The sequence below is a fragment of the Ursus americanus genome, chromosome 8 (genome assembly GCF_024610735.1).
Source record: "Ursus americanus isolate L20-20 chromosome 8, mUrsAme1.1.p, whole genome shotgun sequence".
NCBI classification, from domain to species: Eukaryota; Metazoa; Chordata; class Mammalia; order Carnivora; family Ursidae; genus Ursus; species Ursus americanus.
In genome coordinates, this window is record NC_142134.1 from 44,200,375 (window position 1) to 44,344,553 (window position 144,179).

The 144,179-nt window shown below is 42.7% G+C and overlaps 3 protein-coding genes across 4 annotated transcripts; 2 read left to right on the forward strand and 1 right to left on the reverse strand.

Annotated features, from left to right (window-relative positions):
- Positions 1-9,102: 9,102 nt before the first annotated feature.
- On the reverse strand, positions 9,103-68,901 carry SPATA18 (spermatogenesis associated 18). The gene is made up of 20 exons (XM_087864139.1): positions 68,649-68,901; positions 68,118-68,258; positions 67,845-67,926; positions 64,827-65,155; positions 61,720-64,001; positions 61,448-61,515; positions 59,136-59,356; positions 58,428-58,589; positions 43,427-43,532; positions 43,196-43,311; positions 32,329-32,441; positions 27,456-27,551; positions 24,474-24,725; positions 22,639-22,945; positions 20,894-21,052; positions 19,886-20,061; positions 16,161-16,284; positions 14,271-14,354; positions 11,684-11,732; positions 9,103-11,378 (listed from the first exon to the last, which is right to left on the reverse strand). Exons 8-20 carry the CDS (start codon positions 58,512-58,514, stop codon positions 11,371-11,373), a joined length of 1,677 nt encoding a protein of 558 aa, XP_087720265.1. The 5' UTR covers positions 58,515-58,589; positions 59,136-59,356; positions 61,448-61,515; positions 61,720-64,001; positions 64,827-65,155; positions 67,845-67,926; positions 68,118-68,258; positions 68,649-68,901; the 3' UTR covers positions 9,103-11,370.
- Positions 68,873-84,435, forward strand: SGCB (sarcoglycan beta). Its single transcript, XM_045815899.2, has 6 exons — positions 68,873-69,021; positions 74,226-74,435; positions 78,621-78,806; positions 79,452-79,643; positions 79,959-80,090; positions 83,184-84,435. Exons 1-6 carry the CDS (start codon positions 68,986-68,988, stop codon positions 83,385-83,387), a joined length of 960 nt encoding a protein of 319 aa, XP_045671855.1. The 5' UTR covers positions 68,873-68,985; the 3' UTR covers positions 83,388-84,435.
- A 148-nt stretch (positions 84,436-84,583) lies between these two features.
- On the forward strand, positions 84,584-112,125 carry LRRC66 (leucine rich repeat containing 66). 2 transcript variants are annotated; one of them, XM_045815894.2, is made up of 6 exons: positions 84,584-86,927; positions 88,428-88,482; positions 89,064-89,406; positions 100,706-100,875; positions 105,910-106,099; positions 107,900-112,125. In XM_045815894.2, exons 2-6 carry the CDS (start codon positions 88,450-88,452, stop codon positions 110,170-110,172), a joined length of 3,009 nt encoding a protein of 1,002 aa, XP_045671850.2. In that variant the 5' UTR covers positions 84,584-86,927; positions 88,428-88,449; the 3' UTR covers positions 110,173-112,125. The 2 variants fall into 2 exon arrangements, with proteins under 2 accessions (XP_045671850.2, XP_045671849.2); XM_045815893.2 differs by having other exon boundaries at positions 88,906-89,406; positions 107,900-112,124.
- Positions 112,126-144,179: the final 32,054 nt, after the last annotated feature.

Genomic DNA, 144,179 nt, shown 5'->3' on the forward strand with positions numbered 1-144,179 from the left:
CGGCTCAGGGCGTGATCCTGGAGTCCTGGGATCGAGCCCCACATCGGGCTCCTCTGCTGGGAGCCTGCTTCTTCCTCTCCCACTCCCCCTGCTTGTGTTCCATCTCTCGCTGGCTGTCTCTCTCTCTGTCAAATAAATAAATTTTAAAAATCTTTAAAAAAATATTTAGAAATAAACAACCTCACTTAAATGTACTTACTGCTCTTGGGAAAGGAGGGCTCCAACAGAGGAGGCTTACCGGGACCTTGAGATTAGCTCCAAGCAGAAGGTCTTTTCGAAGTTTCTTCATAAAATCCTCACTGTTTTTCAAAGCAGACAGCACTTGAGTGCTGGTGTACGTGCGCCGTCCTGCAATTGTTAGAACATTAACTCCTAAGGCAACTCAACTTGCCAGTGTAGAAAGTCTGAAGCCAAACAAGGCGCATAGTTCAGAAAGCTCCATCCAAGAAGGCACAACGGAATCACATCCAGTAATTCACAAACCCCCATTATCTTAGCCTTCCCCAAGGAGGTATCTGTCTTCCTGACGCAAGATGTGTTCTTTCAGTGTGAGCGCGAGAGATTCTGTTTCCTGAAATAAAACAGTTGCTTTGTTGAATCTCTTTAAATTATTATTCACTGCACACTTGACTAGAAATGCCTTTTAGGTCCACAAGCATGATTGGCATATATCAGACTGGCAATTCCATCCCTCAGTCCATACTGATCTGAAACACTTCTAGGAGTAAAAAGGAAGTATATTGATTAGGTCCATGTAACACAGTTCATGTGAATAGAAACTGAAATTGGGCAAGTCCTCATTCTTTCTTTTTTTTTTAAGATTTTATTTATTTATTTGACACAGAGAGAGAAAGCACACAAGCAGGGGGAGATGCAGAGAGAGAAGCAGAGGGTGAGGGAGAAGCAGGGTCCCCACTCAGGGAGCCCTACACAGGGCTCGATCCCAGGACCCAGAGATCATGACCTGAGCCGAAGGCAGATGCTTAACCAACTGAGCCACCCAGGCGCCCCCTCATTATTTCTTAGATTCCACAATTTTCAGTTTTGTGGCTTACAGAGAAAAGTTGCTGATGAATATAATTTCATCTGATACAAGACACTTCCTACCTTGGCTTTGGTTTTGTTTCCAATCTAAAAGTATTGATCACAATGAGATTCTCTCCTCAAAGCCCAGCGCTACTAGCCATACCGAGCTTGTTCGCAGAGAACTCACAGCATGCATTCAGAACCCAGGAGACTGTACTGTCTGTATCATCCTGTCTTTACTTAAAATGCTGACACTTTGTTCATCATAGATTTTTTCATTAACTTTGATTTTTTTTCTCTAGCTTACTTTATTATAAGAATACAGTATGGAATACGTATAAAAATATGTGTTAATTGACTGTTTATATTATCATTATGGCTCCCAGTTGACAGTAGGTTCTTAGTAGTTCAGTTTTGGGGGAGTCAAAATTATACATAGATTTTCAACTGTGTGGAAGGTTGGCACCCCTAACCCCCCACATTGGTAAAGGGTCAACTGTATTTATTTATTTATTTATTTATTTATTTATTTATTTATTTTTCTTATAATAATATTTTTTTATTATATTATGTTAGTCACCATACAGTACATCCCTGGTTTCTGATGTAAAGTTCGATGATTCATTAGTTGCGTATAACACCCAGTGCACCATGCAATACGTGCCCTCCTTACTACCCATCACCGGTCTATCCCATTCCCCCACCCCCCTCCCCTCTGAAGCCCTCAGTTTGTTTCTCAGAGTTGGAGACTAGTATTTTAACTTAAACTTAGGTACGTGGCCATTGGCAGAAGGGATATTTAACTAATCAATTCACTGACTGTAAGGATATCAATTTAAAAGATCGACATTCTTTGAAAAATTATCTTGTTAAAAAATAAAATAGAAAAAAAAATAATAATCAAAGCAGGCTTAGAGAAGCCAAAAAGGCGATCTTCGTGTTTGACAGGAAACATCTCGCTTCTGAGAGGTGATTTTAAAGGAAAGAAAATAATTAATGTTATAAATTTTTCTTCCTGTCGTGTAAAATTGTGGCTTTTTCAAACACTCTCACAATATTATTCCAGTGAGTCCCTGCAATTTCCAAAGGGTGTTTCTTAGCAGTGTTATTCATCTTCCAGGTGAAAGCTAAAATAGTTATTTGGAATAACCCTAAGGATTTCTGAAACTGATCCATGGGAAATGCTAATGATTTGAAAAATCTTGGACATCTTAGAAGATCATTAAAGAAAACATCAAGTTCTCCTCTTCCATGTTTAAGAACAAAGAGCTTTGTTTAAAACATTTATTAACAGGGGCGCCTGGGTGGCATAGTCGTTAAGCATCTACCTTCGGCTTAGGGCATGATCCCAGCGTTCTGGGATCGAGCCCCACATCAGGCTCCTCTCCTGGGAGCCTGCTTCTTCCTCTCCCACTCCCCCTTTTGTGTTCCCTCTCTCGCTGGCTGTCTCTCTCTGTCAAATAAATAAATAAAATCTTTAAAAAAAAACATTTATTAACAAACTGAATTATGTCTCAATAAGAACTCTAAGTTGACAAGATGATAGTGTTAGGTTGCATAAGAGGATTTAAAAAAAAAATTTTACACAGAATTTTACACAAAGATTTTGTTCTCTCAGAGAAATTGCTTCCAGAGCCTTGGGTATTAAATGCCATCCCCTTTATTAGGTATAATTATATAGTTATTTAACACTCACGTTTTCTATCATACTCTTTGTGTTTTATGCCTGACCGTTCTCTGTTGATTTAAGTTATTCTCCAAATTTATGGAGAGCAGTAAAACCAGTAATTAAGTTACAGATTTTATCAAAGGAATTGCGATTTCTTTCCCAGTTTGTCTTACTACTACTGGCATCCTCTCACTTCTTAAGCAACATTGCCATCTCGTGGCTAAATCCATAACATTTCCCAAGAAAAAACACCAACCCTACATGAACTAAATAAAGTGACCCAGAAAGCACCAAAGATTAGAATTAATTTCTGCCCCTAGAATTTCCTCCAATTGTGGATCAACTTGGTTAGGAAGGGAGAAATCATCTCAAGAAATTTTACAACTTTAGTTTCCAATAATCAATGTTGTTTTGTCTTACATTACCACCTCTGGCTATTCAATGAAGAAAAGCTAAATTCAGGCAAGGAAAACATTTAGAAAAAAATCTATTGTTTCCATCAAAGCATCTCTATTAGAACTATTAGCCCAAGCCCTTCAAATCCTGGCACATTCAAATTGGGGTTAGATTTGGCCCATCTAAATCAGTATTTCTTTTCTGGAGCTAGTTTAGAACCTGCCTTTCAACTTAGACACTGCCTTGATGAGAGATTCCATCAGGCTCTGAAAAGGAAAGAAGGAAAAGTGCTTCAGTTTTCATTGATGGAAGTTGAAACAGGTTCACTTCCAATCTTCTCTTTGGGTCATTTGGGACTTTGCCAAGTAAACAGAAAAAGCCAAATTTCTCTCCTCTATTCAATGTTTGGGAAAATCCCAGTGGAGGTGAGCCATCTGTGAGGTCTGATATTTGGATGTCAGTTGCGCTCTGTTTTAGATTTTTCTCTAGAGACTCGTATGAATAATCATAAAGATGTTCCTAAGTCTGAATCATCCAGGTGACTAGCTCCATTTGGCAGACAACCATGACTAGGCAAACTATGGCCAATGGGGACTCATTATTCTAACTATGACTCTCTCAGTTACACACAGTGAACATAGGTGTACACGGTTGAAGGGGATAACTTAGGAGTTTAGTAAGAAATACATATTCTGACAACTCAACAAGGAAGGTGCGCAAACATGAAACACAAAAGAGGACAATTGTAACCTGTAGGGAAGAAAAATAAAACTGCTATTCTTTCTCATCCTTTTCTTTTATTGAAAATCTAACTGTACAGCTCACAAATGGCCATATTTTTATGTGTGTGCAGAAAAAGAATATGTTAAATTTCCATAATTTCCTTATTACTAGAGTGTAGCAGATCATTCAAAATTCTCAGAGGCTTTTAAATTAGTACATCATTTTCAATTTAGAAAACGAAGGACAACATAATATATGCAATAAATCATTTCTGCAATATTTCACTTGTGGATCATTAGAACCAAATACAGACCAGTGTTTTTCAAACTTGTCTGCTGATATTAAAAATACAGATTCCCCTGGAGATTCTGATTCAGACACTTGGAGCGGAGCTCAAGAATCTGTCTCTGATAAACATGCCAAGTGATTTTCATCATCAAACAAATTTGGGACATACTAGGCAACATTTTTATTGAAGTGACTTAAGACATAAATATGACCACAGCTCTGAGTTGTTGAAAGTTTAAGTATAATTTAAAGAATTGATTGTCATTTTTAATAACCCAAATATTCAAAGTTTTAGAAAATAATTATTGGAAATTTTAATAGAATTAATGCATTATGTGAATCAGGATATGTGCACCTTTATATGGAATGCCATTCAGTGTTTTAATTTTGAATAATATCCACTGTCTCGTTCATTGATTCATAATGACATTAAAGTTTGGGTGCCTGTTTTTGAGAAGTGCACGTGAATACACATTAGGGATATTAACTAGGAAACTGAAACCCTGATAGAGAGAGAAAGTAGAAGGGAATGAGAGAGAAAGTAGAAACAAAGCAGCAAAGGTGTGACATAGCCAGAGATTTAAGGAAAAACATGAATGCTAGAAAAACCGCCCTGATAGATATGGGGTTCGAGGGATTTCTATTCCGTGATACAATTGATAGAAGTGTGAAGAAAATAAGACAAAAGGAGAAGATAAGAAGAAGTATAAAGAGTAAAGATAGGAGCCCCTGGGTGGCTCGGTCAGTTAAGCATCTGACTCTTAATTTCAGCTCAGGTCATGATCTCAGGGTTGTGAGATTGAGCCCTGAGTCAGGCTCCGTGATGGGTGTGGAGCCTGGTTGAAATTCTCTCTCTCTCTCTCTCCCTCTGCCCCTCCCCACCCCACTTGTGCTTTCTCTCTATTGCTCTCAAAAAAAGAGAGAGAGAGATAAATTAGAGATTTTCATTTTAGGCTTCTTATTTAGAAACTTATTTATTGGGGAAAAGTCTTAACAGGTGATAAAATCAAGATTCTTCCTTCACATGTAAAAGTTGAGAAAGCCTAACTCCCAGTGGTCAGCATCATCTGTAATTCTAAAACACAATAAATAGGTCCTAAGGAGGCATTTCCTGAAATTGGTCTTCTGGGACAATACCTTTACAGGAGTGCCATGAAACAAGGGTTCCATGGTGAAATAAATTCGCAGAGTGCTCCGTATGTCACTCTCCCTGAAGTTTCCCATGAACAGCAGATGATGAAGGGTTCTTCGGGGTCCGGCAGAAAAGATGAGTTCAACTCATCTTTCAACTCCTTTTTCCAAATGAATAGAGCCACACGATACTTTTTTTTCACCCCACGTCTTATCAACATCCTACAGACTCAGTGAAAAGATGGCGGGCTCACCATGAGAAAACGTGGGTTTGAACTTTTGCTCCAACATTTACTAACTTCGTGACTTGCGATTAGGTTACTTAGTAATGACCTAGAGCCTTCGCTTCTCCTTCTCTAAAATAGGTTTACTAACACGGAGTGCTTGGCACAATGTCTGGCATATAGGAAATGTCAGATTAAATACTTGTTACTAGTATTCCACGGAGGATTCTCTGGGAAATGTTAGGTCTTCTTAGGTTTTCTGTTGAATTATCAATATAAAGTATAAATACTGAATTACACTATCACTCTTAAAACATCCAGGAGAAATTTATTTTTCTAATCAAAGAAAATCCAAAAGTTTTTCTTTTATTTTTCCACCCTACCCACCCCCTTCCTTTTTATCTCCAGCTAGGCAATTTCAGCTCAAACTAAGAAAGGTCACAGGTCAGTGACAGCACACCAAGGCCAGTGATTCGTAGCAACAGCCTAGAGTACGCGTGCAAACGGGTCTTGCATCAAGGTAACCACTGTCTTAATCTGCTCAGGATGCTATAAGAAAAATACCATAGCGTGGGTACTTTAGACAACAAACATTTATTTCTTGCAGTTCTGGAGGCTGGGAAGTCCAAGATTAAGGTGCCAGCAGATTTGGTGCCTGGTGAGGACCCACTTCGTCCTTCATGGACAGCCATCTTCTTGCTGACATGGCGGGAGGGATGAGGGAGCTCTCCGGGATCTCTTTTATAAGGGCACCAGTCCTACTCATGAGGGCTCCACCCAAATGACCTAATCAGCTCCCAAAGGCCCCACCTCCAAATACCACCATTTTGGGGATTAGGATTCAACATATATGAATGGGGGGGGGTGGCTGGGGAGGGACACAAATGCCCAGGCTGTAGCAACCATTGCTGAGATGAAGTTGCCTTTCGGAAAGAGAGAACTCTGGCTGGCCAGTAAGACTGCTCACACCAGACACAGCAGAAGAGGTGAAAGCTGGTTTTCATGACTTGGTCTACCCCATTCAAAGGGATATATTTACATATATATTTACATAACCCTCTAAAAGTAGTCGCCTACTCAGGGCCCTCATGGTCCCTCTGTCTCTTGTCTCACCCTCTATCACTATCACTTTCAGGAAAAAATCCGAAACCTCATTCCTACTCTGGGGTTACTGCTCCAAGTTATTTGCATTTGCATTCTAACATCCTCAGAGTCTTCAGTCAGGGTAAAGCTCTAAAACGGAAATGTCAAGAATCTGCCAATAAAGTTCAAGTGAGCAGGGAGGACTTCCTGTCAGGCTTCCTAAAATTGCTTCTGTGGAAAGTAGCTTCTTCAACCTTGACAAGGTGTCTTCCCTGGTTCTGATTCGTGCCTCCCTTCTAAGGGCGAGTACAAAGTCGTTTATGCCGTCCGTGCCACTTCCCAGCATGTTATTTTAAGCTGCACGTGTATCTCCTCAGATCCTTCTCACCATATGTTACATTAAGCTGGGAAACCTCGCTCAAGAAGTTATTACTGGGTGCTAAGTCTAGGCTTCTAGATGACAGTGCCATGGAAGACTGATTCACCCCACTATCAACATAATGGACTTAAGATGATCTCCCAAACAACAGGTCATCACCAGTCACTGCACCATCTTTCAGAGAGATCCCAGACCCATCCCATAGGTACGCACTGCCAAGGACTACTGAGCACGTTCTCTTCACGACTGAAAGTCTTGGTCACCATGTATCCCCAGGGCCTAACACAGTGCCTGGCGTACCATTTTACAAGCATCAGCAAGTGCTCCTTAAGTGAAGGAATGACGAAGGAACAGCTAGCATTTCCGTTCTTGCTTCAACTTGTGACTCGGCCAGCTGAGCCAATCTTAAAACTCTCTTACTCTGAAGACATGGCTCTGAAACTTGTTCCCTGGTCTAAGGTGATAGAACTAAGTAGAAGAGAAATGTAATGCCCCACCCCAGCGTCCCAAGAATGGCTATCAACCACTAAAAGTTCTGATTCATCAAATGGTACTCCAGAGCTTCTGACCACTGTCCGATTACGAAAGACCTTTTCTAAAATGTATTTCGCATCTCATTTCAATACATTATTTTGGTTGTATCACTAAAATCCTGGCTTAAACTCTATTGAAATAAAGCTATAACACACCCATTTGTCATATTCTTTTGCTGCTCATCCAACAGAAAATAAAGTTAGCTGCCAATTTTGATATACTAATTGCCAGTGATCCTATGGAAAGTATAATATTCATGCTGGCACCCAGTGGGCAATTTTTTTAAGCATAAAATTGTCCCACTACATTTCATTTTAAAATAAGAAAATTAGTTCCTGCCTTACTTTCAAGGCCCCTGTTCACTCGCTGTGTTAAGGCCAACACACTTCACTGCTTTGGTATTTAAATGGCATACACCGAATGTCACTTACCCATATGGCTCCTGGGCTCACATTTCAATGACCTAATGCAGTTTGTAACACTAGTTTCTTAAAAGCTCCATAACAACTTTGCCCTTAATTATAGGTGTGATATTATCCCAAGTCATTCTGCTAAGAAATCTCTCACTCAACCCAAACTTTATAGAACACTGTTGGCAGCAAGCCACCTCATGAAGGATGTGGGGTGCCTAGAAATGAATCAGAAGGCTCTGCAAATCGCCCTGGAGCTTAGGAACACAGCAGGTAGAGCCCACAGCTGTGGTAATGGGACGCGTTAGAACCGATCTTAGGAGTTCCTCCTCCCCACACTCATGTTATTATTAATGATCCTGGGATCATAGGTTTAGTAGATATTTTTAAAAGATTGAGTAATTCACCTGTGAACGACAACTGAGTCACACTGAGTTACACTCTCTTGCGCAGTTCACCACTTTTCTTCTATTGCCCTGCACCCCTTTCTTCTATATGGGTATTTGCCCTCCCGATTAATGTATTTAAATTCTGCAATTGATACGCTCTACTGATCCCATTTTCTTTTCTGTCTTCCATCATTATCTGCTCCCTATGACAAGAAAATCATCAAAGAATGCAACTGGATGTGACATTAAGCTCCCCGAGGGCCAGAACGCTGTCCACCACTCTATCCCTAGGAGTAGGTACTGAATTTAGCACACATTCATGAGTGTATGAATGAATGAACCAGTAAACAAAAATACTGATGCTATAGGCCATGACAGGGGAAAAAAAAAAAAAGACAAGATAGAATGTGATTCTGAAAGAAAAGGCCTCAGAAGAAGATTGCATGGTGTATTGGAGGAATACCTTCCTTACCTATAAGTTGAAGACACGCCTGAATTCACTGTAGGAGCAACTGAAATAAGATAAGTGCAAGCTCCATAAAAATGCTAAATCACTATTCAGAGACAGTCTCTTGACTATGATGACAATGGATGGTGAAAAAAATTAACTAAAGCTGGCAGTTAAGCTACATTATAAAATTGCAGCAATCACAAGGTCAACCCCAGAGCAGGGAAGCAGTCCAGATTTCCTGCATGAATTGGTGGCCCTGGTTCAGACCTGACAGAATGGAGATGGGCAAAGGCTATTGCTGAACTTGGGGATCTGGAAAGAGAGCATCTCATTGCAAAGAACCTGCAGATACAGAAGCACTCTTTTTCTTGATTTTATTATTAGATGTTAAGCCAATAATACAGAAATTGACATTTACCAGTTTACAAAGTAAGAGCTTTGCATATTTCAAAGTTACTAAGGTTAAGGTGCATGCCCAGATGAGACGAGTATAAGTCAGCCTCCTTTGATTTTGTGGATCCTTTCCAAAAATTATTTTAGACTCTTCACCATTATTCCCCGTGTGGTTACAGTTCAAATCAGAGACTTGAGAAATGACAAGTGGCCAGACAGGGTACAGAGCAAATAAACTGAGCTATATGTGAACATTTTCCAAATCAGGGCATGTGTTCCCCCATTCAACTCCTAAAAATGAATTCTCATTGCTTCGTGAGATTTTAGAAAAGGTTTTTTAATATGTGACACACAGTAAAAGCTGCATGGTTTCAATGTACACCAACTTTTCCAGAGATGCACTTACTATGTAAATCAAGGCATGACTAAGATTTTGTTCAAAACTTTATCAGGAGTTGTCCACCATTTCAGAATATCATATCCAACGCTGTTGTGGTATCGCCAATACAATGCACATTGATCTGCTCATGACTACATACAGGTGTAAGCCTCTGATGACTTAATCTTATCTTCTAGGATGGCAATACCCAAGCTTTCTTACTGAAATACGTGTTATTAAAAACTACTTTTCCTTTTTTCTGCTTCGTAATAAAGTTAGGATACTATACTCACTGTTTAAAAGTATATATGCATTTGGATCATATGAACACTGAATTTTACTTCAGAATAACCAGAATATTTGTCATAAAGAGGCACTGAACCTGGGAGCGTTGAGAGAAAGACTGATCTCATCCAACCTACGCACTCTAGAATAAAACTGAGACTCAGAGAGGTGGAGTACCTTGCTCAAGGCCACAAAGCAAACTGATGGCCAAGTCAGAACCGGAACTACCTGAACACCAAGCCCTCCTTCCAGCAGGCCGCCTTGCCTCAATGCGATGACTGCCTAAAAATACACAGAGGGGGAAAATGAACCTCACGCTTCAGAATGAAGTTGGTAACCATTAGACCCAAGGGACAGGGATGGAGGGGGTCTCTCCTCATCTCTAGCTACCAGCACAAGGGACAAGATGCTTTAGAGAAGTTTTTGCTTTGGGTTTTGGTTTTTGTTTTTGTTTTCACCTAAAAAGCCTTAGGTGCTAGTTCGGGCACTGAGTTTATGCAGACTGAGCTGTGGCCAATTCAGAGTTTCTCTCCAAAATGCACACAGAGAAAGCAGTCATTTGTGAGGCTTGTGTTTAAGACCACATTAAAGTGGGGCGGGGAGGCAGGGAGCAGACAAAACATTACTTATCTTGGGAAAGCTGCGTTCCATTATTACATTGAACTTGAACTTTCTCAACAGTCCTTCACGGTAAAGAAATCAAGGTATATTCGCTTAATTTAAAATCAGTACGTGGTACCCCTCGTTTTAAGCCCCAAGGTTAGGTATTTTTAGTCAGATGCAGTTCTTAGGAGGTCTGAACTTGTGAACAACTAGATGAAATCAATAAAGCGCACGTCCAGGTCGCTTCTGTATGTAACACGCACATTGAAGCCGTATGAAACATTCCCAAGAGGTAAACAAAAGGGAATTAATTTCTCTCAAAGCTGGCTTCTAGCCAAATCACTTCTCCGCATTCATGGAGCAAGAACATTCTCTCAGGTAAGTAGCTTTGGCACTGGTACCCAACTAAACCAAACAGGGCATTCCCAAAGCAGGAAAAGAGAAGCAAGCCAGGGAACTCCATTCTCTCTGAGATCAATGCCATCGACACACAGCCTGAATCACTGCTACTAGGACAAGTTCCCCAGCCTGGGGTTAGGGCTGTCTTCAAACAAAAGAAAATTAAAACACTCAATATCGTTCTCAAGCTTTAAGCTAATACCAGCAATTATAATATTTCTGATCAATCTGTAAACTAAACTGACTCTGTCTTTTGAACTCCGCATGGTAAAGATCTTCCACTTTCGTTTCTAGAGTTGCCATGAAAGAGCCTAGTATTTGAGGATGAAAACCCTGAGGGACTTTGCTTCAAATGAATATGATCCTAAACACCTATGTAATCGTTTTTATCAAAGTAATGGAATTTGTGTCTAGAAGACAAAATAAAATGCAATATATCTGAAGTTACAAACACGCCAAGCCAAGACATTTAACTCTCCGTGTGGAGGGATACACAGAATTGCGTTTTCACATTATCTTAAGTGAGTGCTGAGGCAGGCACGGGAGACAGGCACGGGGGAAGTCGGCTGGCGCAGACGTGCTGTAGCGGAGGGCCATGTCTGCCGGCTTTAAAACCCTAGGGAGGAAAACAAACAGTCCGTGATTATGGTCACTTCCTTAGACTTTTTTTTGGAAGAAACTAAATGAAACTGGGGTGGTCGGTCTGGGTTTACATCGATAAAACCTCTCAATCAGAGGCTCCTCCCGTGTCACCCATGGCACCTGCTTGGGCACCATCCATGGGAGGGCCCAGAAACGAAGGTGTGAGGTGCAGGTCAGAGATGTTCCCGGGGAGGCGAAACATGCGTTTTGTTGCACGGGGCTGAGTGCTAAAAAGAGCAAAAAACAGAAGACTTGTTCTGTTTGAACCATCCCACTTACTTGGTGGCAATCCACATCTTATTGGAGAAGGGCTCCGGCTTCGAGATATCTGGAAAATATAAAAGAGTCACGTGAATGAGACAGTAGATGGAGCTCAAAGAATGAATCCCTTTGACGTTTTATTCCTAAAACCAGCTGAATAGTTGTTCTGAGGCACTTTAGAACTATGATGTCCCTGAGGCTGAGATTCCTCTCATACGTCCTGAAATAAATGGGCACTCAATTTGGTTTAAATCGTGTCATTCATTAAAATCTAGGCTCATTAGCCTAAGTTTGTCTGTTTGCTTGTTTGTTTGTTTGTTTGTTTGTTTGTTTGTTTTAATAGTTGCTGAAGACTTTGAGACTGGATGCTCAGTGGCCATACTGAATTCAATGCTTTCCAGAAAATAATTATTCATAGTAGTACAATTAACCAATTAGAGCTGAAATGATCAAATACTCGCTACCAGATTTTTATATCAATCATGTCATGTGTCCAAAACCCTGTCCTATGAAGGAGGGTCCCTGGGGAGCCAGAAAAGAATCATTTTCCAAATCTCACCTTTGCTTTCGCTAAGCAAATACTAACCTTATTTAAAAATCTCACCTAATGCTTTTACTGCCTATACTTACAAATCTGTTGTGGTTCAGAAATAACTGACTACAAGCAACATTCTTGCTCTGAGCTTTCCAAAACTTTAGATAAATACACACTAACAAAGAAGAAAGCTGTTCTGGATGCCTCAAGACCTCAAATAAGCCAAAAACCAGACTAACTAAAAATATTTGTATTTTATTTTGAAGGTTGTACCCAATCATTGTAAGGAAAGGATGGTGGAAAGGGACAGAAAGTGGGCAGTGGTTTCACTGTTAATAATATATTTTAGGGGCGCCTGGCTGGCTCGGTCAGTAGAGCATTGGACCCTTGATCTCAGGTTCATGAGTTCAAGCTCCACATTGGGTATGGAGCCTACTTAAAAAAAAAAAAAAAAGAATATATTTTATTCTCATCTAAAGTTTAAATTATTTGGCTCTTCCTTGGGCACAAAGCAGGAAAGAGAAACAAGGGGTGTGAAACACACATACGGGCTTTATCAGAGGGACATTGCCCACCAATAAGCCTTCCAGTGGGAGTCCAGAGGAAAAATCTGCCATAATTATGAGCACTGTAGGTGTCTAATACTGCTCTTTGATAAGCCATGTCCTCTTAGAATAAGGAGATTGTGATTCTCCCAGGATTAAATTCTCAAGATTTCTTTTTTATTTTTCAGTCCACTAAATGCACTATCGTTTTGCTTTTACCCACTGTAAATACTTATTCATGGATACGGACAAGTAAGTTATATTAAAAATCTCCAAGAGCAAAAGATCTGTGTTAGACACATGCCTTTTCCATTCACAGACTATTTCCTTTTTCTGAATATTCCTCCTTAATTTCCCAGCTCATTGAAATTCCATCCATTCTAAAAAACCGGATTGAGTACCAACTCGCCCATGAGCCCCTTCCTCACTACCAAGTCCAGAAAGAGTCCCTACCTCGTCTCACGGCTCTAGTCCTTCATGCCTCTGTATGGACGGTGGGATATACCACACTCAGTTACTTTGTTTAAATCACATTCTTCTTCCTGTACTGAAACCCATTCAGGGAAGAGACCATGGTTTTGTCATGTTTGTATCCCCCCTGCAAATCTAGCATCCATCAGAAAAGGAAGGAACATTCGGTAAAGAGCATGCTGAAGTAATAGATGCTCCCTGAACTCAGAAAAGGAGACCTTTATAACAGAAGGTGGGGGACGGTTGTTTTTGGTTTTGGTTTTATAGCGGGAGTTGTAGAAGTTTATAGCTAGAGTTGCATTACTAGAGATAATTTCAGAGAAGTGGAGCCCTGCCAGCTGTGGTTCTCCTCCACCTTTCCCTAAACAAGATTGAACAAATATTTAAAGAATTTTTATTTGAAGGAACAGCAAATCGTTACCCTATCCGGTGTCTAGACGTCTTGGTCCAGTCCTGTATTCCAAAGGCATTGACTAAATATTATTTGTTGAATGGATCAACATTGGTGAATCATAATAATGTTTTTGGTTTTCAAAAATGTTTTTGCTGTAATTTTTTTTTTGACAGAGGTATTAGTAATCGTCCCAAGAACTGATACACAAGGAGACCAATGTGTTTCTTCCTACTTTGAAGTGTGGAGGAAAATTAATACCCACAATGCCCTTTACACAGTATTGAAATCCAGACCATTTGAGCAATTTCTCCAAACTCATGCGGTAAGTTGAAGAGGAACCAAGGACCTGTGTTTAGGTCACTCCCATCCTCTGTTCAGAAGACTATATCTATTGCCCCTTTTCATTCCAAAACAAAAATAAAGCTACAAAATATGTAAAGTCTATTATTCTTTGAAGTAATTAAGAAAAACACAACCTCTACTTCCTTCTTTCTAGAATGATAAATTCCTTAGCCCAAGGGAGCATAAAAATCAGTTTGGGGTTATTGCAACAGGTTCTCTTTCTACCTATAGACTTATAGTCACCTCTTACATAGGTGATTATTGGAGATAAGAGTGTCGACCATAAGATAGTTCGTGTAAAAATTTTTAGATATATACCGTGCTTAAACCAATACGGCTACGGGGGTAGATGGGACTTAAACTCCTGCTTCGACATCGACTTACAGATCGCACTGAATTCCACTAAAAAAAAGAGAGAGAAATAGTAGTTTGTGAAAGCTCACATGGCTTAAAACAATACGCATATCCCACAGAACGAGAGGTTTTGCTCATATGATTACACTTGCCCACTACCGGGCATCAATCAGCATGAGACACACTCCTCACATCTTATCTCTGCCCAATATTTGACAATAACTTTAGGGTATTTCTCAGATAAAATCCCATTACAGTGAACTTTGGAATATTCAAGTCCTGGTGTTTGGTGCTTATTTTGATGAGTAAATTGTTAGAAATTACATTCAAGCTGGCCAATGTCAGAGAATGTAAGCCTCTGTGGGCAGGAATTTGTCTCTTTTGTTCATTGCTGAATCCCCAGCACCTAAACACAGTGCTCAGGTCATAAATAACTATTGAATTAAATAAATATTGTTGCATGAGATGAATTAATGAATGAGGGAGGGAGGGAGGGAGGGAATCACCATTGCTGCCCATCTACTAACTAAATTAATGAATAAGAAAACGATATGGACTATAATGAGATTTTACTAGCAAAATCCTTCCTACAAATTTCCCTTCATTCAATTTTTTCCTTTATCCCAAGTACTTCCTTCTAGGATTTTCACATTTTGTTTTAGGAATTTAAGCTGGGGTAAATGTTGGTGAGATGTTTGAGGAGAGGAAGAAGAAAGTTAAAATGCCTACTTGATGTAGAACATACAAATCGTGGCTATTTCCTCTCCCTCCCTTCCAAACTGCACTACAGAGAGTCTACAATTAGAATTTCTTAACAGAAAGTGATAGTTGCAGGAGCAAGAAGCGTGTTTTATGAGCTCATTCATCACAGACCATGTGTGGCTATCAGATCAACCCAACCCAATTTCTGTAGATTCAACTTTCATAGCACAAAATATTTTATTGAGATACTATTCACTATAGTGGAATGTTTAAGCTGCAAAAACTCTTTAAGTTCTTTTAAAATACTCTACTCCTGTTCTCCCTTATATTGTGCAAACTGCCACTGAAGCACTTCCCTAGTCTCTCGTTCAAACAGAACACGAGCTGAGTCCACCCAAATGGTGGCTTTGCACTGGACTGAAGAGCTTCCCTTTAGAATTCACTTAATTCTTTCTAGGACGGGCAGGATAAAAACTCCATCGTGTCAACTATACAGAATATCCAAGCCCCCGTGGCCACCCAACTCCCACCACAACACACTTTAACACACTTCCGTGCCGATGACTCCATTTTAAATGCTGCCCAATTATTTACCATGTTCAAAACATTTTACAACCAATGCATATAGGAAGCAACCCTCCAAAACTGATGGGCTACTCTCTCCCCACCTCCTCTGCCTTCTTTTTTTCATCCCACCCCCTCCCTATACATCATACCAAGGAGAGAAAAACAGAGCACCTTCATCGTTTCCCAACATGGATAATTGTCAGTAAAAATTTGGCCAACTGTTTCCTGAAAGTTAACTGAACACTTCCCAATGCTTAGAATTATAGAGGGTCCCCGATAAGATGAGCTCAAAGGCTTTGCCCTTATAATAGCATATTTCTGAGATGGAGGAAGCAAATATGACTAATTCCATCTTATAAATAAAGCAACAGACAAAGAAGTTACTGCCAGGAAATTATGAGGAATCATGGAAGAATCAAAGAAAAGAATCTCTTCTTTCCCAGCCAGTCTGTTTCTTCTCCTTGGTATGAAACCTTATCAAGCAACTCTTTAGACTTCCTCTATAGAATCTCTGGGTTTATAAATGTTCTCGAACTTGTGAATCAAACACTTGGGATGAATTGTCACTATGCAAGGCCACCGTACAAAAGCCCCTCTCTTGGTGACAGCTTCTCCCTTCATAATGACACAGTCATTCTCCATGAGAGCAGGCCACACGTGATAGAGGACCAAGGGAGCAGTGAAATCAGAGTCATAGCTGCGACGGTACCTATTTTAAACACACAAAAGAACAAAAAAGAGAAGTTAAGCAATGAGGTAGTGTAACTGGAGGACATCAGTGTAAATTTTCATTTTTTATTATGCTCAGTCTAGATGAATATGGATCCTGATTCTCTCACTAAAGAGATGGTTGTGGGTTCTTAGAATAAGAACCAGTGATAACAAGGACCCAACATGGACTCACATAGAATAAGTGACTAAATAAGTGACTAATAAGAACTAAACTCGTCCCTTCCCTTCTCAGAATTACAGGCTACAGTTCAGAGAAACACTAGAGACGGAGACCATCTGAAATCCTGTAGGCATCCTGAAAGATTTCTCATGCTATCTTTGTGGGAAAAATAAGAGAAATATAGGTGGACGATTGACTTAAGTGGATTAGAAATTGGTTCAATGATCATACCCAAAGTAAAATAATTAATGAGCCAATAAGACCTTGAATTTGGCTCCCTCTCAATCCTTTGATAAGTAACATGTTCATCAATGGCCGGCATGAACTATAGATAAATCACTCAAACTCTAGGGATGGGTAGGAAAAGAGGAACAAATGACAGTATCAGAAAATAGCTCAACAGACAGGAACAATAAGACAACTCTAATAAGACACAACGTACTAATCAGACATATGTACTGTGGGTACATATGAGGTTCCACAATTGAGTCCAAAAAGGATATAATTGCACAGATAAAGGTGACAAAAGGCTGAATCGTACTGTATAAGTAAGAATAACAGGTTTCAGTTTAAGTCAAAATGATCAACAACAGTATTATACTACTGGAAAAAAAAAACAGAAAACATAACACTAGTACAAATTAGCTGGATTAATAGAGAGTAAGAATGTAAAGGGTATTAGTTCCTCTAAGCTGCTCCGTTCAAAGCAGGGGACTACATTCAGTGTGGACACTGAAAAAGGAATGCTCAGAAGAGCATGGAGCACAGGCTAGTTAAACTGATCTATGAGGAAGTCTCAAATCCCCTTTATATGGAAAAAACCAAAGCCATGAGGCCAGAAGTAGGAAGATTTGAGTAATTGCTTCAAATATGTGAAAGGCTACCAGGTGGTTTTTTGTTTTGTTTTGTTTTGTTTTATTTTGTTTTGTTTTGTTTTTTTAAGGATTAAACTTGTTCTGTGAAGTCCTCAAAGTAGAACCAAATAGTCATTCTTAGGAACCCTAGTTTCAGCTCTACAGCCTTCCAGAGGTGCAGGCTACAGCATGTCCCAAGAGGCAGCACCTTCTATCTGATTAAAGGCATGGAAGCAGGAGGTCCCCAGAGGTCTGTGAAACATGCAGATTCCATAAACTAAAGTGGGTGAACATTTCTGAGTGGTTCTATGCATTCTCCCAAGGAGAAAGGGATAAAGGGAGTAGATGAAGAGAATATGTTCTGTGAGGAAATCAAAAGGCTTGATTGCAGTGTAATGTTCTAATAGCAGCTCTTCCATAAGTGGACACATGTTAGGAGAGATGATCTGAAAGAAACTAGAAACAGGGCAATGGCAGGAAAATATGGCAAGCTAGAAGGCAATTGGAAACACCATCATTGTGATTTGGATAAGCAAAAGAAAGGTATGTAGTCTCTATCATCAATAGCTTATAGGGATATTGGGCCACCATCACCCATAACTCTACAAACCGAACAAAGACCAAGAGCTAGCATTTCCTGAGTGCTCACTACATGCCAAGCAGTGTCCTTACAAAAAAAAAAAAAAAAGATTGTATTTATTTATTTGAGAGACCATACACAAAGATAAACTCCAAATGGATGAAAGACCTCGATGTGAGACAGGAATCCATCAAAATCCTAGAGGAGAGCATAGGCAGCAACCTCTACGACATCGGCCACAGCAACCTTTTTCATGACACATCTCCAAAGGCAAGAGAAACAAAAGATAAAATGAACTTGTGGGACTTCATCAAGATAAAAAGTTTCTGCACAGCCAAGGAAACAGTCAAAAAAACTAAGAGGCAGCCCAAGGAATGGGAGAAGATATTTGCAAATGATAGTACAGATAAAAGACTGGTATCCAAGATCTACAAAGAACGTCTCAAACTCAATATGCGAGAAACAAATAAACAAATCATAAAATGGGCAGAAGATATGAATAGACACTTTCCAATGAAGACATACAAATGGCTAACAGACACATGAAAAAATGTTCAAAATCATTAGCCATCAGGGAAATTCAAATCAAAACCACACAGAGATACCACCTTATGCCAGTTAGAATGGCAAAAATTGACAAGGCAAGAAACAACAATTGCTGGAAAGGATGTGGAGAAAGGGGATCCCTCCTACATTGTTGGTGGGAATGCAAGTTGGTACAGCCACTGTGGAAAACAGTGTGGAGGTCCCTTAAAAAGTTAAAAAGTTAAAAGTTAAAAAGTTAAAAATTGAGCTACCCTATGACCCAGCCATTGCACTACTGGGTATTTACCCCAAAGATACAGACGTAGTGAAGAGAAGGGCCATACGCACCCCAATGTTCATAGCAGCATTGTCCACAATAGCTAAATCGTGGAAGGAGCCAAGATGCCCTTCAACAGATGACTGGATTATTTGAGAAAGAAAGAAAAAGGAGGAGTAGAGAGAGAGGGAGAAGCAGATTCCCCGATGAGCAGGGAGCCTGAAGTGGGGCCCGATCCCAGGACCCTAAGATCTGGACCTGAGCCAAAGGCAGCCGCTTAACCAACTGAGCCACCCAGGCGCCCCCATGTCAAGCAATATCCTGACTAGTTTATCTAAATGAATTCAACTAACCTTCTCCAGCCCGAAGGAAGGAGGTATTATCATTTCCCCCATCTGACAGGGAACTAAGGAACAGAAAAATTAAGTAGCATGCCCCAGATTATAGAGCTAATGGGTGGTACAGCTGGGATTTGAACCGGAGCAGCTTGATGCCACAGGGTCAAGCCTCAGAGTGTTCTTAACCGCTAGCTTGGCCTCCTCCCAATAATCTCCAGTAAAATGTTTTAAATTAATTTAATTTCTTCTTATTTATGTAAGAAACACTTACTCTGTAAAGGTTGATAGAAATCTAATGGTCCTAGAGCACCTCAAATGCTAGTGTGCACAAGGGACAGCTAGGTGTTTGTTAAATGGCAGATTCTTGAGCCCCACTCCAAACCTGCATAAAATACATGCGGTGTGATCCAGGAACCTGCCTTTTTAACAAGACTTGAGCGATTCTGACACAAGCGATATATCTCTATGCCAGACTTTGAGAAACCTGGCCTAAACACTGCAGTAGAAACCAGTAAAAAGTAATATACATTTGGATGTGTGTAACGCCTTTTGTAGTGTTCCAGACAGGTTCCAGGTACTCATTAGTTCTCCCCAAGACCATTATAGTCAATGGAAATGATAACATCACCTCTGAATCACATTTGACTGAGAAAGAAAATGACCCCAGGAGAGGGGTCTGCCCTGTGGCACAGAGAAGTATATGGCAGGGCCTGGAAGTCAGGTCGCGTCTGCCGATTTCCCCACCCAGAGTTCTTTTCCCTAAACTGTTTCCAGGAAATAGAGAAGAGGTTATTTATTATTTAAAAAAAAAAAATCCCTTAGCTTCTGCTCTTATGTCTCTTACTTGCAATCATTAAAAATTTCTCCATCTGCCCCAAATGCAATATCTAGGGGTGGGTCTAAAGCCTGCATGGCAAAGGCAATGCAACATATCTCCTGGATGAATTCACTGAGGAGGCAAAAGTCAACTTCAGGAGGAAATGAAATCTTGGGATTGACGTTCATGGCTCGGATCACATCCTGAAAAACAAAAAGATGGCATCACCTTGTTACCAATCTGGGACGAGAAGCTCTGACATCCATCAGGGCTGGGGGGAGGGGCACAGGGAAAGAGCACATGGGTAAAGATATTGTAAACTAGGAAAGCTGAACATGGGCTGGAGGAGAAAGACTCACTAATGGGGAAAGAGGAAAGATGATGCAGAGGACAAATGGCATACGAGAGGCCAAGTCTCCCCCCCAAAACTAAAGCCAACCCCTTTAGTGGCTTTTATTTATTATTTCCTCAATTTCCTATTCTGGGCAAGTATAGGAAGTGCCAACTTGTTCACAGTCTAGAATAACAGCAATTATAACAGCTTGCCCTTATTGCATGTTTGCTACGTGCCAAGTCTTGTGCGAAGCAAATTACTTGGTTGTTTTTCACTTAATCTTCTCAAGAACTCTATGGGGTCATGGCCATTGTTGCTCCCATTTAAAGGCTGGCAAACTAAAGCACAAACCGGTGAAGGAAATGTGCAAGGTCAGACAGCTGGTAAGTGGCACAGCCAGGATGCAAATCTACACCTACCTTCCCCAAAGCCATTGCTCTTAAGCACTACGGTATTCTATCTCCAGTCGTAAGAGCCCATCGAAAGACTAGAACTATAAAGGTCACACTACTTTTTCCCCATAAAATGTCTAAGAAACAGCCAATAATGACTGGTTCTACACAGTCAATTGGATGCTGCTCATTTCTGCTATCCCATTACATAAAAGCACTCCTGAGCACTGGGTGCATTTCTGAGTTATTAGAATTCCATGTAAAGAGCAGGAGCAAAACACCAGTCCCACTAGGAGACTCAGCACTTACATGAACACTGCTTTGGGAATCATATAGATCGAGATGACAAATGATATAATCCGAGACGGCATCCTCAAAGTTACTCGACCCTGCGAGAGATGGTGTCAACGATTTCCTCACACGGATTTTGAAATGTCTGAATGCCATCTTAGCTACGTGGAATGCCTCCTGCATGTAAAAATGCAGCAAATTTATTAGGCAGAAGAAGGGGAGTAAGGAAATCCAAAGCAAGGAATGAAGAAAGAATACCCACCAAAAATTCAACATTGTATGGGTCTTCTGATCACTAAACACAGTTGGTCAAAACTAATTTTAATCTGGGAGAAAATACATACCTCAATTTTGAAAAGTACATAAATACATCTACGACTATGCACATTCACTAATTTCAAGACAATCGATCATTGTTCTGGTAATCCTGAGTGCAGGAGGCAGCACAGTGCAGAGGTTCAAGGAAACAGATCATCTGTCGTTACATGAACACTAAGTGCTGGTTAGGGGCACCTGGGTGACTCAATTGGTTAAGCGCCAGACTCTTGATTTCAGCTCAGATCACGATCTCAGGGTCATCAGATCAAGCCCTGTGTAGGGATCTGTGCTTAGCAGAGTCTGCTTCCCTCCCTGTGCTCTTTCTCTCTTGGATAAATAAATAAATCTTTTTTTAAAAAGTGCTGGTTGATGCTATGATCCCACCACAATGTCATATTACTGGTCCAGAAATGCAATTATCTGTGTCTATGTTATACAAAGACACATATCAAGTATCTGGCATGTTTCCTGGCATATATGAATTCAACAAATATTTATTAAGTGCCTGTTATGTAGCAAGCACCGAAGAAATTCAGTTATGCATGAAAGGCATGGGCGTTAAGCTTACAGAACCTTAACCAACTTCTTAATGAAATGAACCACGGTTGGCAAACTTCTTTCTGTAAAGAGCAGGAGAGCAAATGTTTGAGGCTTCCCTAAAATAGATATAGTCTCTTATCACATTTTTTTTTTCGACAGTCGTTTAAAAATGTAAAACCATTCTTATATTTTTAGCTCTCAGGTGCTATTTTCCTTAGAAATAACAGGCCAAGACAAGATCTGGCCCACAGGTCATAGTTTGCTGACTCCTGAAATAAACTAACAAGACAGGATAATGTTCAGTAGACTGATAATTCTGCTCTCATACCAGTGTTTCGTTTTGTTTTTAAATATGAACCGTTCGCGTTTCTCGTAACGGACCCTTAGTATCTCAGTATGGTACCCACTGATACCTCTGCTCTGAGAGGTAAGGGTTATATACGGGCACTTTTAATCTGCCATCCTCAAGTAGCTCATGTGCTAGAAGTTTGTGTAACTACTCTTAGATAAATAAACAGAAGAGTTAACACAAGACCGCCTTCTGATTTTTTTTTGAGGAGGAAAGGAAATCAGTTGAAGATGCCATGCAAATCAACATAGTCTACATTCATTTGAGATCATCCTCTATTTATGGAAACTTCTTCAACAAATACCTGATCAATATAAATATTGATATATATGAATAGTTCTTGTGCGGAAAAATTAGCCACCCCAAATATTTGTAATGGAAGGGAGCGAGGGAGGGAGGGAGGAAACAAGCAAGCAGGTGGAAATCCCACCCTCCCTCTGCGACCTCAGGACCAAGCAGTCCTTCTAGGCTGCACCGTTCGGTTTCCCCAACTGCTGCGTCCCCGCGCGCGCACGCGCACGGGCCTCCACGGCGCAGGCACGTGGCTGTCACCTACCACGGTGGCGATGTAGATGATCCGCTGCACGGTCTCGGCTTTGTCGATGCAGCGCCGCAGCAGGCACTGCGCATCCAGGCGGGCCTGGGAATAGGCGTCGCTGAACCGGGACAGGAGGGCCGCCTTGCGCGCCACGTTGGACATTTTGGCGCGATTCGGGGACGGGCTCCTGATCTTTACGACTGCGGTGGAGGGGCTGGTGGACCGGCTGCGGCTGCGGCTGTGGCTGCGGCTGCGGCTGTGGCTGTGGCTGTGGCTGTGGCTGCGGCTGCGAGGGCCAGGGCTGGGAGTCCGGCTCCTGGCGGACCTGTTGGTAAGCAAGAACCAGCCGGAGAAGCACGCCGATTGACTTCTCCCTCATCCCTGGCCACACGAACTGCAAGGGATACCCAGGAGCCGTGCGCCCCGCTGCACGCAGGGAAGGCAGCTGTCCCCGCCACCCCTCTGCCAGGCATCAAATACGCGGTCAGACACTATGTCTGCACGGGGAATTTGCTCCTCATGTTATCCTTTAAGCAGCCCTCTGAGCTCAACATCGATTGTTGGCCATTTTATGGCCAAGGAACTAGAGGCTCAGAAAAGTAAAGTAACGCTGCTAGCAAGAGCCAGAGTTAAAGAGATCAGCTTCTCAGTATTTCTTACCCCAGCCTTGGGGTACTAACATATCACAGAGGCTTTATGGTATAAAACGGGATGAACACTCAACCGTGAGAAAGAAGATCTGCGTTCTCATTCTGTAGCGGTGGGACCGTTCGCACTCATGTCTCCTCTCCAGAGCCTGAGTTCTTACTACAACACGTTCGCCCTATTTCTGGGAGGGAGTGCGGGCTGAAAGATCCAGTGGGCTAATACATGTGCAAGTACTTGGTGAATTGTAAAGCACGGTATCAATGAACGGTATTGCTATCAAGTACAAAGTGAATTACCAAAGAAATGGGCCCCCAAGGAGGGAAGTGTAGAAGAAACTAAATGGTCATACAAAGCCTGTTCTGAAGGCAGAGCAGAGCGAAAGCCCTCAACAGTAGTGCGAGAAATACTGCAACCATGGCCAATTTTGAGCTACGGATGTGACATCACACTAACTTGCAGTGAGGCAGAAATGCAGAGAATCCATTTTTGGGAGCCAGTACAAGCTGGTACCAGCACAACATGGCAGAGTGACTCCCCAAAACGAAAGGCTTAAAGTGGCATTTAGGGGAATGGGGACCAGGTGTGGGAGTGGCTTTGATAGCTTAGATCGGGGCATGCTGTGGGCGGAGGGAGGTGGTGGGTGTTAAAATGAACAAGGAAAACGCTCCAAGAGAAATATCCTGCTCTGTCCTCACGTAACTCCGAATGACCTTTCGTAACATTCTGTCCATCAGTAGAAAGGGCTGTCACAAGAATACTCACCTACACACTCCATCAAACAAAATGAGATATAGAAACTAAAATGATAGGTGGTCATCCCAGAGAGGGAACTCCCAGGCCTCAGAGAACAGGACCCTCCTATTATGGAACATTCTTCCAGCATGGGTACCATGCATGCATGACAGGCCCACCCATAGCTGCTTTCAAGCCAAAGAACTATCCTCTCCTCTCACATATCTCTCAGATTCATTCCTTGGGCTTCCATGTCAGCTCCAAATGAATTAGTGCCCAAGCACTGACAATCCAGGAGGTATTTTCTCTCTCTGGAAGGGTGCAGTTAGAGAAAACAATCCCTCTACAATTCAAAGTTTCCCATATTGTGGGGGTTTGGGTGCAAGATGTCATTTCATTTTTTTTTTCCAAGCCACGCCTTTCCCACTACCAAAAGGAACGTAAATGAAAAGATCTGTGAGAATTTGTCAGACCTTCCTTGAAGCACAGATTTCTCAGCAGACAAGACAGCGATCTCGTCCTTCAGCGTTCGGAGCTGTTTCTCATAATCAGAAATCACTTCGGTCCGCTGCTCTACGCCCTGCTTGTCAATGCCCCGCTGGTCCAACCTCCTCTGCTCAGAGGTCCTCGGCTCTGAGCCTCTAGGCTCCGCACCCCGATGCTCCAAGCTTCTGTGTTCTAAGTTTCGGTGGCGGGAGTCCTCCTGGACTTGAAGAGATTTGAGCCTGAACAGGAAACAAAAATTAAGGAGGAAAGAAGAGAGAAGGAGGGAAGGATGGAGGAAAGGTAATGCAACCATTGCCATACCTAACACTAGAGGCTACTCTACTTAGCGATGCCATTACTGCGTTGGACAGCTCTGATGGAAATGCACAAGGAACAAACACAAATCGGAAAAGAGCAGAATCGCCAGGGTCAGAGGGCCACCACACATCTGCAGCTTGCATGGAAAAAGGCTCCTGAGAAAGGAATATGGATGCAGATCCTTCAGCAAAAGCAGAGTGGGCCTGTGGTCATCCTGTTCTCTGTTGGGCTGATCTGAACTGCACAGAACCCTGGAAGCATTGGACCTCCAAAACCTAGGTCCAGAAGCTGGCCAAAGATATAATCTCGTACCTTCATTAGCTCTATGATTCTCTGAATAGATGGAATGGGAATGGGGGGGGGATGACAATAGAAATGAAATAAGATGACAATACTAGGTGAAAGGGTGAATTTATAAAAATAATGTATTCCAGAGACAAAACTTCGAAAATAAACTTGGCACCCTTATAAAGATACAAAGAGGCATGGCTACCTAAAACAGGAGCAAAGCCACGCAAAGAGAATGTGCTGGGATGAAAAGGACAATGATACAAGATGAAAAGGTCAGGGCTAAGATTAAGAAGGATACAGAGAAGCTAAAAATGCAATAGCAGAATTAAAAGCTGCACTGGAACGGTAAAGAACAGAGTCGCTGCTATGGGAAATCACTGAATTATAGGGTCAAAGAGTCTGAGAAGGTCCCTCAAGTAGGAAATAAGAGATGAAAATGATGGTGAGAGGGGCGCCTGGGCGGCACAGCGGTTAAGCGTCTGCCTTCGGCTCAGGGCGTGATCCCGGCGTTATGGGATCGAGCCCCACATCAGGCTCCTCCGCTATGAGCCTGCTTCTTCCTCTCCCACTCCCCCTGCTTGTGTTCCCTCTCTCGCTGGCTGTGTCTCTCTCTGTCAAATAAATAAATAAAATCTTTAAAAAAAAAAAAAGAAAGAAAGAAAATGATGGTGAGAGCTCTTCCCCTAAGCAGCCTGAGGTGACCTCTGAAAATGGCCCGCTATTCGCTGGACCCAGAAAACCCTACAAAATCATGCAAATCAAGAGGTTCAAATCTTCGTGTTCACTTTAAGAACACACGTGAAACTGCCCAGGCCATCAAGGGTATGCATAACCGAAAAGCCACCAAGTAGCTGAAAGACGTCACTTTGCAGAAGCAGCGTGCGCCATTCCGTCGCTACACCAGTGGAGGTGGCAGGTGTGCCCGGGCCAAATAGTGGGGCTGGACACAGGGTCGGTGGCCCAGGAAGAGTGCTGAATTTTTACTATACATGCTTAAAAATGCAGAGAGTAATGCTGAACTTAAGGGTTTTGATGTCGATTCTCTGGTCATTGAGCACATCCAGGTGGACAAGCCCCAAAGATGCGGTGAGGGATTTACAAGGCTCATGTTGGATTAACCCCTCATGAGCTCTCCCTGCCATGTCGAGCTGCTCCTTACTGAAAACGAGCTGATTGTTCCTAAACCAGAACAGGAGCTTGCACAGAAGGAAAAGATATCCCAGAAGAAACTGAAAAAACAAAAACTTATGGCCCAGGAGCAAATTCTGCATAGAATAAATGGAAATAAAAATAAAAAGAGAGAGAGAGAAAAAGAAAATTATGGTGAGAGGGGAGATAGAAGTGGACAATTTCTATATTTCACTAATATGTGAAAATTATGGTGAGAGGGGAGATAGAAGTGGAAAATTTCTATATTTCACTAATATGTGAAATTTTACAACAACAACAACAAATGAATCCACAACCAAAAAGCAGAAACAGACGCATAAACACAGAGTACAAACTGGTGGTTGTCAGAAGGGAGAATGTGGGGGGATGAGCAAAGGGGGTGAAGGGGAGTGGGAGGTATAGGCTTCCACATATGGAATAAGTAAATCACAGGAATAAAAGGCCCAGCATAGGGAATACAGTCACTGATATCATAACAGCGTTGTAGGGTAACGGATGGTAGTCACACTTGTGAACATAGCATAAGGTACAGAGTTGTCGAATCACTACGCTGTACATCTGAAAGTAATAGAACACTGTGTGTCAGCTATACTTTGATTTAAAAAATTCAAGGAAGTTATAACCTTAAAGTATGTGCTTCTAGAAATTTATATTTAGAGGATAATCTGAAATGTAAACTAATATTCACGGCAATAACTATCACAATGTTATTTCCAATGTTTAAGGTCAGTATCAAAGTAAATACTCAATATTAGGGAAATATCTAAATAATGGAACATGATGCATCTATTTAAAACTAAGTTTTTCAGTATTTTTTCTTAGTAATAGAGAAAAACAATGTTAAGTGACAAGATGGGGTCCAAAATTGTAGTAATGCTTATGCTGATTTTGCAGTGATAACTCTATTTTTTAATGTATCAATTGGAAGAAATAGCAAAATGGTAACAATAACTGGCTCTGAAATTTTGAGAGGATCTTTGGGTTCCTCTCATACTCCAGCATATGGGAAATTTTCTATAGTAGCTAGCTAGCATTTTTGTAGTAAGAAAAATTATATAAAACATTAATTAAAATATTGCTGCCTTTCCTCTCTGTGAACAGCTTCCTTCATTTTATAACGGAGCACCAAAAGGCTAGATCCAAAGATCAATCAGCAGGCTGCAATAATCCTGTCATTTTTTTTTTCTTACTGCTTTTTGAGCTGATTTATTTCCTCCTCTGCAGCCAAAAGGGATATGGCCGATCTATTCTTGGTTTCTTCAAGAGTCTTTTCAGTTTCAGCCAGACTGTAAGAGAAATCAGTAACTAAAGACAGATATTCCAAAATTGGCAGGCTTTCCAAATCTAGGCATAGGTTCTCCCAGGAACTTTTGGCATGTGATATAAGTTCGACATAAACAAGATCAAATGATGAGACATCTGCATCCAATCGGAGGCCATTGTAAATATCATGGCGCGCTTGTATGCAAAAACATGCTAGCGTTCTTTCTCAATGTCAAATGCAAAGACATTACAGAGTGGCTACCACTAAAGGGCTATGTAATAATTATTAGAATGAAAAGGGCAAAGAAACTTGTTCACTTCCTCCTTCTCACCCTCCTAATTCATCTGCTCTAATCACACCAAATCTTCAGGCTGCCTCTCCCTATAAAATCTCCATGTTCTGCAATATCTTAATACCATTTTCTGCAGTATCCTCGTTACTTTGCACCGTAGAGTTGCATTTGACCTAATTCTCCCAGTCTTCCTAAATATAAAGAAAAACTTATTTGCCCGGCTACGAAGAAAGTCTTCCACAATCACACTTGACTACCAAATATTTCATGCCTCTGACTTCCGCCACTTACTCAGCATGATTTTCCTGAGTTTTCAACACAGCTAGGTCACTGTGAGTTTCAAGGACTCGCTTCATTGTAGGCAAATCCTAACAAATCATATTATTTCTTTAGGTCTATCTAAAATTTAAAAAGAAATGGGAGTGTATGGGTGACATTGGATGGAGACCAGTGGTTCTCAATAAAGTTGTGCTAGTCCAGTGAGAGATCATAGGCCGGCAAAGGTTTCTTGACTTCTTGGACCCTACTTCCCTGTACTCTTTAGGCTCTTTCATCTGAGGCTGAGAGAGTGCAGTTGCTATCTAAACTCACACCTGTCTTCTCCCTTCCTTTTAGATGGAAGAATGGAAGGTCAAACACTGGGGTCCTCACCTAGACAGTGAAGCAGACAGAGAAATAATGGGCTAGGAGGATTCTCACCAAGTCCCCACAGATCCCAGCCAATCAGGCAATACATGAGGTGATTTGATTACCCAATGTTCCTTCCTGTCTCCTCCTTCTCCTCCTCCCCTAACAAGTGCCCATGCAACCTGTGAGCGCTTGTGCAAATGTCACCTCTGACTCTCTCAAGCAAAGTGTGCTCCCCTTCTCCAGAGCACCTCCACCACTTGGTTCACACTAACAGTCTCATTACAAATACACTGTGAGCTACTTAAGGGCAAGAATTATTTTCTTATTTTTCTTTTTATCCCCAGCACCTAAAATAGTGCCTGTAACACAGTAGAGATTTTTTTAGCTGGAAAATGAATGAACACAATGTCTAAAGTCTTTTTAAAAATGCCGAAGTAGCAATAACTTCATAATAGGGCTACTGGCGATTAAGAGGAATTGCCATTATTTAATTCAAAGGTGACTATGTTACCAGTTTTTTAAAGTATACATGGAGGAAAAAAATGAACATTTTTGGCAAGAGAAAATTATAGAAAATTGAAAGAAGCAAATAGACCAAGAAAGGAAGGAGAGTATGAACAGGAATAAAGTAGTAATTTTTTTCTCTTAAGACACGGCACATATGGGTGAACACATGTACATACAACCAAACATACATGCTAATTTGGCACCCTTGAATGATATACAGAAAGAAGGAAGGGAGGTACGTTCATGTGCCAAGTATTATTTTAAGCAAGTTAATGTATTTTATTTATTTTTTTAAGGGATTTATTCATTCATTGAGGATATACCATGTGGCAGGCATAATGTTGGGTACTGGGGAAACAACAGTGTCAGAATAGCAGATACGAGACAGTAACCCTTTAGGGCTTCCAGTCTAGCGGATCAGAAACATGCGAACCAATATTTTAAAGTTCCAAATCGTGGTAAGTGCTATTCTCAGATCACCATGAAGGAGAATTACAGAGGGAGAGAAGGAAAGCTTTTTGATATACATGGTCACAGAAAGACGCTGAGAAAGTCGCATTTCAGCTGAGACTTGAAAGATAATAAAGCACCAGCCATGCAAAGAACCAGAGAGAGACCGCCGTGTTTCTGAAAGAGCACAGGCAAAGGCTTCAAGGTGAGGAAGGGGACCGCAGACTGGGTGAGGAGAGCCTGGCATGAGATGAGGGTGGAGAGAGAGGTAGGGCCAGATCACACAGGGCTAGGAGAGTCCTGAAAAGGAGTTTAGAATTTTTTTCTAAGTGTAAAAGGAGGCTACTAACAGCTTTTAAGCTGGGGTCTGAGTTTATAAATTTCTGTGTGTAAAATGGATTATAGTAGAGCAAGAATGAAAGCAGGGTAGCCAGTTGGAAGGCAACTGGTTGAGGCAACAGGTATCAGAGCCTTGAACTAGGGCAATGGTGTAGTATAGAAAGAAAGGGACAAGGATAGGAGATGTTTAGGAGGTAGATTCAACTGGACTTGCCAACGTATTGGAGATAGGAAATGAAGACACGTGAGATTCACAACCAGAGCCCAAGTATAAAATCTAGACATCTTCCTTTTCGAGGATTCATCAAACTTGGGCAGAGCTGTCCCCATTCAGCACTGTATTAGAATTTGCCCCTTTGGAACTGAGTCAAAACCAAGGTTAGACATGGGGAATCTCTTTGGTGGGCCACTCATTCCACAGCAGGTAGCACCCTGATTCTAAAGGCAGGTAGAGTAAGAGGGCAAGGAAAGACTTAGCTACCATAGCATGTGGGGGACAGACAGCGTCCTCTGTGATGCCTAAAAGAATAAGAACCACAGGTGGGTTAAAACCCAAACAAAACTAGGAAATCCAAGGTAAAGGAGCAAATACCTTCCTCTGTGCAACTTTCAAATGAGAGGTACCTGGTTTGGTGAGGGGGAGGGGATGTATATAAATAGTATATACACAAATGATAAAGCAAATAGGGTGAAAGGTACATGACAGTGTATATGGGTGTTCTTAGTACTATTCTTACAGACTTTCTGCATTGGAAATTATTTTTTACAAGAGGCATGCAGTCATAGTTCCTTGACCCCTGATGCTCCTGATGGGTATTTACAGAGCCATAATGATAAGAGAGGGAGGTAGGAAGGAATTCCTGGCTCTTCTTGGTGCTGATAGAAGTCAAGAATCAGCAAAGTCTAGTGGCAAAGCCTACGTCACAGCTAGTGGCAAATAGAAGGGCCTGGCCAGCAGCAGTCGCCAGCAAATTCTCCAGAAGATTTAACCAGACAAGCCACAAATCAGCACCCCTTGGCACAAGACTCTACTGCCCAGCTGGAAACGAAGCAGCAAGAACCCATCGAGCAGTACAAGAGCAAAGTCCCTCCTCTCCAGCCTGAGTCGTCCTTCATGAGCATGCAAGCATCCCTCTACTTCTAGATGCCAGTCGAAGGAAGGAGGAGGGCTGAGGAGACTCCTGTGGGGGCGGGGGGGAGCCCCTAACAGAAGTTTGAACTTGGAATTAACTGAATATTTTCAGGAAAAGGGCTATAGTAAACCAGAAAAGAAGTGCTTAAGTTTAATTATCCTCACCTCACTCCAAATCAGCTGATATTAGGTGAAATAAGTTGTAGAAATTCAGAGGAATTGTGCTTTTTTTGTATATTACATTTGTAAATGTTGACTGTAGCAGCCATAAAACTGCTCATTGACAATGATTCCAATTGGAAAATGAATGCACGGTGTGGAGGTAACTGTGTGTGTGTGTGTGTGTGTGTGTGTGTGTACGCAAGCGTGCATGCAAGCACACACAAAGAAAAATGCCTGGAGCAAAATAAACCGAAATGTTCACAGGGATGAAATAACAGGTGATTTTCACCTTTACACTTGTATTTGTTGTATGCATTTTGAATTAGCAATAATCATGCCTCAGCTAAACCTCCTTGGCTGTGATACGGTCACTTTTGTGAGTTTGTATGTTGTATGCATCTTGAGAAGGAAATTTTTATTACTTTTATAATCAGGCAAAAGGAAATCAGTAGAGATGCGTTCCTTAAAAGGAAGTCTCATCAGAGGACAAGGCAGCGTGCCACACCTTACTCCATCACAAGCCCTAACTAAAGGGTTCCTTGCTGCCTCATACGTGTCAGCAGTGGAGCAAGGCTCCGACCGAGAAACACCTGATTGATGGGTTTTGGCTAGGTGGGCTGAATGCAGTTTCACGCTCATCTGTCTGTCTTCCTCAAGTGCAAATCTCGCGATTTTCTTTGCCATGATTCCTTGAGCTTGACTACCCTGACTTTGCCTCTGATCGCTGTTGCTGCCTGGCATTGCTTAACTTCTTTAAAATACTTTTTATATATATGAATTATTCCAAAATCTTGAAATGCTCATTCTTTAAAGAGTCCGACTATTCAGCCAGGTGTCTGTTCCCCCAAATGAGCACATCTGACAGACAGATGCAGCCTCTTCATCGTACTCTTGCTCTCTCTCCTTAATTTTACTCTGTCTGACCTTCTTTAACTCTTACCCTTTCGCATCTTATTTTTCTTTCAAAAGATAGATTATCATGCAACAATCTTTCCCTGTTTATACATATAGGCTGATAACAAGCCTCTAGAGAAGGAGCTCCAGGGAAGGAGCCAAGGGGACCAGGGTCTTAGGTAGCCTATTATAATATAGAAATCTTATCCTCAGATTCAAAGACACTGGCTCCTTACTCTCTGTCTGTCTCTCTCTCTCTCTCTCTCTCACACACACACACACAGAGTTATTTGCAGATGTCTACATTTTACATGAGCCATTATTCTCCTTTCAAACTTAAAAATTAAGAACAAACAATTCTTTTTGGAAAAAGATAACTTGCATTCCTCTTACTCGTCTTGAACCTGGTTGAGTTGATTACGAGTCGAAGTCAACTCAGAGTCTAATTGTTGCTTGTCCCGATCCCGAGCACCAGCCTCTTTATGTCTCTCCTTATCAAATGTGTCCTGGAATGATACACAAATCAAACACAGTCTTGGATACATGAAACAGCAGGATGGGTTGCAACACATTATGCCGAGCAAAAGAAATCAGACACAAAAGGACACAAATGCATAGTTCAATGTATATGCAGTTCTAGTGCAAGCAAAATTAACCTAGAATGAGAAAAATCAGAAGAGTGGTTGCCTGGTGGGAGGGTGGGGTAGGTGACTGGGAAATGGCACAAAGAAATGATCTGGAGAGAAGGATTTTTTTTTTAACTTAATAGGGTGTGAGTTACATGGATATATGCATTTATCGACCTATGGGTTTCACTGCGGATAAATTATACCTCAATTTTTTTATTATACATCAATTTTTTTAAAAGCCATTGAAATATCATCTTTATATATCTTTATACTCAGAAGAATACCCACAGGGTAAAAATCTAAGCTACATGTGAAAAATCAACTGATGTCTATGGAGTACTCACTCTATGTTAGTTGTTTCTGCAAGTATATCACATTTAATTCTCAAAATGACCCTCGCAGGTCAGCAAAAGCATCGTCTCCATTCAGCAAGTGAGACACGGAAGGTTAGACGACCTACCCAGGACCATCAAAGAGCGACCAGAATGCTGCCCAGTGACCTCCAAGCAGGAACCCTTCCAACCCTGTGCTCCTAAGGCTGCTAAGAAAAGACTGCTCTATGTGCTTTAACTTTAGAATTTATGGAAATCCGTATAAATGTTTAAAATCAAGGCTTACGTTTAATGATGTTAATGCCTTAAGCAAGGTGTATGTTCTCTTTCTAGTCTGGGCTTCAACTGTCTAAAACCTGACACTAACCCCAGAAATCACCCCATTGCAACAGCCAATGACGATACTCTTTTTTTTTTTTTTTCTGGAGAGAGATGCACTTTATTTGCAAAGAAAAACCATGATTTTTCTTCCTTTTTTTTTCTTTCTTTTTCCTCAAAATACATATCATTAAGTCATTCGTTTTGGCCTCTACAGCTCATCATACTGTTAATTTTTTTTTCAAATTTTATCTTAATGACAATGTAAGATGTTTTTCAATTTATGCAATCATACCTACAAAAGCCTTGGATTTATTTTTGAGATATATTTGTCTCATATAGAAATCCTGGCCATTTAAGGGGCGCCTGGGTGGCACAGCGGTTAAGCGTCTGCCTTCGGCTCAGGGCGTGATCCCGGCGTTCTGGGATCGAGCCCCACATCAGGCTCCTCTGCTATGAGCCTGCTTCTTCCTCTCCCACTCCCCCTGCTTGTGTTCCCTCTCTCGCTGGCTGTCTCTATCTCTGTCAAATAAATAAATAAAATCTTTTAAAAAAAAGAAATCCTGGCCATTTTTAAAAATATATTATTGTTGCTTATGGAGTTTCTTAATAGAAATTTCAGTTTCTAAAATAACTGTGAAATTAATGTCACTTGATCATAGATAACAAAATAGTTTCTGCAGATTCTGCTGGGAGTAAAGTCACTATGTTTGCCTCAAAATAATTTATTTATTTTTTTTGTTTTGTTTTCTTGATGTCATCATAATGTTTCTCATGAAGTGCCATGTGAATAAAGGAAACTTAAAAAATGTTAAAGAGGCACCTGTATCTGGACTGAAATCTCAGTTATTGAAACACAATTAATTCCTGGATCCATCATATTTAGGGGGCAGATTTCAGCATGTTGACTTTGGTTTTTCAGTTGGCATTTTATAACCAACAATTGTTTTTAAAAGAGGTAAAAAAAAATCCACAGTCCATAAGGCCAGGCTGTATTTACTCACAAATGATTTATATTCACTATGGGAAACATGCTACAGTTTTGTTACAGTTTTGAGATGCCCACACATCCGTAGATAATAAATCAATATGGCTACTGTTAGAAAGAGAAGAAAACCCCATGTCTTTATCTTTCCAGAAATGTTCCAGAAATTCCTGTGGAAGGCATTTCTAATGCATAGAGTCGCTTCATAAATGTCAGTCTACAAACCCAAAAACGCTCATTTGATTCTTAGGAAAATTGAGAGTAAAAAATTATGTTTATGTTAAATCTGATTTTTTATAAATTCAGATAGCTAACATAACTCTCATGAGAACACACACACATACCTTAAAATAATGTATAATGAAGTTTGAATTGTTCTAGTAGTAAAGTAGTTTATAAAGACATCAATGAACTGTATAAAAATAAGTAATGCATTTTGCGGTATCACCAAAAATAGATTGCTGTTTAAAAAATTCCTGTTCTTTCTTTTTTTTTCCCAACCTTTTCTTCTCTTCTCTCTTCCTTTCTCTCAAATCCATGGAATACATACAAAAATATTTACTAAAGAGACTCAGATACAAAACAGGAAGTAAGCAGATAAGAATAAGTACAGTAAGGGGCGCCTGGGTGGCACAGCCATTAAGTGTCTGCCTTCGGCTCAGGGCTTGATCCCAGCGTTATGGGATTGAGCCCCACATCAGGCTCCTCTGCTATGAGCCTGCTTCTTCCTCTCCCACTCCCCCTGCTTGTGTTCCCTCTCTCACTGGCTGTCTCTCTCTCTGTCAAATAAATAAATAAAATCTTAAAAAAAAATAAGTACAGTAAAAATAAAACATGTAAGCAAATTTTGAAAAGTGTACCAATAGGCAGTGTGCTAAAGGTATCATCACAAAACACATGTTGACTGATACACACAGGAGAAGGGTCAGTGACATGACAATTCTAAACTTTGTGTAACTGATGTGCCTAAGATAAGACAATTCTAGAAGATTAAGATTAGATTTGGACTCTTAAACCTCATATTATAGGAGCGCCTGGGTGGCTCAGTCAGTTAAGTGCCCAACTCTTTATTTAAGCTCAGGTCATGATCTCAAGACCCTGAGCTCCTCGTCAGGCTCCAAGCTCACCATGGAGTCTGCTTGTCCCTCTCCCTCTGCTCCACCTTTCTCCCCTCAAATTAATTAATTAATTAGTTAGTTAGTTAATTGATTCAATCTTAAAAAAAACAGGGGGCAACATTTTTAAAAAATTAAGAAAACCTCATATTACAATCTCAGATTTAATACCTGGTGACAGTGTGAACTTGGAAAAGTTACTTCTCCTTGGATCTCCAAAGAATAACTAAGATTGACCCAAATTTTCAGGCATACCTTGTTCAACTACATCTGCAATAGTTTGGTTGTAGAGTGTTTATTTATCTGATGCATTAAAATATTTCGTATTAGCTTGAAGTGTTAATTATATGTGAAAATGCATACACATGAAATACGGCTTCCAAATTATTTAGTTCCAATACAACGAATAGAGATTATAAAATCAATTCTTAAAAATAAAAGCATTTTGCAGTTAATGGGTCCCAAACAAAATCAAAGTACTTCTCTAACTTATACATGTATTTGATATATGACACTAACTATATCTTAAAATACTGCTCTATTGAGATTGAACCCAGTGAATCCCAATATTCTGCGCCATAAGAAACTTTAAAATCCATTTCTGTCACTACATTCTGCTTGTGGGTATGCCATTAAAATAATAATATGTTTACTCAAATTCTTCTGATACTCTTGTCAATATGATATTCTAGTAATCCTTGATTCTCTGCTTTTGCCTGCAGAATAAGAAAGTGGTTATGAATGAAGGTATGTTTTATTCCAAATCATGTCTCATTAGAGCTTTTACTTACTTCGCTATAGGAAACGGGGGTCATGACAGAGAAAAAGTATGAGCTGTAGCTACTGCATCCAAACTGCTTTCCAACCAGGCATTTCTATGAACTGAAAATTAGACCTGGTTGTGTTTATGTCTTGCTATTTCACTTTGATAGAGGCTAGCGACACAAAAATATAGATTGTAAATTCTTAACAAAACATGATCAATCTGGAAGACTAACTCTAACCCTAAGATCAGTTCCCAGCACTCGTGGTCAAAAATATAAAGTACCAAACACCCAAGGGAACAGTATTACAAACACTCAGCTCAGTAGGAAGGAAGGCTGATTGTAGCTACACATATCATTAACTGGTTACTAGGAGGTAGGAATTTTGTGCATATATTCTAATACAATCTACATATCAACCTACAAACTAAATAATTCAGTGTCATTTTATAGATGAGAAAATTGCCTAACTAGATATATAACTTGACCAAGGTCATAATTTCTAAGAGATTCAGGATTCAAGCCTAGATTTCTCTGATTTCAGACTCTACACTATTTCCACTTGACCGTATTACAAACCCATTGTGAGATGCTATAATTCTAACAATGTTATCACATAGAATCAAGGATATGGCATCCTTGCACACTGGAATTCTCTTTTTTTCTTTTTAAGCAATTAAGCTCTACTAGATCATGAACAAAAACCTAAATTTGCTTCTCAGTTAATTAGCTCGCTAATAAAACAAATTTAAATTTTGTATCCCTCCATCAGAAAAATATATTGATTTCAAAATTATATATAAATAATAGCTGCTTAGTCATTTTTTTTAAGATTTTTTAAATTTATTTATTCGACAGAGATAGAGACAGCCAGTGAGAGAGGGAACACAAGCAGGGGGAGTGGGAGAGGAAGAAGCAGGCTCATAGCGGAGGAGCCTGATGTGGGGCTGGATCCCAGAACGCCGGGATCACGCCCTGAGCCGAAGGCAGACGCTTAACCGCTGTGCCACCCAGGCGCCCCTGCTTAGTCATTTTTTAACAATTTAATACTTTTCTTAAACTTTAAATATAACCTCTTAATTCTACTATTTCTAAATTGGCCATATTCTTTCACCAAGAACATTAAAGCAAATTTCTAATTATACCTCCAATGACTAAAACATGTGGAAAGCCCTTTTTACTTTCCCTGCTGTATTCCCAGGAAGGCAAGTGATCAATTGTTAATATAACTTTGTGGTTTTTTTAATGTTTTTTTATTATATTATGTTAGTCACCATACAGTACATCCCTGGTTTCTGATGTAAAGTTCGATGATTCATTACTTGCGTATAACACCAAGTGCACCATGCAATACATGCCCTCCTTACTACCCATCACCAGCCTATCCCATTCCCCCACCCCCTCCCCTCTGAAGCCCTCAGTTTGTTTCTCAGAGTCCATAGTCTCTCATGCTTCATTCCCCTTTCTGATTACCCCCCCTTTCTTTATCCCTTTCTTCCCCTACCGATCTTCCTAGATCTTATGTTCCATAGATGAGAGAAATCATACAATAATTGTCTTTCTCTGCTTGACTTATTTCACTTAGCATTATCTCCTCCAGTGCCGTCCATGTTGTAGCAAATGTTGAGAACTCGTTCTTTCTGATAGCTGAGTAATATTCCATTGTATATATGGACCACAACTTCTTAATCCAGTCATCTGTTGAAGGGCATCTCGGCTCCTTCCACGATTTAGCTATTGTGGACATTGCTGCTATGAACATTGGGGTGCATATGGCCCTTCTCTTCACTACGTCTGTATCTTTGGGGTAAATACCCAGTAGTGCAATGGCTGGATCATAGGGTAGCTCAATTTTTAACTTTTTAAGGGACCTCCACACTGTTTTCCAGAGTGGCTGTACCAACTTGCATTCCCACCAACAATGTAGGAGGGATCCCCTTTCTCCACATCCTCTCCAACAATTGTTGTTTCTTGCCTTGTCAATTTTTGCCATTCTAACTGGCGTAAGGTGGTATCTTAGTGTGGTTTTGATTTGAATTTCCCTGATGGCTAATGATTTTGAACATTTTTTCATGTGTCTGTTAGCCATTTGTATGTCATCATTGGAAAAGTGTCTGTTCATATCTTCTGCCCATTTTATGATTTGTTTGTTTCTCGCGTATTGAGTTTGAGAAGTTCTTTGTAGATCTTGGATACCAGTCTTTTATCTGTAGTGTCATTTGCAAATATATTCTCCCATTCCTTGGGCTGCCTCTTAGTTTTTTTGACTGTTTCCTTGGCTGTGCAGAAGCTTTTTATCTTGATGAAGTCCCACAAGTTCATTTTATCTTTTGTTTCTCTTGCCTTTGGAGATGTGTCATGAAAAAGGTTGCTTTGGCCGATGTCCTAGAGGTTGCTGCCTATGTTCTCCTCTAGGATTTTGATGGATTCCTGTCTCACATCGAGGTCTTTCATCCATTTGGAGTTTATCTTTGTGTATGGTGTGAGAAAGTGGTCAAGTTTCATTCTTTTGCATGTAGCTGTCCAATTTTCCCAGCACCATTTATTGAAGAGACTGTCTTTTTTCCACCGGATGTTTTTTCCTGCTTTATCAAAGATTAGTTGCCCAAAGAGCCGAGGGTCCATTTCTGGGTTCTCTATTCTGTTCCATTGGTCTATGTGTCTGTTTTTGTGCCAATACCATGCTGTCTTTGTGATCACAGCTTTGTAGTACAGCTCAAAATCTGGCATTGTGATGCCCCCAGCTTTGTTTTTCCTTTTCAACAGTTTCTTGGCTATTCGGGGCCTTTTCTGGCTCCATACAAATTTAAGGACTATTTGTTCCAGTTCTTTGAAAAATGTCATCAGTATTTTGATTGGGATATCATTGAAAGTGTAGATTGCTCTGGGTAGCATGGACATTTTAACTATGTTCATTCTTCCGATCCATGAGCATGGAATATTTTTCCATCTTTTTGTGTCTTCCTCAATGTCTTTCAAGAGTGATTTATAGTTTCTAGAATATAGGTCCTTTACGTCTCTGGTTAAGTTAATTCCAAGGTAACGTATGGTTTTTGGTGCTATTGTAAATGGGATGGATTTGCTAATTTCTCTTTCTTCAGTCTCATTATTCATGTATAGAAATGCAACTGATTTCTGAGCATTGATTTTTTATCCCGCCACATTACTGAATTGCTCTATAACTTCTAATAGTTTGGGAGTGCATTCTTTTGGGTTTTCCATATAGAGTATCATGTCATCTGCGAAGAGAGACATTTTGACTTCTTCTTTGTCGATTTGGATACCTTTTATCCCTTTTTGTTGTCTGATTGCTGTTGCAAGGACTTCTAGTATTATGTTGAATAATAGTGGCGAGAGTGGGCATCCTTGTCATGTTCCTGATCTGAAGGGAAAGGCTTTCAGCTTTTCCCCATTGAGAATGATATTTGCTGTAGGCTTTTCAAAGATAGTTTTTATGAGATTGAGGAATGTACCCACTATCCCTACACTCTGAAGGGTTTTAATCAGGAAAGGATGCTGTATTTTGTCAATGCTTTTTTGCATCTATTGAGAGAGTCATATGATTTTTGAATTCTTCCTTCTGGATAAAATCTAAGACACTGATAGATTTGCAAATGTTGAACCACCCTTGCATCCCAGGGATGAATCCCACTTGGTCATGATGTATAATCCTTGTAATGTACTGTTGGATTCTATTAGCCAGGATCTTGTTGAGGATTTTGGCGTCCATATTCATTAGGGAAATTGGTCTGTAATTCTCCTTTTTGATGGGGTCTTTGCCTGGTTTGGGGATCAAGGTAATATTGGCCTCATAGAACGAGTTTGGTAGCTTTCCTTTTGTTTCTATTTTTTGAAATAGCTTTAGAAGAAGAGGTATTATTTCTTCTTTGAAGGTTTGGTAGAATTCCCCAGGAAAACCGTCCGGGCCTGGAGTTTTGTTTTTTGGAAGGTTGTTTATCACTGACTCAATCTCTTCATAATTAATTGGCCTGTTTAAAAAATCAATTTCTTCCTGTTTCAGTCTTGGTAGTTTATAGGTTTCCAGGAAGGCCTCCATCTCTTCCAGATTGCTTAATTTATTGGCATAAAGCTGTTGATAAAAGTTTCTAATAATCCTTCCAATTTCATTGGTGTTGGTTGTGACCTCTCCTTTTTCATTCATAATTTTATTAATTTAGGTCGTTTCTTTATTCTTTTGGATAAGTCTTGCCAATGGTCTAGCCAATTTTATTAATTCTCTCAAAGAACCAGCTTCTAGTTCTGTTGATCTGCTCTACTGGACTCCTGATTTCTAATTCATTGATTTCTGCTCTCATCTTCGTCAACTGCTTCCTCGTGCATGGATTAGGCCTGTCCCTCTGTTGCTGTTCCAGCTTCTTGAGGTGAGGATATAAAAACTGCATTTTAGATTTTTCTATTCTTTTGAGTGAGGCTTGGATGGCTATGTATTTCCCCCTTAGGACTGCCTTTGCAGTATCCCACAGGTTTTGGACCATGGTGTTTTCATTCTCGTTGTTCTCCATAAATTGTTTAAATTGATTTTTGATTTCCTGGTTTATCAAGTCATTCCTGAGCAGGCTGGTTCTTAGTCTCCAAGTGTTTGAGTTTCTTCCAAATTTTTCCTTGTGGTTGAGTTCCAATTTCAAAGTGTTGTGGTCTGAGAATATGCAGGGAATAATTTCAGTCTTTTGGTATCGGTTGAGACCTGTTTTGTGTCTCAGAACATGGTCTATTCTTGAGAATGTCCCATGGGCATTAGAATAGAATAAGTATTCTTTGGTTCTGGGGTGTAGTGTTCTATATATATATCGATGAGGTCCAACTCATCGAGTATGGCATTCAAAGCCTTTGTTTCTTTGTCGATTTTTTGCATGGGTGTTTTGTCTATTTCTGATAGTGGAGTGTTGAGGTCCCCTACTATTAACGTATTTTTATCTATATGTCTCTTTATTCTGGTTAAGAGTTGGCTTGTGTATCTTGCTGCTCCCCTGTTGGGGACATATATATTTATAATTGTCATATCCACTTGTTGGATACATCCTTTAAGAATAATATAGTGCCCTTCTGTGTCTCTAACTATAGTCTTTAGTTTAAAATCCAATCTGTCTGATATGAGAATTGCTACCCTAGCTTTCTTTTGCGGTCCATTGGTGTGAAAGATGGCATTCCATCCCTTTACTTTCCGTCTGAATGTATCCATAGGTTCAAAATGAATCTCTTGTAGACAGCAAATGATTGGGTCATGTCTTTTTAACCAATCTGCAACCCTGTGGCATTTCATGGGAGCATTTAGGCCATTTACATTGAGACTGATTATTGAGAGATATGATTTTAATGATGCCATGTTGCCAGTAAAGTCTTTGTTTCTATAGATTGTGACTTTCTGTTCTGTATCACTCTTGGGGCCTTTTTACTTTTATAGAACCCCCCCTTAATATCTCCTGTAGGGCTGGTTTCATGGTTATGAAATTGGTCAATGACTGGCTATTCTGGAAGGTCTTTATTTCTCCATCAATTCTCAATGACAGCCTTGCTGGATAAAGGATCCTTGGCTGCATGTTTTTTTCTGAAAGAGCTTTAAAAATGCCTCCCCCCAACCCTTTCTCTCATTCCAGGCCTGTGTAGACAGGTCTGACGTAATTCTGATACCTTTGCCTTGGTACATGAGAAATTTCTTTGCCCTGGCCGCTTTCAATCCTTGGATCTAATATTTGCGAAATGCACTATGACGTGACGTGGCATGGGTTTGTCATGGTTGAGCTTGGGAGGCGTCCTCTCTGCCTCTTGGACACGAAAGTTTGTTTCCCTCGCTAGATTAGGGAAGTTTTCCGCTACAATTTGTTCAAATATCTCTTCTAGACCTCTGTTTTTCTCCACCCCCTCGGGGATGCCGATAATTCTGCCATTGGAACGTTTCATTGAGTCAGTAATCTCCCGTAACCTACATTCTTGAGCGTGGATTTTTTTGAGTCCAGATTCTATTTTAGCTTTGTCTTCTACTAACCCATCCTCCAATTCGCTGATACGTTCTTCTGCCTCATTCACCCTGGCCATCAGAGCCTCTAGTTTTGACTGCATTTGGCTCATAGAATTTTTAATTTCTGCCAGGTTTGCTCTCATTTCCACCCTTAGAGATTCTATATTCTCATTAACATTTTCATTAATACTTTTTTCAAGTCTATACATCATCTTGACCATTGTTACTCTGAATTCCATTTCTGATAATTTGGTTATATCCATATCCATTAGTTCTGTGGCAGAGGCCACAGACTCATTGTTTTTTCTTTGCTGGGGGGATTTCTCCTTCTCGTCATTCTGATGAGGAGAGGGTGCAGGGTTGTCCAGAGCCCAAATTATTGACCAGGACCCAGGCCGTGCACCCTTGTTCTATAGGGATCTTAGGGATGTGGGCTTCTTGATTTTTCAGCCTGCCTTCTGGGGGAGGGGCCTGCCGCGCCAATACTCAGGCAACCCTGTTTGGATAGAGTCTCCATGTCCCCTGCGAGGGGGGATGGGGATGGGCACACTGTGAGCCAGTGTTTCCAGGCTTTTGTTCTGTGGCAGCTTTCCCTGGCCGTTTGCTGTGCCTCTTCTGAGAGTCAGAGCAGCAGTGGCCGAATCTCAGCCTCTGTCTCAGAACAGAGGGATCGCGGCCCGTTCTCCACTGATGTTCTGGCCACTTTAACTCTGTTTCTGTTGGTGCTGCTCAACCCTGCAGCATCCCGGGATGTGTGCCCCACACCCGGCGTCCCAGCCCTCACTTCCAGGGCCGGCGCATCTCTGTCCTTTGTGTTTCTAACGCCGCCAGCTGCCAGCCGCAGATATAGAACATCACCAGTCCCTTCTTACAGCTGAGAAAGCAGAGGCTCTTTGATTTGTCTGAGGTCACGCTGCTGGGAAGTTGGCAAAGCTGAGAGTGGAACGCAGGTCTGCTTGAAGAGAAAGCTCAATCCATTTTGCCACATACTACTGTAGACAGAAACTCACCTTTTGGACCTGTGTCCCCATTCCCTAAGTGCTGAGTCCCTCACTAGGTAAAAGCCATCTCTTATATATGTCTGGGTTCCCAGAGCCTGATGGAGGTGCTGAAAGTCAAGGGATCCTTTAGCATCCCTACCTGTAGAGAGGGGACCTTGCTGTCAACAGGCTTTCCCATGGAAGCAGCAGTAAAGGAGGCCTCCAGCCAAGGCAGAAGGCGCGATTTGATTATTTCCACGCCATCATAATGTCCACCTAAAAGAACCCACAAATCAAGTTAGCGAGAGAAGTTCAGTGACACAGTGAGAGAGCACCAAAGACAGAAGCAAAAGAAGGGGGAGCAGGATGGGGAAACACGGGCCATTCTCACCTTCTTGGGCTGTCGTGGTGAGGATCCTAAAGAACTGTCCTTGCACTTTGGAAATTTGTTCGATGACCTCAAGGCAATGATTAAGATTTTGATCACATGTGTTTGTCTACAAAATCAAAGCAGAAAATCAGTGCAATGCCTGTCCTCTGGGACCCACTGCAGGTAGACAGGGCCTGACATGCTCCCAGGTGCAGAGACTGCCTTGTGTTCACCAAAACATCTTTCCCTTTCCTTATGGGTGCACAGCTAGACGGCTTTTCCCAGCTTCCCCAGCAGTCGGGCAGCCATGTAACTGAGTTCCAGTCAATGGGACAGGAAGTGCTATGTGCCACTTGAGTGATTCTCTTCTCTCTCTCCGTCCCCACTGGCCAGCCAGATGCAGAGGACCCAGCAGAGGACCCCAACGGCATAAAGGATGGTGGAGCTACAAGATTTGAAATTTGAAAGACTACGCATTGAACACTTGCAATGACTGTCACATCATCGAGAAAGTGTGTGTGTGTGTGTGGCCACTGAGATTTGGGGGTTATTTTAATAGCAATACCCCTAACTTGCTACTCAATAGAACTCTGCAAAAAAATCCTTTTATAAAGTGAAGAGACCTTTTGTAATATAATACAAACCACTGCTTCCTCATTTACCTGCTTTCTTGGTTCGTGTCCTCTAAGTTCATTATGCACATAAAGAACACTACTTGTTAACAATAGGAAGGTACTGGGGGGTTGAGGATCCCACGGAGAATAAGAGGAAAGACATGGCCCTGCCATATAGCACATGCAGACTGGTAGGGGAGAGTGGAGTGGAGACAGTTCCACGGGGTGGCACATGTGCGCTCAAAGTCTACTCCAGAGCCCACGGTCCTGGGAAGTCAGGGAAGGCTTCTGAGAGGAAGTGAAATCTAGGCAAGGAGAAAGCAGGCAGATTTGGGGGAATGGGCAGTCCCAGGGGTTATGAATCATCAACAGAATACGAAGAAAGCCAAGAGGTGGACCTTTAGCTATTTTTCTGCTTTTTTTTATCTCCTTGGTAAGATTTTACCATTTCCACACCAGCCAAACCGCTAATGAATTCTACCACTAAAGGAAGGAACACAACTACAAGCAACAAACAAATCATGTGGGTGTAAAAATGCACAGATCAATGTGTAGTCTCAAGCTGTGGTAAGACAGGAGCGGTGGGTGCCTCCTGGGCACCGTGAATCCCAGGCAAGAAGCAGGAGTGAGGAGGATAGAAACGAGAACAAAGAGGAAGAGTGACCTCCAGGCGAAAGGCTACAGGTCAAATGCATGGGTGTGTAGACAGGTTAGTGGTTCAGGGAGGCAGCAAGCTCCCTGTGGACAGAGGCTGGCCCGGTGGCTGTCGCACTCCCGGCCAGTGTCCTGTCGTCTCCATAGTCAAACCCAGTAAGTGCTGGACAGACGCGTGATGATGAGAAGAGCCACACACTTTCTGTTTATTGCATACCTCCGATGCGCCAGGCACTAGCAATGCTTTACATACATAAGCTCAGCGAAGCCCCACAGTGCTGCAGTGGGAGGTAGGGGCGTCATTGTTATCACCCCCATTTTCAGATGACAAAACTGAGATGCAGAGAGGTTAAATAACTTGTCCAAGCTTACCTAGCCAGCAAAACGGCAGAACTGAGATTGGAACCCATGCTCTTAAGATCGTGATTAGTGCTGGGAGCAGAGGGAAGATGGGATGATGGGACAGGAGTGAGTGGGGAGGCCTGTCTAGAAAGGCCCCCCTCCCCTGAAGGGGAGACGCTGAGCAAAGTCTGGATGGTACACTGAGACACTGAGCAAAGTACCAGAGAGAGACCATGATGCACAGTGGGAACAGCAGGGGCAAAGGAGCGAGGTTTAGTCACCTTGAGAAACAAAAGTAAGCATATGTGGCAGAAGCATAGAAGGTGAGAGAGGTTGGCAGGACAGATCCTGGAGGCCCTCGCAGGCCCTGGGAGGAGTTTGGATGGGGTGGACTCGTGGTGCCCTAGGTGGAGTTGCTGGCTTACGTCCACACCTGGTGGACGGCACCTGGTGACAAGCTCTGTTATGGCACCTACATCTGATGCAGCCATTGTTTCTGTGTCTCATCCTTCTATCCCCTTCTCCTAAAAAGACCAGGAGCTCTTTTAAAAACTTCCTTTGTTTTTCCTATGTTTGGATCTGCTGCCACTGGTATGCATAACAAATTGAAGGGCCCAAAAATATTTGAAGAATGAATGAATGACTTAACACCACAATATTGACATCATCAGAACATTCGGAACCCCCAGCTGAACAGCTGTGCCCGTCCCTCCCTTGTTGAAGCAGCGGCTCCTTGGTCTTGCTCTCACACCTGCACTTACCACAGTGAACCTGTTACTCGCAAACAGCTTTGCCCTCTGGCTAGATCATGCCATAGGCTAAGTGGACAGGGAATGGGGCCTGTGGGTCCAGCAGACCTGAGTGATTGTCTCTGCTCTGCCACTTACCACCATTCTGTGCAATCCTACATAGATTATTTAACCTTTCTGAGCCCATTTCCTCTCCAGGAAAATCGGGATCATGCCCTGCAGAGTGGTAGAAGAGAAATAAATCCAAAGAATGCATATCTAGCATCTCAGAGACAGAAGACATTCAATAATTGGTACCTATAAGGTATTATGTGTTACTGAAAGGAGCAATGGGGGGCGTGCCTGGGTGGCTCAGCCGTTAAGCGTCTGTCCTCATCTCAGGTCATGATTCCAGGGTCCTGGGACAGAGCCCTGCATCGGGCTCCCTGCTTGGCGGGGAGCCTGCTTCTCTCTCTCCCTCTGCCTGCTACTCCCCCTGCTTGTGCTCTCTCTCTCTCTCTCTGTCAAATAAATTAATTAAATATTTTTAAAAGAAGGAAGGAAGGAAAGAAGGAAGGAAGGAGAAAAAAGAAATAAACAAACAAGCAATGGGTATAGGAATAAGGCAGACCTTGGTTCAAATATGGTTTCCCATTCAGTTGCTGTATTCTCTTAGAAAAGATACTTATTTTAAATGTGAGCCTCTGTTTACTCACATTTAGGAGGTGGCTGATCTCATGAGCTAATTTAGGTGCAGAGTAGAAGAGGGACGGAATAATTGGAAGCATTATTGTAGTATTATTACCATTTGCTTCTATGGCTTGCCCAGTGCCTGGTACAAAGGAGGTGCCCAAAGGAATGTTTGTTAAGTGGGTTTGTACACACAACTTCAACAACAGAAGACGATGTACAGTATAAGACAGTTCCTGTTCCCAAGACCTGTCACAACACGCTGCAGCTTCGAACACAGAACATCACACAAGACACTCGAGTCACGATAGAGTCTTGTTCTATCAAACAGTCCCTCACAAAATAAATAGAGCAAAGATATGCCCTAATTATACTGCTTCCTAATTTCAAAGTCCATTCATTCATAAATCACTGAGTTGCTACTATTTGTAAGGCCTTGGGCTGGTAGCTCAGGAAATAAAGCTACGTTGAAAAAATTAGGGGCGCCTGGGTGGCTCAGTTGGTTAAGAAGTTGCCTTCGGCTCAGGTCATGAGCCCGGGGGGTCCTGGGATCGAGCCCTGCATCTGGCTCCCTGCTCAGTGGGGAGTCTGCTTCTCCCTCTCCCTCTGTTTTCTCTCTCTCTCTCTCTCTCAAGTAAAATAGATAAAATCTTAAAAAAAAAAAAAAAAGGAAAGAAAGAAAAAATTAAAAGTTGCCTCCTGTCAGTGAGCTCACCAGCTGGGGAAGTGGGATGGAAAACGGGAGATACACAGAAGATTAATAGTTACGTTAGAGTTTAATAATAGTTACATTAGGGTTGCTCTCGGTAGGTAGTGAGATGGGGAAGAAGCAAAGCACGGTGAGGGGTAAGAAAATAAGGTATTTCAAGAGGAGGAACAGCTGGTTCGAAGGCAAGGAGCAGCAAGGCGTACCATAGGGGCAAGTGGAATACAGGGTCCAGGGACCAAATAATGATAAACTTTATTTGCCACATGAAGGGTTCTGAGCCTCGTCCCATCATTGAAAGATTTAAGGGGGGGCAGGTAGAGGCGAGTGGTGACGTGGTCTGATTTACTTTGCGTTTTACGAAAATCACTCTGACAGAAGCCGACCACATAGGGTTCAGGCAAGAGAGTGACCCTGGTGGGAAGGGGGGTGGTTGTAACCATCTGGCTGAGAGATGCTGAGGGCTTGGGAGATGCCAAGGGTCCCCTGCAGGCCCTTCGCAGCCCTAAATCACATCTGTGTCAGCCACTGGTTCTAGCATTACCTGAGAGGATGCCAGAAGGTGTGGAAACAGAAAAGAGGTGTCAGAGGGATGGTGCTGTTTACAGACGATGCAGGGGATCTGCAGAACCTTCAGACAGAGCATTAAGAGTACCTAACAATGATCGAGCACTTACTTTGTGCCAGCCAAGCCCTGTGCCGAGAGCTTTAAATACAATTTCATTTAATCCTCAGAATCACCCCACAAACTGGATACCATCCGTCATCCCTAATTCACCAATGAGGAAAACCAAGATCTTAAGCAATTGGGAGAAAAGGTGATTGAGCCGGAAACTAAGCCTGTTCCTGCAGCCTTTGACGCGGAGCCAGGCTCTCAACCATGGCACTGTACCAAGTGCAGAAGAAGACTCTGGATCTTTGCAGAGAGCTGGGTGTTGGAAGCGTGGCTCTGGAAGCCTTCAGCAGATGGAGAGAGCAGCAGCCATATGCACAGATGAGATCCCCAGGGTGGGAGAAGGCAAAGCGCAGGGCAGAGGGCAGTTTTGCTATTTCAGAAGTGGACTGAGGAAGAAGCGCCAGTAAATGAAAACAAAACAAGGGCAGTGAGAAATAAGAGCACCACCAGAAGGAAGATAAAGAAGCAGGAAGCTAGAGAAGAAGATGGTTTAGTCTCTGCCTCACTTATGCCTTCAGGCTGTCAACAGATGTTTACGGAGGAGGCTATAGTGTGCTGTGCAAGGGCACCACGATGGGTGAGATAGCCCCTCCCTCAAGGAATTTATAGTCTAAGAGAAACATGGAAATAAACGCAAAACCAGAACTACTTGCTATAATAAAAGTAGGTCTAGATCTCACAGGTGAGGCCCAGAGAAGGAAGTGGTGAGGAGCCAAGAAGATTCAAGAAGGCCTTTACCAGAGGAGCTCTGTGGGCTCCCACTCCTATTTTCTAATTGCTCTAGTGTGGGGCCTGAGCACTGAAAAATTTTTAAAATTTTCTAAACGATTTTTATGTGCAACCAAAATTGAGAACCACAGCATTCGTGGAAAGTGAGATCAACTTAATGAGTCTCAACCAGCATCCCCCCTTAAAAAAAATTTAATGAAAGAGAAGATGGAGTGTATCACAATTACTAAAGATACAAATTATTTAAGAAACCTCTGCTTCAGTAATATGTGTGGAAGAATGCAGGTGTGCTCTGTTGTGAAGCAAAATGCATTGATTTCTGTGGTAAGTTTTTAAAGCATTATCCTAGAGAACAGTGCTTTGCCCGTGTTGAGAATCTCTGCTATGGCCATGAGAAGCCACAAAAACGATCTTGCAAAGGGCCGTGTAAATATTGGCTTAGGGATGGGCATGGACGAAGGCAGGAAAATCAATAGGAATGTGCCATGTTATAAGTGTGGAACTCAAGTAAACTTCAAACTTATCCTTCATGCAGATAGGAAAGTGAGAGGTAACGGAAAGGAGAAGAATATTCAGGAACGGAACTACCAGCATTGTTAACAAAACATGTCCTTTTATAGGCACACAGTGGCTATTATGTGCAACAGAGACGGGCTACTAGCCTCCTTTTGTAACTCTGATGGCTATAAAAGTACTGTGAGCTCGGTCCAGGGCACAGTTCCCCGGACAGCATGAAGCTCCCGTGCCTGTGACCCTTGCAGGTGTTTCTGTAACAACGTTCGCCTGGCATCTGCCCTCCCTTACCCTAGATTTTCCCACACGTGTAAGAAATGGTGGGAGCTTGAGTAAGAGCAATGGTAGCTAGAGGGGGGAAATGGGAGATATTTGACAGATATTTCAAGGTAGAACCCTGAGGGTGTAATGAACCCATTTGTGAGCCATGATGGAGAGAGGGGGGCCCAGGTTTCTGGCTTGGACCACAGCAGGGAACTGCCCAACCACTGGACACAAGTGGAGAACCAGCAAGGCTGGAGAGGGGGAAACTAGTTCTTACACGTGTGGGAAAATCTAGGGTAAGCCCACAGGGTTTGTGTTGGGCTGGAGGATGTCTGGAGCCTCCACATGTGGCAGGCTGGAAGGCAGGGAATTAGCTAGGTCAGGAGCCCTGAAGAGAGCCCAAGCTGGAGATAGATTTGGGGAGTCCCCAGCATCTGGGAAGTAGCAAAAACCAAAGAACTCGGTGCATCAATTGCTGCAGAGAAATCAAGGCGATAACAACCAGAAAAAAGAAGTAGGGCTTGGCTCTCAGGTAGCCTCTGGTGACCATGATGAGAATGGTGTGGGGATGCTTGATGTATTTCCAGATTGCACGGGGTCGAGGGAGCAAATGGGAGCAAAGAAGAAGCAAAGACAATGAAGGACAGATGACTTTCAAGAAGTTCTCTGGTGTGGGGAAGGAGAGCAACAGGATGGTGGCTTCGTTCCCATCGTTTCAAGGTCCCCACTTTGTGGCCCAAAAGAAAGCTCCTGATAATATCAAGCCTAAATATTGCCTGATTTCCCAAGTGCTTCCTAACATGCCTCCACGTGACTCATCCAGCCTGACTTCCCTCTGCTCCCCTGCAACAACTCTCTCCGCTCCAGCCACTATTCTGCCTTGCCTTTGCACACCTTACGTGTGCTTTAGAACCACCACCAATCCTTTGATGCCTTTCACACCCTTCACCTGTGAGCAGCCTTCACCTTAACATTTGTCCTTGCAACAGCCTGATTATCCAAGCCTCTACCAATGGTTCTCTCATACCTTTGATTCTATTCCTCACCTTGAATCACCTCCACAACATGAAAGAGAGAAAATCTTTCATCACTAAATCGATAAAATGTATCACTATATGTTTCATCAACTTACAAACTTCGGTTTGAAAAGCTATTTAAATCTATCAATTTCAGTACAAAATACAGTGATTTGCATTTTAAGAAACCTCAGTATCACACACACGAAATATACATCATAATATTAGATAAGAATTACTAGTACAGGGGCGCCTGGGTGGCTCAGTCAGTTAAGCGTCTGCATTCAGCTCAGGTCATGACCCTGGAGTCCTGGGATTGAGCCCTGCTTCAGGCTTCCTGCTCAGCCTGCTGCTCTTCCTGCTTGTGCACAATCTCTCTCTCTCTCTCTGTCAAATAAATAAATAAAATCTTTAAAAAAAAAAAAAAGAATTACTAGTACAAAGGATTCATCACAACATTCCTTTAAAATATGAATGCTGGGCGCCTGGGTGGCTCAGTCAGTTGGGTGTCTGCCTTTGACTCGGGTCATGATCCTGGGGTCCTGGGATCAAGTCCTGCATTCGGCTCCCTCCTCCACGGGGAGCCCGCTTTGCCCTCTCCCTTTGCCTGCCACTCCCCCTGCTTGTGCTCTCTCTCTCTCTGTCAAATAAAATCTTTAAAAAATACAAAAATAAAAAATAAAATATGAATGCTATTACAACATTAAATGATTTACCTGACTTTATTTTTTAAAAAACCTTTATTTAAGAAAAACCTCATTTTACATACCAGAATGCCATTCCAAACCTGCCAGTTGGAGAATGTAAGATGAGCAAGGAAAAGAAACGGTGAGCAGGAAGTGCGTGTAGAAACTTGTCGGAGGGGTAGCATTATGCAGCCGCTTATAGCCAGTCATGGAAATTCACACGTGGGAAACAAAAGCTCTAATTTCACCCTTCTTTTTTCCACTGCCCAGCAAATGTGTGCTAGAGGGGAGGGGCAGAGAAGGGCGGCAGGAAATGGACACTGCGAGGGAGTGGAGTTTCCGTACACCTTCCCTCCCGCCGTAGGAAATAAGAGAATGAAATTGGCAAGCAGAAGACCTACTTTCAAATCCAAGCTCTACCCTTTCTTTTTTTTTTTTTTTAACTTTTTTATTACTAAGTTCAATTAGCCAATATATAGTACATCATTAGTTTTTGATGTCGTGTGCAATGATTCATTCACTGCGTATAACACCCAGTGCTGCCCTTTCTACTGAAGTGACCTCGGGCAGGTTAGCTGCCCTGCTGACGTTTGGTTTTCTCATCTGTAAAATGTAAAGAATAAAACCTGCTCTTTCATAAGTTTTTATAGTGTTTCAAGGCAATACTGCGTGAAGAGAGCTTTGAAAGCCTTCCAGGGCTCTGTACATGCTGGTTAAAAGAGGCTACAACTAGTCCTCCAGGAAAACGGCGGTCCCATGTGTGGGCAGCCCTTCAAGTGGCTCAGTTTCCAAAATCAACCCTCTGTTCTACAGCACGGCGGACTTTACCACAACGCCGCCACCTCCACAACAATGTTTTAAACCCAAAATACTGAATTTTAGATATCAGAGAAGTAGGCTTATATATACCCCCAAAATCTTAGCAAAAGCTGCTATTTAGACCTCTCTGCTGGATTTTAGCATCTTGACCTGCAGTTAATATTTCTATCAGGTTTCTTTCACTAATTATTTTCCTTAAATATTAAACAATGATGATGTTTCCATTAACAAGTTTGTCTAAGATGAAATTAAGAAAGGAAAATTGAAAAGTTGATAGCCCCTCTTTAAAAATAGAATAATCTGCCTTAATCACGTGTTAATTTCTTTCCTAGCCATGAATTCATCATTAGTAGCTGTGGCAGAAACAGTAGCACTAATTAAATGTTCCACGTGCTTTCCATTCCTCAGGCTCCTTTACAAGTAGATTGGAGCCACATAACAATCCCAGCCTAGAGGAGATGAGTGAAAGCGATGTGTATAATTCAAGTGCTCTCTCTCTCTCTTCCCCTGTGGACCTTTGAGGTACCCTGATGAAGTGACTGCTCCACCGGGTGGGGGCCACCTAAACTTGAGCCAATGATGGAGGAGAGTTGCCATCAGACTTTGCTTGAGTGAGAAATCTCTTTCGTGTAAGTTTAGTAAGATTTGGAGTTTTATTCGTTACTGCAGCTTAGTAGTAAAGAGATAAAGGGAAGAAAAAATGTTTTCTATGAATTAACTAGACCGAACCCCCAGGAACGTGGAAGTGTACTGACCATGGGGGAGGGCAAAGGCAGCCAGACAGTCTGTTTGAAGACACCATAGCAACTACAACAACCCTTTTGTACTGAGAATCAAGGATATTTTGTCATAAAGGCAACGTCTATTTCAACACAAAGATTATCTAAAACAGAGGGACACCTCTTTGAGAGCTCCCTTTTCTGTACTGATATTGAATATGCTGTTTACACTGGCAAGGGCAGATTTCTATAACACAAGAGGAGAGTAATGCAAGAGGAAGTGTTATCTGCTCTCCCTAGCATCCCCACTTATATATCAGATAATCAAAAGTTTCCAGATTGCGATGTCCTGATATCTATTATTATACTTCAAGAAACGGAATCCTATCCTATCTTAGGGATGAGGTTATCAAGGGTATGGTAAGTTCTTATGATTTGCTCCTGTAATTACATAAAGTACATTTTAAAAAGTAATAAACCTCAGAGCATCTGACCAGAGGTAGCTCCCTAGTCCACAAGATTCTGGGTAGAAACAAAGCATCTCAGGTGGAGGAGAGTTTCAGCCCAGAGCTGATCTTCTCCAGGTACTGCTAACATTGGAAGGATGTTAATTTCTCATCTTGAAATCTCTATGGAGTAATTAGGTCATGAGACCTAATTCTCTTCTGCATAGGTGGTTATTTGACCCTTTGGCAGAGTTGACCATGAGGAGCAGACAGATGGTGCCTGATCAACTGGGGGCACTCGGGGCAGCATACTCTCACTTGAAGGACCATTCTAGAGTCTGACCTTGTTTACAGGTCTCCTCACTGCATGATGCTATTAGTTTCCCCTACCCCACCCACCCCCACCCCTGCCCCACTGCCTCCGGGGAAAACATCCAAACTCCTTAACATACCACCCAAGGCCTCTACCTTCTGGTCCCAACCCACCCCACCTCCTCAGCCTCATCTCACTTCCGCTCCTTGCCTTGAACCATTCACAGGCCCCAGAAATAGGCCAGCTTCTTCCTCCCTCCCCGCTTTTGACACATGCTGTCTCCTTTACCCTTCGTCTGCTTCTCTGCGACTGGAAGTTTGTCATTAAGATGCAGCTGGCATTTCTATTCCCAGCATCTAGCACAGACAGACACACCGTAAACTCTGAAAAAAAATCTTTTGTTGAATGAGTAAGTTAATCAATAGAGGTACGCTGCCAAAAGTGTAAATAAAGAGTGTCTAGGCCAAACCTTCACACCTAGCAGAAGCTAAATAACCAGTTATTCAGTGAATTATTAAGCTCTTAATAACTGGCTCAGGTCTTGGCTGAACAAGGAGAGATTTTCTATGGCTCTTTAGCCAACATTCTCAATAACCAGAGAGGAGGAAAAACAATTCTGAAAGTTACACCTTTGTACCAAGCTGTCCATGAACAGCCAATGGAATCCAGGTTTTAAAGATCAAGTAGGGGCGCCTGGGTGGCACAGCGGTTAAGCGTCTGCCTTCGGCTCAGGGCGTGATCCCGGCGTTATGGGATCGAGCCCCGCATCAGGCTCCTCCGCTGGGAGCCTGCTTCTTCCTCTCCCACTCCCCCTGCTTGTGTTCCCTCTCTCGCTGGCTGTCTCTATCTCTGTCAAACAAATAAAATCTTTAAAAAAATAAATAAATAAAGAACAAGTAATACAATAATTCAGTTTCTCTTTAATAACTAAAAGAAAGTGAATTGGCAATGTTTGCTGTTGTTTTTATTATGTTTCTCTAGTGGGGTTTTGAAAAATTTCCCTTCTTGGAATTGTTTTAAATAAGTAAATCGTTAAAAAACCAAGCAAGTAGTGGTTTTGCATAGGGCCCAGAAGATTGTTAGATGTTGTAAGATTAAAAACTAGCCAACAAATAAAAACCAAAGGCTTTGGGGCAGAAAATTACATTTTTAAAAAAAGTACTGTGTCTGACGACATACATAGATAGGACACAATGAAAAGTGTGGTGACGGACAGATTAAGGCAGGGGAAATGGGAATCCATACGAGGGAAATTCTATGAGAGAGAGAAGAAAAATTAACTAGGATCTAACTGTTAATCCAAATAGTGGCTAGTCTGAAGGAAAATGAAAATTTTGCATTGTGTTTTAGAACTAATCTGTTCAAGTCATTGATCTTTTTCACTGAAAATAACTGTTTCCCAAGGGGATAACTTTAATCACATTCTTAATTCTAGAGTGGTATTATGGCCTTTTATTTTGCTTGAGTTAAGTAGAACTAAATCAATGTGGTCACAGTCAGCAAAATCAACTTTCCATAGCAAACATAATTTAAAGCTTTTAATGAACAAACCTCTACAACCAACATTTTAATAAATGCAGTTTGCTACAATGACTATTCTTCATCTTAAGGTTTCAAGGAAAAAGTCCTCGAAACTAGTAAAACAAACTTGCAGTATTACAGGAAAGCTCTTAGCCATTGACCAAAATCCACACTGTAGGTGACAAGATACTGAATAAGTCTAGAGGTAACCTTAATTTTGGTAGGTGGTATATACATATTTTCTTATCCTCTCTCTTTAGCTACACACACACACACACACACACACACTATTAAAAACACTCGCATCCTCTCAATTGTGCCCCTACTTGGAAATCATGGCTTTGCTTTCAATTCGATTTTAATAAAGGCTGAATTAAAGATATTTGGGGATCATCTTTAATTCTACACTGGATATGAGGTTTTAAGAAGACAAATGAGTCCAATAACCCAGGTGTCTGGGAAAATGGTGGTGGCATACAGTCCGTCATTATTTATTGAGCAACTACTAGGAGGCAAGCATTATTCTAAGTGCTGGGAATACAGAGAGGAGCAGAAAAAGGGAGAAATCTCTGCCCTCTGGAGCTTATGTTTTAGTGGGAAGAGGGGGAGGAATTGACAATAAAATAAAAGAATAGGTAAACATTAGAAGATGTAGCTATTACAGAAGAAACGAAGCAGAGAAGGGACACGGTGAGTGCCAGGGGCAGGGGTAGGAGATGGCAATTGTAACCAGGATGGTCTCTCCTGAGAAGGTGACATTTAAGCAAAGACTTGAAGGAGGAGAGAAGTTACAGATGTTAATATCTTACTGAAATATCCACAGGCGAAAGTTTTCCAGGCAGAGAGGAACAGGGAGTGCAAAATACCCTGAAGCATGAGACGGGCTGGTTTGCTCTAGATTCTTCTGCCCAACAGAGTAGCCACTAGCTATATGTGACTAGATTTAAATTAATTAAACTTCAATGAAATTTATTTTTTTTAATTTAGATGAAATTTAAAATTCAGTTTCTCAGTTTGTACTTGCCACAATACAAGTACCAAATAGCTACCATATTGGACAGTTTCTGCATAGAACATGTCCATCATAGAAAGCTCTATTGGACAGCTTTGCTCTAGAAAGAGCAACCAGAGCAGTATGCTGGAGTAGACTGAGGAAGGGAGTAACAGACGAAGTCAGAGTTTAAACGGGCACAGTTGTGTAGGACTTTGATGGCCACTGTAGGAACTTTGGCTTTTATTCTCAGTGGGACAGAAAGTCTGCAATTTTATCAGAGAAGTAACTTGATCTGACTTGACATTTAGAAGAATCACTTTGAGATATTTTTATAATAATCTAGATGAACGATGATGGAGGGTGGACAAGGATGGTTATAGCAGAGGTGTTGACAGTGTTCTGTGTGAATTTCAAAGTAGGTGCCAACAAATTAAGCTGGTGAAAAGGTTATGAGGTGTGTCATGATGAAGACAGTGAGGTCAAGAAAGAGGCCAGTGTTCATGGCATAGGCAAAGTTAAGGTAGGTTTTAGACTGATTTGACTTCAAGATGATGATAGCACAACTGAAAATGTCTAATGGGCAGAGAAGTGAGCTCAGAAGAGAAGAGGCCCTGAATATAGATATGAGATCCATGGGCATATGTGTAAGAGAGAAGCAAGAATGGAGGCCCAAGAGAAGATTCCTAAAGTCTTGAAGAAATGCACTAGGGGGGAAGTGGGCAAGGCAAGGAGACCAATTATTAGAGCCTCAGAAGAATGGCAGTGTCAACAGTCAAATGCAACAGAAACACTAGATAGCCCAAGAAAAAGATCGCACAGGGAAATGGCCACTTTGGAAAGGCACTGATCTCCAAGAGTGCAGTGTCTATGAAGTTGGGGGGAGGAGCTTGGCATGGGGAAGAGTATCTACATGGAAATGATTTCAGTGACCATAGAGAGTGAGGTGGACCACCGTTACTGAAAAAGGAAATTGTAATCAACTTTGGTGTTTCTCAGTACTTATGAGTAGTTTCTAAAACAATCATTTAATTTGATCCAGTCAAATGCTAGTGTCATTTGCGTTAAACATTGTCTTGTGACAAACTGAATATACTTTTTGTAAAAAAAAAAAAATCATTTTTTTTAAGTAATCTCTACAGCAAATGTGGGGCTCAAACTTATAACCCTGAGATCAAAAGTCCCACGCTCTACCAACTAAGCCAGCCAGGCACCCCAAACTAAACATTCAGAGTTTATTTAGGCCAAGGGGCAATAACGAAAGAAGGGGGGGGGGGGAGGAAGGAAGAAAGGAAGGAGAAAAGGGAAAAGGAAGAAAAAATATGCTGTAAGAAGTTTTAAGAGGTAACTTTTAATTTTCCTGCAATCTTGATGGGGAAGGAATAGTCACAGTGCTCATTCTTTAAAAGTGGGCCAAGATGGTAAACACTGAACACTAGAAAGGGGGCAAGGAGCAAGCTGTAGGTGTCCTTCAGCTGCCCTCTACCACAGGAGGCCTGGTCAAAGGGTGAATGGGAAAGGCTAGAGACTCAGACAGCATCCAGTTGCATTTTTCCTGATAGGACTCCAGAAACAAGGCGATTTAAATTCAAAGAAATTTGGGATCTGAAAAAGAACATCATCTAGTTGAGTGAGTCTGTCCTATTTAACAGATGAGGTACTGAGACCCAGAGAGGTGAAATAAATTCAGCCAGTACTACCTAGAGCCAGACCCAGACAGAACTTGGTGTGGGGGAAGGGTCTCATTCCGGGTCCACAGGTGCCCAGGTCTGTCCGCCTCACTGTAGGAGTGGGACGCTCCTATTTAAGACAGAGAGATCAAACCCAGCAAATGCAACACTGAATTGTACTTAATGTGCGGGGGAGGTTAACGCGAGCTGGAGTGGGGGGTGGGGATTTATGAGACTTGAAGAGCTCTATGGGTTTGATGACAAAATATTGACTTCCTACAAATGCCTTGGTAACAGGCCTCCTGAAGTCTGCCTTGGTGTGAAATTGTGCCTTACTTGCCATGCTGACCAGCACACAAGTGAAACCCGCAACGTTGACAAGTGTCCATCTCACTGACATCTGGGTAATAACTCCGGGGAGTATTTTTATAAAAATTCATTTTGATACAAACCCTGAGTATCCTCAGAGACGTGCGGAGAGGCAGGACCAGGGGTGCAGTAAAAAACATTAAATTAAATTAAATTTTAAGAAAACAATTCGAGTTAGGGATAGGGAAGCGGAATGCTAACGGAGGGAAAGGAAGGAAAAGCAGCAGGCTGGACCCCTGGCGGACCTTTGGTCTTTCCCGTTGCTAGGGCCGCCAGCGTCCTTGGTTACCGCTCGGCAGAAGGTGCTGTGTGCGGACTCCGAGTCTGCGCTCCGCGGGCCGCGCCGCCCCAGCGCCCCGTGGCGCCGCGGGGAGAAAAGGGCACCGGCAGACCCGTGCCCTTCCTTCCTCCCCCGCGACCCGGGTCCAAGACCGGGTCCGGGTGAGGAATGGCGGTCGCCGGGGCTTTGCTAAGCGACCACCCCGAGCCAGCCCTAAGAGGGCTCTGCCAGGAACTAAAGCGAGGGCGAGCCCGGGGCTCTCCCACCCGGACTCACGTTGTACTCCCTCAGCCAGCACTCCAGCTTGTCGTGCATCGATCGTAAAGTTTCGCTCGAGACCAGTTTCCTCAGGTTTTCAGCCATCGCTCACTTTAACACTCGGCCCCACTCTGGGAGATGGAGACGTGGAGGGGACGAGGCGCTGGCCTCCGCAGGACCCTGGGGTGATGTGGCGGGAAGGGTGTTATTTTCCGGATGGACTCAGAGCGCGGCTGGTGCTTCCATCCTCCCCCTCGGGTCAGACCGGGCAGGGTTCGGGAAGCCGGGGGGGAGGTGCCCTGGGCCACAGCCGCCGCGCCTCATCCGCCGCCCCGCGCGGTCTCTCGGCTCCCCCGCGGCCGCCCCGAGCCCGGGCCATAAATACCCGGGCGATTATTAAACAAACCTTGACGTGGGCGGGCGGCTGCTAGGGACGCGCCCCGCGCGCCTTGGCAACGCCCGCCTCCGTGGCCAGCCCCAACTGCAACTCCCACCCAGCGCCCACCCCGCCGCTCTCCCCGCATCCCCCGGGGCCGCACACCCGCCCTGGCGCGCCCTGGAGCCGCTCCTGCTCCTGCTCCTGCTGCTGCTGCTGCTTCTGCTGCTGCTCCTGCTGGCCGAAGGCGAGGCCGCCCAAGGCCCCTGACCCTCGGGATGGGGCCGGGGGCTGGAGGGGTTGAGACTACAGTGGGCGGCGACTTCGTCCCTTGATGGACCGAGACTCACCCGCAGGGTGGGAAGGGGGCATCTCGAGGTCTCTTGCCCGAAGGTGGTTTCTCCGTTGACAGTTTGGTTAGGCAGTAGGTAAGCACCTGTTTGGCGTCTTCCTTTATTCTTTAACTTCTCAGACCTTCACTGCTTCATGTGTAATCCGTAGGATTTGGTGGGTGCCCAAGTCAGGAGATTTGAAGCTCCAGGACGTTCACAAACCAAAGTTAATCCTCTGGCTTAGACAAGATTTGGTATAGTTTTAGAATCACTGAGCACTCTAAAGTTTCATTTAATTCTCATTCTCTCACTGAAACTGTGAAAGTTCAGACCCCATTTGGCACTATTTCAAAAGGGTGCATTAAGCCACAGTGATAGTTTAAACTGCTTAAGAAATGAAACAATTTCAACCATCATTAAGCACTTTAGAAGCCCTTATTTTATGTGCATCAAATGATGAGCTGATTGCAAATCATTCTTATCTAGTCATTAAAACAGCAGGAGTGGGGCCCCAGCGAGCTAGCTAGCCAGTTTAATTCAGTTCCATTTCTTTAGATGCTTGAAAATATATGAACATTGCCCATGTCCAGATATGGTAATATTCAGAATTATATCACCTCTTTTTTTTTCCTTATTTCTCTTAAATACAGTGGTTTTACTGTCCTCCAATGAAAATGAAAGTCTCATTTCTGGAGCCTGGGTTGCTACTACCTTCTGTAGACTACAAAATAAGAACTCTAAAAGTTCTCATCACAAGGAAAAAAATTTGTGACTATGCATAGTGATGGACGCTAACTAGACTTACTGTGTTGGTCATTTCACAACATATGCAAATACTGAATCACTACGTTGTACACCTGAAACTACTATAATGTTATATGTCATTTAGATCTCAATAAAAACAAAAGGAACAATAAGGATGGCCATAAGGGGACATAACATGTTTTATCATAGTAGAGTACTAAAGTAAAAGAAAAACAAACAAACAAAAAAACACTAAATATTCATTAGACAGTTTCTTCCTTTAAAAAATATGTAAAGAAGGAGGAAGGGGATGGACAAAAATCCCACAGATTTCTTAATTTGGGGCCAATTATTGCACATTTCAATAGGCAGTTGGAATATTTGAGCAGTCCTATTTACTTATTCATAAAAAGCACGTTGGAATATTTGCTTATGTCTGATTAGGGATTAAATCCTCTTCCTTTCTGTGGGCTCTTTAAGTGCTACTCCTTGGTGACACTGTCCATAAACAAGGGACAATAGTTCTTACTTCACAGGATTATTATGAGACTAAAAAAATTCGTGTGAAGTGTTTAACACAGTGCTTGGCACAGTGCTTCACAAATGCATGATCATTATTACTACAGTGTAGATCACAGTGTTATATTTAATAGAGATAACTAGGTTGGAAACAATCTAAATCTCTAACAATAGGGTGATGGTTGAGCAAATCCTTCAATGAAATGTTGCACAATAGAAATCTTGTTACTGAAGAATATCTGGTATCTAGGAATTCTCACTACATAAAGTGGAAAAAAGCAAATTATATATATTATATAAACTATATTATCTAAATTATACATATTATGTTATATAATATGAACCCAAAGCATGATTATAGATTATTTTAATTTGCTCCTTTACACTTTTCTGATTTTCCAAATTTCTACCATGAACACTGATTGCTTTTATGAAAACTTAGTCAGAAGCAGAGTTACCCAAAGAATTTTACCACCTTCAGAAAAATGTTAGCCAAAATTTCAATATTAAGCTGACTCAAAACAGAATGTGCTTTGACCTAATGTCCAAATTACTAATGTAATAGTCTTATAGTCTTAGGATAGAATGGATCTTTGAAATCACTTTAGAATTTGCTACCTGATATTGTTTATCTTTACATATGCTCTAGCCCCACAGCTGGATTCGAGCCCCTTATTGCCTGCAGTCATTTCGGGTACCTCTTGGTTTCCCCAGAACTCCAGAGCATGTGCTGTGTGTAGCAGGAACTTCACGTTTATCAATAACAAAGCAGCATAGCCATCTGTGACTCAAAACGAAGGAAGTGTTCTAGGTATTTATTCATTATTTACTCCCCACTACTTCCAAAAGAGGATCTGAAATAACTTACAGTAAGAGACTTGTAGAAAATATCATTGTTAGATTAGATTAGATTTTTTAGTGGAAAAAGCAAAAATGCCCCCAATTTAAGCCTATGTACGAAGATTGAGCTTCATTTAACATTTAATCTGTACCTTGTAGAAGCCAACGCAGAAAGGAAAATGACTTTTATGATCATTATTATTATTTGAGTTTAAAAGCATACATACCACTTCTTTGAATGGAACACATTTTCCTGGTACCAATTACAAAATATGCTTATCCTTTTCCGAAGAGCCTAGAACAACACAGATGATGGTGTCTTTAATACCTCCCCCACTTTTTTTAGAAAATACAGAAACGATCTTGACATGATTGTTTCTTGTGGTCACCTTTGATCAATGCCAAGGGGGGTAACACTAGAACTCATATCAAAGAAAGGGCTAAGCAATTTCTTAGCTCTCTGGTGATGTTACCTGATACAAGCTTAGAACTTCCATACCTGTAGGAATAAGCAGACATCCTCATAAGTGCCCTTCATAATGATCCCCTCCACAGAGCTTTTGATGAGTGCTGGATGGCAATCAATTTAAGAGAGAGCTGGGGGCACCTGGGTGGTGCAGTCGTTAAGCGTCTGCCTTCGGTTCAGGGCGTGATCCCGGTGTTATGGGATCGAGCCCCACATCAGGCTCCTCTGCTGAAAGCCTGCTCCTTCCTCTCCCACTCCCTCTGCTTGTGTTCCCTCTCTCGCTGGCTGTCTCTATCTCTGTCAAATAAATAAATAAAATCTTTTAAAAAGAGAGAGAGAGAGCTGGATCCTGGATTGCAAATCATCTGTGTTGCTGATGAAAGAAGAATCCATATGCTTCATATTACAAGCATGTAGCCAACCAGGTTGAGATTCTATTTTTAAAGCTTATTTTTTATACATATGGAAGAAAACATCAGATTACTAAAGGCTCTATTTGGACAGCATTTGAATTTTGTCTCAATTTGATTATTTTAGGATATTCTCACTAGGCAATTATTTGGAAAGAAAAGATAAAATCAAATTTTTATTTCGTGGTACACTAGCAGGTATGTTGAAGAAGTGGAAAGAACAATACCCTTGGATCATGATGAACCCTCTTGCTTTATCTCACCCTCTGCCAATTAGTGGTTTCCTGTGACTTTATATAAGTCTTTAATCACCCCGAACTTCACTTTTTTCCATCTACATAATGAAAAACATAGACTAGATCAGCTCTAAGATCTCTTGCAGTTCTGACATTCTTTAATACTGGTTGTTTCGTTTGTTTCTTTTAACATACTGGGTATGGTTCAGATTGAGCAAATCTTGCCCTTTATTTCAAGTTTTGGTTCACAGTTCAGCTTAGGTCAAGTCTGGATTCTGAGAGCATTAGTCAATCACCGAAAGTTGAGCATTTTTCTTGAGTACAATTTACTCTGCCGGCTTGCTGGAATAACTAACGCACCTAACCTAGGAAATAAGCAAGGGGTTTCTCTATAGTTGCACTTTGAATAAATTTAAACCCAGTGGAAACGGACAAAATCTTCCTAACTCCCCCCAGGCTCTCAGAGCTCATCCCCGTTCTTCTTCATGCTTTCTCTCTTTCACTTTTGGACATGTTGATATTGTTGCAATTATCACACTATATTAAACTTATTTGTCTGCCTCCTGTATAAGCTTGTGAGCTTCTTGAAGAAAGGGACAGAGGTTTATTTAGCTAAGCTCAGCATAGCAACTGACTCATTCTAGGCCCTCCATAAAAGTCTGTTGAACTTGAGGCGCCTGGGTGGCTCAGCCAGTGAAGCATAAGCGCCCCAGGGTCCTGGGATCGAGCCCTGCATCGGGCTCCCTGTGCAGCAGAGAGCCTGCTTCTCCCTCTGCTGCTCCCCCTGCTTGTTCTCCCTCTCTCTCTCTAATAAATAAAATCTTGTTTAAAAAAAAAAAGCTTGCTGAGCCAAATTGTTAGTAAAAAGTGAAAGAAAGAAAAAAAGAAAGAAGGAAGGGAGGGGGGAGATGATTGGCTACTTTACATCTGATGTCATAATCCTGTTGAAGCAAAAGAAAGCAAAGTTTTACTAGCCAGTTGGTGGTTCTTATGGCATCATAATTCTACTACCCATCCAGGAGCCACCTGTTCTAGAGAAGGGTCATGTGACAAATGTCTGGATGGAATAGGAAAAGTCCTTAATTTTAGAGTCCTTAACTCTAAATGTTACCTGCATCGGTCACCTGGGGAGATTTTTAGTTGGGGGATTTTAAGACACCAACAAAAGATTCACCGAACCCAGTCAGTGTAGTGAGAGGTGTGTCTGTATGGAGTTCCACCCTGCTCTAAACACAACCACAGGCAACAGACTGCAAGGACGTACAGTGGCATCCTCATCCTCACTTTCAGTTCTTCCTCACTAAGGACAGTTGCCCACCCTTAGCCAGGGTGGCTGAAAGAATATCCTGTTCAGCTCTGGCCTGGATGCTTTTACAGGCACCCCAATCCTCTTCTGCGTGCTGTGCTCTTCTTGTCCGACAGCTATCTGGTTAGGACCTTCTTTAGGGTAGGGCCTGGTGCATCTGAAGAAAATCTTTTAACCTTTTCTCACCCACTTGCATGAAGCTTCCTTTAAATCCAGTTTTCCTTGGTGGTCTTGCTGGGGCGCTTTGTCTCCATTCCCCGGTAGCCAAACACTCATTTGTCCATGTACTTCGTGTTCTCTAGTCTGAGGGCTCCTCGCACTCATTTTAGCAGCTTCATTGGGTCCTTTTTGTTCTCTGCTACACTGCAGGAAAGGAAAAGATTTTAAAAGATTTTAAAAGAAAAAAAAAAAAAAACCCACTGCCCATTGGAGAAAGACCCAGTTGGTTGGGATCTGAGCTGAAGGCAGGTTCCCCTGCTGCACAGAAGCAGGGATGCTGTTTCCCGTGTCATGCCAATAAGCATTCCCTGCTCACAGCAACAGCTCAGAATGTTTCTGTAGAATTATTTCATGCCTCTTATTGGTTACGTTACACAAATAAAAGAAAGATTTTGATCAATCACAGTGGTATCACCTTAGCACCTAAACTATAGAGCTTTTGTAGCAAATACAGATTAGAAGGGATGGGAGCCAGTGTAGTGTGACTTTTGAGAGCCACAAGATACCCCTCCTATCGCCACCCAGGTTTTCATTATCATTGTGATGGAATATTGAGGCATCCTTGCCCTCAAGGTTTTCAGCTCCGCTAGCTAAATGCAATGGCAAATACTTGGCTCTGAAAATGGCCATCGAAGAGGTGCACTTAGGACACATTAAGGTGTTGCAAATGTACATTGGGTGTGATCTACACTGTAAGGTGTCCTTATTTAAATATCCCAGCAGAGGACCTAGGACAACGTGAGGGCAGTCCCTAAAATGAAGGATGTTGAAATAGGTTTTTTCATCACATTTGATAAACATTGACTGGATTTCTAGGTGACAGAAACATCTGCCTTAATCCTAAGGCAGGATTAGACTTGGTCTCTAGTCCCTAGCATCTCACAGCCTATTCAGAAGAGAGATACGTAACCATAGATCAATGTGACAAGTTACAATAGTAAATAAAATTCTATGGAAATACTTACTGACCCTTCCCTTACTTCCTCCTCCAGCTCCCTGAAGAAAGGATCAAAGGAAGTTGTAGAAGAGAGTGACATTTATAGCCAAATCTGGAAGGATGGAGAGGAGTTTCACCGGGAAGAGAAGAGATGATGGAACAGAATGGACAGTAGCAAAGAGGCATGAAATTGCATGGACAGGCAGGGAATGATGAACACTAGTCCAGGGTGACTTTAGGGTATTCAGGCAATCAGAGACAAGACTGTGAAGATAGTCCTGGGTTCACCTGTGATAAGTCTTGCACATCAAGCCGAAGAAGTTGATCATGATTTTGTAGGCAGTGGGGAAGCAGCAAAGACCTGTAAACAGAAAAATGATATGTTTGAGTCTCTTTTTTATATCATATTAGTGCTCCGAGAGGTGAAGTTGGAGTAGTGATGGACCCAGAAAGAGTGCTTACGGGACACAGATTGGAGAGTTAATGAGGTTCTTCTCTGGAGTAATGCATGGTGACCATTAGCGTGGACATGCATGTCAGAGACACTTAAATGTTAGTAATATTTTTTACTCAATAGAAGAAAATTAATCCAATATTCACTCATTGGAGTTATTAAGTACATATTATTTACTTGGTTCTTAGTATGTTCAGGATTTGGAACACAGAAGTGGTAGCACATTACCGCCGCTTTGTAATGAACTTACAGTCTACTCTGGAACGAACTATACGTGCATGAAAAGTAAAATAACACAAGACAGTGTATTATTAAGTATCAAAGGGGCATCATAGCAAATCAGTGCAATAACAATTACTGAGGGCCACAGAAATCAGAAATTTGTGACGAGGGGAAAAAAAGTAAGAAGGGCTTCCCAGAAGAGCTATCCCTTGAGCTGAGTTTTGGTGGACAAGGAGGAGAACAGCTATAGATAAAATAGAGAAATAGCCACATTGCAAAAGCACAGAGACATTAAGAACTTGATGCATTCAGGCAAACAGATGGGAACTGCAAATACTACACGACTGGAGTGAAGGGTGAGTTTGTGGAAGGAGCAGGAAATGAGGCTAATAAGAGGTAGACAGGGACCAGAAAGTACAGAGCTTTACGTGCTAATATAAAGAATTTTCATTGTGAAAGTTATTGGAGGATTTTCAGGTTCAGGATGGAGTGTCCTGATTAGGTTTGTATTTTAGAAAGATCACACTACAAACAGTACAGAATGACTTTGAAGGTTTCTGACTGGACGGTGGTGTCATTCGCTAAGGGAACACGCAAACAGCAGATTGGAGGGAAAGATTTTAAGTCCAATTTTTTTTCTTACAGATTTTATTTATTTATTTGACAGAGACAGCGAGAGAGGAAACACAAGCAAGGGGAGTGTGAGAGGGAGAAGCAGGCTTCCCACCAAGCAGGGAGCCCGATGTGGGACTCGATCCCAGGACTCTGGGATTATGACCTGAGCCGAAGGCAGATGCCTAACGGCTGAGCCACCCAGGCACCCCAATTTTAAGTCCAATTTTTTGATGTGTAGGGCTTGAAGTATGTGTTAGTTTCCTAAGGGCTACTCTAACAAATTTGATGACTTAAGACAACAGAAATTTATTTTCTCACAGTTCTGGGGGTTAGAATTCAGAAAATCAGCAGAGCTGGTTCCTTCTGGAAGCTCTGAGGGAGAATCTGATCCATGCCTCTCTCCTAGCTTCTGGTAACAGGTCTTGGCATTTCTTGTCTTACAGAAACATTTCTCCAAACCCTGCCTCCGTCTTTACATTGTCTTCTCCTCTGTGTGTATCTTTGTCCTCTCCTCCTCTTTTAAGGACACCAGTCACGAGATTTAGAGCCCAACCCAAATCCAGGGTGATCTCTCTTGAGATCCTTAACTTATTTATATCTGCAAAGGCCCTATTTCCAAATAACATCACATTCACAGGTACTGGTGATTAGGACTTGGATATATTTTTGTCGGGGGACACTATTCAATGTATTATAAAGTGAAAGAAGGGATAACTGTCTTCATAATCTGACTAGTCCTCTAGTTTTTGTTTGCACTTCCATAGGCAAAAGGAAATACAGAATTAAAGACCGTGTTATGTTGTAGAAAGAGCAAAAACTTTAGTCAGAAGGATCTAGGTTCAATCCAGGCTTTATATTAGTTGAAAACTTGGTTAGCCTTTTAACCTCTATGAGTCTTGATTTCTTTATTTGTAAAATGGGGATAATATGACCTATTATAAAAGTGGCAGGGAAGTTAAAGACATTCCCAGGCATATGGTAGACTCTACTGTTTCAAAAAAAAATAGGGGTGAAGATAACAGATTTGGGAATAACCCACATTAAAGATGGGGTTATGTGAGTATACTGGGTGTTTAGACTATAGCAACTGGCATCAAGAAGAATTGAGAGGCGTCCTGTCAGAGAGATGGAGGTCAGCAATGAGGACGCCAAGAGAAGGTGACTTTTCAGACAGTCAAAGGGGCACTTGGCATCAAGAAAATTAACTACCAAGTATCTTACCACCTAAGTCAAAGAGAAGTTAACAAAATAAAGGCAAGGCTTCTAGTCTTAAAAACTGGGGTATCAGGCAGATTTCTAAGACATTTATGAAGTTTCTGTGCTATGCTAGGCATTCCAGGTAAAAGGATGAGTAAGAAAAGGACCTTCCAGACAGAGCTCACCATCTTTCAGGTGACATCAGACAGGTAAACAAGATAAAATACAATGCAACGTGATGTGCTACAAAAGAGAGCAGAGTTAAGAGACAGACCAGCCAAAAACTGCCTGTGGGAGCCTGGGAAGGCTTTAGAGAGAATGTGACATTTGGATGGATTCTAGGAGGATGAATAAGAGTGTGCTCGCCAGAGAGAAAAAGAGAAGCTCTTCCCAAGCAGAGGGAAAAGAGGCAAAGCATAGGAAGGAAGGACTATGGCACCAGAACTGGAGACGGGAACTGAGGATCTGTCAAAAGCCTAGTTATCTGAGCTGATAAATGGAACCACAGTCAGGCTATTAACAGACTTACTGCTGACTCCCAACGCTTTGGGCTACAACTTACAGTTGTCCTGGTTAAGACGCAGGTTTGTCCTAGAGATCCTAGCAGGACTGGGCATAGAGATGTGAGTCAGTGGTTCTAGCATCTGGGGAAGAAAATATAGAGATTGATGACCAGGGAGCTACGGACATTAGCCAAAATCAGAGAGAAGGGAAAAGTTGGTGAGGGATTTCTTATGCACCAGATGATCTTAATTTACACTTTACAGCAATGTTCCCATGTAAAGCAGGCAGAGCAGTGAAATAACAGCTCCAGTCACCAAAAAGCAAAATTGACCTGGTTCCTAGAGAAAGCAAGCTTGTGCCAGCTGGTCTCTTTGCTGTTTCCTGCTGTGAGGCAGCCCTGGGGCCCAAAGATGCTTTCTGGAAGTGGTTTCAGCTACTTGAGGAACAGTGCTTCCACCTCGGTTTCACTGCACTGAAAGCAAAAAACAAAAAGCTAAGAGGAGCGTTGGATTCTACTGACAACGAGGAACAAGGAATGCGTGCTCACATTACTTTTACTTTGGTGGCACATTCCCAGTGTGCAGTGAGTATCTGTTGGGTTGGGTTCCCCCACCATGTATATCGACAACACTGTCTCCAATAGTAAATGGAAAATCCACCCCCAATGCCACAGAAGATAGCATCAGACTTCACAGGCCCTCCAAAGTTAAGAAGCATCCCTAAAGCGCTTTTACGTCCTCCTTGAGGCCTCTCAAGTTTCCAAGATTTTAGCTGGCTAATCGGCAACTTGTTAACGTCCATGCACACTGTCACAACTCCTCCCTCCCCGTCCCTATGTGCTCCCCAAAACGCCCCTCCCCACCTTGGCCAGGGAGACCCCGGCCCATGATGCAAGGGAGACGTCACAGCTCGGGACCGCACCAGCCCTCCGTGATGGGAACGGAGGGCGAAGGGAGAGGCGAAATCCTCTTTTGAAGCGCCCTTTCGGCAAAGTCCAGAGGCTGCCGGAGTTCGCGTGAACACCGGTGCGCGGGAAGGCGCGCCCCGAGGCCAAAGCGCTGGATACAGGGGCGGCGAACCTCCCTCCCACCGGGCGGGGCTGCAGCGCGCGGCGCCCCCCACCCCCTCAGCCAGGGCGCAGGCGCAGGCGTGCGGGGTGCGGCCGCGGTGCGGAGGGCGGTGGCGCTGGGCGCGGGAAGATGGCGGCAGCGGCGGCGGCAGCGGCGGCCGAGCAGGTCTGGGAGCCCCGCCGCGGCCCGGGGCAGGAGGGGCCGGGGAGGCCGGGGTCCTGCCAGTGGGGTCCGTCGTGGGGCCGGCCGGCAGAGGCCGAGACGCGAGGGCGTGCGGGGGGCGCGGGCCGGGCTCCGGGGGGCGGAGCGAGCGGGAGGAGCTGTCCGCAGCCCGCGATGCTGGCGAGGGCCGGGCGGGACTGCGGGCTTGGGCGCCGGGTCCCTGAGGGGAAGCAGGGGGCGGCCCTCGGCCTGGCCGGCTGCTCTTTGGCCGGGCTGAGGAGGGGTCGCCGGCTGAGGGGCGGGGAGGCGGCCGTGGCAGCTGGGAGCCTGTGCCAGGACGTGCCGGGGACGTGCCCGGTTCGGTAGCCAGCGAAGATGCGGGTAAAAATAGCCTCAGCCCCTGAGCGGGGAGGCTCCCCTGACACCAGCCAAGAACCAGTCAGCTGTTGCCTGGATGTCTGCTTGGGGCCAGTGCTTGTGTCTGCCATCCCCGATATGCAGGCATCAGGTTTCTCCTCCCGCTTTGGTTTTGGAGATGTGGTCACCAGTTTAAAACTGCCTCCTGTCCAGTTGGTTTAAAATTATTTTTTTAGTGCTTTATCAAGTATTTCCTGATCTGCATTGTAAAGTTGTACCTTAGAGTAGTTTAAAAGACTATTTTCCCCCAAAGCAAGCTATACATATGCATACACATACATGCATGCATGTGTTACATATACATACCTACAGTTGCTAGGATATTTTTTGTAATAAAAATAATTTTCATAGTCACTTTTTTCCTTAACTGTTATTTCCCTTTACAAAACTATGATACGATAGTTTCCTTTGAAAAAGTCTCATTCTACAACATTATTGAAAAAATAAATGCAAGTCAAGTTGCCAGCATTCTGTTCTCAGAAAAGACTTTAACTACTTAACTGATTTTGGAGAACTGTTAGATATATATCACTGGAACAGTCATTCTGAAGGACATAAAAAAATAGAAAACATGAATCCACCTTCAAGGAGCTTAAAGTCAAACTGCCAAATAAATGCAGAAAAATCAGCTAAGTGGGCAAGCTACAGACCAAAACAGTAAAATAAAATCTAAAGGAATGAGTGAAAGTAAAAGGAGACAAAGCTTCTTGGATTTGTTAAGATTAAAATTGTTCTTTGGCTTTCCTGATTTCCCTTCTGACTTATCAGCTCTTGTTTTAGATGGTTCTTTTTTCATCCACATTACCTACTGATGCTCTGGAGGTTCCAACAAGGTTCTGTTCTTGCTTTACACATAAACTGGGCAGTCTGGTCCATTCCTTAGTTTCCACTTCAGAGTTAAACATTTATGTCTCCAGCCTGAACTGAATTTTCCACAGGCACCCAAACTCAAAAATGTACAAAATTGGATTGCATCCTGTTTACCATTAAAAGGGCTACAACCATCCATTCACTTGATTATCCTAGCTAGAAACTTGACAGTCGGACCAGCCTAAGGGAGCTCAGAAGGGACACACATGTGGTTTCATGCTCTCCCGTCCTAGGTGTGATATTTGAACACAGGACCCCACGTTTTCTTTTTCCTTCAGACTCCACATATTATGTACCAGGTCTCTACATGAGAGTCATCTTAGATTCCCCAATCAATCACCAGGTTCTGTGGTTCTTCCTCTTCATCTAAGGCTCAGTCAAGCCCTCCTTTGGACTAATATCAACAGTGTTTATCTAACAGTTGATATCTTCATCTCTAAACTCTTCTGTTCCAGCTTATCTCTTTTTGGTACATGACTTTGATTTTGCTGTAATGCAAATCTGATTGTATCACTAACCCATTTTACATTTTTAGTAGTTCCCCATCACCTTCGGGATAAAGTCCATTGTTCTTGACACAGTACTTATGTCCATTCATTTGCTGGCCCCTAACCATACATCTGACCCTATTTTTTGCCCCATTTCTATACTCATCCTTTTACCATCCACAGAAACTACCAAAATTAGTTCACACTGAGATGACTTGTATTCAAAGTTTCCATGCTGCTCCCTCTGACTGGAATGCCTTTCTCTGTGCTCTTGCCTGGCTAACTCCTATTTATCCTTCCAAGATTCAAATGAAATCTCAGCCTTTCTTAAAAACCTTCCCCTTGATGCACCTGCTTGCTGGTAGAGCTACCTTCCTCTTCTGTACCTTTCAATATCCTTGCTACCACTGCATTTGCCACATTGAATTGCCATTGTTAGTGACCCGGTCTGTCTACTCTCCTGGCTGGTAAGCAAGTTTATTGAGGGTAGGTGCTATGTCTGGCTTGTCTTAGTGATCTGCAACATTTGGCATATAGTAACTCTTCAAAAAATCGTAAATGTATCAAATTGAATATAATAATATGCGTGAACTGGCAGAAAAGAGTAAAGAATGCATCCCAGGAGGGATTAGTTTTGTCTTCTCTTTTATGTAGACCTTTATTCAAGCCCTGACTTTTAAATTGCTGTGTCTGTGAAAATTAGAAGAAAGCATACCTCCTTTAAGGTATTCTATGCGTTCAGCCAAAAAGTATCAAAATGCTTATTCCACTCTAAGATGTCTGCAGTATCCTTGTACCCTCATAGATGTTGTACCCCATGCAGACACACCACCCACACAATACTCAACCGCCTGTCCTGTGAAGAAATCTGGTGAGTAGATTATCTTCTATAGAGCCTTCCTTACTGCTTTGTGGAATTACAAAAATTATATCTGCTGCATTACTCACAATGATTATTCCCGTCTTTTTCTATTTTCCATAAGCCCTTAACCAGCCTGCTACCTCTGCCGCCATGATAAGATTCCAGTAGCCTTCTCCACTCTTTCTTGGCAGATGACCTTGCCTTTCACATCCCCAAGAAAACAAAGAATGCTTTCTCTCCTGGGTGTGAACTGCTTCATCTAAGTGGGAGCCTATCCTTTTCTCATGTACTCTGTATCACTTTCTTTCCTGCCTCCTAGAGGGTTTCGTTTCCTGCATTATCCTGCCCTGCTGTGAGAGCTTTGGTCTTTGCCCCTCTTGGCTTCTTTCCCTCTGCCATCAAACATACAGGTCTTTCCCCAAATTGGGGGGGGGGGGTGGTTACTAACAGCAATAACAAAAGCACAGTTTTCCTCTGATAGTACATAATTCTTTAGCTAGAATCTTCTCTTTTTCCTCTTTTCTCTTTCTGGACTGGAAAATACATGTATACATGTGGCATCTTTTCAGACTGTGTCCAGCTTGCCAGTTTGCTACTCCGAGTTCACCTTTGAAGATTATAGAAGCACTTCTTGACAAAGCAAGTTCAGCAACACTGCACATTCTTGGTTTTCTTACTATTCATTGCATTTCTCATTTTCTACTACAGCTGCACATTTAAATTTTCCCAAGACTGTGTCCTTGGCCCTTTGTTCTCTTTCCTGTATGCTGTTTTTCAAGTAAACCGATGCACTCTGGTGGATTTAATTTACCTCAAGGCTAGGACTCTCTCAGATCTGTATCTCTAGTCCTGACTGATCTAATACCCGGTTGCATCCTTCCCCTTGCCTTTGAGTCCTGTGGCTATTTCTCATTTAGTTTAAGTGCAACATATGCAGAATCTTCTCCCTCCTCCATTCCCTATATTTAGCTAGTCACCATTCAGTAAACATGAGATTCTTTGAAGTTGGCTGCAAATTCAGTCAGCTCCTCTCACGAAGTATGTTTTTAATCTATCCTTTTTCGTCCCACCTTAGCTTAGGCCCTCATTACCTCATTCCTTCAAACCTCCATTACAACAACACCCCCAACTGCCTACTCACTGGTAGTCCTGTGTCCTCTCTACCCTACAAACACCCACATATTTAGCATCCTGAAATATATGTCATTCGTGCTCAGAAACCTCCAGGGACTCCTAGTTAAACAGACAGAAAGACCAGAATTTGTACCCAGCAGCCCAAGAATTTTCTCAACATGCCCTACTTTTCAACTTTATTCTCCCTACTCTGCCAGCTCTAACCCACCTGCTTTCTGTTTCCTTGAAAACAAATGCAAAGCCATTCTGTGTCTCCACCCATTGAACTCCATAGCATGAATTAGCCACACTATTGATTCTGGCACCTGAACATACAGAATATTTTGTTGCACTGCTAACTACTTTATACCCAAATCACATTTGTAATATCTAGAGAATAAGGGTCCTGCCCTATATTTCTTTAGTATTCCTATTTGTGGTATTAGTGTTTAAACATAAAATATTTAATAAATGCCTATTCAATAAATAAGTTTTCTCAGAGCTCTAAAATATATGTAAGTTGGGCAGTATCCATTTCTACCCATTTTGTGTTCATGATGTGTTACCAAAAATGTTATTCAACCATAGTCTAAGTTAGAGGTTCTCAAACTTTTCAGTCTCAAGTTATTTTTATGCCCTTAAAAGTTACTGAGGATCCCAAAGAACTTTTGTTTATGTGGGTTATATTCATTGATATTTACCATATTAAAAATTAAACCTGAGAAAATTTGAAACACAGGAATACGCAAGCACACATTCCATTAGCTGTTAAAGCATTGATGTCATCACATAGTCATTTAACCTCTGGAAAAGTCCACTGAACATTCATGAGAAAAGGAGAGTAAAAAAGGTAAATAACGTTTGGTGTTATTTTGAACATAGTTTTTATGCTCTGGGCTCCTGTAAGAATTCAGGGGACTCCTCCCAGTCTCCCCTGCCCATACTTTTGAAAACTGCTGATCTAGGATAATGTTAGCTTTAGCCAATTGGGGTGATAAATAGCAAAGTATCTCAGCCTTTCCAAATTCTTTTCTTATACGTGAAAAAAATATATATATATGTATGCATATATACATATATATATATATATATATATATATATGTAAAATGAAACAAATCACTATAAATCATTAGCTTAAAAAAGTTGACCCACTGTGGAATGTATATATCAATTCTTCCCCCAGATGAGCTAGCTGTGCACTTTAGGGACACTAGGTCTATTCAAAGCAGAGGGTAGAAACATGTTTTCAAAGAGTCATACTAAAGGTTCTTCTCTGCTACCCCTCTAAGCATAGGAACGTCCTGACTTGGAGCCTGCAATTCAACATGACTTAAAGTTTATTCATGGAAAATGTATCACTAACCAGTTCAGCTTTCTTTCGTTAGGAATTTGCACTTCATAAATTCATTGAAAAGAATGAGTATGGCTGTTCCATTGTGTTGTATTTTGTTTTTAGCAAAGTTCCAATGGTCCTGTAAAGAAGTCCATGCGTGAGAAGGCTGTCGAGAGAAGGAATGTCAATAAGGAGCACAATAGTAATTTCAAAGCCGGTTATATTCCAATCGATGAAGATCGTCTCCATAAAACGGGACTGAGAGGGAGAAAGGGCAATTTAGCCATCTGTGTCATTATCCTCTTGTTTATCCTGGCTGTCATCAATTTAATTGTAAGTATGTGGTACAGAATTTTCTTTTTTTAATTACCATGGGGAACATTTTAGTGAAATCATGGACTTTGTTTCTATAATTTCTTTTGAAGCCCTCTTTCTCCTTTTCTATATGTGTTTTATCTCTTATTAAGTTTTTTTAGATGCACAATTACCCTTCATAGTGTATACAAAGAGCCCCTGACTTGCTTATTCTCCAAAATATTGTCTAACAGAATCCTGTCTTCCTAATTTCACAACCAAGAGTACATTTTATCAAATGTTTTTTTCTCCTGATACAGACTTTGAAAAACAACAGGAGATTCCAGCTTTTACACACGTACAGAAAAGAACCACTGGCATTTTTTAAATGTATTATTAAAGTGTAGTTAACTTATGATGTTATGTTAGTTTCACATGTACAACATGGGCATTGGACAGTTCTATACATTACTCAGTGCTCCTTAAGTGTAGTCACCATCTGGCACCATACAACATTACTACAGTGTTATTGACTATATTCTCTATGCTGTACTTTTCATCTCTGTGGCTTACTTATTTTATAACTGTAAGTCTGTACTTCTTATTGAGTTGTCATTAATATGTTACATATTTTAAAAAACTAGTATGCTGGGGCGCCTGGGTGGCGCAGTCGTTAAGCGTCTGCCTTCGGCTCAGGGCGTGATCCCGGCGTTCTGGGATCGAGTCCCATATCGGGCTCCTCCACTGGGAGCCTGCTTATTCCTCTCCCACTCCCCTGCTGTGTTCCCTCTCTCACTGGCTGTCTCTCTGTCACATAAATAAATAAAATCTTAAAAAAAAAAAAAAAAAAACTAGTATGCTAATATTGCCATGTATTATTTTTATTTAGAAGAAAGTGTGCATGGAATATTCCCTTTAAAGGACTTAACTTTTGGAAGGATAAAGTCAACTCGGTAGAAGAGACCTTTGCCATCATGACTTTACTGCCTTCACCTCTCCTAAAAAATATAATCCTTTCTGTTTTCATTCAGCTTTTCCTAAATTTAGTCTTACCTCCTCAACCAGATTTTAAAATTGTAAACCTTGTTTGACAGCAGAGGATTATATTTTGAGGTCTTAAGTCTCTGTTGTCAAAGAATGAAAGGATCTGGTAGACCAGTTTACATTAAGGTGCTGAAGACCTAGTATGTTGTCTTTTCCAAAGATACTTGCTTTTCTAAAGAAGACTTAATCCAAGGTTGTAAGTACCTGAGGGTTAAACTTGAACCCCTCTAGCACACATATAGATGACGTATTCAGAGAATGGTTACTGATCTACCAATGACTGATGTACATGGGCTACAGTGGTTCTAAAGTGATTCCATTTATCTTTATTTTTGACTTCTAGTGCTTTCAAGCCAGTCCTTTATATTTTATGTATATCCAAAACGTTCGTGTCTAATTCTTCCCTTACATTGGTAAGAGCTGGTACTGTAAATAGCTTTACTAGGAGCACATGTTCTGAATTTATTTTATCTAAAAAAATTTTTTGTTGGAAACTTCTGGTTAAGATGGCAGAATGAAGACATTTTCATCTCCTTCCTCTTTAAAAAGCTCATCCCAAGATGACAATGTCAAGAAACCGAAATATCTTGAAAGAACATGGGAAGCAACCGAAATCCTAAACCATAATATATGAAGACAAAAAAGCAGGAGGAGAAATGGCAGATAACTTACCAGAGAAGAGAAACTGCTCCTGTGTGTTGGAGAAAATGCCTCACAGAATCATCAGGAATTGGAAATACAAGTACCGTGAAAAGCAGGAGTGAGGCAGGAACTGAAGACAGCTTTTTGAAAACCCTGTAGAAAGAGCCATGAGATCCCTCGCCTTCCTCTCCCTTCTAGCCAACAGTTAGGCAGCCTCGCCTCTCAACCCCACACAGCATGTTATGGAAGGGAGAGGTTTCTTCCTGAGGATACTGCGCAGAGGAGGGTAGGGATGGGTTTCCATGCTGCAGGTGGGGAAGTCTGAGTCCTGAGCACTGAGACTCCGTTTCTCAGCTCTCCAGCTCTCTTCTCAGTCTCTGTCCCAGCTCTCTGGCACCAGGCTTCTGCCCCACAGGCGAGAGACGAAATAGCCTGTTCTGGTGAAACCGAAGCCTCTGGAGAAAAATCCTCTAGATACTGACACTTGTCAGGTCCCCACGAAAAAGCCACCTAATCTCCTGCCGGGAAGCCTGTCTGTCACGAACCCTACCCCACTCAGAAAACTTTTCCATGCACTTTTTTAAACCTCGCTGTTAAATATGAACACAGAGCCACCAGGGGTCAAGGGATTTTTTTGGAAAGCTCCCAGAATTGAAAAATGATGGAGACTAAAAACACAAAACATGGGGAAAATAGGAATTCAGGGAGATAAAGAAAATAAAATGAATGACAGAAAACTTAAAAAACTAAAACCAGTATCTTCAGAGAAATGAGAGGATATTACATCCATGAAACAAGGATAACATGTGATTAAAGAATAAGGAAGAACTTGCAGAAATACATAGGGATGGGTGGATGGACAGATGGGTAGAATGGAGAAAGAGATTAGAAGATAAAAGGAACCCTTCCAGAAAGCTCAACAAAATTAAAGAATCAATCCAGGAAGTGTAACATTCTGTTAATAGGAGTTTCAGAAAGAGATAAGAAAGAACACTGGGGAAGACGTTATCAAATAAATAAACCAAGAAAATTTCCTAGAACAGATTGAAAACTACCATTCTGGGTCCAGTGTCATGCATAAAAAAGACTCACACCAAGGCCATGACTGTGAAATTTAAGAAAACCAGGGATAAAGAGAAGATCCTAAAATCTTGAAGAAAAATAAAAACAGGTTATGTATGAAGAATACAAAATCAGAGGCATCAGACCTCTCAAATGCAGCCCTGCAAACCAGACAGCAAGACAGCAAAGGCCTTGAAAATTCAGAGAGAAAATAACACGAAATGTAGAAATGTCTGTCAAGCTAGACTATTAATCAAATGTGAGGACTTCTAAGGATGTTTTTTAACTATGCACACTCTCAAAATTTCCTTCACATATATTCTTTCTAAGGAGGCCACTGGAGGAAGTGCTCACTGCAAGAAGGCACTAACTGGCAGAGAGCTGGAGGGAGGGATGCAGGACACGGGGTGTCCAGCACCGGACAAAGACGGAAGGAAGTTCCAGCATGAGAGTGAATGGAAAGTTCGCAAGTTACGGCTGCGTTGCATACCCCAGGGGAATAGGCCAGATTGGAGCAAGAGGATCAGAGTTCCAGCAAGCTTTCCTGAGAGAGGAAAATAGGACTCCTAGAATAAATTCTCCAAGAGGTTTGGACTTCGAGAACCTTTGACTGACTGACGTTTTACAGAAACGTTGGAGGTTTTGAAAAGATCCAGTCAGGTTTTCAAAGAAACGAAGCAAATGTGGTCCAGTGCTGGAGAAAGACAAATAGGAAATTCCAAGTGACACGGAGTACAAGAAAGGAACTGCTCTCTTAGCTACAGTGTTTGGCTTAGCAGTGAACAGTACTTACACTCTTACTTAAAATTTGTACTTACGGTACTAAAAATACGGAACCTGGGTCTAGCCAGCACTCGAAATGGGAGCAGGGGAAAAGAAATATAAATGAGATAAATTCCTATCTGCTAAAGTAGGATATTAATAGATAAAACTTCAAATTGATGAGTGAAGATAATATATCAGTTAAAAATCTGGAATAAATTCTAGATGAAATACCTAAAATTGGTGAAAGTGACTGTTCTAGGCGAGATGTGGAGGGAGCAGAAGAAATAAGAAACTGCTCTTTTTTTTTTCTGAGATTTTATTTATTTATTTGACAGAGAGCACAAGCAGGGGGAGCGGCAGAGGGAGAGGGAGAAGCAGGCTTCCTGCTGAGCAAGGAGCCCAATGTGGGGCTCGATCCCAGAACCCCAGGATCATGACCTGAGCCGAAGGCAGACACTTAACCGACTGAGCCACCCAGGTGCCCCAAGAAACTGCTGTTTTAGCACTTTTTGACTTTTAGCTATTTGCCTGTAATACCTTGATAAAAATAAAATTGGTTTTGTTTATAAGTGGAAAACCAATTGATGTGTTCATTATCACTGGTGAGACATCTTAGGAAGTTTAATCCTTTGGCAATTACCTTTTCTGTTTGTTTTCTAATTATGTTAAATGTGTGCTGCCTATTAACAGGGGGCTTGTGTTCTGTTTTAGATAACACTTGTTATCTGGGCTGTGATTCGCATTGGACCAAATGGCTGTGACAGCATGGAGTTTCATGAGAGTGGCCTGCTCCGGTTTAAGCAAGTATCTGACATGGGAGTTATACATCCTCTTTATAAAAGCACAGTAGGAGGAAGACGAAATGAAAACTTGGTTATCACCGGCAACAACCAGCCTGTAAGTTACCATATCAGTTGAGGGACATTAGAGAAAAATTCTTTGTAAAAACCTAGAGTTGATTATTGGAAATGGATATTTTCCTCAAGAGAATATTCATAAGCATATTTAATAATATTGTTGGTCTTATAACCTGTTAATATTACATGCTTTCTTAATATCTTAATATGGTAGCATTTTCTGTAATAGATTAATTAGGAATAGTGTGTTCTCTTTCTCCTCCATGCAAAGTAACCAGCAAACAAAGCACCTTCCCAGATTGGAATACTTTGTACTTTCTGGGAGTCTAGAAGGGAATATGCCAGTAGAGTCCATGGCAGCCCATGCCAAGTGGCTACTGTAACACAGGTTTTCAATGGAATAGAACCTCAAGGAGGTATTCTTACCACCCCCTGCGCATCTTAGGCCCAGATCCGTCTATATGCCCTGTGACCCATGGATTTGTGCAGAGCAGTGTAAGCAAACAAGCATATAAACCCTTATTTTAAAGAACTCTTTTCCCAAGTGGATAGAGACAGGACAGACAGATACAATTAAAATTATGTGAAGTTAGTCTGTTATTATAAAGTGTTTGATGATGTTCGTGATGAATTTTGGATGCAGTCTCCTTTGAAAACATATTCATGATAAAGTGTTTCTCTGAAGATTGTTTTTCAGCAAGGGACAACAAAGCTCAGTGTAGAAAAGAACAAAACTTCTATTACAAGTGACATTGGTATGCAGTTTTTTGACCCGAGGACTCAGAATATCTTATTCAGCACAGACTATGAAACACATGAGTTTCATTTGCCAAGTGGAGTGAAAAGTCTGAATGTTCAAAAAGCATCTACTGAAAGGGTATGATTTATTTTGTTTGCTTTATTAATGGAAGAGAATTACTGTCTAAAGTTACAAAGCGGGAGGGGAGTTTTGCTGTTTTATAGTGATGTGAAAGAATAAATTCTAGAACAGTGGGAAGGATTGGTTAGTTCTAGATTTGTCATCTGATCATTATCAAGTCACATCTCTCTCTCTCAACACCTATAAAACGTGACTGAAAACTCTTGCCTTTCATATTCCGTGGTTGAAACTCCTGTTCCTCTGTCTCTGATAATAATTCTCACTTTAATTTAGAAATGCTTTTTATTACTTTTTTTTTTATTTTATTTTCAGATTACCAGCAATGCTACTAGTGACTTAAATATAAAAGTTGACGGGCGTGCTATCGTGCGTGGAAATGAAGGTGTATTCATTATGGGCAAAACCATTGAATTTCACATGGGTGGTAATATGGAGTTAAAGGCAGTGAGTATTTCTTAAGAGTTTTAGAGAATTATTAGATTCTTGGGCACATAAATCTATTTGTGGAATAGTATACAATTATTAAAAATGGTAATGTAGTTGTATATTTTTTGACATGGAAGGATGTTCAAAATGCACTTTAAAGTGAAAGAAAGTTACAGTTTGTGAAATATCTCATTTTCATTTTTTAATACATATGTACATTTATAAAAACTTGGAAGGGTATGCCAAAATGTCAACAATGGTTGGCTATGGGTAGCAGGATAACAGACGACTTTACTTTTATTTTTCTTTCTGCTTGCCTCTTGTTTTCTAAAAAAAATTTTCACAACATGACACCTATATTACTTTAAAAGGTAAAAATAAATAAACTTCCAAAATTCTGAAAGAATTCTCAAAGTAAGAATTATCATAGTAAGTATCCATTCCCTGAAGTTGTTGGGTATTTTTTTAATTAAAGATATTTCATGCCCTTTCCTGAGTTTCATATCCAGTGGTGTGAAAATCAGTTAGCAAATGTACAAAATGTATTTTATTTACCCATCTATTATTAACTGCAAAGGAAAGAGATTTTGCCTTTATTATAGCTATTGAAAAGTGAAGTTTTGTCCTTCACAGATTATATCTGAACTTCAGCAGGTAACATATCTCATATAAGGGAGCCAGAAGTCCAAAAACGGTTTACCTGCTTTGATCAAAGCATATTTATTCAAAATGTCTTTGGCCACCTGCTGTATGCTACTTAACCAAAGCTAATTAAATTTATTTTACCAAGCATCATATATGACAAAAATAAACTTAAACCTAAGGACACATAAAATAATTATTTCCTTTTATTTAAATTTAATTTAATTTAGAAAAAATAAGCTCTAAAAAATTAAGTTTTCCATTTTCATAAATAGCTTTCTCCTCTAAAACACATACTACAATTTCTAAATAATAAAGATAAACATAAATGTGTTTCTTGCTAGAAACTCAATAGCAATACTGAGTGTTTTTTGCATGTGCTGTAGTAAGAAGCCATTCCTCTAAGAGAATAGTGTTGAAGAACGGTCACAGTGAGACTGTTACTGTCAGCACTGGAAATTCAAAGAAGCAAGAGGTGTGATAGATCTGCATATAGCCATTAGCAAGTTATCTAAATCTTTTCTTTTTTTCTACCTGAAAAGTCTTTGTGTTGTTGATATGGGAAATATTAAGATACTTTGAAATACATATATATACATACCAGTTTCTCCACAGTTAAAGAAAAACAAGCCCCCAGTACTGAAAAGATAATTAGCTTTATAATCCAGTTAATATCAGTGGTTAGTTTTTAAGTGTATAGCTAATTATAAGGAAAAATTTAAAAAAAAAAAGAATTTTATCAATTAAACTGCATTTAAAGAAAAAACTGCTCTCGCAATTTAAAGAAAGTAAAATTAAATGACCACAAGATGGCAACATTGGAACAAAATTTCAAAATTAATCACTTCAGGCTTCCGTTTATTCCATATGCATACTAACACTACATAGTCAATTAGCTATTTCCATTTCTTCAAACACAACTTTGTCTTATTGCTTCGAATGCCATCTATGACCTGATGACTCTCAAATCTGGAACTCCTGCTTTAATCTCTCCTCCAATCTAAGACTCACACACCCAGCTGACTTACCATCTCACTCCAGTGCATAATCGCCATCTCAAATTCAACAAGTCTAAAATCTTCATACCCTCCCTCTCTCCCCAAATATGCCTTTCTTTCAGTGTTCCCATCTTGTTAAATGGTGCCCATCGGTCCATCAGCAAAGCCTTCTGGCTCTGCCTTCAAAAACGAGAGTCTGGCTGCTTCTCATTGCCTCCACCACCTCCACCCCCACCCCCCATGGAATGAACTGCCACCACGTCCTGCTGCACTGTTGGAACGGCCTCCTAAATGGTCTGGCCGCTTTCTCAGTCACCCTGTGGTCAGCTGTCTGTACAGCAGCCACAGTGATCCTTCCTCAGAGATCCCATAACTTTCACGTCCACATCCCTCCAAATGGCTTCTCATCTAACTCGGGATACAGCTCAAAGTCCATTCCCTTCCCTAATGTGTCTGGCCCCAAGTTATTTCTTTGACTCATCTCCTACCAGTTGACTCTCTTGTGCTGTCTGCTTTAGCCACACTGGCTTCCACCTGTTCCTCGAACACCTAGCACATCTTCACACTGGGGCCTTTGCATGTATTGGGTCCTCTGCCTGAAGGGCCCTTCCTCCATTGCCCACATGGCTTATGCATGTCACCCAGTTTCTGCTGCTTTTGTGACCTTATCAGAGAGGCCTTCCCTGACCACCCTTTGTAAACAGAGCCCCTGCTTGGTCTCTCTCTGCTTACCTTTTTTCCTCCAGTGATGTTTTATTTATTTTACCTGTTCACATGTTTATTGTCTGCCCCTCCTCGTTAAAATGTCAGCTGCATGAGAACTTGGCTGTCTGTTGATTGCTGTATGGTTAGCACCTAGAATAATATCTAACTCATAGTAGACACTTAATAATTATTTGTTGAATGAATGAAAAGAAGGAAAGAGGGAGGAAAAAGGGAGAGAGAGGCTTAGGAGTTCCCAAAAAAAAAGGGCCTACAGTACAAGAATGTTTCTGAAACAGTCGGCTTGAAGAAGAGAACCTCGAGGCAGTTTTCTTTGAGTGCCTGGTCTTCAAAATTATCGGGTTTGAACTTTCATATGTGGTGTTGCAAAAACATTAGAAATTAAAATAATTTTCTGTAGGAGAAAAAGTGTTTTTCTTCTCATCATCAGAAACGTACCAGTCAGTAACTTTGTAAAAACTCTCTTAGGAAATAAAAAATGAAAATTACCTGTATCAGTCTTATGCACTTAGGAATTTTGATATAATTTTAATAACGTGTGTTATAACTGTATTGTTACGCATTATGAACTAAAGAGGTCACTAGTTGAATCTTGACATTGGTTTTGTTTTCTTTGTTGTTGTGTTGGTCATGACTTTACTGTTTTTTACTACCTCTTTTTCTTGTTAATACTCTAAGTTTTGTTTATTAATTTTGTCCTGTCACCACTTGTGGAGGTAAATAAATCATACTGTTGTTCTCCTAATAGGAAAACAGCATCATCCTAAATGGAACTGTGATGGTTAGCACGACTCGCCTACCTAGTTCCTCCAGTGGAGACCAGTTTGGGACTGGCGACTGGGTGCGCTACAAGCTCTGTATGTGTGCGGACGGAACGCTCTTCAAAGTACAAGTAACGGGCCGGAACATGGGCTGCCAGATCTCAGACAACCCCTGCGGAAACACTCACTAGAAGAACCTGAGAGGTCACCCACGTGTTCATATCTCGACTCGATTTTTTTTAAGAGTGTGCATGCAAGTCATGTTTTTAGAGAGTTTGCGATAACTCTTCTTTCATCTACAGAGCACTACTGTATCTATTATGTAATCTCCATATTTAAAAGATTGTCTCAGAGAGCCTAAATTTTAATACAGTTCATTAAGTTGCACTGATCTTCAAATTACAGTTCTAAAGTAATTATCAGAAGTGAATACAAGCAAAATTAGTCTTTAAAGAAGTGTTTTTAAAATCCCACTGTTCCTTGTTTAAAGGATAAAGGGCTGAAGCAACTGTTTAGACTCACTGTAAGTAAATTTTGGTAACTAATGGGGATACACCATGAATAAATGTTACATGCTCTGTCTTTTGGCTTCTAAGAGAAAAGACAGATTTTTAGTGCGTTAATTTTCAGCCGTATTCTCAATGCAAGTGAAGTCATTAAAGAACTTCACATATGTGAGCTGGTAAGAAACTGTGGTTTCTTAGTTTTGCACTAGGATGAAAATACTCTGTAATAGAATGTTTACTTTTTAAATATTGATGAGGACGAAGTGTTCACAATGTGGTAGAAACGGAAACACCATCTCAGCTTTAACTGTTAAATCCTGATGACAGCTGTCATTTACTGAGCATCTAACACATGCTAGGCACTGTCCCAGGCACTGCATCTGTAACATCGCTCATTCTCACCACAGCTCTGGATGTCGGTGTTATCATCCCAGTTTTATCCATCAGGAAACTGAGGATCAGAGAAGTTAAGAAACTTAAGAAATGTCACATAAGAAATAGCCGGCCGGGTTGGGATTGGAACTCGCATGTGATTCAAATCTAAATGTACCTGCTTCCAAATACCGTGTTCTTTTCACTATCTTCATTGAAGGCTTAATATTTAAAACTCTAGAAAAATGAAGACAGATTAATTCAAACTTACCTAAGCAGATAAGAATGAAATAAAACAGCCATGCTTACTCTAGTTTGAAAAGAAAAATAAATAAATCTCGTCTCAAAAAAAAAAAAAAAAGGCCAACTGCTATCAGGTTTTAAACTAGCTTAAGCCAATTCCAAAATAGTATACTATAGGGAAGTCAGATTAGCCTAGTTGTAGGTTACTGCAGTTTCCTAACTGATGGGCCTGGGCACCTGGTAGTACCTGAATTGGGTAAAAGGGTTACTAAGATATTTATACCCTCAGGCCTCAGGGCAACACAGTGAGAAGTGGGAGGCCGTGGCCCCAGGCAAGTCTGAGGGGCTGGGAACGGCTGGTGAGTTCACCCCGGTGTGGCATTCAGATAGCACCCAGTGCAATGTGCACTAGGCCTTGAACAAGATCGGGCCGCACTGGTGTAAAGGGTGCGAATACAGAAAATGAATCTTTAAGTAACTTTTGAGTAAGTATGAGAACTGATCTCTGCTCCTCATATCACAATCCCATTGTAATGATTTACAACCCTCAAGGCAGTTGATTTTTAATGTATTTTATATTTGACTTAAAAGGAACTCTCTGTTATTATTAATCACACACACAGCATCAGGGGCCTAGTTTTCAGAATAGTTTGCTGTGCAATAAGCAGTAGAGATAAATCCTAAGCCCTGCACTGCATTCAAGTATAACAGTATTCTGTCATGGTCACTTTGAACTGTGTAGATAAGAAAATCAATACAAAAAACAATTTGCATTCAGTATAGTCACAGTTCTCTCTGATAGAACAACCAAATGCCTTAGAGATTATGAATAGTCATTAAAATGTACTAAAAGAGATTGACTTACTATATAATACTGAGTGCAGTTTTTAAATGAAGGAAAAAGTGAACTTTATTTTTTTTATTTAAATTCAATTAGCCAACTTATAGTACATCATTAGTTTCTGATGTAGTGTTCAATAAAATTTATAACACCCAGTGCTCATCACATCACGTGCCCTCCTTAATGCCCATCACCCAAAACGTGAACTTTATGACCTCTGAGTGTTATTAATTGTTGTGATATTCAGATCTTTGAATATATTCAGTGTCATTTCATATTTGAATGATGTTCAGAAGAATCCATTGGAATTTTCATTCAGATGCTTAGTATATTTTAAATTTTACATTCTTGTCTGCTCTATTTAGATTTGTTTTGAAAGTCTCTTTAAATATTTTTGCAAAAACCACAAAACACTACGTTACAAAGTATTTATTGAGTATAATTCACGAAGCAATCTATTTTTACTCCTCTTTGAGAAATACTTGTGTTTTTGATACATTTCCATTAAGTGCTTTTAACATGAGAGGATATTTTGATGTTTTTATAGAACTGATTGTAAAGGTAACAGGTATATAGTATTTTAGGACACTTTGCAGGTAGCCCTTGCCTTTTCACTGAGATGTAGACCTGGAAAGCTCACTGGAAATGAGATCAAGAACAAACCGTCCATTTCACTTGTGATCTACTTTGCGTAAGGGTAAAGCTTCAGCTCCTCATTCTCACCACCAGATGGTATTTTTCAAAAACTGAAATGTTAACTTTGCCTCTTTCTGCTAGTTGTTCGTCCACTGCATTGAGCACTGATACGAAAAGCAGCAGACTCGGGGAAAGTAGACCGACAGACAGGATCCCAGAAAAGGGGCGTAGATACATGCTTGTTTAAATAACTGCAGTACTTCAGAGATAGGTTGCAATGACAAGGGAGACAAACGAAATAAAAGCAAAGTATTTCAGAAACCATCCAGTGGGCAGCTAGGAAAATGCAAAACAACACAAGTGTCTGCCTATATATGGTCTGCAATATTTTAAAATATCCTTATTTGTATTCTTTTTGCATTACGAAAAGTAATAAATTTTGTGCGATAGTTTTAATGATGAAAGGTGGAAGTTTTATTTAGCTTTGAACGAATTTTTTTTAAGAGGAAAGTAATGTTACGGTGCTAAACTTGACAAAAAAGAGACCACTGAAATGCTGATAATTTTAGTAGTCTTTTAAAAAGTGTTGAGGGGGCAAAGACTACAAATTATACCATACAAAAATAAACCTATAACTCTGTTTCGGATTGCTAACCTGAGTTTCAGTTAATTCAGTTTGTAATAACTATTAATGATCTCTATTTACAATAAAGATTCTGTAAATTGTTTGCTGTTGATTTTTTAATGGTTAAAATTCTGGCAGGTTTCTACTTAATCATACAAACATGATGGATTGAACTATAGCTTGATAATACTTAAATACATTAGTGTTTATGTAATCTCTCTGGAATCCTGGAGCTCATAGCTCCAAGCTGTACAGTTCCTGTTCGGATAGACCTACCCTCTGTGCATTGCAGACTGTCTCTCTCTAGTGGCTCCTCCCTCCGTGTCCCAGGGGAATGTGCACACTGTCACTGTGGCAAGAGGCCAGAGCCTGGAAGACGAAAGGGCGAAGGTTTGCCAGGGCCAGGCAGGCTCCACGCGTGGATGGGTGGAGCCTCAAAGGCTCAGGTCTAAATCCCCACCTGGCTAGATCCAGACAGAGACCCGTTTGACCACTTAAGGACCATAAGGTATGCCTTAGAAACTGTTACTGTTGTGTTCTTCCTACATCTTACCAAACATACTTTCTTCTGCTTTCTTCTAATTGTTTTAACTTCTCTTTTATATAAGAATGGCCTCTTGGTTTCCGTTGTCCTTTGTTTCCTTCTCCCTATGTCTCCCACTCTCTGACACACACACCTCTAACTGCTTCCTCATACTTAGGCTTGAACGTGTCCATTTAAAGGCTGACATTTTACTTGTTTCCAATTCCCTTAGAAAGTTTTCAGGGGTTCTTTACCTCATAAATAAAAGTCTCTATGTAGTATACATAATTTTTCTTTACAAATCGGTGTCTTTCATTTTAAGATGTAAAATTATCCTTATCTAGCTTTTTGAACTCAATCTCTTCAACTTAAAAAGAGCAAGGTCAATGAAAATCTTTAACTTCTGCCCCCGTAAGTATTTTCCAATCATATGTTTCTCTTCAATACTGCAAAGTAACGTCCCTGTGAATGACTATATTTTTTGGTTGTCACATTGTTACATTAACTTGGCATACAGTTGTATTTATAATGATTGCAGCTTTGAATACAGAAACAAATATCTTTCTGGCTGGACAAATTAATTCATTCAACTTTTGGTATTTGGTAAGAGGCACGCTCTAAAAACAAATCACTCCTCCATGCTGTAGGGCACCTTTACGGTTCATGGCCATGCGTACCTGGATTTAGGTGCCCTGCAAAATGTGGAGTATTGACCTTGTATAAAACCACAGTTTAAAAGTTGCATGTTAAATTTCATTCACTCCATGCATTTAGTCATCCAAACAGCATAGCCCTGGGACAGACTGCAGACTATTGAAAATAGAAAACATGGGGAGGAGGGGGAGGAATTATATATGTATTTTATTACATGTATATGTGTGTATATATACATACGTATATATATATATATACACACACACATATATGGTTCTAGTCATTAAAAACAAGCAAGAGTCTCTTGTGACTGGAACTCTCTCTCTCCCTCTGTCTATATGTATCTATAGATATATAGATATTTGGAAAACATGGCCCTTCTGGGAGCTTACAGTCTTTTGGGGAGTTTAGTATCCACTTTCTTTTAAATTTTATGTGTATACATTTAGCCATTGTAGATAATTATTTAAAAATTTTCAATTGCTTCTCAATCTTTGATGAAAAGATACTTGATGTTTATGTATCTTATTACATCTTCATGGGGCTGATGCAGAGCATCCTTTTATAATCCAGTTTGTGTATGTTGTATATATCTCAATAATTTCAAAATTTAAAGTCACAAAAAAATGTAAATTTAATTTAATTTAAAAAAATCAAGAGTCTCCTGTGTGAGTTGAACTTTCCCTTCACATAGTTCACGGTTTAGTGTAACTGGATGGCTTGTCACTCACATAATAAACCACGTAGCTGATTACCGGTTGTAGATAAGCATAATAGACTTTGCTCAGTACTAATGACCAGCAAGAAAACTTACATCTTTAATCTTGGTAGGTTTCCCTCCGAAGCAGACTGCATGGTGAGTGTTCCCGGAACAACAGACACAGAGGTGAGGCCCAAGTGAATATGTATTTTCTGAAAAATCAGGGGAGTTATTTCTTTAAAATGTAACATAAGTGTAACTGTATACTATAGCTTTGCCACTTTTTAAAAGACTTTGTCTGAGAGAGAGAGAAAGAGAGAGCACGTGTGGGGTGGCGGGCAGAGGGAGAGGGAGAAGCAGACTCCCGGCTGGGATCAGGACCTGAGCCGAAGGCAGACACAACCGACTGAGCCACCCAGACGCCCCATAGCTTTACCATTTTCAGCTACATTTTAATGCCCCAACTTCTAAGAAATCAAACACGCACTTAAACTGGCAATCAAGGCAAGATAATTTTCTTAAATCTTAAATTGAAATTTGAATTTTCTGCTTATTTGCTGTTAATTTTCACATACGTTATTTTGAATAAGTCCATTTTTCTTTCTCTAGGCATTATGGAAAACCTACATTTCCGAGTCCTAACAATGCTAATAGGTCTTTATTTTACTGGAACAATGACAAACCCATCCAGAAAAGGCAGGATTTTATTCAATTCTGGGTGCCAATGGAATGGGTATCTTCTGACAAACTGTTCTTTTCCTGGAAAGCACGATGCCCGTGTGGACGTACCACAGTCAGCAGCCACCGCGGATCCAGGCGCCAGTTTCCTTAGGGACCTATTAAAGTCTCACGTGCAAAAAGAAGACTGGAATATAAAACATCTGGACCTCAGCAACCATCGCATTTCGAACATCACCTTAAGCCCTCTTGCACACTTCCACGCTTTGCAAGTACTAAACCTCAGCAACAATTCCATCTGCTCCATCTCACTGGATCTACCCAGTGCTAAGTCCTCGTGGGGCGAACGCCGCAGAAGCAGCTTGAGGCGCGGGCTTCCATTTCTAAAGGTGTTGATTCTTCAAAGAAACAAGCTCGCTGACATTCCCAAGGGTAAGTACAATTTTAACACACGGACTAGACCAAGAAACAATGAGATGTTTTATGCCCGGAAGAATTCCATGTTTGTTTTCAGTTTTGAGGAAGTCGCTGAAAGTAAAGCAATTTTATCAGGACAAATAAATGAGTTTCTTAGTGGACTTTCAAGTTACAATATATGGCATTCATAGCCAATGCAATTTAATCTCCCATTACTATAACTTACATTAATATAGATTTGTCGAGAGACACTAGGAAGTATTTAAGTGCTAAATAATAATGCATGATGTCCGATTACCTACTTTGATTATCATATATTTGTTACTAAATATAGAAAGCACTAAGAACTAATTAGTTCATGTACTTTCAATGTGTAGCACAATTCAAATTAAGTATGTTGCCATATTTATAATTTTTGCTTCCTTAGAATACATTTTGCATCTGCTTGTCGAGTTGTCCTCCAAACGTAGACTAGAGATACGCTAGTGTTGCAGCATCAATATGTAAACTTTCTTGTTATCAAATCAAAATCAGAACTCTTTATCCTGGTTTCTAACAGGATACTCTACATATCCTGTTGTTCAACAAATTCTCATCTCTTCAGTAATCTACATGTCGGAGCTCCTTAACTAATCACCAATATTTTATTAAGAAAATATATCAGATTCATAATCCACAACACTTCCTTTGCCTTTTTTAATATTCAGGAGTGCTAGACAATTTCCTTTCCTTGTTTGTTTTTAGTTTAGGTCACTATTTGCTAAGTACTTACTTTACATAAGACAGTCTGCTAAAAAAGAAAATGTAAGAATATTGTCTTTTTTTCCTCCATCCCAAATTATGCATATTTAGTTTTTCTTCTTTTCCATTCTTTCTTTTCATATTTTTATCATTTGGCTTTTTCTCCAGCTTTTGGTTTTGTTTTAAGCATCATTTTGACATATCCTACCAGGTGAAGGAATGACTATCCCAGTCATCAAATCAACAGAATTGTGTGAGAAGGGGAGGAGTCTTCTCTCCCTAAGCTTTTCCATAAAAGCAATGAGCAGGATTTTCAGTGTAAAGTATAAACTAGTTGCATCTTCTTTTATAATTTTTTATTGTATTATTCTTATTTTTTTAAACCTGTTATTTGTAGAACATTAGTAATTTTTAAAAATTTAAAGCAAAAAACTGAAGTCCCTCATGTACTACAGTTGACCGCGGTACAGGTCTACTTATATATGGATTTCTTTTCATAAATACCGTAGAGCACTGTAAATATATTTTCTCTTCCTTATGAGTTTCTTAATAACATCTTTTCTCTAGCTTATTTTGTTGTAGGAATACAGTATATAATACATATAACATACAACGTATTTGTTCATTGACCTTCTGCTATGGGTAAGGCTTCCAGTCAACAGTAGGCTTTTGGTAGTTAAGTTTTGGGGAACCTAAAGTTTTCCTAAATTTTTTACCACGTGGGGGATCAGCACCCCTCAACCCTGTGTTGTTCAAGGATCAATGTATATATTCTTGAAGTTTATTCCTCATGCCTATGTACATATTTTTCTTTCAAAACTGGATCATACTTTCCGTGATATTTCATAATTTGTATTTTCATATCACAGTATATTTTGAACATCTTTATATAATTAAGCAATCTCATAAATAATATTTTAAATAGTTGAATAGCTTTTATATAGACATATAACTGGGTTAATCAAACAACATTTAGACTATTGCCATTTTGTTTGCTATAACTCTATATAACTCTATATAATGATCATCATTATAGCTACATGTATCCATATGATACAACATTTTTTAACTAGTATGGTAGATGTGAATTTCAACCCATAAATTCAAGTGTACTAGAGATATAACCTTCTATTGTCTCTAACTCAACATAATTTCTGATTCTGAGCCCCCATTCTAGTAGGATCAGTTGGGGTTGGGGTGCAGAGATACTTGCACTTAACATTAGTCTTTCATGGGCTTTCTTCTGCTTTTCCCCAAATTCATACCACAGCTCTGGAACCGTATACCCTAACAAGACATCAAAGTGTGTGTGTGCGTGTGTGTGTGTGTGTGTGTGTGTGTGTGTGTGTGTGTGTGTGTGTCCCTTACCCCAGCCAGCCGGAGAATATTTCTTTTCAGTTTTTTCAGTTTGGAGAAAATTCTTCCCATTTTTTTGTTTCTTCAAAACCCTCTGTCTAGATCTAGAAATTCCTTTCCTCCAAAGCTTTAGGCCTTTGGAAAACAAAAGCCAGAAAGACTTGCAGACTCCTCTGTTTTCCGCCTTGTACTGTGCCTCCCTTGCGGTAATTAACGCAGAGCCTACTTTCCGGTTGAACGGGGAGAAATGGAAGGAGAGACATAGAGTTTTAAGATTAATATGTCAAAATATTATCCCACCACTGAACATGTCTCCTTAAGACAGATGAATTCCCCAGAGCTAACTGGGGGTCAAAGGGGATGTCCATTTAAGGACCAAACACCGCTATAAAATGCACATCCAACCCCACCTTTCTTTTCTGAGTTGAACTTCTGCCTCCCCAAAATATCAGGAACAATGTTAAACTTACAAAGGAGAAGAAAAAGTGAAACGAGCAAATCATGTATCTGAAATTCTATTAGAACTCTAGCAGATGAAACCATAGAGAGATGAATGAAACCAGTCGATGATGGAAGGCCAATGTAAGCCCTGAATCTAATTGGATATAATTCAGAGTTCTTTTATCCATAGCATTTTGTGATTTGAGTTATTTTCCTCTAATCATCACTCATTTCATTCGAGCCCCCTGTAACATCCCTTTGCCATTCTATGATTCTGCGACTGGGGCTCAGTCACTCTGACTTTGAAATCCCATTTCGGAGGGAAAAAGCTGGTAAAGGGGAGAGGCTGCCTGGAGTACCATTCTATTTCTGACTTTCCCTTTGTTCTTTGATTCCTTTGTACTCAGCCTGTTTAAAGGTGGCATCTGGGGGCGCCTGGCTGGCTCAGTCAGTAGAGCGTGCTGTTCTGGATCTGGGGGTTGTGAGTTTGAGCCCCACTTTGGGGACAGAGTTTACTTTAAAAAATTTCTTAAAAAGGTAACATCTTGATAACGTAATATTTACTCATAGAAATGTTGTGAGGATTAAAGGAAAAATGTATTTCAAGAACCTAATGTAACGTGGCATTTGGCATAATAAATGGTAGCTATTAAAATATGTGAAAAGTACTTCGTATGCTTGTAAAGTACTTTGCAAATATTAGTTATTTTTACTCTCTTGGCACACATTGAGAATAGCAGTCTATTTAGAAACAAATTATAAATTCAGTTTTGTCTAAATCTCAAGCTATCTTTTTAAAATGTTAAATAACTATTGCAGTAGATGGAACTCCTGGCCCACTATAATTCATGAGCAGAGAATCATTTGTGTCTACCTATTTACATAAGTGCTTGCACTCATCTAAAATAATAATAAATCAGAGATTCTCACAAAGTAGCAATCAAGCAACTGGCCTTATAACACGTGTACTCTTATAAATCATGTCCCATGTCTTCAAATGGCGACAGCTTATAGAAGCAATGAAAAGTTGCTTTCACTCACGAAAGCCCATCTTTGTAAAAGATTACACTGACTAACCCAGAGTCAACTGATCCCATATCGTCAGTCAGCTGTGATGTCACCAACACGCTCCAGGGTGGCAAAACACCCAGAGGAGGCGCCAGCCAATGCAATTTACAAACAGTTAGCTAGCTATGAATTAAGCTTACTGATGACTCCAACTTTCTCTCAGATCTCTGGAGTACAGCGTTAATAAGAGAAAAATCAGTTTTAAAATATTTAAAACAAATGGGATCCATCTCCAGTTAAACTATCCCACCTTCGTCAAACAGTATTTTTGGAGTGCCCATAGTGTACCTGGAAATGTAGAAGGACCAGCATCTTACTGGGACTCCAATGAGGCTGACAGACCAGATCTGATGCCTGACATTTAACATACTAAATTACAGAACCCAAGAGATAAATGTGTTACAAATGAGATGAAATAATACCGGACTTGTGAAACTGGTGGAAGAAACAAAAATAACCAATGTTCGGTAAAAAACAAAAGTATGTTATATTCTATTTATTTTAGATTTCTTCCTGATTGCTACTGGATTAAGGAAATACCAATAACCTGTGTTCTCCAAACCAGGTCAGGTTCTAAAATGACAACATGAATGTACGTCAGTAAGCTAAGAGGGCAAGGTCTTCGCCTCACCTATATAAAATTGACCACCTTAAGGGCTGACCTTATGAATCAAATATCTTGTCTAGGACCATTCCAGACTCTTCCAATTCTTAACACTCTTTGAACTTGAAGCTGTAGCCTCCCGAATATCATTGTTTTATGTTATCAGATTATCACTTTTAGGACAGCACTGAAGAAGTTCATAGTCCAAAGGAACATTCCTAAGGCAATTTAGTGTCTGGGGCGTACCCTCTATGGCCTTTCTTCTAATAGACACTGAGACAATTTCTTGGAAATAATAAAACACCTCTGGCCACTTAAATGCAAAAGCTAATCAGATTCCTGCCTCCCATGGTTTATGTGATCATCAGAAAGCAGTTCAATAAATAATTCCTTCTCCACAAAAGTGCCTCCATATTTTCCTCCCAATGTTCAACTCCCCTCTCTTGAAACATGGAATCTACCCTCTGATGTCCATGCCCTAGCCGTGAATGCCCATCCCAGCTTCTTTTGTTCAGCTGCATACCCCCTCAACGTTGATTCACGATACAAAATTTTTAAAAGAACACATTCCCCCACTGAAACACGGCCAAGTATTGTAGAAGACTTCACTCAAACTTCCCAACTCCATCCTGGGAGACCCTAAACAATGTCATTTATAGGACCCCACCAGTTCTCTTGAGACAATTAGACCTTAATTCTCTAAAATTGGAAGTAGATGGAAATTTTTCATGTAGGAGGTGTAACTGAACTTAACAGTCTTCTCATCTGCAGAAGTTTACCTTCCTCTTGGGGATCTTAGCTTGATATTATGAAGGGAGTCAAATAAGGGGGTATCCTTGTTACTCTCTGCCTTCAAAAAGTCCCTACCCCCACCCCCATGCTTAGGATGTTCTGGTCCCATCCTTATTTACTCTTATACTCTTCTTCTATTCTCTTATACTTCTTGTGTTATTCTATTTACCTGTTAATTGACCTTAAACAAGACACTTAAACTATAAAAAGCTGCCTGGTTCTTATTTTTAACTGATGATAATGGCCCATACAGGGAGGATATGAGGGTTAGAGATAGTATTTGTAAAAACTTTCACACACACAGTGATGCTACATGTGAAACATTTCTCACAGCATCTGGTACATAACAGGTGCTCAAAAATGTCAGTTCCCCTCTGGTGCCTTTTGATAATCCTGAGTCTCTAATTCTGTTCCCCATCCCAGTCGGCTATGATGGTCACTTCTGTGATCTGAGGTACAATGGGTAACTGTAGGTGATTTCCATCCTCTTTCTGCAAAGGTTCAGAGTTCACATGAAATTCAGAGTACCCATCAACAATCTTGTTGTTACTGCTCAGACTTTTGTCTCTACATTGTTGGAGGTCTCTGCTCCTCTGTCTTCTGAGCACTCTTTGATCTGTCCTTTGACTCACTGAACCACACTGACCCATGAGACCATCACCACTATCAAGATAATGAACTATCTGGGGCACCTGGGTGGCACAGCGGTTAAGCGTCTGCCTTCAGCTCAGGGTGTGGTCCCGGCGTTATGGGATCGAGCCCCACATCAGGCTCCTCCGCTAGGAGCCTGCTTCTTCCTCTCCCACTCCCCCTGCTTGTGTTCCCTCTCTCGCTGGCTGTCTCTATCTCTGTCAAATGAATAAATAAAATCTTTAAAAAAAAAAAAAAGCTAATGAACTATCTGCACCCCCAAAAGTTCCTCATCCCCCTTATAATCTATCTTTCCCACCCACCCTCTCCCTTCTGTTCAAGTAAGGAGGAGATCCACTGATCTCCTTTCTGACACTATAGATTTGTTTGTATTTTCCATAATTTTATATTCATGCAATCCTATGATGTGTACTTTCATTTTTGGTACAGCTCCTTGCATTCTGCCTAATTATTCTGAGATTCATCCATGGTGTTGTATGTATTAAAAGTCCATTCCTTTTCATTGCCAGAATTCATTGTATGGATATGTGTTTATCTGTTAGTGGACACTTAGGCTGTCTTTTTTGGCTATTATAAATAAAGCTGCTAGCTAAAGGGATGGAGAAAGATAAACCATTAGGGGTGCCTGGGTGGCTCAGTCGGTTAAGGGTCTGCCTTCGGCTCAGATCATGATCCCGGGGTCCTGGGATCGAGCCCTGCATTAGACTCCCGCACAGCTGAGAGCCTGCTTCTCCCTCTCCCTCTGCTGCTCCCCCTGCTTGTGCTCCCACTCTCTCTGTCAAATAAATAAATAAAATCTTTAAAAAAAAAAAAGAAAGAAAGAAAAGAAAGAAAGATAAACCATTAGATAAACACTAGTCAAAAGAAAAGTGGAGTGACTATATTAATTTCAGACAAAGGAGACTTTAGAAAGAGGAAACTATCAGGGATAAATAAAGCATGATATAAAGGGGATAAAGGGGCCACTTCCTGAAGATAATAATTTCAAATGTGAATGCGCCTAACAACAGAGTGTCAAAATATGTGAGGAAAAACTGACAACTAAAAAGAGAATTAGAAAAATCCACTGTAGGGGGCGCCTGGTTGGCTCAGTCCTTAAGCATCTGCCTTCGGCTCAGGGCGTGATCCCAGAGTCCTGAGATTGAGCCCCACATCAGGCTCCTCCACTGGGAGCTTGCTTCTTCCTCTCCCACTCCCCTCTGCTTGTGTTCCCTCTCTCGCTGGCTGTCTCTCTCTGTCAAATAAATAAATAAAATCTTAAAAAAAATTTTTTTTAATTAAAAAAAAAAAAGAAAAATCCACTGTAGTTGGAAACTTCCAGCACTCCCCTGACAATTGATAGATTAAGCAGGCAGTAGTCAATAAGGATGTCGTTGACTTGAATATCACTATCAATCAACTTGATCTAATTGGCATGTGTGGGATACTCCCTACAACAACAGTAGAATACATATTTTTTTCAAGCTTAAATGAAACATTTACCAAGACAGACCACATTCTGGGCCATAAAACACATCTTAACAAACTTGAATAACAAACAGAAATCATGCAAAGTATGTTCTCAGATTACAATGGAATTAAACTGGAAATCAGCAACAGAAAGCTGCTGCAAACCCCTCAAATCTCTGGAAATTGAACAACATATTTCTAGATAATCCATGTGTCGCAGAAGAAGTCTGAAGGAATCTGAAAATAGTTTAAGTTAAGTGAAAATGAAAATTCAGTTTATCAAAATTTGTAGGATATGGCAAAAGCAGTGGTTAGAGGGAAATGTATAGCATTAAAGTCAACCACTGGAAGAAAAGTCGAAAATCGATAACAGAAGTTTCCACCTTGGGAAATTAAAAGAAGTTAAGAGCAATGTAAGCCTGAAGCAAGCAGAAGAAAAGGAATAATAGAAATTGCTGAAATTTAAAAGAGGAAAAACAATAGATAAAATCAACAAAACCAGAATGTGTTTCTTCGAAAAAAAACAATAAAATTGATAATCCTCTAGCCAAAGTAACCAAGAAAAAAAATAAGAAGACACAAATTGCCAGTATCAGAGATGAAAGAGGGATCATCGCTACTGTTCCTATCAACATTAAAAGAATAATGAAACAACGTCTTTGGGGTGATATATGCTTTCTTTTCTCTTGAGTAAATAACCTGGGTGTAGGATGGCTGAGTTGTATGTCAAGTAGATGTTTAACTTTTGAAGAAATGGCCAGTGTTGTATGCAGTGGTTGTATCACTTTAAATTCCCACCAGCATTGTGTAAGAATTTCAGTTTTCCTACATCCTTACCCATACTGGGTATAGGCCATCTTTTTAATTTTAGCCATACTAATAGATGCATAGTGGTATAGCATTGTGGTTTTAATTTGGATTTCCCTAATGACTAATGATATTGAATATCTTTCTGTGTACTTATTTGCCATCTGTATGTCTTGATGATGTATATAAATCTTTGGCCAATTTCTAATTTTTTTAAATTATTGAGTTTTGATGTTCTTTATTTCTTCCGGATACAAGACTTTTCACAGATATGTGATGTGTAAATATTTTCTCCCTGTCTGTGGCTTGAGTATTTTTTTTTTATTTTAACAATGTCTTTCAAAGAGCAGAATTTTAAATTTTTGTGAAGTATAGTTAATCACTCTGTTAGTTTAGAAATTGTGTTTTGGTGTCATATCTAAGAACTCTTTTCCTAATCCAAAGTCACAAAGATTTTTCTCCTGTTTTCTTCTAGAAGTTTTATAACTTTACTTTTTTACATTTGATATTTTATGTTTATGATCTATTTATATTTAGGTTTAAATTTAGGTTTTACATTTAGGTTTATGATAGTTTTAAAATAGTTTGAGTTAATTTTTTGTACACGGTATGAATAACATGTTGAAGTTTTAAATATATGCAATTATTCCAACACCATTTGTAGAAAAGACTATTTTTTCCATCCTCTTACATGTATCCTACTCATTTCTATATTTAAAGTGGGTTTCTTGTAGGAATTATATAGCTGACTCTTGAATTTTTATCCAAACTTGGAATCTTTGCCTCTTATTTGGTGTTTTTAGACTATTATTTCTATCTATCATCTTGATATTTTTTCTATTTGTTCCTTCTATTCTTTGTTCACCCTTTTATCTTTTTCTACCTTTTTTGCATTAATTGTGTATCTTTAAAATTTATCCTCTTTATCTCCTTTGTAGGCTTACTAGCCATAATTCTTTGCTGTTGTATCGTTTTAGTGGTTGCTTTGGGATTTCCAATATACATCCCAATATCATAGTCTGTTTTACATGGTATTATACTACTTGCCTGTAACTCAAGAAACTTACAACAATATTCTTCCACCTCTCTTCTCCTGGCTAGCATTGTCATATACTTTATATACATATATGTGTGTGTGTGTGTGTGTGTGTGTGTGTGTGTGTGTGTGTGTGTGTGTAATAAGTCCTACAATACATGTTTACTGTTTTTGTTTTTTTGTGGGGTTTTTTGTATGAAATCTTCTTGGCTAGACAGTAATGGTTAAGAGATCTGAGTTTCCATTCCAGTACCACAGCTCCACCTACTATGACATGGGGCAAGTTCTTCACTGCACCAAGGTTTTGTCATTTACAAGATGGTAACAACGCCCAAGGCTTTGTGAGGGTTAAAAGGAGATGTTTGTGAAGTGCTTAGAGCATAAAGACTATACAATTAAACAGGAGTTTTAAAATGATTTCTTCCCTCCATTGCACTCCAAGGGTCTGAGTTCCATTCAATTAAGCAACGAGATATTACAGGAACTATGAGGTCACATCCATACACAGGCCAGGCAAGGGCCATGACAATGTTAAGGAAACTATCGCTTCTTTTATATTGGTGCCTTCTGCTGCATTTTTTTTCACAGAGCTGTATGTTTGCATATTAAAATATGTAGGAATATCCTTCACTCCATGAAGAAACATGTTTTCTCTAGGGGTTATATTCAAAATACTTAACAACTGGCCTGTTAGCCTGGGCTTTCCAGCTGGGCGCCTAGGGCCGTGCGGCAGCACACGAGGGCCCAGCAGTGGTTATTTACAAACCGATAGGGAAGTATTTCTTACAGGCCTATGCCAGCTCAATATCAGCCTTGGTTCTCTCCCATTTTTTTTTTAAACATGCAGCTTCTTGGCCTGTCCTTTGTTTTCCTGTTTTTGATAGAGGCATGAATACCAAGAAATCATCATCTTCTGTAAGGGCCTGCCCCAGCTGAAGCAGGCAGCCCTCATTCAGCTCTAACCAAGCATTAACTTGTGCCAGTTGAACTTCTACTTTTTCAAGAGAAGCTAGAAATGCAAATTTTTGTGCTGAATCTTTATTGTTAGCGCAATAATTTTTAAATCTATGTGCAGGTCAAATGCTGTGACCTCTGGCTTACTGAATACATATTATATTCCAGGCATTACAAGAGTTAACAAAGATGTGAATTCCTCCCGGAGGGGACTAAATCATCTGATGGAAAGGCTGACAGGCAAACAACAGTTAATTTTATAGTAGGATGGTAGGATGATGTGGGGGTGTAGCTGCTTGTATAACTAGTAACTTTTTCTTGTGTGTATGTCTTATCACTCACTCAGACACAAGGATGCTATGCTCTATTTGTCCTCAGCACTAAGTGCCTGGCTCATGATGTTTTGATTGAGTTGTCCTAATGATCTCTTAATTTGTGTAGCTGATGTGAACATATGATAACATCGATGTACAGCTATCTCTATTAAGTCATCATCTCTGCATCATCGGTCTCATAATGAGTACCTTGCAGACAGCAGACAAGGAATAAACCCTTCTGGAATTGAACCAACCTGATCTGCTAAGTAGTAGTTGGTTCAAGACACAAACCACACGTGGGGGACGCCTGGGTGGCCCAGTGGGTTAAGTGTCTGCCTTGGGCTGGGGTCATGATCGCCGGGTCCTGGGATCCAGCCCCACTTCGGGCTCCCTGGGGAGTCTGTTTCTCCCTCTCCCTCTGACCCTCCCCCCAGCTCGTGCTCTCTCTCTTTTGCTTGCTCTCTCTCAAATAAATAAAATCTAAAAAAAAAAAAAAAAGACACAGACTATATGTGAGAACAGAGCAGAAGGGAAATGTGAAAATGCAGGGCATCCTTAGGAGCCTCGTACGGGAAATCAGATTTGGAAGTCTGCTATGACTGGCACCTCCTTCCTAGCTTTTATGTTCTGTGCCAAATGGACCTCCTGGTTACTCTCTGGAATCAAGTGAAATAATACAAAGACAGAGACCAAAACCCAATCAGATTCTTTTGTCAGAAATAAAACCTTGCTACAATTTATTACCTCTGAAAAATAAGCAAATGCCTAGAAATGTTACAGGACCAACAAGAACTCGGGAGTGTTACTACTCTGATCGTTTCGTTCATCTCCTTCCTGGCCTTTTTCCTGCGCTTGCTCAGAGCATATGTATCTGTTTGCATGTGGCTCTTTTTCCCCCAAGAATCCTACTCTAGGCTGTCCTGCCACGGAACGTTTTCCTTCCTGGCGGTCGGCTGTGCGCAGTATCCCCGGAGCCTCGGCCGTTGGGCCCGCCCTCCGCGGACAGCCCCACAGGGTGTCTGCACAGTCGCACCATGACAAACAGTGCTCCAGTAGGATCACCCGTGTATATCGTAATGTGCTGTTTCATTTTAACAGGACTGTGGAAACTGAAGTCATTACAGAGTCTGGATCTGTCATTCAATGGGATAGCACAGATCGGGCCGTCTGACCTGCGCAACTGCCTGTGGCTGGAGAACCTCTACTTAAAGAGCAACAGAATATTCAGGATTCATCCAGAAGCCTTCAAGGACCTCAAGAAGTTACAGGTTATAAAGTGACTTTTAGAGTATTTCAAATACACAGACATCCGGGCAATTACATTAGAAGACTATTTCAATGGAAGAGTTTCTCCACACCCAGGAGTACGGGCTATTAGTCAAAAACTCTAACATTATTTTAAGACTGCTAAAACTGCCAAAGCCTCTCTCTTGCCTCAAAAATCAAACGCCTCAGTAACGGCCATGAATTTTACTCGAGCATAATACTGAGCCGCAAGAATTGGCGCATTATTTTTCTAAATCAAATTAAACCCAACTCCAAGTTGCCACTTACCAGTTGGCAGGAAATTCAATCTGGGTTATAGCAGAGGCTCCCTCCCTAACTGCGAGGTGGTCCAGGTCCCCTGGGTTTTGTGTAATCTGCAGCACTTGAGGAGGCCCCCCTGAGCCACCCCGGGCCATGAAGAGCTGTGGGCAACTGGGACCTTAGGGGGCTCTGAAGTCCTGTGACACTGTTGCTTCCAAACCCAAACGGGGCCCTAAATAATAAAAATGATCATAATAACAGCCCATACTGACCGCACTCCACTTCCTGTTCTGAGCAAACACGGGACGCAACGTGGGGGCTCTGTGTCACAGTTTGGAGCTCAGGCACCTTGCAGTTAATCTCACTGAAGAGCTGACAGATGTGAAGGGGAGGACCACCCCCAACCCCCCCATGCCCAGCCAAAGCGCTGCTCCCAGCTTGGCCGCTTCAGCCCTGCCCTAAGCACTTTCCTCCACCCTCCCCACTCTTCACTCCCCAGATAATTTCCAATCTCCTCACAGTGCTCCTTTTGAAAGGCCGAGGGGCTTCCAGTGGGACATCTAGCAAGGTCTTAGGGAAGGATTCCGCTGTCCCCCACATGCTCCGTCACAGACCCTCACTCTTTATACAGGCCCGCAGCATTAAGCAGAAACAAACCGCGAGCCTCATATGCAATTTTAGACGCTCTAGTAACTAGATTCAGAAAATAAAAATAAGCAGGTGAATTTGGTTTAGTAATATATTTTTTAACTCAGTATACCCAAATATTACCTTTTACCCATATAACGAATATACAAGTTATTAATGCGATATTTTACATTGTTTTTCATGCTAAGACTTCAAAGCCACATCCCAATGTGACAAGTCACATTTCGATGCTTGAAAGGCACGTGTGGCTAAGGGCCATCATATTAGACAGCATCGATGTAGACAGCTGCTTTTCCCGTTTTATGAAAAGTGTTATTCAAGTATAGGTGGGAGAAAAATTTCCAACTGCCACCTGTCAGCCAGGGCCCCCCAAGTCCCTCCTCTATCGAAGGGAGGAGAGTGAAGCAGTGGTAAGGTGGTGGGCTCTGGGCTCAGCTGCCTGGGTTGAGACCCTGGCTCTGCCACTTTGCAGCCACACAATGTTGGGCAAGTCACCACGTCTCTCTGTGCCTCAGTTTTCTCATCTGAAAAATGGAGGTAACTTCATTCCTTTCTCATGAATTTTGTGAGAATTAAATGTCTTAATGCATATAAAGTGCTTCGAATAGTACTTGAAATATAGCAAGCTCTTTCTAAATGTAGACTACATACGGAAATTCTGAAGTGGCCACAGTACCCCACTCTCTGAACATTCAAATCTGATTGTACCACTTCTTGTTAAAAATCCTTCTACACTTTCCCAACAAGGGCCTGGCCCCTGCCTGCCTCTCTGGTCTCATTGCAAACCACTCTCCCTTGCTCACTACACTACCGTTTCTATCTTCACACCAAGGCTAAAGTATCCCATGCTGATGCTGTGCCTGGGAGAGCTAACTCTTCTGAATCCTCAAGGAAGCCTTCGTGGGGCCTCCAGATTGAATTTGTTGCCCTTTTATATACACTTATAACGTGCCATGCTTTTTCCTCATTGCGTTTATCACAACTGAAATTATTTAGTTTTAGGTATGGTTAGTTATTAATGCCTGTATTGCCATAATCTCTTTGAGGACATACATCATAATCTATTTTGTTTTCTAGTGCTTAGCATATGTCTATTTTGTAATACATATTTAAAAACACTTGCTGAACAAAGGAATGAATAAATGGATAATGATCACGATTAGGTATATCACAAATTCCACTAATTTAGCAGTCTAAAACCACACCCGTATTATCCATGATTTGGAGGGTCAGGAGCCAGGCAAGGCCCTGGGTCCTCTGCTAAGGGTATTTTCAAGAGGCTGCAGTCAAGGTGTTGGCCAGGGTTGGAGACCCACCTGAAGGCCCAGCTGGAGATGGACCTGCTGCCAGGCCCACATGGTTGTTGACAACACTCTGGTCCTTGCGGGCTGTGGGACTGAGGGCTCAGTTCCTCATTGGCTCCTTACTGGCTGTCAGCCTCAGCCTGACCTCAGTCCTGTGCCACGTGGGCCTCTCCGTAGGGCAGCTCACAGCATGGCAGCTTGCTTTAGAGCCTGAAGGAGCACCTGCTAGCAAGAGAAACATTACAAGCTAACATAGTGTCATCATGGGAGTGACATCACGTTGCTTCTGCCATAGTCAACTGCTTAGACCCAACTCACAGGCCCTGCCTGCGCTCCAGGGGAGGAGATTCCTCAAGGGCGTGAATATCAGGAGGCAGGACCACTGGGGACCACCTTTGCCACAGTTCTTATCAGAGCAGAGGAGAAAGGCCGCTTAACTTGGCAGCGCTCCCCAGCTCCCCACAAAGAGGTTCTCGGATTGCCTGGGAATGTCATTTAACGTCATTTAGCATCCTGTATACTGATCATAAGTGTATTCGTGTGTGTTATCGCCCCATGTCTGTTCTTACTTCCTATGCATTTTTACTGTGCCTCATAAGTGTTCAGTAGCTCACAGGTAAGAGAAGCTACAGGCAAACTAAAAATGTTTGTAGCATAAAACATTTAGCTCCAAGAATGTTTTAAATCATCTAATTCTCCCTTCACCTGAACTGCCCAGAATCATACAATTTCTCTCTCTCCATTATCCTTTCTACATGTTTGCCAATAACTCTAAAAACTGGTTTTGGAACTTGATGGAACTGTTTGGTACCAGAAAGCTGAATATCAAAATAGATGTTGGGTTTTTTTCTTTTTCGGGAGATATATTTAATACTTGTACTGTGCTATGTCTTCCCGTGTGGAAATCTTTTGCGAAGCCAGATAGATTTTTCAAAGCATGAATTCATCCTCGTGTTTAGATGGAACGAAATAAGTTTCACTGACATTTCAAATTAGCATTCCTTTTCTTCATCTTTCCCATTCTTCTTGGATGCAGTGATTTGTGCAGCAAGATTCGTTGCCTCTCCCAATCTTTCTATAATGTGCACCCCTCTCAAATGATGGTGGATGGCTTTCTCTTTAGGCAAATTAGACTGTTCTGCTTTAATCTTTCCTCAGAAATTATTCCTCCTGAATCATTTTATTAGTTTTCTGTCCTTGCTCCAGTTTTGTTTTCAGTTCCATGATTTGTAATATAATAAGACGCTGGGATGAAGAAAATGCAGATATGCACTAAAAGGAAGATAACTTCCCGAAACACATCAGAGTATTCCACTCTGTTGCTGAGGAGGGGCACGTAAGAAAGCTGTGCATCGCAGGCAAGGCCTGGCCGAGCAAAGTGGCTTTTTCTCCCCCTAACCCCTGAGTCTCCCCCTAACCCCCAAGCCCCCTCCTTCCTGTTTTTGACAGCCTTCCTTTGGGAGTCAAGACTACGTGGTTACTCAGCACTGGAAAGGTCACCCTCACTACCTGCGTTCGGGGGGAATTCTGATTCTACACATAGCGGTCTTGGTCATGGTGCTGTTTGATTGTTTGAATCAGCTCTTCTTAAGAATTTATATAACCCAAGATGCCAATGCTGTTTTTTCCCTGATGTTTATAAAACAATTGACCTGGATAACATTCAGCCTCTCTGGCTTTCATTCATGGCCCACTTTTCTTTTTTTTTTTTTTTTTTCTTCCTTCCAGCAAGGTTTACATTTTCTCTTTTACGATTTTCTGTTCTTCTAACTACCACCCGCCCCTCCCTAAGCCCCACGACCCCACCCTGCTGCCTCCTGCCACAGGCCTCCTCCACCCAGCCCTTCCCTCCCGGGCAGTGGGAGCCCAGGCTCCGAGAGAGCGTGTTGCAGAGTGGAAGGCAGCTGCGGAGCTGGATCAGATCTCAGCTGTGCCACTCCATTCATTCATTCCTTTCTCCATTATTTACTGAGCCCCCTCTCTGTACCAGGCCCTGGTACTAGGGCCTTTGTGGTATGTACCGTGTGCCCTAGCCCAGTTTCCTCCTCTGTGAAAAGGGGGAGGGGAAGACTGAGGTACCCCGTAGAATGCCAGGCACACAGCAGCACTCTGCAAACGGTAGCGAGAGCTCCACCCAACTGCCTTCCCTGCTGCGTCACGTCACGGCCATACCCAACTTCCACAGATCCTGCTCTGTGTTTCTAGAGCCACTGAAGCCTTTTTGTTCCCCAGGTTCCCCTTCGTTTCTGATTAGACTAGAAAATTAGTCATCTTGTGTATACCAGGTGGCCAGATGCAGGGAACTGCACTACTACCCTTGAGATAGTTGTTGATGCAAAAGATCTCTCTTTGCTACTTCTGGTCAACCACAATTCTTCTGTGTTCTGTGTTCTCATGGTCCAGTATCTCTGGTCACTTTCAAGATCACAGTGCTTCCAGAAATTCTAGAACTGATATCTAATAGACCTTGATAAGAACCGGGAGTCTCGGTTTTATCTGAAAGTACAACTTACAACTCATAGGAAAGACGGAAGGGGAGAAGACTGGACATCTAATATAGGCACCATAGTTAAAGCTTTCACGTACATTTAATCCTTACAACAACCCTAGGAGGGAGGCTCTTAAAAAGTGAACAGTTCGCTGAGGCTCACAGAGTTGTTAGGGGCAGAGCAGAAATTTACACCCAGTATTCTCTGACTCTCAAATCAGAGCTAAATTCGTATTGCCTCCATAGCAATGGAAACAATATCTGTAACTATTATTTATTTTGTCTCTCAATGTCTTTCTTCACAGACTGCCTTAAATTTGTTTCTTGTCAAACAGGTCGTAGACCTCAGCAGCAATGTTCTGACCACCATCCTACCCATGATGGTCATTGCTCTGGAACGTCCCCATCTGGACGTGGACTTGGCTGATAACCGATGGCAGTGTGACTATAGCGTGGCAGCCTTCCAAAATGTCATTTCTGAATCCTGGAGGAAAACCTGGAACGGCATCTGCAGCAAGTCTGTAGGTAAGTCAGTGGTGCCTCTTCTTTCTGAAAGTTTCCAGCTGAACTGGGGAAAGCACATGAAAAATGTAACCTCATTGGAAATCACGACAGTCCCCCTGAAAGCGAGAGTGTTGATGAGGGCATTAAGTCAGCCACGGGCTGCTATAATCACTGGTACCGAACTCTTACCCTCAGTTCGCGAATGATTTTTTTCACATGGTCAAAGAAACCCAGTTCAGACAGCTCAGAAACAATTGGATTTGGTCAAAAACAGTAACTTCACAGGGAGAGAAAGCCCCCACAAAGTCACATTCTTATCCCAATTCTTTTTTTAAAAGATTTTATTTATTTATTTATTTATTTATTTGAGAGAGAGAGTACGTGCAGGGGGAGGGGCAGAGAGAGGGGCAGAAGCGGACTCCCTGCTGAGAGCAGGGAGCCTGAGACAGGGCTCTATCCCAGGACCCCAAGATCGCGACCTGAGCTCAAGTCAAATGCTTAACCAACTGAACCACCAGGTGCCCTAGTTTCCCAATTCTTAACAAATAATTGATCAAAGAAAGAACTTTTAAAATGTGAAATATGATTTAAAGTGTTTGCCTCTGAAAGTAACACTGTATGTTAATTATACTGGAATTAAAATAAAATAAAATGTGTGCTAACCCTATGAAAGTATAATCCTATTTTCATATATATATATATATATATATATATATGTGTGTGTGTGTGTGTGTGTGTGTGTTCTGTGTGTGTGTGTGTGTACACACAAAACACACATATTTCAAAACTATACTTTTCTTTGTTCCCTGACATTCTCCCAAAATGCTAGACTATGTTACTAGAATTGAACATTCCAGAAAACTTTTTTTGCCATTAACTATCTCGGCTAAATCTCAAACTCCTAACTGGATATGGGGGCAGTGGGTGGGTAAGGTTTTTCATAATGAGTCCTGGACTCTGTTCTTTTCATGACTTATGACTGCCACCAAAGTAGAAACATGGCCATGCTTACCAGGTTCAGAAGAAATCTATGAAGAACACAGAGAAGTCTTTTTTTTTTTTAAGATTTATTTATTTATTTATTTGAGAGAGAGAGAGAGAGAGAGAGAGAGAGAGAGAAAGCGAGTGGGCAGAGCAGCAGAGGGAGAGAATCTTCAAGCAGACTCCCCGCTGAGCATGAAGCCCCACTCGGGGCTCAGTTTCCCCACCCATGAAATCATGATCTGAGCAGAAACCAAGAGTCATATGCTTACCAACTGAGCCACCCAGGCGCCCAGATCACAGATAAGTCTTAATGTCAGCAACCCCGTTTCATTCCTCTGTAAAAGCCACCACTGGCATTATGGGTATGGAAGGCAGAAAGTCAGGAACCAGTGAGAAACCTGAATATTTGTTTACCAGCCCTGGGGCATCGTGAGAAAATGATATCATGCACATAGGTAGAGCCACGGGCAGGGTGTGCAGGTGGCTGATGGAATAATCTTGGAAATGTGCCGTCGGTGGAGGAGTTGGAGGAGAGAGAAGCAATGTAGCTGTCCCCCTGTCTGTCTGCTTTCCTCCCATGAGCAGCAGTCAGGAAAGAAGCCTAAGAAATGTACAGCCTCCAGGGCCTCTGAGTAGCAGTCTGAAGCCTAACAGCCAAGTGTAAAAGCACAGGGGGCCGGAAACATACTACTGGCTACAACCAATTGATCGGTCAGTAACACTGCTTACCGTCATGCAATGCACACTTTAGACATCGCCAGGTAAGGACTGAGGGGGACCTACAGAGCCTTATTTCCATGTCGACTCACTGTTTGTTTCCCCCCACCCCGCTTCCAGGGGACGAGGAGGCATACTGGTGGACCCTCCGAAGCAGAATCTCCAGGGAGACCCACCTCCCTCATGGTCCTGTGAAGCCTGTGAAAAGCCTCCCACTGGGCCAAGCCGAGAGGCCCCAGGCAGGCCGGTCTGAGCACCCTGGCACCTTCCAGAGGAAGGGGCCCACGGGTGCCCATGCCAGCAAGAGGCTACACCGGCTGCCCAGATGGGCTAGGAGCCCCAGGGATGTGCCAGCGGCTGGCAGAAACACAAACGTGTCCCAGGACCTCACCCTGGCCGTCTGTATCACATTCTTAGTGGCTTTCTGCCTGGGGGCTTTTGCCAGGCCCTTCCTTGACAGACTGTGGCACCAGAGATGCGGGCGCAAGAGGCCCAGCTCGGACAACGCGGATAACGCGGATAACGTGTACTCAAACGCAGGCTTCTCTGGTGACGGTGAAGCTGCAGGGAACACCCAGCACCTGAGGACAGACTGGCCCCTCCAAGAGCCCGCCAGCCGCGCTGCTGTCATCCTCAACGGACCCTTGGGAGAGGGCAGAAGGGAACCCGGCAGCCGGCAGAGTGGGGGACCGCATGGGGACAGCAGAGGGCGGGGAGCTGGGAAGGATTACGTACTTCTGAGTGACAGTGCAGCCCGTTCCACTCTCCGAGGACAGCTGAATGTTGATCGTAACCAACAAATTCCAGCAGGACAGGATCACATCCGCAGGAAAGATGTTCTTGAGGAAGGAAATTATGCAACTCTGGCCCAGGAAGGTTCTCCCAGCGCGCATCCAGCAGGCGCCCCTGTGCTAGCTGGCAGACTGCAGACTGTCTCTGGCTCCATTCATAATGACCCAAGCGAATTAAACGCACAGCTCTCAGGAGAAATGGCAGCTTCTCTCTCTAAAATGCAAATGCACACGAAAGCACCGGGGGCTGGAGAGAATGAGCGGTTACCTTCGCAGTTTTCCAAGGAAATGCAAGCGGGCACTTACCTGACCTTGTGGGACATACAGCAGCACAGGCTGCAGGGGGCCAGAGCTGAGGACGGGCTTCCCGCCTGCCACGGTGCGGTCCCTCTCAGGGACCCGGGAGAGCTGAGCCCAGCCCCGCAGCTCTTTCCCCCCGGAGGGGGCCGTGGCCCGCACTGCAGTCCCGCTAACGCGGAACCAGCGCAGAAGCCGGCCCCTCCTGCCCCTCGGCGCACGCTGGACAGCAGCTCCGAGTCGGAGTCCGACGAAGGGTCTTTATTCACTCTAAGTTCAGTAAGTTCAGAGGATGCAAGAAACGTGACCGAAGAAGAGGCACAAGGCGAGGACAGCCACAGAGCCAGCGAGCCCCCGGGGGACGAGGACGAAGACTCAGGGCTGCGGAGGGACAATGTGACATCATCGGAGGATCCTGCGGACAGCACCCCCTGCCAGAAGATTCTAGAGAAATGTGAGAACCGGGAGGATTGTTTGGAAAAACCCCTCATTTCCGGTCCAGACTCAGGTTTGTGGGAGACTCTTCTGGAAGGTGGCTCTACCACCGACACAGCTGAGGGTCCGCTGAGCTCGCCTGGGTCACTGGGCAGCAGCAGTCCGGCCAGCGAGGCGCTCCCGGGCGCCGCCCTCTGTGGTTGCGCCGCGGCTCTCCTGTCTGAGGCGGCAGAGTGGCAATACTCGCTCAGAGACTTGGAATTCTTTAATGTGGATGTCGCACCACCAACACCACCACGGTCTGCCGACGTCCCCTCCGATCCTGAGCGGAGCGACTGTCGTGAAAGAGACTCTGACATTTATAAATCTGAACCCTGCCTTCAGGAAAGAAACAGGGCTCCAAAGGACACTCCTCTCAAGGTCACCGCAGGTGAGAACCTCAGACCCTCACAACAAAATTCTGAAGGGGGCAACATGAACTCCCACCCGAAGGACACTGATGCGAATGAGGGGTCTGTACGCCCTCCCGAGGACTCTGACTCCAGAGAGGTCAGAAGCCAAACACGATTGTTAGGATCTCGCAGTGACGAAGCGGCTCTCGGGTGTGAGCGGGGAGAGGGGGCTTATGCGGGCACCAGCGCCCGGAGCCGGCCGCCGATCCCACAAGAGCGCCCAAACGAAACCAGTTCGCGGGGGCCGCAGGAGGACTGGGGTACATGCTCGGGAGGGAATCTGTTACAGTCCGAAGAAGACGATGGTAACTTCTATATTCAAATGCAGACCCATGGCCGCCTGTTGGGAGCTGACTTTCTGTACGAGGACCTGCTCTACTGCGATGTGGAACTTGAAAATCAACAGGAATTCAAGTAACATCTTGAGTACAGATTGAAGCCCTTAGACAGAACCGCTGAACAGTCTGCAGAAAGAACAGCACAGCTTTCTGGAGGGTGATCGTGAAACCACAAAGTTGGGGGGGATTCAGAGCAACTCTAAATATTTGATCATAAGTGATGTTAAAAAAAGAAACCATTTTGTAGACCAAACTGTAAATTAAAAATCAGTCTTCAAGAGAAGTGATATTTTTTGTAAAAAGGAAAAGCTACCCTGCCACTCTCCTCATTTAGCCCTTCCTTGGACTGACTCTCTAGTCTGGGCCGTCAGGAGCCGTGTTCCTCCGTGTATCCTCCTGCTTCTCTGGCATTTTCTCCTTTTCCTTCCTGACACCCCTCCTCACCTCCGCGTGCCCTCTCGGAGAGCATTCCTCAAAGCTCTGCTCCTGGTCTTTCGGATGTCCTGCTCTCCCTGGGCCCCCGCTGCTTCCCCACCAGCCCCAGACAGACAGCACCCGCATGTGCGCCACAAGGCCCGGCCTCCCTCCCAAGCTCCAGACTCACACTCTCAACCCCAGTGGCCCAAAACCACATAGATCATCCCGGGACCTAAAACACATAATTTTCCTTCACAAACATGATCTCCTACATTCTCTTTCTTGGTCAACAGTATCATGACATCCACCCAGGAAAGCCAACTGAAATTTCTGTCTTATCTCTGACCCTTTCTCTTTTATTTCCTGTATCTGAGTAACCTCTAAGCTCTATGCCGTGGAAGTTCATGCATAGGTCTATACAAGGAGACATTTCAGTGTAGCAGCCTGGACGGGACTAGGCAGTTTATTACAAACCAGTGTTTGCACAGAAAGCACCCTGTTTTTACTCAGAGTGTATATTTAGGGTGGATTAAGATGGGAGGGGACTGAGTTTGGGGAAAGGAACTCACCATCCCCCAGTCCACCTGTTGGCACCACTGGTCTCATAGGATCTAGTTTCTCAGTGGCTCTTTGTGACCTCTACTCTCAACCCCCAAATAAGGCACATCCTTTCTATCTCTTAGATTATTTTAAGGCCTTTTTGTGACCTTCAGTACTTCTCCTTGCCCCCACTCACCCCCCAAAAGTCTTATGTTCTCCACATCTCTCCACTAATCAGAAACCTTCGAGGCAGGCGCCTGGCTGGCTCAGTGGGCAGAGCATGCGACTCTTGATCCCAGGGCTGTCGCTGCAAGCCGCCAGTTAGGTGCAGAGATTACTACAAAGACAAACAAATGAACAAACAAAAACCCAAAAACCTTTGATGCTCCCCATTGCCTATATAAAGACCAAATTCCATAATCTAGACCCGTCCTACCTTTTCAACTTTATCTCATGATATTATCACTTCTCCACACATTCTGCATTCTGGTTTATATCATCTAGACCAATCATTTATTCACTTATTTTAGCAAACTTTCGAGGCCTTCACTGGTCCCTGATCAATTTCTCCCCCGTTGTTCACAATTGCCATTTTGAAATTTCCTTGTCCTTGAACTTTCACTGCGAAAATTCAGGCTGTCAGGAAGAAACCCCCTCATTCCCTACCGCACAGCAGTACACATTCACTGTCCCTGTCTATACTCACCTTTGTCTCTGATCTAAGACGTCAGCATGCTGTGGTCAAGGTTAATCCCTCTGGTCAGCTGTCCTGGGCATGGATCCATTCGTGTTTCCCATTCCTTCACTTCCAAGCTTTCCCTGTCTAGTGGTTCCTTCCCACTGGCTAAAAGCGAGCCCAAGTCCCTTCACCATTAAAATAAAAGGAAGAGGGGTGCCTGGGTGGCTTAGTCAGTTAAGTGTCTGCCTTCAGCTCAGGTCATGGTATCGAGTCCCATGTAGGGCTCCTTGCTGGGCAGGGAGCCTGCTTCTTCCTCTGCCTGCCGCTCCCCCTGTTTGTGCTCACTCTCTCACTCTCAAATAAATATTTTTTAAAAAATTTAAAAAGAAAATCCATCCGTTTCTAGCCCTTTAACTATCTACTCCCTCCTCTCTGTCCACACTGCTACAGCTTTTGCTCTCACCTCGACCCTCCCACCAGATCTAGGGATCTAGGACAACAGCACACAGCAACGTGGTTTCTTTACCCCCCAGTTCCCTATGGTCCAGGGGGCGGTTTCTAAAATGCAAATATGATCACGTCGCTCCCCTGATTAGAGTCCATCCATAGGCTACTAGCTTTTCTGTTTCTCTGCAGCCCCACAGAACTCCCCATCCCCAGGCCTTTGTCCCTGTCACATCCATTCCGCACTGTTCTTTCCAACCCCACCCAACAGCTCCACCCCCATAAGCCCTCCTCTGACTCAGTAGCTCCTACCAGGTTCTCAGGTTCACGGTCACTTCCTCACGGAAGCCTTCTTAGATCCTCAGATTAAGTTAGATGTTTCCATTACAGACTCTCCTGACACAAGCAGTGTCCTTCACAGACGACAGCTTATCGCAAGTAAAATTAAGTAGTTATTTCTGTGATTATTGATTTAATGTCTGCCTGCCCTTTTTATACCATAACCTCCACGAGGACAACAACAACAACAGAATGTGTCTTGTCTCCCCAAGGCCTGTCGTTCAGTACGTTTTCAGTACATCAACTTATTACATAACAGAATGAAAACAAACTCCTTAGTACAACATACAAGGATGCCCATGAATCTGGCCCTGCTTTCCGGGCAGCTTTCCACCCAGTATTTATTTCATTGTGCCCTGCCTCCTTCCTGACCTCCAAAGTCACAAGCACCCTGGACGATGTCACCCCACCACCGCTCAGCCCGCACTGCGCCCACTTTCTGGGTTGTCCCTACGACATTTCCACTAAGCCGCACTTCACCTGCCCGGCAAATACCTACCCTGCTTCCAAGATACAGTGTGAGGATCACCGCCGTGGCTCTTTCTCGCCTCATTCCCACGCAAGCAGAGAGGGCCACTGCCTTCTTCCCTGGGCCCCACTGACCCCTGTGTATCGGGGAAGAAACAAGGCTTCACATGGCCTGAGTTCTAGGGGATTTTCGGTTGGCCAGCTTGCAACGGCTGGGTGAAATTCAGTTCTGACTCAGAGTCTACGAAGCAGAAACTCATCTCAGGGTGGGCGGTTATTTTATGAAGTGAAAAATTACTTTCTATTCCAGCGGCACAGAGCAGAGGTATACACAGTTTTGACTATTTTTGTTTGTTTTTCTTCACGCTTCCAAAAAAAAAAAAAAAAGCCTCCTGGTAATGTGGCATAAACACCACAGGCATCGCAGGTAAGGAGCTCTATCTCTCAGCAAGCGCTTGTAAAAAGAAATTTTTACACCCCCTTTCAATGTGCCTGCTGTCAACATGGCTGCCACTGCTTGGTGTGAGTGAGATTTGAGGCCTGTGACTTCCAGATTTCCAAAACGGCTCACCTTTGGGGTCCGCCTGCAAACTGCTTCCAACTTGAAACCACCTAAAATCCCACAGATCTTCTTTACCTCACTTTTCTCCTCTGTTTCAGTTTCCCTTGTTTTGATTAGGTCTCTAGTTCTACTTACAGAAATGACCTTTAAAACTTATCTTACTTTTCATTAAGATAAAGCTTTTTGCATTTTTCTAGCAAAGTAGCTCAAATTTTTATCAGCCTCACAATACCATAATAGCATATTTTCATCTAAGAAACATTTGAAAAGTCCCTTGTATAATTTACCTTTACATGTTTCTAAAGGTATTAAATAAGTCTGCGACCAATGACTGTAAACCCAAAATAAGAAACATTAAAATCTTAGTCTCCTTAAGCCAAGTCATTATGCTGTAGACCTTAAACTCACACAGTGGTATATGTCAATTAAATCTCAATAACACCGGGGGAAATATCTTACTCTTCTTGAAGAGCAACCAATGACATAAATGAATTGTCTTTTCAAGGTTCCCTCCTACAAAACCTTCTGGTTTAATGTATTCTTTTTTTATTTTTTTTAATCAAAATTGCTGACACACAATGTTACATTAATTTCTGGGTGTCAGTAAACTCACTTTCAATCAAGTTGGTAAACCTTTTTCTTAACCCTCTGGAATGGTTCAAGATGTGAGGGCTTGGGCCTTTCTCTCTCCCCTCCAGAAGCCTTTGTCTGCTTCTTTGCAGGGGTCATGCAGGGCAGAGGGAAATCAAGGGAGTCACGATGGGTAACTGCTGGGCCACCCAACAGCAAATACATGCAAGCAAGCAGACGTCTCCTCATTTCCAGTCTATTTGAAAGACGAAATCGAATCCACTCAAGGCTACAATTTCTTTGAAGTGCCTTCAGACCCAAGGGAAATGAAGGTGGGAGGAGGAGAAGGGGTTTTTATAGCCTGTGAATGAAAGGGTTTGATGAATTTCACTACGGCTTTACACTAGGTTGATATGTCATTAAACAAACATGAGCGGCGGGCCCGGCCTTACAAGGAGGTCTCACGAGCCTGTCCAATAAGCAAGGGAAGAGGGTACCTTCGAAGCAGGACAGCCATGTTCTTGCCTCAGAGTCTTGGAATTAATCTCTCAGACAACGGAGAGTGAGTAAAGTGACAGAAGTTTATTAAGTGAAGATACAGAAAAAGCTCCCAAGACTGAGAGGGGTCAGTATTGCCAAAAAGGGCCTTTAGGGTTAGTCTTCTATAGAAAGCTAAAAAGGGAACTTAAATCCTTTTAACATCTCTATTGATAACACCTTCAATGGCTTACTTCCTTTTTAGAGTCTGGTTATTCTTTCTTGGTCACAGGTGATTATCATAAAAAAGACACCCACCTCACATGCCTGGGGCAGGGCAGTAGGTTTGTTCCCTTATCTCTGGCTTCCCCAACACCTCCACATTTTTGGGATTCCTGTGAGCATGATCACATAGCCCCCTTCGTAGCTCTCCCTACCTAGCCCCACCTGTCCCTTGCTCACCTTCTTTCTGCTGCCTGAAAATCACATATTCACAAGAGTTCAAGGACAAGACCTCTGGCTATCTGAATCTAGTTTCTGAACAAACTTCTGCCAGTTTATGTTTTTCAATATTCCACTTTAATGTTCTACTACTACCTGAAGATTCTGGGTAGTGTGGGCAATGAAAGTGTTACTGAATTTTTAAGTTTTACAGAGTCTCTATAATTCAGCATATAATGAATGCCCCTCAGTCACCATAACAGACAAGGACAACCCAAACCTGGGCCTACATTTTTTTCCAGTCTTTTTCTGACAAATATTTCATCTCCCTTTGGGTGTCTACATATCTACAGTCCTGAAACAATTTGTACGATTAAACATGAGTAACATCTTTGTTCATTTGAATACAACACAAATATAATATTTGTTTCTAAAAAGAAAATTCTCATTATTTTTCTTTAAGTATCTATTGACTCTTGCTTTTCATGACTCAACATACTGAATTAACCATAATTTTGTGGTTTTGTTTTGATATTCAATGTGTTGTAACCTGGCCAATAGATCCACCTCTAACCTGGCTTCTGTGTCTTTCTCCAGAATTTCTAAAGCATTGCTGCTTTCTGGCAATAAAAGTTCCACATCAGGCTAGAACATTACCCCAAGAATGGAATCCACTTCTCTCCAAAGATTCCTGCTTTCTCTTAGCAGAGAATAGAGTTCAGGTTTTTCTGCTATAACATGAAATTTGCATTTCTGGCAAATCTCCCCTTCTGTTAAGTTACACATTAAAAGCCATGGGACTTTGGGACAAATAGTCGGGGAGACACTGAAATGTTAAGCAACTTTGGAACCAGAGCACTAAGGAACACAGTCATTGGTACCTTGACAGTCACCCTGGATGTCGCAGGCAGGCAGGTAGACATAGGGAGAGGCTGACAAGGGTATATGTGAAAAACTCACATAGCCCCTTGAGTGGACATGCTGGCCAGTTAGCTAGAGAGAGCTAGGGGTGCTGGGACAACGGAGGCTGAAGGAAATCTGAGCCGGGAGCTTCCCCGGCATAGCAGCCAAGACAGGCACTGGACCCGCATGCACTGGACCCGCATGCCCCGGTCTGGGCCCCCCCGCCAAGCCTGGCGCAGGGGCTCATTGTAATGTTCATAAAACACAGCTAAAGGAATCCTGCTGCCTGTATACAAGCCTAGTTGTGAGGTTTGTTGTTGTTGTTGTTTTTCTTTCCTGCTGAAGGTTCTAATTCTACTCTTGCTGTGCTGGCTCCCCTTGCCTAGAAAAAAATCAGAGAGGATCCAACTTGAGTTCTCGGTTAGACCGGTACCATTCTCTAATCGCATACGAACGAATTCATGTTGTAGAAACATGTTCCGTGAAACCACATGCAGCACGTGGGGTGGGGAGGCTATCCTCCCATCCATCTCCTCCAATGGGAGCTGACTCGTGACTGCTTCAACCCACAGGGACAGCGGAAGTGACACGCAGGACTTCCGAGGCTGCAGAAGCGGTTCTACCGCTTCTGCCTGGGGTGTCCTGGAAGCTTGCTCTGGAGGAAGCCAGTTAGCACGGAGCAAGTCCAATGACCCCAAGACCATTATCCCACAAGGAAGCCAAAGCTAGCCCTGGGGAGAAGCCACAGGCGGAGCAAGATGCCCAACCAGCTCCCAAATGTCCCCGACATCCCAGTCTGAATGCCACACACTGAACAAAGACAACGGCTTGAGCAGCGGTCACCCTGGTTGTAACCGCGTAAGATCCACAGCACGAGCAACTAGCCGAACCCATCAGCCGCCAGAACTGCCAGAGACAACAGTAAACTGCTGTTGAGCCACGATGTTTGAGGGTGGTTTGTGTATACACGCATCGTTATCAGGACATAGAGGAATACACTGCACTAGCGTGTAAAAAATAGGCCCAGGAATGCAGAATAGATTATTTGTATTCCGTGTGAGACCGAGCAGGGACTGGACTGGGGTCCCCTCAACCCCAGCCACAAAATCCAGCGTTCCCGGAAGGCTGAAACCCTACGCCCCTTGAGCAGCATTTCGTGCAGAAAAGCGGAAGCAGGGTGTTTACCTAAAGGAAGGACTCAGCTAAGAAGACTAAAGACCAAACCAAACCTGTCTGCACCAAGGTGGACCCCAGCACTGACCTTTTACCAACTTTCTCCCTCATTTTAAGACTAAAAATGACACCCAGAGGGGTGGAGATTGCACTTGCTGCCGGTTCTGTCCCCTGCACCTGTGTGCCCAACCTCCTGTCTCTCTCCCCGCCCCAAAGGACTTAGAGGTCACTCCTTTCCCAGCTCAGCCCCTTTAAAAACTTTCCTGGCTTTTATATGGGGAGCTAGCCTGAAGCGCCCTTCCCTTTGTGCTGTCTCCCCTGTGCAGGAGGGAGGAAAAGCCTTGCCTGGAACTCTCTTTTGGCCGCTAGTCGATTTCTATTGTTTAGAAAACTCAAGGCCCCAAGACGGTGACAAGTGCAGCGTTGGGGTAATGGCAGCCCAGCTATTTGGGGGCAGAGCTAGAAAAGATCTCCTTTGTATACAAAACTTCACATTAATACTCTTAGGTTTCATTTTAGATTTGCTCTATGACATACCCACTAAAAATTGTAGTTGCTATTACAAATTTTAACTGCTTCTCCTTCATAATTTGCCAAGCCAAATAATATACACCCCATCTTCTTTATCCATTCATCAGTCGATGATGAATGGGCTGCTTCCATAATCTGGCTGTTGTAGCTAATTCTGCTCTAAACATCTGCGTGCATGTATCCCTTTGAATCGGTATTTTTGTGTCCTTTGGGTAAATTTCTAGTGGTGCAATTGCTGGATCACACGGTAGTTCTATTTTTAACTTTCTGAGGAAACTCCATACTGTTGTCCCGAGCGGCTGTACCAGCTTGCATTCCCACCAACAGTGTGAGAGGGTTCCCCTTTCTCCACATCCTGGACAACACCTGTTGTTTCTTTTGTTCATTACAGCCATCCTGACAGGCTTGAGGTGATATTATTCAGCCATAAAAAAGAATGAAATCTTGCCATTTGCAATGATGTGGATGGAGCTAGAGAGTATTATGCTAAGTGAAATAAGTCAGTCAGAGAAAGACAAATACCATATGATTTCACTCGTATGTGTAATTTAAGAAACAAAACAAACAAGCAAAGGAAGGGGGGAAGAGAGAGGCAAACCAAGAAACAGACTCTTAACTCTAGAGAACAAACTGCTGGTTACCAGAGGGGAGGTGGGTGGGGAGACGGGTGAAACAGGGGATGGGGATTAAGGAGGGCGCTTGTCGTAACGAGCCCCCGGTGATGTACGGAAGTGCTGAATCACTTGATCGTACACCCGAAACTAATATAACACTGTATGTTAACTAACTAGAATTTAAATAAAAACTTTCAAAAAATCAAATAATGTAACTACCTGTTTGTTTTATCCTTCCACACAAAATAAGTCCAAAGTGAAAATGTTACTATTAACCCAGATAATAATACTACTATTTCACGCTGCAGGGTTTGGTGGCCATATTTGAAACAGTCCCGTTCCTGATTACTCCTCACATTCCCTTGTTTTGATGGGGTTGACACATTAACACAGCTTCCTGTTGTGTTTGGGTTTTGAAACTATCACAAGCCTTGTTATTTTGGCCACTGCTACTGTTTCAAATACCAGAAATGGTAATGTACTTACTAAAGTCCTGATAGCACTGTTGCAGGGCTCTTGTCTCTCCCAGTGGAAGAATGCATCTCCCAGAAAAAGGGGTAAAGTGAAGTGAAAGTTTATTAAGTGAAGGTGAGAACAGAAAAGGAAATCTCTCTAGAGTGAGAGAGGTCCCCAGTGGTTACCACTGAGGGCTTTTATGGTCAGTCTTTTATAGAAAACTGACCAGGGAACTTGGTAAGTATCATGTCAATAACATGTAGGACCAAAATGGTGGATTTGTAAATATCATGAGAATATCCTGCCTATATTTAGAACCAACGTTGTGGAGGTGTTAGGGTGACTTTTCTCTGGTTAATATCTCATCTATAACATTTCTTCACATCTGGGATTTCTGTGAGCCTGGTTACTGGCCCCCTACCTATCTCTCCCTACCTAGTCTCAGCTGTCCTTCACTCAGATACAGCTTATAGTGGGGAAGAGAGAAAACAAATCTACTTTTAGGTTTATTCATATTTGCAGTAATTAACAGTACCACCTATCATATCATCTGCTACTCTCTCTTACCCTAGTGCAATTTGTGACTTTTTAAGCTTCCCTAAAAACCATTTCATGATTGACATCCAAACAAAGAGGTCTATATTTCATGTGTGTAAGAAGAAACTTGTACTATAAAACACTTTGATAACAAGAGAGTTCTGAAGGCTTTATACTCAATGGCTGGAAAACACAGCCAAAAAGAATTGTCACCAAAGATAGGGCAGTCTCTCTTACCCAAGATTCTGTCTCAACCCTATTATTTGGCAAATATGCACATAGATGAAGGCTCTTTCCCTTTCCAACAAAGAGGTATTTACATACAATGCCCAGTTAAACTAAAGTACATTTAGGTGAAAGAGTGTTTGTGCATAGTGCCTTTTAATGAAAATACATTCCTTTCTCCAACAGACATATGTTTTCTTATTTTGCTCAAAAAGACGCTTATATTACTCTGGGTGTATAATCTATTTGTCTTCCTTGTGGTGTGACTTCACCAGCTCTCTCGTGATTTTTGTCTGTGAGCTCCCACGGCTCCCCTTTCCGTCGGGTCCCACACGACTGCAGGCCTCCTACACAGGCCTGTGACCAAGTGGCCTCTGTCCAGGCTCCCTAGAATTTGTTGATTCCAGGCCAGTTTTCACATTAGCTTCACAGATTGTGGAAAGGGTGCGAGATTGGGGCGGGGGGGGGGGGCAGAGCGGGAGGGGGTTGGCTGCTCAAGATGGAGACCACTGCAGTAATATGAGCATTCATTAATCGCTGGGCGCGGGGGGGGGGGGGTGGCGTGGAAAGGAAAGAACCAACTTGAGAGACTTTACAAGGGAAGGACCCATAGAGTTTTTTGACTAACCCAGTGCCTGTGAATCGTGAGAGCCAAATAAATATTTGTTGAATACAGTAATGAAGCACTGGAGGAAGGGAGGGAGGAGGGAGGACAGAGAACTGAGAACTGTGCTATACTGAGGTGCAGTAAGTCTTTTCAAATCTAAATTAACCCTCCCTCCACCACCACCTCTCTCCCTGCCACTGACTTGCTGAAAAAACAAGGTCAGTTCCCTGCAGAGTGATCTACATCCTGGATTTGGCCAATCGTTTCCGTCTAGTATCATGATTCCAGCAAGTATTTGGAATCCTTGCCGCTCCTGTGTCTAGAAATCATGGTGCTCCATTCTGCCTGCGGATATCCCACCTGCACCTGAGGACCTGGCCTCAAATCTGCTACCCTTTCCATGAAGCCTCTCCTGATTGTTCGAGCACCGAACTTCCTCATTGCTCTCTCTGTGCTCCCTAAATACACACCTTGTAATTCTGTTTAAACTTTACTTCATTCTGCTTTGAACTACCTTATGTTTCCGACAGACTGTGTCCTGGAAGAGGTCCCGGGATCATCTCCTTCTGGAGCCTACCCTCCCCTGAAACACCATGCTTTCTTGAGTCATCTGACTGTCTTCCCAAAGTATTAGACAAAAAAGCTGTCTGATGAAACTTGATTGCTAAATAGCAGTTTAAATTCGGGCCTCCATATTGTGCTTGAAATGTAAGAGTGGGTCTCCCTTTTTGCCATTTATTTTTATAGGATTGTGGGCTATTGTACCAGCACAGCCCAGGCCCTTCCAGCTGGCCCCCCATGATACGGGCCAGGACTACACCACTGACCCCACCCAGAGAGAGGGCCCTCTGATTTTTTTCCGCTTCTTCCTTCCCTTCGCTGACCACTCTGCGCCCTACCCAGAAGGGCTGGAGATGGCACTGAAGCTTGCTGGGGTTTTACTCAGCCCTCGTGGGGCTGCATAAAGAACCATTCCTGGGGTGCCTGGGTGGCTCAGTCACTCAAGCGTCTGCCTTTGGCTCAGGTCATGATCCCAGGGTCCCACCAGTCTCCCTGCTCAGCAGAGAGTCTCCTTTCCCCTTGCCCCTCCCCCTGCTCGTGGTGCTGGCACGCGCGCTCTCTCTCACTCCCAAATAAATAAGATCTTAAAAAAAAAAAAAAAAGATCTCCTTTAGAGAAAAAAAGAACCTGCTTCCAGTTCCATCCCTGGAACCAGAATGTCAGTCCTAAAGCAACCCGTGTCCTGTAGCATCTGGACCACAGGCTCACTGAGCAGGGATCATGTTTTACACAGAAGTCCCACCGCCCCCCCCCCCTACATTCCAGTATCAAACAGTGAACAGAACTTAAGGAAAAGTCAAATTTCAAATAATTCCTATTTGGTGAATTATTTAATCAAAATAAACACAGAGTTGACTCTTTAGTTTTAATGAAATGTAGTTTGGTAGAGCTAATAAACAAGGAGAATTCGCCCGGCTTTAACCAAATTCTGCTGGAAGGAGCGAAGCCAGGGGCTCCTGTAATTTTTACCTAGGATCTGGTGCAGAAACTAGAAATGCTTTCAGATCAAATGTAAAGTACCAAAAGGAACAAAAATGAAAAATAATCTCTCAGTGTCTATTTTTGGAAAAGAGAATGTTTTATTAATACTGGAGATTTCCTATCAATTCTTTGCACTCATATGAAGTCACATCTTTCTCTATATTTGATGTCCTTAGTATCTAGTGTAAATATTGCAATCATTTCTTTTATCTTCATGATTTACAAGCTCATTTTCCATTCAAATGCAATGCTTGGTTTACATAGTGGCTACCTGGATATAGCTGTAAAAAACTGAGAGTTACATATACCTTCACTGGCTATTTTTAGATTCACTAATTATTAACAATTTAGCCATATTTGCTTTCTCCCTGTCTTGAACGCATACTCACTATGTTTTCATATATAGATAGATATTTACATTTATATTTATATATAAAACCCAGAAACAGGAGCAAATATACTTATGCTCTACCCAGAAGGCCTCTGTTGTCACAAATATCTTCAATGTGAAAAACAGTAAAATGGTATTATCTTTGTTTCCAGACTCTCTATATCTCTCACTCTCTATATCTCTCACTATAGATAACATTTTCGTTTTGCCTTAGCCGCCATTTATGAACGTTGGTCACATTCTCTAAATGATATCCCCACACCCTTCAGCAAGGGGGCTGAACCACTGATTCTGGTGGAAGATGAGAAATGATGTCGATAATTATGCAGGAAATAACAAATTCACTTCCCCTCCATTTTTTTTTTTTTTTTTTTTTTTTCAAATTTGTCATTCTGTCCTTTCTTACGCAGGGCGTAAGTAACTGAACTGGCCCTGGGGAAGCACTGTTCCAATTTGAAGCAGTTTCCAGGTGAATAAGGAGAGCAGAGCCGGAAGAGCCTACCATGTACCCCAACCTTATTCCGCAGATGAAGAAACCCAAGCACAGATCAGTCAATGTGCGTGCCCAAGGTCACTTAGCTAGTTCTTGGTCTGCAACCAGAATTCGCTTTGGACATCCGCCATCCATGAGGACAGCCTACCTGTGGTCTGCCGCTCCCGCGGCATAGGGAGATTTAGAAAACATCCTTTCCAGGATATCAAAGCATCCTCCAGACACTCCTTCCCAAGCAAAGCATCACCTGCTGCTGCCAGTGCCTGCCTGCGTCCTCACCACTCCACTTGCCGGGAGGGGGTCGTCCCCGGCCTTGGGGGGCAGCCTTGTGCTTTTCACCCTTCCAGCACTTCGCCTGCCGGCCATCAGGGCTCCACAGGGCCATCTTCCAGGCGGGCTCCCACGTTCTCGCTCTCCACCACTCCCTCTGCACCTCTCCCCGTCCTCCATCCCCACAATGCCTTTTCCCTCCGCTGGCCCCTGGCCAGGCAGCACGGACCTCTAGGGCCACATGAGCATTAACTGCCTGCCATGGACCCCCATCCTTTTTTTTTTTTTCCTTTTTAATTTAAGCCCCTGGAAGGTGTTCTGGAGTTGTTCCTGCTACAGCAGCCGTGACCCAGCTGGCAGAGGCCTGTCTGCTCGGAGACCGGCCTCCCTGCCTCCTTCCAGCCCCACATCAGGGCTGTACACTTGTACCTCGCTCCCCTCACGCAGAAAGACAGCACAGCTGAAGACCACCTCGAAAAAAAGAGAAATGCTCCATTCAACATCTCCCTAGTTACTGAAGGAGACTATCGACCCGCTGTGCTGGCTGCCACCGTGGTTTTCATAAAGGCTGCCAGATTTAGGAAATACCAATACAGAATGCCCTGGTGACTTTGCCTTTTGGGTAAACAACAAATACTTAATATTTAAGTATGCCCCAGGCAATATTGGGGACCTATTTCTACTACGATATTATTGTTTACCTGAAATTCCGATTCGGCTGGGTGGCCTGTAGTTTACTGGCCTCCCTATTTTAATGTTCAAAGACAATGATCTGAAAATGTTCCCAGGCAAGATAGGGTGTGTGGTTCCAGCAAGGGCGGAGGAGAGCAAATATTGCTGAGACACATTTGCCGCAGTGGAGCAGTGAGTAGTTTAGGCATTGAGCCCATGCCACCCAGGCCTACGGAAGTGCCTCCTTCAAAGCCTCGGCAATGATTTACAAAGCAGTAAAAATGGAAATTCACTCACACCCAAATCCAGGGGGGAGAAACGCAGGAACATCAAGTCCTGCCTGCAGTTACCAAGGGGGAAAAAAAACAAGCAACAAAAAACCCACAAAATAAACGGTGACAAAACCAAATAATTGCAAAAGTGTTTCCTTGCACAGAAGCAGAGTCACTTGTCACAGGGAGAGTGGATTAGGGAAGGGCTTGCCATTTCAAACAGGAGAGCCTTCCTGGGATGCTTCCATGCGGGAGGCTCTGCCACTAGCGGTCCCACCGCTCACACACACTCTCCACCCACTCCCGGCCTCGTGGCTTCAAAACGCATCAGCTTTTACTCTGGCTGACGCGGCGGACTGGGACGGAGGACTTTCAGCTAAGGCCGCGGCACACTTAGAGTAAACCCCGCCGGCACTACTTCGACTTGCTGCATCGGACGTGCACATGCGCAGAAACAGTCTTGCAGTCCCGGTCAATTCAGATGAATGCCTCTGACGGGCAACGTGCGGTCTGTGCAAGGTCCCGCGTAGGAGGGGGTGTGGGATGTGAGGGAGGATGGAGGTGGGACCGGACCCACACAGTCCTGCCTTCGGGGGGCTTCGAATTCAGAGCGAAAGACTCCGGAAGACGAGCTTCCTCCACCAGACGTACAAACCTGTGCTGTCCAGAGAAATCAATTCCGTGTTTGGGGAGGGGGCGGGAAAGTGGCGGGGAGGTGGCCAGGGCCCAGGAATGAGAAGCTAGGGAGGGAGGAGATATGCACGCTGGTCTTCTGTCCCCTATTATACAGCTATGGAGGCATGCGGAAAGAATCTCAATGTATTGTTTCAAGCACATATCTAAATAAATAATGTGAAATTGAATTCGCAAGTACTAAAATGAAATGGGCCACTGCCTGACTTGGGCCAGTAGAGGAAAATCAGTTTTCAAATTCATGAACAAGATTCGATTTACATTTAGTTAGGAAAGCCCAACCGTTTCCGACGGTCTACCTCTAGAGATGGGAGCGTGTGGCAATCGTGTCTCCGAGCGCATAATGATATGAACTGCAGCGTGTGAGCAAAACTCAACACGCCGGCGGAAATGCTAATGTACATTTCTTTGTCTATGAATAAGATTACCACGCAACAACACGTGAAAGGTTTCTTTTTAAAACATGTGAGTCCTGACCCAGAAGTGATCGCACACATTGTCTTTTGTTATTTTCCAGGAGAACGTGGCTGGGACAGGCCCCGTTCCCATGCAGCCGCTGGTCCTGTCACTATCCCCTAAAACCTCCCAACTCCGCTGGCTCCGTGGCGCCGAGCACCCCCTCCCCAAGCCCGCACGGCTACTCGGATGTCACCTGGTCAGCCTCGCCGGCTTCTCTCCCCTCCTGGAACCCACCGCAGGGCTTTCCGGTGCTGTGCGCGGTTCTGGCGGGAAGCGGCCGGTCCTTGCTTGGTGGGTCAAGACCTCAGCTCGCATCTCCCCCGCCCTGCCGGGCCTGCCCGTCTCGTCCTGACATAGCATACCCCACGCAAAGTATTCTTAAGCACTTGTTGGTGTTGTCTTCATACCTCCTAGAATTATCTACAAAATTGCCATTTCAGTGTCTGTCTTCCCAATAAGGGCAAACATCTTTTTTTCCTTTTATTTACGTTTTTATTTAAATTCTTGTTAGTTACCACAGTGTAATATTAGTTTCAGGTGTAGAATTTAATGATTCAACACTTCATGCAACACAGGTTGCTCCTCACAAGTGCCCCCTTAATCCCCATCACCTGTTTAATGCAACCCCCCCCCACCTGCCCTCTGGTAACCATCAGTGTGTTCTCTACAATTAAGAGTCTGTTTCTTGGTTTCAATATTGGTTTCAGGTTCATCATTTACATACAACACCCAGTGCTCCTCACAAGTGCCCTCCTTAATGCCCATCACCCATCTATCCTATCTCCCACCCACATTCCTCCCTCAACCCTCAGCTCGTTCTCTATAGTTAAGAGTCTCTCATGATTTGTTTCCCTCTCTCTTTTCCCCCTCCTGAATGTTCATCCATTTTGTTTCTTAAATTCCCCATATGAGTGGAATTATATGGTGTTTTTTTCTCTGATTGACTTATTTTGCTTAGCATAACACTCTAGCTCCGTTCATGTCATTGCAAATGGCAAGATTTCATTCTTTTGATGGCTGAGTAGTATTCTACTGTGTGTGTATATGTGTGTGTGTGTGTGTGTGTGTGTGTGTGTATCATACATATGTATATCACCTCTTCTTTATTCATCAGTCAATGGGCATTAGGGCTCTTTCCAGTTTGGCTATTGTCGATAATGCTGCTATAAACATCGGGGTGCACGTACTCCTTTGAATGTGTGTTTTGCATCCTTTGGGTAAATACCGAGTAGTGGAATTGCTAGATCATAGGGTAGTTCTGTTTTTAGCTTTTGCTCTATACCACTATACTGTTCTCCGGAGTGGCTGCACCAGTTTGCATTCCCACAACAGTGCAAGAGGCTTCCCCTTTCTCTGCATCCCCACCAACACCTGTTCTCTCCTGCGGTGTTAATTTTGGCCATTCTGACCTATGTGAGGTGGTATCGCATTGTGGTTTTGACGTGTATTTCTAAGGACAAAGATCTTACTTGTCTTGGTCACTATAGCATCCCCTGGGCCAGGGACTGTACTTGGCACAGAGTAGGTGCTCAGTAAACATTTCTTGGTTGAACAAATACATTTCAACTCCAGATAAACCAGGATTAGTGCTTTTCAACATACTTACATTAGAAAAGACACACATAGTAATGATGAGAACCAGGTCCCTGACTGTGTACCTTCAGAAACAACTAAAGAAAAATGCATCCTATCTTCCCTAATAATGACCATATGTGATTTATTGGGAAGAATCCTCATGTTCTAGAAATTTTTTAAATTAGAAGAGAAGGACCTGGATCAGTTAAGTGTCCAACTCATGATCTCAACTCAGGTCTTGATCTTGGGGTCATGAGTTCAAGCTCCATGTTGGGCTCCATGCTGGGCGTGGAACCTACTTTTAAAAATAAATAAAAATAATAATAATAAAATAAAATTAGAAAAAGAATGTTTGCTGTTCCTGACTTTCAGTCCTTTTCTTCACTTAAAACATTTTCGTAAAATTTCAATAGATGGGCCTACTGAGCATGCCTCTCTGACAATTTTCACCATTGAATGACGGTTACTTTTACCCACCTTTATTATTATTATTATTACTACTTTTTTTAGAGTGAGAGAGCACACAAGTGTGTGTGCACGAGGAGCCCGGGCAGAGGAAGAGGGAGAAAGAGAATCTTAAGAAGCAGACTCCCCACCCAGCACAGAGCCGGCCAGGGGGCTCGATCTCAGGACCCTGAGATCGTGACCTGAGCTGAAACCAAGAGTCAGACGCTTAACCGACTGAGCCACCCACGTGCCCCTACCCAACTTTTATATGCTTGGGAGAAAGGAAACCCACCTCTAAGTGTATCTTCAAAGGGGCTGGGTGAGGATTCCCAGGGACTCCAGGTCCCTCCCTGGTGGTACCTATGCTCGCGGCTCATCTCTTCAGCTCGACAGATCTTTCTCGGCCTCTTTCAGTGCTTCAGCCAAAGTCCGGTACGGGGCCTGGCTTTTCACCCCTGCTAGGACACCACCTCGGTTTCCATAGGGCCCACGTGCCTAAGTGACCCTCATGCATGGAAGGCGTTCATCATAATCCTCTGTGTTCTTCTCGAAGAGCATGTCTTCAGCTTGAGTGCTCTGCAAGGGCAAGGAGCGGGTTTATAGATTTCTCTTAGTACAATGCCTCCGTCTACGGGACAGGGACAGTGAGTAGTCAGCCCACCGAGGACCTGATGCAGAGGCAACTAATTGTATGATTGTTTTAAGTTTCTCCTGTTATCTTAAGACGCCTTTTACAGGGTGTGCACGCAAACCTGGTACCGATGAATAATCTTCAGAACTTTAAAAGTAAGGACAGCCTTCCTCCCACTACTGTCGGAGCTCATATCAAATCACAAATTAGATTATCTGGAGCCAGGAAGCCAATAAATAGCTGGGTGTTTCTGGAAACAGCCACCTGGCTTTGCCCATGTTTAGGCTCCAGAGCAGCGATGGAGTCGAGCTGCCTACAATAGGAAAAGAGGAAACTGCGACAAATAACCAGCCTCCCCCACCTCCACATTCTTCCCTGGGCCTTCCTTGGTGCCCATGAGAAAGGCTGGACAGGGCGCTGAGAATGGTGTGTGTCATGGCCAGGGAACACGGAGTTTAGGGAGGCCCCTCTCTGAGAGCAAGCCTGCTCTTTGTCTGGGGCAAGAGGTTCCCTCATCCCCCAGGCTGCTTCCTACAAACACCACCCTGAGAAGAGGCCAGGAAAGGGGAAGAGAGCCTTGCTTGCATTCTTGGCACACCCAGGAAGAACATGGTGGGTCGCCTCTCCCAACGAGGTCAGGAACAGTCTCAGAAGACCCGGCCCAGGGAGTTCCTCCCCTGAATGGAGAAGATCCTTCTCTGCTCCTCATGCCTAGGCCACAGGCTTGCTGTTGAGGACGGGAGGATCTGAAATAGCGGAAGTGAGAGGTTGGAACCTGCCCCTGCTGTTTTGAGGGGCTGTAGGAGGCAAGGAGAGAGGAAGTAGGAAGGCAGGAAGGAGATGTGCTTCCTCAACATGGAGGATGATGAGACCAGGGTCGCTCAGGACGGGTGAGAGGAGCCCAGGGAAATGCTGAGGGCATCAGTCAGGACTCTGGGAGGGGATCACCTCAGATGCCCCCCTACCTGCCCCCACAGACCTGGGGCCACCAGAGCCAAGAAGCAGACTGAGCCAGGCAGCATGGTTAGGAGATGGGGGGCCGAAAGTTAGCTTCCCAGAGCTGCTCTCTGTACCACTGTGGTGTGCCTTAGACCCAGCCAGTGCCGCTGTGATCCAGAAGGGCTGTACTGGACCTAATGCATGTGCCTCCCCGGCCACCTTTGGCCTCGTGCTCCTGGGCCCAGTTACGGGGCTGCTGCTAGTTATGGGGACCCTCCCCATTCTCTGCCCCTCTTTTCTCATGTAGGCGGCTCAGGCTAGAAACGAGGCCACTTTGCCAGTGCAGCCTGCAGCCACATGGCCTGAGCTTCACACTGGCCCCAGGCTGTGCTCTTGACCTTACTCTCTAACTGTCTGAAATGTGGGCCCCATGGGAGCCACTATAGCTGAAGCCAGAACCCTACCATTTTCAAGTTCAGAGGCAGCACAGCTTGGCACGGACATGACTTCTCTCAAGCGCTGCACAGAGTTGCTGGGAACACAACCCGGGAGGGCAGAAGAGTTTTGACTCCTGGAGTGAAGTTTGACCAGGAGAGACAGGAACTGGGAAGGAACCAGTAGATACATTCTTTGTCCTTCCTCCTCTTGTCCCCCGCCCCCTCCCCCGCCCCCGCACCACTATCAACGATTCCAAGACTCAGGAAGCCTCTCCAGAGGTGTTCACGTGCCCGATGCCCGCAGCCTCTGCCGAAGCATCCATACACCTGCATTTCCTTGCGCGTCGTCTTGCATCTACATTCTCCTGTCCCCTGCTTGAGTTAGCCTTTTCCCTCACTTTGGCTTCCCTGGGATTGCTCTTCATCCTCACCCCTTCCTACACTGACATTCCAGTTTTATTGTAGACTGTTTCTCTAGGGACCCCCGGCTCCAGTAGCATGTACGGAGGTGAGTTGAGGGTTTGCCTGGGGGCCTTGCCAAGAAGATCATAGAGATGGGGCCGGGTGGCTCTCAGTGTGGGGCTTTAGAGACGGCGATGCAGGGGCGCCGGCAGGCGCAGTGTCTGTGAGAGCCTGGGTGGGGGCGGGCCAGTGGGGGACAGACCAAAGACAAGACGAGTGACAGCCAGAGAATGACAAGACGAGGAGCTACTGGGCAGTCCAGGGTCACTTCCTGCAAAGCCTCACTTGAGGATCCTTTCTCCCCAAAGCTTCAGAGTGCAGCCCTCATATACCCAGATACCACCTGGCAGACATGAATGGAGCGAAGACAAAAACAGATAGGAAGTCACTTCAGTGAGACTGCTTCAGCCAGTTCCAATAGAGAGTTCGGTTACTTTCCAACAGATGCCAAGTTTAAACAAAGAGAAGACCATTAAGATCGGAGGAGGTATCGATATTTTTCATGGGTAAGGCAAAGTTGCACCTGCTATCCCAGAAAGAATCTCCATCCAAGACGAAAGAAAGAAATCCCATTTGCTCTGTGAGTCTGGGTGCTTGCGAGGGCTTGTGTCACACTGCCAGAATCCCCTGGAGCCCTGGGTGAGAGGCTTTGCGGTGGGGCCAGGATTATAGGCACAGGAGCACTGGAATTGACCCTAGATGATCTTGGTCAAGAGGAAGCCATTCTTGATCTGGAAATGTGGCTGTTTGGCTCGATCCACGACGCCAGGGGAGGGTTGCCGACCGCACATGCCCACAGGGCCAGGCAGGTGACATCGATGGGTGAGGTGGACTCTGCGGGAACCGTGTCCAACAGGAGGCTGTCTGCCCTGCACACATCGGCCAGCCACTGTTGGTCCCTGCAGAAAAGAGGGTGCCGTGCCCCCGGAGTGTAGCTGACATTATCGAGGCAGGTAGCCACCCTCATCTGAGGCTCGCGATAACCCCAGGAGGAGGTACTGTTATTATCCCTCTTTTCCCAAGGAGAAAAATAACTCCTCACTGACTTACTTGGAGCCCTGAGGCACAGAGAGGTCAAGTAAGTCCAAGGTCAAAGGAGTGGAAAGGGGCAGAGCTGGGCTTCAGACTCGGGCAGTCTGGCTCCAGAGCAATCCCACTAATAGGGCACAATTCTGCTGATTCTTCATTAGTCAGAAACGGAGACCAAAAAAAAATTAATCTCCCAATTTAAATACTCAGAGTCTTTTTTAATAAAAATACTCCGCAAGCCAAAGAAAACCAAAGCATGGGCCAAGCTATGGCCTGTGAGCTGCCAGTTTGCGTGTGGCGTTCCAAGAGGGTAAGTTATGAGGTATCCTTGGAAAGCCATGTTTTTGTGTTCGTTCTCCCCACCCCAAATATTCACAGCAGGGTTTAAACTCGTTGGTTTTCCTTCAGAGATGTCAAGCTGTGCACCTACCCACTTCTACCGGTAACGCTTCCGTTATGCAAAATATTTCTGAATTCCTCTCTTGGAATTGCCTTCAGAAAGGTTTACGAGTCAGCTATATTATTTTGTAGCCAGATCTTCTTTTTTGATGAAACTAGCATTTCCCGGCGTGATTCCAATCATGTTCGCCAGATGTGGCTCTGAATCACTTTCAGTTATTTCCAGAAATCACATCCATTCTGAATGGGTGGCGACGGACTGCCCAGGAAATTATTCACAAGAATGTGTTCTGAACATCATTAAAATATGTGTGCAGCCTTCAAGATAACAACAGTTAAAAGGACACACCAATCCATCTCCTCACGTTCTTATTGGTTAAAAAACCAGCCACTGATGTATGGCTTCATCTCATTTATATGACCTGGGTTGGGCATTCTGAGTGATGCTGTGATAATATCTCTTGTAAATTCTGCCACGTGAAATCAATCATTCCCTCCACCCCCCAGTGCTAAGAATTATGAACAAGGTACAGAAACTTGAATGGTCTACAATAAAACAATTAAAAATAAGACTACCCTCCGACCCAGCCCTTCTACTGCTGGGCATATACCCCAAAGACCTGAAAGCCAGGTCTTGAAGAGGTATTTGTACACTCATGGTCATAGCAGCATGATTCCCAGGAGCTAAAAGTTGGAAACAACCTCAGTGTCCATTGACAGATAAAGGGTACCTAAAGGAGTCAAATTCATAGACCCAGAGAGTGGAGCAGCGGTTGCCAGAGGCGGGCGTGTGTGTGGGGGGATGGAATTGGTGAGTTGTTGTTTAATGGGTAGAGAGTTCCAGTTTTACATGATAAAACAGTTCTGGGGTCGGGTTGCAAAGCTAAGGGAACATATGTAACACCATTGATCTACACACCTAAAAATGGCTAAGATGGAAAATTTTGTTATGGGTATTTCACCACAACAAAAAATAAAAAACCAAAATGAGATGACGCCATCATTCTCCTCTTTAAAACAAAACACAGCACCACACAACAAAACCCACCCTACGTGAGTGTCTCTCTTGGGTGAATTACATCTCAGCAGGAGGGTAAGCCCTTCCGCACGGATGGACCCTGATTCTCAGGGGCTCTTTGGGAACCACAGGGCCAGGCATCTCCTGCTTCGGGGGCGGAGGGGCAGGTTCTAGGCTAGAAACAGAAAAGGAGAAGTGAAGTGTCCCTGGCCTCAGCCCGCGAGGGAGTTTACCCAGGACGGGGCGGCTCTGGGAGGAGCCCGCTGTGCCCCCCAGCCCGAGCTAGCCCGCCAGTCTCTGTCCGCTCTTCACTTCAGAGGAGGAACCGGAGCTCTGGAACGTGTAATCTTAATTTATTCCCCTTTGCATAGGGTAATATTCAGTTATTTTTAAAATTTATTTTATTATTTTTTTAAAGATTTTCTTTATTTGTCAGAGAGAGAGCGCGCACAAGCAGGGGGAGGGGCAGGGGAGAGGGAGAGGGAGAAGCAGGCTCCCTGCGGAGCAAGGAGCCCGATGCTGGACTGGATCCAGGACCCCCGAGATCATGACCTGAGCCAGCCAGGTGCCCCATCAACTATTTTAAAGATAAAAACTGATCAGTCAAACGGCTGCGTGCTGCGGGCCCGGGCAGGGATCTGGAGCTCTCCTGGCTGCTTCGCTAGTGCCTCTGCCTTGGGCTGGGGGCTCTCGGGGGGCTGGGGGCTCTCGGGGCGCTGGGGGAAGCCGCTGCACACAGGCTGGTGCACACGTGCTCCAACCTCTCCCCCTCCCCCCCAGCTCTACTGAGGCACAACTGACACATAAAAAATGTATTTACGGCGTGCGACGTGATGTTTTGGTGTGTGCGCAGGGCGAAAGGAAACGTAACCAACTCAATTTCCATATCCATCACCTCACATAGTTAACGTTTGTGTAGGGGTGTGTGTGTGTGTGTGTGTGTGTGTGTGTGTGCAGAGAACATTTAAGACTTATTCTCTTAGCAAATGTCAAGTATGCAATACGGATTATTACCTATAGTCACCATGCTGTGCGGTCAATCTCCGGAGCTGCTTCATTCTGCGTAACTGCAACTGCTTCCGCTTTGACCGACACCGCTTCCTTCCTTCTCCCGCTCCCCCCTGTCAGCCACAGTTCTACTCTTTGCTTCTGTTTGATTTCTTAGATTCCACATGTAAGTGAGATCATGCAGTATGTGGTTTATCTGTGCCTTCCTTATTTCACTCAGCATAACGTCCTTCAGGTTTATCCATGTTGTCCCAAATGACAGGATTTTCTTCTTTTTAAAGGCTGAATAATATTCGTGTGTGTGTGTGACCACATTTTCGTCACTCATCTGTTGATAGACAAATAAGTTGATTCCATATCTTAGCTACTGTGACTAATGTTACAATGAACATGGGAGGGCAGATAGCTCTTTGAGATCCTGATTTCCTTTCCTTTGGTATATACCCAGAAGGAAGATGGCTAGATCATAATATGTAGTTCTATTTTTAATTTTGGAGGAAACTCCATACTGTTTTCCATAGTGGCGGTATCAATTTACATTCCTACCCACAGTGCACCACGATTGTCCACATCTCAGCACTCACATCTGTTGTCCTTTTGATACTAGCCATTCTAACAGGTGTGAGGAGATAGCTCATTGTGGTTTTGCTTTGTATTTCCCTTGATGATTAGTGATGCTGAACATTTTAAAATTTCTCTTCCAAGGAAGACAGAAGTCGTTTTTCCAAACCAGGGATGTACTGTATGGTGACTAACATAATATAATAAAAAAAATATTATTATAATTAAAGAAAAAAGAAGTCGTTTTTCCATTCTGTCTTCTTTTGAGAAATGTATATTTAGACACTTTTCCTAATTTCTAATAGAGTTGCCTGTTTTCTTCTGTAGTTGTTTGAGTTCCTTATATATTTTAAATATTAACTCCTTATCAGATGTATAGTTTCCAAATATTTTCTTCTGTTCTATAGATTTTTGCTCTATTCTGTTGACTGTTTCCTTTGCTACGCAAAAGCTTTTCAGTTTGATGCAATCCCATTTGTCTGTTTCTGTTTTTGTTGCCTGTGCTGTCGGGGTCATATCCAAAAAAATCATTGCCCAGACGAATGTCAAGAAACTTTTCTCCTGGGGTGCCTGGGTGGCACAGCAGTTAAGCGTCTGCCTTCAGCTCAGGGCGTGATCCCAGCGTTCTGGGATCGAGCCCCACATCAGGCTCCTCTGCTATGAGCCTGCTTCTTCCTCTCCCACTCCCCCTGCTTGTGTTCCCTCTCTCGCTGGCTGTCTCTATCTCTGTCAAATAAATAAATAAAATCTTTAAAAAAAAAAAAGAAAGAAACTTTTCTCCCATTTTCTTCTAGTAGTTTCAGAGTTTCAGGTCTTATGTTTAAGTCTTTAATACATTTTGAGTTGATTTTCTGTGTCGTCTGAGATAAAGGTCTAATTTCAGTCTTATGTACACGGATATCCAGTTTTTCCAACACCATTTATTAGAGAGACTCTCCTTTTCCCCTTGTGTGTTCTTGGCACCTTTGTCAAAGGTCAACTGACTGTAAATGTGTGGATTTATTTCTACACTCTCTATTATGTTCTGTAGGGATGTTTTTAGCTAGTACCATACTGTTTTGATTATTATAGCTTTGTAGTATATTTTAAAATCAGGAAGTGTGATACCTCCAGCTTTGTTCTTTTTGTGCAAGACCGCTTTGGCTATTTGGAGTCTTTTAAAGTTGTACTGAGTTTTAGAATTGTTTCTATTTCTGTGAAAAATGCCATTGGAATTTTGGAAGGGACTGCATTGAATCTGTGGGTCCCTTTGGGTAGGATGGCCATTTTTAATAATATTAATTCTTCTAATCCATGAATGCAGGATCTATTCCATTGTTTTGTGTCTTCTTTAATTTCTTTCATCATGTTTTATAGTTTTCAGCGTACAGATATTTAATCTCCTTGTTGAAATTTATTCCTAAGTCTTTTATTGCTTTTGATGCTATTGTAAATGGGATTGTTTTCCTTAATTTAATTTTTGGATAGTTTGCTATTACTGCATAGAAATGCTACTGATGTTTGTATATTGATTTTGTATCCTGCAACGTTACTGAATTTTATCACGGCTAACAGGTTTTTTGGAGTATTTCAGGTTTTCTGTATATAAGATGGTGTCATACACAATATCTCAATATCTTTACAATGAGTAGAATTGTACTAGTGAATACCAGCTCAATACCAGCTTGCCCTTTAGATTCTTCGTGAAGCTCTTTCTAAAACCTTCCAAATTCTGCTGCACTGACCTGAGGAGGGAGGAGGTTTGTCTGTATCTCGAGCCAGTTAGCTAGGAAACAACCAAGGGCTCTAGATCAGGTTTATGGGTTTAGGGGGGAGTCCGGAGATGGATGTCAGCAGCTGGTTGGCTGGAAGATCAGGGAAGAGCCAGGTAAGCTGTGGTAAGAATGTGGGCAAAAAGAGTTGGAAAGGGTGAGTGGAAAAACACCTCTCCCTGCCCTCTTTTCAAGGGTGGGTGTGGAGCCCTGACCTCAATAATTAACCTTGTAAACCTTAAAAGTAAAGACAGTTAATAGTTTCAGCTTCCTTCCACGATGCTGCTGGAGTTTGGACCAATCACAAAACAGATTTTCTGAAGCCAGCAAACCAAATAAATAGCTGGTTAGTTCAGGTGAAAGTTTTTGTGCACAGTCAGCCTCGATGGCTTTTTGGCATCTCGTGGGCACAGTCTCAGCGTAACCTCCCTTCCGTTCCTCCAACAAGAGGTGATGATTTTGACAGACAAGAACGCTGGAAGCCAAACAGGAAATGGAATAGACAGCAAAGGGCCTGGAGAACATCCCAGAAGAACTGAATGGAAGGCAGCACCTTCCATTGGAGAAGCTTTGACCACCATCATGTTTAAACTTGAGAATCCCCCCCGCGCTGGGTGGTGTGCGTACGTGTGAGTACGTGCGTGTGTGTGTGTGTGTGTGCACGCACCTGTGTTCACGCACTCACACGGAGGTGCAGCCGCTCATGTTTTGTTGCATAAACACAGGGATGTGGGAATGTCAGTTCCAGGACAGCAAATAAGTAGTGGAAGTGCTTCGCCACGTAGTCCCTGGAGTGGTGAAGCAGCTGTTCACAGCTACATTTTCTATTTCCCTTCCTCTCACTCTCATCTTCTCTCCTCCTCACCCCTCATTCCCAGAAACTGTGATTCAGAATACGTCTGCAGTACGGTTGGGTTTGGGAAAAATTATCACAGTCAGTAGGAAAGGAAGAGAAACTTGATGTGGGGAGAATGGAGTGTGGCAGTGCTGACTATAGTGTTTGTTGAGTGACTAAGTGATGGGCTAGTGTGGAAATGGCTAGGAGGTACTAGACTAATTAGGAGCTCGATAATAACAGCAACCACACCGAGCACTCGATGCCAGATGCTTCCTGGGTATTTTACATATAGCCATACCTCATTTTATTGTGCTTTGTTTTATTGTTCTTTGCAGATATTGCATTTTTGACAAATTGAAGGCTTGTGGCAACCCTGCATCTAGAATTTTCATAGCTGGAGAGAAGTCACTGTCTAGCTTCAAAGGACAGGCTGACTCTCTTGTGAGGGGCTAACGCAGCTGGTGACGTTAGGTTGAAGCCATTGCTCATTCAGCATCTCAGAAATCTTAGTGCCTTAAGGACGATGCTGAATGCACTCTGCTTGTGCTCTGTCAACGGCACAACAAAGCCTGGACGACGGGACATCCGTCTACAACATGGTTGACTGGCTATCTTAAGCCCACTGTTGAGATCTGCTGCTCAGAAAAAATTTCCTTTGACAATATGACCGCTCACGGACAATGCACCTGGTCACCCAAGAGCTCGGACGGAGATGAACAAGGAAGTTAACGGTTTTCCCTGCCTGCGAACACAACATCCATTCTTCAGCTCATGGATTAAGGACTAATTTTGCCTTTCAAATCTTATTAGTTAAGAAATATTTTAAAAAAGTTTATAAGGCTCTAGCTGCCATAAGCAATGATTTCTTGGGGGAGGGCAGGCAAAGTAAATTGAAAACCTTCTGGAAAGGATTCACCATTTGAGATGCCATTAAGAACATTCATGACTCGTGGGAAGAGCTCCAAATAACAATGTGAACAGGAGTTTGGAAGAAGTGATTCCAAACTTCACAGAGGATTTTGAGGGTTCAAGACTTCAGCGGAGGAAGTAAGTGCAGGTGTGGTGGGAATCACAAAAGAGCTAGAATGAGAAGTGGAGCCTGAAGACGGGACCGGATTGCTGCAGGCCCCTGATCTGCCCCGAACAGAGGAGGGGCTCCTTCTCACGATGAGCAAAGAAAGTGGTTTCTTGAGATGGAAACGACTCCTGGGGAAGATACTGTGAATGTTGAAATGACAACAACAGATGTAGGATTTTACCTAAACTCAGTTGAGAAAGCAGCAGCAAGGTTTGAGAGGATCGACTCCAATTTGGAAAGACGTTCTACTGTGGATAAGATGCTATCAAACAGCACCACTGCTACAGAGAAATCGTTGGTGAAAGGAAGATAATTGACGTGGCAAGCGTCATCGTTGTCTTATTTTAAGGAGCTGCCACAGCTGCCCCAACCTTCAGCAACCACCTCTCCGATCCGATCTGTCAGCAGCCTTCAACAGCTAGACAAGACCCTCCGCCAGCAAACGTTTATGATTTGCTGAAGGCTAAGATGAGGTTTAGCATTTTTTAGCAATATTTTTAAATGAAAGTATGTACGTTGTTTTTAAACATAATGCTATTGAACACTTAATAAACTACAGGATCGTGTAAACATAACTTTTATATGCACTGGGAACCCAAAAAGTTCATTTGACTTGCTATATCGTGATGTTTGCTCTCTTGCAGCAAACCAGAAGGAAGCTGCAAGATCTCCAAGGGGTGCCTGTACCTGATCTCATTTAACTCTCAAAACAGCCCCATGGGGTAAATCCTATTGTCCTCCCCAGTGCCCACTACCTGGGTGAAGAAGCTAAGGCTCAGAGGTAGAGACATGCTGGTCCATGTTTAACAAGCAGCTTGGGGAGGGAGGAGGATGGTAATCTGTAGCATTTGTCAATGTCCATGGTGTAAAGCATCACCATGGCCCATGTCAAGCTGCCAACAGGAAGTCACTGAACATAGAGTTGGGAAAAGAGGCACCAAGTCTGTTTGCACGTGCCAACTCGAGGCAGCCCTAGCACAGGTGGAATTGGGGGGGTAGGCAGCTTCCCCAGAAGTGCTCGCCTGCACATGCGTGGCAGAGCCGGGGCTCAGACCCAGTCTCACTCCAGACCACCCTTCTCACCGATGCACTCTAGCACGCCTTCTCAATCACCAAGACGTCAAAGGGGTCTGCACTGTGTAGATGACAGTGGCGAAGGCGAGGACAGAATGGATGAGGGGTTTTGCAGAAAGCACTCTAAGAGACAAATTGTTTTTCCTTGTTACAGTCCAGCAGCCTGAAAAAAGCAGAGTTCAAAGATCAATGACTAATTACATCCAGCTACCAAAAAAGAACTGTGCTTGGACCTTAGCAGAATATTACATAACCTCTCCCTGCGCAAGAGACCTCTTAGGGAGAATTAAGAAGTGGTACAAAGAGAGAGTTCATTTAGGAAGAATCAGAAGTACTTTCCTATACAATCCCTGGAATTCTGGCCAAAGGGTGGAGCCCTGAGGGGGAGCTCTGTAACATCTCTTCATGTTATGGGATTAGAGAATCAGGTTTCAATAGGCATTCCCAAGCCTAACCCAGGGGATGGTGGTGGTATTGGCGGTAATTTCCAAACTCTGCCATTAAGCTTCTGGGTTGCTTTGTGGACCCAAGCTTGACTGTCGTAACAAAGGCTCTGGGTTAATCAGGGCGCTTGGCCATGGCACTGTACTTGATGAGCGTGGAGCATGGTATGGCACCTTGGAAAGAGCTCTGGACCGGATTCTAGTCCCAGCTCTGCCATTACGGGCTGGCCGATCTCAGGGATGCTACTCTACTCTGAGTCTGTTTTTGCCATTTATAACTCAAAAGGTTTGGACTAGATTAATTTTTTTAAAAATCTGTTTCCGTTCTAAAAAACTATAATTCTGTGATGCTTAAATATATTCATTTCCTAAGTCCTGTGCTTCATGAAGAAACTTTGATGAAGCAAATCTAACTTGAAAATAGAGTAAGAATAATAAACTTTTATATGGTACTTATTAGCACCAGACACTGTTTTAAGGGCTTTACCCATGTTAAATCATTTAATCCTTACAGCAATCATTTGAAATACATGACATTATATGAGATGATAGATGCTAACCAAACTTATTGTGATCATCTTTTCTCAGTATATGTACGTCAAGTCAGTATGCTATGCGCCGTAAACAGTCTGGATGTCCATTATAACTCTATAAAACTGGGGGGGATGGGTTATATTATTACCTTCATTTTTCAGGTAAGGAAACTGAGGCACGAAGTGGTTCTAGAAGCCAATGGGATAGATGCTGTTCATATGTCTATTACATGGATGAAGAAAGTAAGGCTCACGGGCAGTGATGTACTGCTATCTTGTGGCAGAGGATGGGGAGGGTCCCCACGACTGGCAGCAGCCCGGTGACTGGGCCCAGGAGCATGAGGCCAAAGGAGGCCAGGGAGGCACATGCATTAGGTCCAATACAGCCCTTCTGGATCACGGCGGCACTGGCTGGGTCTGAGGCACACCACAGTGGTACGGAGAGCAGCTCTGGGAAGCTAACTTCCGGCCCCCCATCTCCTAACTATGCTGCCTGGCTAAGTCTGCTTCTTGGCTCTGGTGGCCCCAGGTCTGTGGGGGCAAGTAGGGGGGCGTCTGAGGTGATCCCCCTCCCAAAGTCCTGACTGATGCCCTCAGCATTTCCCTGGGCTCCTCTCACCCGTCCTGAGCGACGCTGGTCTCATCATCCTCCATGTTGAGGAAGCACATCTCCTTCCTGCCTTCCTACTTCCTCTCTCCTTGCCTCCTACAGCCCCTCAGAGCAGCAGGGGCAGGTTCCAACCTCTCACTTCCGCTATTTCAGATCCTCCCGTCCTCAACAGCAAGCCTGTGGCCTAGGCATGAGGAGCAGAGAAGGATCTTCTCCATTCAGGGTAGGAACTCCCTGGGCCGGGTCTTCTGAGACTGTTCCTGACCTCGTTGGGAGAGGCGACCCACCATGTTCTTCCTGGGTGTGCCAAGAATGCAAGCAAGGCTCTCTTCCCCTTTCCTGGCCTCTTCTCAGGGTGGTGTTTGTAGGAAGCAGCCTGAGGGATGAGGGAACCTCTTGCCCCAGACAAAGAGCAGGCTTGCTCTCAGAGAGGGGCCTCCCTAAACTCCGTGTTCCCTGGCCATGACACACACCATTCTCAGCGCCCTGTCTAGCCTTTCTTGTGAGCACGTGGGGAGACCAGTGAAGAACGTGCCAATGGGTGCAAATATTGTAGCTCCAAGGGGTTCTGTATTCTTGTGTGAGTCACACTCACCCTTTAGCGATTCCTTACAAATCTTCGTTAAATTCTTGTTACTGGCTTGTATGTATCCAGCAGCATCTGCCTGGGGCCAAGCAAGAGCTCATGGCTCATTCCTCCTGGGAGGTGCCTGTGTTCCCTTAGATTTCAAGTTTGTGGGTTGACCTGAGACCTCAGCTTTCTGATAGCTTCAAAAAAAGTGGTGAGTTTTCAGATTTTTCGGCAGACCCTCCCTTGTTTGATTCAGGCCCAAAACATTGAAGAGAAAGGCCATGCTAACCCAACGGGATGAAGTGATTCAGCAGTGAACAGAGACGTCAGAGAACAAACCATCCAGCAACAAGAGCAATCTCTTGGAAATTACAAAACATGGTAAGGTGTGAACTGAGCTGAAAATGAGTACCACAGATGACTTGGTTGTCCTTAGAATCCTGTCTGAACGATACAATCCACAACCATGTTCATATATGACCTCAATAAGAAGGCTTTCAAGTTATGGAAGGACACAGAAACCTAATTACTCACGAAGTCAGAAAAACAGACAAAGCATCCGAATGGCACGCGGTTGGTGGCTGCCGCGGCGTGAGAATGTAAGAGCAAAACAGCAGAACCCAAGTCTGGCCGCTGAGAGCGTCTGAATCAGCTTCTCGCCAAGAAACAGAAACTTAGGGAGTCCGGGAAGGGCTAGCTCCTTATAAACTGGCATGTCTACACCCCTTGTTCACCTAGTCAATGACTGAAAAATCGAGCTGCAGCCACACCAACTCAGCATCTAAGAGTATCCTTAAAATGTGTCTTCCTAAAATTAAGTCGCATGAGATGGGCCATGTTATCCCCACCCTGAGGTCGCTGCCCAGACAAGCAGACACACCGCGGCAGCTACAACAGTTCGTGTTGGCTTCAGCCAAGCTTCGTTCCAGCCAAGAAAGGCTTTGCCATCTGTGGACACCCAACAGTTACCTGGGCCGGGATCAGAGTTCCCAGACGGCCCGGCACCCCTAAACACTCCGAGCCATGTCAGAGTTCTACTGGTCTGAAATCACTTTCCTCAGTCAAGCAATTCCAGAAACACACTTCCAGAAAAAAATGAGTCATAATGATATGATATGTAATATTTTAGCTGTTAGAGAATTCCTTGGACCCTTTCCATGTAGTTAATTCGAACTTAATTTGAAGAAGTAACTAGCTTTCACTTACTGTCAGATGAAGTCACATCAAGCAGCAATTTGGAATTTTGGAAATGCAGAACAACCTTCACAGCTTAAACAGAAATGGGACGTTGTCAACGTTTGGATTGCTGGTTTCCACCTTGGCCCAGGGGCTCATCAGAAAAACAAAACAGAACAAAACAAAACAAAAAAATTTTAATTTCATGTAACAGACACAGATAAATCAAAACCAAGAAAGGCTAACAAAAAATATACTGGAGTCCCACTGAGGAAAGTCTGATGTTACAAAATGCTATGCAGTCTATAATCTCTCTTCTTCCTAAGGGATGAGGGTTGGGAACAAACTGGATCTTGATTGAACAGAGCTCTGCAAAGAGAGGATTCCTACTGCTTCCAGAAATGGATAGAGTTACTCATTGTCAACAGCCAAGCTCTCCCAGGGTCAGAAGCTTCTAGTCGGGAAGCAGCCTCCCCTAATTCCAAGCCTCCTTCTTTACTAGGCAGGAGGGAGAGTTTTCTGTTGCAATGCTGCCAGAGCAAGAGCTTTCCACACAGATGAGTTTCTAACCACAGCCAGCAGAGGAAATAAAAAATTTCTTTGGGTGGGAAGAACATTGTTCTACTGCATAAAAAGTTGTGTTCCTTCTGTATCATTACTGAGTGAGCATAGATGCAAAGAGGAGTTTGTAAAGCTGCTAATGAGCCTGGAGGAGCTGTGTCATTAGAAGGTAAGAATATCGGGGCACCTGGGTGGTTCAGTCGTTAAGCACCTGCCTTCGGCTCAGGTCATGATCCCAGCGTTCTGGGATCGAGCCCCGCGTTGGGCTCCCTGCTCTGCTGGGAGCCTGCTTCTTCCTCTCCCACTCCCCCTGCTTGTGTTCCCTCTCTCGCTGGCTGGCTCTCTCTCTCTCTGTCAAATAAATAAATAAAATCTAAAAAAAAAAAAAAAAGAAGAAGAAGTTAAGAGTATGGGGCTCAGTGGCCAGATTGCCTGGTTCAAATCTTGTCTCTTCACTTCTTTGTGACTTTGGAGAAAGTGCTACACCGGTCTGCGCCACTGGTATTTCCATCTGTGTAATGAGAATAATAACATTTGTAGTGAGGACTAAGTGAGTTACTGCCTACAAGCCGCTTGGGACAGGGCCTGGGTCGTACAAAGCACTCAGCAGGTGGTACCTACGATGACTTCGGTGGCAAACTTTCTCATGTCTCAATTGCTTGTGGTCCCCGAAGCATCGTCGAGCACCGTGGGAGTTCCCAGAGGGCATTTGCTAACAGACCCTCCTTCCAACCCCCTTCCCCCCAAGAAAGGAGTTTCCTAAACCATCTTCTGGTCCTTGAGGTCACTGGCAGCTTTGTGGTTCCATTCTGCCAGCTGAGGCATTTATCTGGTTGCTTTCTCTATCACATCGCTGCTCTACCTTGGGCCCACTGGCCTCATTCTTGGGCTATGTGAGGGTTTATACACTCCTCGGCTCAATTATTGCTGTCCTTCAGAACAAGGACGAGGCAATTCAAAGATTTTAGAACTCCAGGGAAATGGATGATTTCCTATGCTATCATGTTAATATAAGTTCTTCTATTGACCTAGAATACATGTACCGAAAAAGGGTACAAATAGGAAGTGTACCACTTCATGAGTCATCGCAAAGTGAGGAAACCTGTATCACCATCACCCGAAGACCAAGTCACTACCAGAAACTTCGAACTCCACCCCTCACCCATTCTCTCTCCAAATGATCACTCCTTCCTCTCTTACTCAGAGGTAGCCACTGTCCTGACTTCTAACACTATAAATCAGTTTTCCTGGTTTTGAAACTTATATCCATGGAATAACAGAGAGTGAATTTGCAACTTCTTTCGTTTTATATTAGAACTGTAATAATCATATATGCTGTGGCATGTAGTTTGCTCTGAACATTGATTTCAAGGTCATCTGGTGCACTTACGTAAGCATTCATTTTTTTAGATTTTATATTCATTTGAGGGAGAGAAACTGAGGGTGTAAGCAGAGGGAGAGGGAAGAGCCGACTCCCAGCTGAGCAGGGAGCCCCATATGGGGCTCGATCCCCGGACCCTGGAATCATGACCTGAGCCAAAGGCAGATGCTTAACTGACTGAGCCACAGGTGCCCCTATGTAAGCATTTCTGATGAGTATATACCTAGTGGGGAAATGATCAATCACCGGGTATGTATATGTTCACCCTTAATAGATTATGCCAAACAATTTCCCACAGTATCTGCCCTGATGCGCACTCATGCTAGACACGCATGAGTTTCAGTTGCTCTGTATTCTCACCAAAACTGGGTATTGTCAGTTATTTTATTTTTAATGTTAGCCATTCTAGGGTGAGAATAGAAGTGTCTCTCTGGGATTCTAATTTGCATTTCTCAGGTGATTAACTGTTATGAATCATCAGATGCTTAATTAATGAATCTCAGATGCTTAGTTGTATGAAATCTTTGATCTAGTAGGATTATTATATGAATTATATGATTTTTTTCTTCTTTTATAAATACAGCAGATTGCATCGATTGATTTTTAAAAATGAAACTAACTTTTCATTCCTGGAATAAACCCACTTGGATGATCTTTATATTTTTGCTCAATTCGAGTTGATAATTTAGAGTTTTTGTACCTATGTCATAAAAGAAATTGACTTACAATGCTTTTTCTTGTAAAGTTCCTACGTTACGATTTTTCTTATAAAGTTCCTAGGTTACAACGA

Bases quoted from the DNA above. Each gene is read 5' to 3' on its own strand.
- SPATA18 (XM_087864139.1), bottom strand. From the start codon at position 58,514: ATGGCTGAAAACCTGAGGAAACTGGTCTCGAGCGAAACTTTACGATCG. The intron at 27,552-32,328 runs GTAAGAGGAATG...TTTCTCTTACAG, and splicing joins CTCAACCAGGTTCAAGACGA to TCTGGCTGAAACTGAAAAGA. The intron at 16,285-19,885 runs GTAAGAGACATA...TGTTTAAAATAG, and splicing joins GAAATTTTTAATGATTGCAA to GTACCGTCGCAGCTATGACT.
- SGCB (XM_045815899.2), top strand. From the start codon at position 68,986: ATGGCGGCAGCGGCGGCGGCAGCGGCGGCCGAGCAG. The intron at 69,022-74,225 runs GTCTGGGAGCCC...TTTTGTTTTTAG, and splicing joins CGGCAGCGGCGGCCGAGCAG to CAAAGTTCCAATGGTCCTGT. The intron at 74,436-78,620 runs GTAAGTATGTGG...GTTCTGTTTTAG, and splicing joins TGGCTGTCATCAATTTAATT to ATAACACTTGTTATCTGGGC.
- LRRC66 (XM_045815893.2), top strand. From the start codon at position 88,911: ATGGAAAACCTACATTTCCGAGTCCTAACAATGCTAATAGGTCTTTAT. The intron at 89,407-100,705 runs GTAAGTACAATT...TCATTTTAACAG, and splicing joins GCTCGCTGACATTCCCAAGG to GACTGTGGAAACTGAAGTCA. The intron at 100,876-105,909 runs GTTATAAAGTGA...CTTGTCAAACAG, and splicing joins AGGACCTCAAGAAGTTACAG to GTCGTAGACCTCAGCAGCAA.